Source organism: Benincasa hispida, chromosome 8 (genome assembly GCF_027475165.1).
Source record: "Benincasa hispida cultivar pf3 chromosome 8, pf3_genome.v1.1, whole genome shotgun sequence".
Taxonomy (NCBI): Eukaryota; Viridiplantae; Streptophyta; class Magnoliopsida; order Cucurbitales; family Cucurbitaceae; genus Benincasa; species Benincasa hispida.
The window spans coordinates 58982235-59126413 of NC_143485.1; the positions used below are offsets into that span (position 1 = coordinate 58982235).

At 36.6% G+C, this 144179-nt stretch overlaps 1 protein-coding gene across 1 annotated transcript; it reads right to left on the reverse strand.

Moving 5' to 3' along the window:
• Positions 1 to 294: 294 nt before the first annotated feature.
• On the reverse strand, positions 295 to 64959 carry LOC120082744 (putative serine/threonine protein kinase IREH1). Its single transcript, XM_039038029.2, has 18 exons — positions 63986 to 64959; positions 57780 to 57844; positions 57332 to 57514; positions 55868 to 57241; positions 52948 to 53120; positions 52525 to 52771; positions 33857 to 33949; positions 33635 to 33775; positions 33443 to 33535; positions 32632 to 32836; positions 28121 to 28206; positions 21440 to 21528; positions 5588 to 5639; positions 5422 to 5478; positions 5158 to 5328; positions 4979 to 5056; positions 708 to 882; positions 295 to 625 (listed from the first exon to the last, which is right to left on the reverse strand). Exons 1-17 carry the CDS (start codon positions 64692 to 64694, stop codon positions 802 to 804), a joined length of 3897 nt encoding a protein of 1298 aa, XP_038893957.1. The 5' UTR covers positions 64695 to 64959; the 3' UTR covers positions 295 to 625; positions 708 to 801.
• Between the last annotated feature and the right edge of the window lie 79220 nt (positions 64960 to 144179).

Below are 144179 nucleotides of genomic sequence, written 5' to 3' on the forward strand. Positions count from 1 at the left end.
GAATTTGATTTTGAATACTTAAAAGAACATTTTAAAGTGATTTAGAATATGATAAATGTTAAAATCACTTTCAAATATCTCTTAATCGATTGATAATTTCTTTGTTTCCAATAAAAGCAGCTTGAACACGTCCTTTTATGGATGGAATTATGGCATCTTGAACATGACCTTTCAAATGTGAAAAAATGTAATGTCGAGTAGATATTCCAATATTTAGAGTGGTTCAACTTCTGCACCCTAATTGTTAATTGTTTCGAAGCACAATTCCAGTCAACAAAAATAAATGCCTTCGGATTTTGTTGCAACTTGCCTTCATCATATACTAATACAGTCAGGGTGGATGCCAAAGGAAATGCTGTACATAATGATGCTTCTCTTTGCTATATAATATATATCATAAATACATAAATATACGGAATGTCTGAGAAAGAAAGGTGAAACAGTTATGGGACCATTTAAACAATGGAAAATTGAAGTTCTGAACCCACTGTGAGGTGAGTTGTAAGAGAAAGAAGTGAAACGTAGAAGGAAAAATGAAAACTGAAGGCCACATGGTTCTGAAGATGGCGCCTATAATTTGAAAGAGAGCATCTCCAACAAGATTTAGCCTCTAAAATTTTTGTCTCTGCAGTTACAAAATGATCAAATCACTCCACCAATCACAAATAAAGTTGTAAAGGCATGTAGAGGAGCAAAGAAAGACTTACATGAACATGTACAGAACATTACAAATACAAAACAAGGACGAACACCGAACCAATCGCCTGAAAGCATTCGGCAGTTATGTAAGGATTAACACATTTATGCATCATGATTGGGAGGATCATCCTTCAAACCCTTGGAAAGCAGGTCGTAGTTGATGGATGCGAGCTGGGAGAGATTCTGATTACAAGGAAACATAAACAACAAAGATAGATTGTAAGAGGCCACTCAAGTTATCTTATATTTTCTCCAGCGTGGGTGACCAAGAGGAATATGACATTACCAACTTCATACACAGTAAGTCACAAATTTTCTAAGCAAAGAAGACGGGCATGGCAGAGAGACAGAACAAGAGTACGTTCAGAAATATACATAATTTCTTTTAATTGCTTTTGAATTAATTAAGACATTGCAATCATCTTCATCTTCAATCTAAAAGTTTGTTTTAGTTTATTTGAAAGACAGATTGAAGCGAAAATATGCACACTTCAGGAAGCTGTAAAGCTAATTACTTTCTTGGTCCAGAATTTTTTCCTGATGTATAAAAAGATTTAACCACTCTAGTTCAAGCATACACTATATGTCATAGCCTGGGAGTGTCCAAACATGTTGCCTAAAATCAAGTGTGCGCATTAGAAGGATGAAATATCTAGTTTGTAGTAAAGATCAACATAAACATAAACAGCTCTTGCAGAATGACTTCCCCCAACTTCCCTGTTACGGATGAAGGTATAAAGATGAATAAATAACACTACCTTTCAGGTTCAAAGAGGAGAATAAAAATTAGAAAATAAAAAGAAAATAAAAAATGGGCCATTTAATGTATATATATTGTTGGACTTTCCATATTTGTATATAAAAATTAATTTGTCAAATAATTCTTTATTGTCTTTATTCTTTCCATAGAGGTCTTTCTCCTATAGAAGACCTAAATTACACATATTTAATAAGAAAATAAGATTATTCCCTATAAATTTAAGTTGGTATCAGAGAAATTTTTTAAATAAAAAAAAAACCCCTCAAACTAACACCTCTACAGCCGCCGCCGGTCGATTGTATCTCGATCATCTGTCGCCAGTCATTTACATCTCACCAAACAGTTTGCCTCGCACCAGAATCTCGTGTTTGTCTGATGTTTTTCGGCTGTAAATCACTGTTGTTTGGTCCTTGCCGGCCATTCGTGAGTGGGCATCGCCGGTTAACGTCATTATCCCTTTTACTAGGAAAATATGTGAACCAATGATTGTTTTGCGAAAATGCAACTTTCACAATTTAAAGATAAACAATCAATTTCCTTCAATAAATTTGGAAATGAATATTTTAGATAAGAAAAACTGGGATGTCCTAGTCTATGATACGAAAGTATAATTTGTTCTTTAGCAGAAAGAGAACTAATACTACTGAGACTATGAGTAATTTAGTAAGCGGGCCATTCGTCTGTAGATCATTGTTGTTTGGTCCTTGCCGGCCATTCGTGAGTGGCCATTCGTGTCTGATGCTTGATGGTCTGTAGTTCTATGATGCCAAGCATTGAAGCTTCTCTTTCAGGGGGAGAAATACTACAAAATGATCATATTGATCAAGTTCCTGAGTTTAAGTTTTATACTAGAAGAACATTCAACCAAAGGAACCTAGACAAGATAGTTGATCCATCACATAGCCAATCTGAGACTCCGACAACTAAAACTGGTAATCGTTCAACTGAAACTAGTAATCCTTCATCCATTTCTACTCCAACTATTGTCTGATATCGATGTTCCCATTGCCCTTAGAAAAGGTATTCGAAGTTGTACTAAATATCCTATGCAAATTTTGTGTCATATAAAAAATTATCGAATGGTCATAGAGCTTTCTAAAGCCGAGTATAGGAAAAGATAATTTTTCTCTTATTGAGTGATTGAGAAAAACTAGAGTATCAATCGTTGGGTTGAAATTAAGCTATCAATCTATACTTATATGGAAAGAAAAACAATTACAATATACAAGGAAATTATTTGAATTAATTCTCTAATTTACAGCTGCATAAGTTAGCTTGATTTCCTATACCCCTCAAACTGAATGATATTTGATAGTCATTCCAAGCTTGGAAACTAGTCCACCAAGGCTTGTTCGATGCAAAGCCTTAGTTAATATATCTGCAACTTGTTGGGAAGGATCATATCTCAAAAAATGGCAATCTATCTCAACATGCTTCATTCTATCATGATGTATTGGATTCCTTGCAATGGCGATTGCAGATTGATTATCACACAGTACTTCTCTAGTACCCTCAATCTCAACTTTGAGCTTAGTGAGAAGACGTTTTAGCCAAATTCCTTCACAAATTCCCTGGGCTAATGATCAAAATTCAACTTCAGCACTACTTCGAGCTATAACTTGTGGTTTCTTACTGCATCAAGTTACTAAGTTTCCCCATACATAAGAGCAATATCCTGATGTCGACTTACAATCAATACGGGATCCAACCCAATCTGCATCACAGTGTAAATTTCTAAGGATCTAGTCATGGCCTTTCTGAACATGAGGCCCTTTCCAGGATCGTTTTTCAGATATCTTAATATCCTATACATAGCTTCCATATGTTCCTTAGAAGGTTTGTTCAGAAATTGACTTACCACGGTAACAACAAAGCTAATATCTAGCCAAGTGCAAGTCAAGTATATTAACTTCCCCACCAACTGTTGATACTTGCCTCGATCAACTGGTTCATCTTCGGAATTAACTCCAAGCTTTTGCATCTATAGGTCTATCAGTCGGTCTACAACCACTCATCCTAGTCTCCTTTAAGAGATCTAAAGTGTATTTTCATTGAGTGACAAAAATACCTTTGCTGGATCTTGCTACTTCCATCCCTAGGAAGTACTTTAGATGTCACAAGTCCTTGATCTCAAATTTATTTGACAGGAGTTGCTTCAGTCGAGTTATTTCATTGGAAACATTTCCAATAAGAATTATATCATTGATGACGGGTAGAAATGCATGTCATTATAGGCCTTTTATTTAGAATTATGAGGGCTGTTAAATAGAAGATGCGGCGATTATATTAAGAATTCATGAGAAAATGAGCTTGCGTCGATCGGCATTAAGAATCTCAGCTAACCCACTTTTATGCGTTTTTATGCATTCAATTGTCTATCTTTGTAGTTAACGCAGGAAGCGGTCGCATACATGGAAACTAGGCTATCGCAAAGACGACCACATGCGGGGAATCTCTCCATCGCAGAGGCGAACACGTACGTTCGACGCATGGATGTTGCGGCCATCACCCACATGCGTCCATCGTATAGAAATTGCGGCCATCAAACAAATGCGATCATTGTAGGGAGATTGCAGCTACAGAATAATAACCATAATAGAGGGCCTCATGTGCTTTTTTCTATTGCTGCAAATCTAGAATCTCATCAATATATATGTGTGTGTATATATGTCTGCCATGTCTTGCCAAACAAGATACTTGCAACGCCCTAGGCCCAAGATTCGGAATTCAGATTCAACACCTTATTTGGTCCGACATTCCCCGCATCCCCTGCAACTTGACACATTTATCCTCTAATGGTTTAAAGACTGATGACTATCCCCACAAACCAACACAAGTCCTTTCAACATGTTTTTTTCTCACTCACACGCATCTTAGGAAAATTCCTAAGAGATCACCCAACATAGGATTGCTCCAAGCTAAGCACGCTTCACTTTAAAGTTCCTATGATAGCCACCAAAAAGGAAGGTGCACCTAGTTGGTATAAGTAGTAACTTTCAGTTCTTTTTAAGTTTTTCTCAACTATACTTCGATGTCCTCAAAATCCCTCTCATTCGGATGTAATCTCAATTCATTCATGTACCCCTCCTAAACTCGAGTTATTACAATACTTCTCTATAATCATAACAATAAGTAAAAGCCTGGACGCAAACAACTTTCTTGAGAAGGTTCTTTTTTTATTAAAAAAGAAAAAGACACCTTTTTAAGAAGGTTGAGGGTTTGATTTCTCAAAAGAAGGATGCAGCAAGAATTATAAAGGAATGATTCCCTCATTTAGTCATTTCCATCCTTTACAGGAGTTCAAAATTCCTTTTTAAAAAGGAAAATTTGAAATCTTAATCATTTCTAGTCTTAAACAAGAACGTCAAATAACAAGATATTAAAGGTATGAACATGAGAAGAATGTAAAGAATGTTCCACAACTACTGGGTAAACAGTATGTAAGGTATTTGAACAGATAAACATGAAAAACTAGGAATTCGTCATAACCTGCATGCCTAGTAATTTTTTAGCGGATACCTTGAAAGAGAAATTACTGAATGAGTAATTGACAGAAGAACCAGGCTCAAAATCTGTAAGGCCCCCACATTCATCTCCCTGTTCGTGAGATGCCAAGGAACCAGAATAAAGAAAATACAATTAGGATTAGTTTAAGGAGATTTAAATAAACTCTGATAAAAATCATGCAACTAAATTACCACTTCATCTTGACGATTGCTCAAACTACTATCACCACTTAAGCTGTCGGCATCACTTGAATCCTCAAGTTCACTGTGTGGATAGACATGATCATCTGAATGATTCCATGAGTAGCGGCTTGTAAAATAACTAGTATCAAGAGCACTTTCAGATGTTGGAACAAATGCAGCCTGTAAAAATTTGAAGATCATTATAACAATTTATAGATAGATAAAATTAATGTACACCTTACAGCATAAGTATTAACTGGTTCACTACAATACCTTTTGTCGGGCAAGCGTGTCCCAGTTAATATCTTTGAAGAACATATGCTGCTTCACCTGAGTAATATAAATTGGCTCTATGATGTAAGCATCCATGAAAGATCTGAGGGCACCAAGAGAACCAGCATCATAACAAGTTCATAAGCCACATTGAAAAGTTATTTACCTCTGACGCGCCTATAGCTCCAAGTCGCTGGTGAGGATCTTCTGTCAATAATCTGATAGTGCATGAATAAATATTATATATAACCAACAACATACAATTAATAAACATCCAAAACCTGGTAGCAAAGCCATGCAAATCGTCAATATTATGAAATAATACTAATATCTCAATGTGTCTATCCTTTAGAGTGTGCAAATACTTCATACCAACCAAACGTCCCACCAAGGGCTCTTTATGATATTGAACAAGGGGTTATGTTAACCACCAAACAACTAAAATTCTTAAGCTAAAAGTTTATAGTATATTAAAGGCTAAATTATACAAAATACTACTAAATTTATACTGTGTCAAAAATACCCTTAAATATTCAAAAGTTCCAAAAATACCCTTACACTTTGAAAGAAAAAAGTTCAAAGGCACCCTTACTATTAGTTTTAGATATAAACCATTAGTGTATCGTTTCAAAAATACACCTAAACTGTCAAAAATTTCATAAATACCCTTAAACTTCAACATTACTCAGACTGTTAGTATATGAACACAGACCTTAATACTCCTTTAAAAAATATCCTTGAACTTTCAAAAGTTGCATTAATACTCTTAACCTTACGAAAAAAAATTTAAAAAAAATGAAAATGCTCCTACCGTTAGTATAGTGATCAATTTTTTTTTAAATGAGAACAAACGACTTTTATTGAGAAAAAGTGAGAGAGTAATGGGCATACAAAAACCAAGCCCACAAAAAGGGGACTCCATTTTCAAGAAGGGACTCCAACTATGCAAAATCATGCCTACAAAATAATTAAAAGAGGTCTTTGAGTAAACATGAAAATGAACAAGGGACCAGAGCTCCCTGAAATACCTCTCCACTTCCCTACACTCTGTCGGTTCCACTCGCCTCACTAAACCCATAAAATTGCACACTCCAGCATGCCAAAGAAACCGGTCTTTCTCCCCAAAAGGTGGATTGAGGAATTCCTCGATCATAGCACTGACATCTCTATGACCAGCACTCGGCATGCCAAACGTCTGGAGAAAAGAATCTCAAACACCACTTGCAAAGTCACAATACCAAAGAATATAGTCTAGGTCGTCTTCCGCCTTCTGACAAAGAATATAACAAAAAGGCCCAACTAGCGAGGACAACTTCCTGACAAGTCTGTCGATCGTGTTAGCACGGCCATGAATAACTTGCCAAATAAAGAACCTCACTTTTCCAAGAACCTTAATCCTCCAAAACACCCAAAAGACCAAGTCGCCTAAGGAGGAAGGATCAACCAAGTATAAAAAGAAAAACTTCCACGAGAACCCTTTCAAAGGATTGGGGCTCCAAAATATGACATCAGTTCCTCCCAATCTAAACAGGTGGCCCTCGAGTAAAGAAAGAAGAGCAGCCACATTCGTCGTTTCCCAATCGGAAAGAGAACGATAAAACCCAAAAGAAAAAGAACAAGAGCTCCCCGACCACACTAAAAAATCAACAACAAAATGGTTTTGAGAGACAAGTGATACAAACAAGGAAATAAAACACAGAGAGGTCTCTCCCCCACCCAATGATCTTCCCAAAAGTAAGTATCTCTCCCCTACCCCACCACACAACAGACCAAGTGAACACAAGAAGGGAGCTCTTTCGATATATTTTTCCACAAATTCTGATATGTACTTCTAATCCCTTTAGACAGTCAATTGAAAGAATGGAGGTCATGTTTACTTACACTTACGCTACACTATAGAGAGTTAGGCTCAGAGGTGAAACGCCACAACCATTTGCCTAAAAGGGTTTTGTTACGCAAACTAAGGTTCCCAATTTCCAAGCCTCCACCCCCACCCCCACCCCCAAGGAAACTTGTCTCAAGGATCTCCCAACTTATCAAGTGCAAGTATTTGCATTTCCCTTCGTCAATCTTTTCCTAGAGAAAGCCATACATCAACCTTTCCAAATACTTACACACATCACACAGGGGCATAAAAAGGGAAAAGTAATACACAAAAATGTCGATCAAAATTGACTTGATCAAGGTAAGCCTGCATGCATTAGAGAAAAACTTCCTTCCAAGAGGCTAACCTACTCCGCACTTTATCTACCACAGGATCCTACAAAGCGACAGACTTAGGATTACTTCCCAGATGAAGACCAAGATAAAAGAAGGGGAGACTGCTTATGTCACACCCAACCCACTTGACCTACCTTTTGAGCTTTTACCTTCATCGCAATTGATTCCCACAACACTACATTTCCCCATAATAATCTTCAAGCCCCATATATCTTCAAAAAAGGCAAAGACATGATTCAACATTAAAAACGAGTTTTCCTTACCCGAGCAAAAGAAAAGCATGTCATCAACAAATTGAAGACGGGAATGGGGGACCTTATCCACTCCCAACTCGAAAGGCTCAATGACATTGCCTTCGATGCATTTACTCATAATCCAACTCAAAACGTTCACAACAAGGAGGAAAAGAGAGGGAGAGAGGGTCTCCTTGCCTAAGACCTCTTGTCACCACTACTTTGCCGGAAGGACTTCCGTTAGTAAGGAAAGTGTAACTCACATTCCTCAGACAACCCGACATCCACATTCACCACTTATAGCCAAAACCATTCCTCTCTGTGATCTTGTCCAAAAAATTCCAGTTCACATGGTCATAAATTTTTTCAAAATAAATCTTAAAGGGCACACCTTCCTTCTTCCTGGATCTATAATCCTCAATCGCCAGCTATAAGGGATTGATCCAAGATTTGTCTCCCTGCTACAAAAGCCCCTTTCGAGTTAGAGATAGTCGACAGGAGCACCCTTTTTACCCGATTAGTCAACACTTTTGCAAGAATTTTGTACAGACTCATAATAAGACTAATTGGTCTAAAATCCTTAACTCTATTCACATTCTCCTTCTTTGGGATTAGACAAACGTACATCTCCAAGATGGAGTTATTAAGGATGCCCTTTCATAGAATTCCTGAAAGACTGACCAACTCCTCTTTGATCAAAGGCCATTTTTCTTGATAAAAAGCCAAAGAGAAATTGTCCGGACCTAGGAATTTAGAGTTGTCACTCCCAAAAACAGCGATCTTAATCTCCTCCACAAAAAAAGGTTCAAATAAGTTGTCCCTTTCTCCCAGAAATAGCGTTCCAATCAACCCCTTGGACAAAGGCTTTAGCTAGAACCTCCGACCCATACAAATTAATGAAGCAAGAAATGACTTCCTCCTCGACCTTCTTCTCATCCATAATTCTCCCCTAACTCATTAATCAGAGGCCCAATCCTATTCCTATTCTTCTGAGCATTGGGCACTATGTGGAAAAGAGAGGTATTACACTCTCCATCCTTTGCCCAAGCCACATTAACTTTTTGTCTCCAACTGCAAGTTTCCTTTATAACCACCTCCGCAAAAAGAATTTTGAGGGAGTCCCTTTTAGCCTTCAAGGCCTCGTCCAAAAGCCCTCTAACTCTATCTCATCAAACCTTGTAATCTTAGCCAAAATCTCCTGCTATTGAACTTATATCCAAAAACCTCCCTATTCCACGACCTAAGCTTCCCTTGCAGAGCCCTCAACTTACCCATAAAGCAAAATCCTTCCCATCTTCCTTGTATAGAAGCGTTCCACCGACTAAGAAGTTGGGCTTAAAAGAGGGGTGTTGGAGCCCCCAGTGTTTTCAAAGCACAAGGAAAACTTTAAGGCAACAAGCTCTTTAATCGCCTCAAGGCAAGAAATGGCCAAAAAGTATTGCCCGACTGAAGCAAGGCGCACTTAAAAAAATAATAATAAATAAATATTATTTTTTACAATTATTGATAAAAGAAAATACATAGATTTTTACAATGTTAAAATATTAAATAGATTTTTAAAATGTTAAAATATTAAAATCTTAACAAAATTATTAAGAATTAAAATAAGAATTAACTAAAACAATATGAGAAAGAAATATATATTTGGAAAAAGAAATAGAAATAGAAATGATTATAAATAGGTAAAAATGAGTTCTTTGAGTAATGGGGTAGAAATTTTTCCATTTGGCAGTTTGGTTGGCATGCAGCCAACCCTGATTTCTCTTCAAGGAAATGTAAAAAATAAAAGAACATTTCTTCTTCCCTTCTGATTTTTGACCCCTCTTCTTCCTTTGCTTCATTTTTGAAAAGCAACTGATGGATGGCCCGAAGAGTAAACAAAAAGATGACTTCTTCAACTTTTTTCTACTACTTGTGCTATTTTTTTTTCTTCCTTTCTTTGGTTTTTCTTGACTTGTTTAAATCTTGATTCTTGATATTAAAGAAGAAAGTTTGAAGAAAGTAGAAAACTTGAAGAATCATTAAAAAAAGGGCGAGCGCTTGTGTTGCTTTGAACATATGTTCAAGGCGATAGAAAGGCGCAAAAGGCGAGGGCCCCATTGAAGATGCTCAACCAAGGTACTTGCAAGGTGGTATGGCCTACATTGCCTCACCTCTCGCCTAAGGCGAGAGCCTTGCTGAGTGTTGATGGGAGCCATGTATTCTCAAAATGGAAAGGATTAGGCCTCCACGTGTTGGAATGCCTTGAATCTTTTATTTGGTGCTTCATGTTATAAGATATATTTAAATTAATCTATACGGTTGTCCTTTATTGTAATTTTGTATATCCTAGATTAGGGTTTCTCATTCTCCTAAATATATGTACCTTTTATCTAATGACATGGTAAGAAATTCATTCTCCAAAAGTACAGAGTACATGGTATCAGAGACATTTTTTGTTTAGGGTTTAGAATATTCTTTGACAGCCTTGTGAGTTAGGGTTTTTGAATTTAGGTCATCACTTCAAGTGGCTGTTTGACGACACCACCCACCTCAGGAGGAGCGCCGCCACCGTCCGCCTCAATCAAACGTCGCCATTCACCGGAAACAGTCGCGCGTAAGTCACACGCACCGCCAGTTCAAAGTTGCTCCGTTGCCATGCACCGGTGCGTGGGAGCACGTGAGGCCGCCTTCTTCGCTTCCATCGGTTAGGTTCGTCTCGGGTTAGATTTTCCAGTCCATCTGTACCTTTAGTTCTACTAACATCTACTCGAGTGTGAGGCTGTTTGGAAAATACCATTTTGTTCCTAGGGTTTGTGACTATTTTGCTCTCATTTGGGGTTGTTTCGCTTTTTGATTACCTTGCTTTCGATTCTAATTTGTTTAATTCTGCCTGTGGGATCATGTGTAGGTTCTTCATGGATGAAACGAAGCATATGGTTGTATCCAATCTAATTCCCTTAGCATCAAAGATAATAGAACATAAGTTAAATTAAGCTAATTACTATGATTGGCATCATACTATTCAGTTTTATATTATTTACTTAGTAATGATAAGGATGATCATGTGACTAAGAATCCACCACAAGATGATAAGAAAAAGGTTTGGCTTTGTGATGACGCTCGACTTTATCTTCAGATTAAGAATTCCATTGAGAGTGAGATTGTTGGTTTGGTAGATCCTTGTAATTCTGTTAAGGAACTCTTAGAGTTCTTAGAATTTTTGTACTCGAGAATGAACATGTCCATCGAATGTTTGAAATTTGTATGCAATTCTTTCGAGCAAAACAAAAAGCAAAATCTGTTACAAGCTACTATATGAGGATTAAAAAACCAACTGTTGAACTTGCCTTATTGTTAACTTTTAGCCCAGATGTCAAAGTTCAACAAGCGCAACAAGAAAAGATGGTTGTTATGATATTTCTAAATGAACTTTCACCTGAATTTGGAATCGCTAAAACACATTCTTTCTGTTTCTGAAATTTCGTCGTTAGAGGAGGCCTTCAGTCATGTTCTTCGTATTGAGAGCTCTCAAACTGGTTCGTCTATTTCTCATCTTAGTAATGCTCTTATTAGCAAGAATAATAATTCTCAAATCACTCCAGGGATGACCAACAATTTTTAGAGGCCTAATTATGAAAATCGAAAATCAGATTCTCAGGAGATTGTTTGTCATTACTGTTGTAAGCCAGGACATCTGAAATGTGATTGTCGAAAATTGTTGTACAAGGCTCAACGATCTCAACATGCTCAGACAGCTTCCACCAGTGATATGGCCGAAAAGTTTGTTACCATCTCTACTAACAATTTTGTTAAATTTCAAGTATTTCAGGAATCCTTGCAGGCATCTTCTTCATCGAACCCTACTGCCACCATTGCTGAGATAGGTAATTCGAAATGCCTTACATCATCTACCAAATGGATCACAGATTCAGGTGCCACCACTCACATGATGGGTAATTCTAACTTATTTTCTACACCTTTGTCCCTTGCCCCATCCTCATCTGTCACTTTGACAGATGACAGATGGATCCACCTCCTCTGTTCTTGGATCCGACACCATTCCTCTCACGCCATCTCTTTCTTTGTCCTTTGTATTACATTTGCCTCAAATGTCTTTTAATTTAATTTCTATTAGCCAGCTTCCTCGCGACCTTAATTGTTGTGTCTTGTTTTTTTCCTGGTTATTGTTTGTTTCAATATCGTATGACGAAGAAGATTATTGGTAGAGGACATGAGTCGAGGGGGTCTTTACATTTTTACCACCAGATACAAAAAGTTGTAGCCTGCTTTGGTGTCACATCCCCATTTGCAGTTCACTATCATCTGGGTCATCCTTCTTTGTCCATGCTGAAGAAAATATATCCTGAAATTCGTTCTTTGTCGTCTTTGAATTGTGATTTGAGTCAGTTTGCTAAATCTCATCGTCTTAGTTCTAGTCCTAGAGTTCATAAACGAGCCAACACTCCATTTGAGTTAGTTTATTCTGAATTTCTGATATTTGGGGTCCTTATCCAGTTGTCTCAAACAGGTTTTCTTACTTTGTTACTTTTGTTGACGATTATTCTCGTGTGACTCATATGCATGTTCCATCTAAAAATGGAGTTGCATCATTCATCAATCCTCTTGTGCAGACACTCCATCTCAAAATGGAGTTGCTGAAAGAAAGAACCGACACCTCCTTGAAATAGCCCGCACCTTATCCTTTCAAATGCATGTTCCAAAGCAATTTTGTGTTGATGCGGTGTCCACTGCTTGCTTCTTGATTAATAGAATGTATTCCTCTGTCCTCAATAGAGAGATTCCCCATTGTACTTTTTTCTACGAAATCTTTGTTTTCTATTGCCCCTAAGATCTTGGATGTTTGTTTTGCTCGAGATATTCGTCCACATCTTACCAAATTAGATCCAAAATCTTTGAAATGCATTTTCTTAGGTTATTCGCGTGTTCAAAAAGATTATCGTTGTTATTGTCCTACTCTTAACAAGTATCTTGTCTCTCCCGATGTTACAATTTTTAAAGATATACCTTTTAGTCCCTCACCGTCTAGTCATTGTAAAGAAGAGGAGGAGGATTTGTTTATGAGATTACCTCTTCCGCATCCTCTTCTACTCATCCTTCTTTTGTGTCTCTTCCTTCTCGCCCACTAGTCACTCGAGTTTACTCCAGGTGTCCTCCATAGCCACCTTCAGATACATGCCTACACCAATGGCTTCTTCGACATCTGATCTGGAATTGAGTGATGATCTACCCATTGCCCTTCAAAAAGGTAAACGCACTTGTACTTACCCTATTCTTCGTTTGTTTCGTATAACCAGTTGTCTTCACCCACTTATTCCTTTATTACATCTCTTGATTCCATCTCAATTCCTCACTCGATTCATGAAGCTTTATCTCATTCTGGGTAGCGTAGTGCAATGATTGAGGAGATGACTGCATTGGATGAGAATGGTACTTGGGATTTAGTCTTGCGTCCGACAGGAAAGAAGGCTACTGGATGTAAATGGGTGTTTGCTATAAAAGCCAATCCTTACGAAACAGTGGCTCACTTGAAAGCTTGTCTTGTTGCCAAAGGTTCTACACAAATCTATGCGACTGATTATTCTAATACATTTTCTCCTATTGCTAAATTAACTTCCATTCGACTATTTCTATCTATGGTTGCTGCTCATAATTGGCCTTTTGCATCAACTCGACATTAAGAATGTTTTTTTGTATGGTGATCTTCAGGAGGAAGTTTACATGGAGCAACCACCTAGGTTTGTTGTTCAGGGGGAGAGTGATAAGGTGTGTTGTCTTCGAAAATCTTTGTATGGACTGAAACAAAGTCCTCGTGCATGGTTTGGTAAGTTTAGTCAAGCACTCGAATGTTTTGGTATGAAGAAAAGTATTTCTGATCATTCTGCATTCTATCGACGATCGGACAATGGTATCACTTTGCTTGTTGTGTATGTTGACAATATCGTTATCATTGAAAATGATATATCAGGTATATCTTCTCTCAAGATTTTTCTTCAAGTCAATTTCATATTAAATATTTGGGACAACTGAAAGTATTTCTTGGGTATTGAAGTAATGAGAAGCAAGAAAGGTATTTATCTGTCATAACAGAAATATGTACTTGATTTGTTATCTAAGACTGGAAAATTAAAAATCAAACCGTGTAGTACTCCAATGATACCGAATTTGCAACTTGCTAGAGAAAGAGAATTATTTAAAAACCCTGAGAGATATAGAAGATTAGTTGGAAAGTTGAACTATTTTACAGTGACACGACCAGATATGCTTACACTGTGAGTATTTTGAGTCAGTTTATGTCTTCTCCTATAGTGGATCATTCGATTGTAGTAGAACAAATTCTATCTATCTAAAAGCTACACCTGGACGTGGGACCTTATATAAAGATCATGGTCATACAAGGGTTGAATGTTTTTCAGATGTTGATTGGGCTGATCTCGAGAAGATAGGAGATCAACCTCTGGATATTGTGTTTTTGTAGGAGGAAACCTAGTGTCACGGAAAAGTAAGAAACAGAATTTAGTTTCTCGTTTGAGTGTTGAGTCCGAATATAGAGCTATGGCACAATCAGTGTGTGAAATAGTGTGGATATACCAACTTTTATCTAAGATGGATTTCAGCATTATCGTGCCAGCTAAATTATGGTGTGATAGTCAAGCTACACTTCACATTGCATCTAATTCAGTGTTTCATGAATGAACTAAACATACTGAAGTGGATTGTCACTTTGTTTGTGAGAAAATATAAGAAAGGTTAATATCTACAGGATATGTGAATTAGACTGCAGAACAGATGGGAGATATATTTACCAAAGTTGTAAATGGAGTAAGGATAAGCTATTTATGCAACAAGCTGGGCATAATTGACATATTTGCTCCAGCTTGAAGGGGAGTGTCATAAGATATATTTAAATTAATATGTGCAGTAGTCCTTTATTATAATTTTGTATATCGTAGATTAGGATTCCTCATTCTCCTATATATATGTACCTTTTATCTGATTAAATGATAAGAAATTCATTCTCCAAAAGTACAGAGTACACTTCGAACAACCTAGTACGGGGGTCTCGCTACATTCTCTGGTGCTTCGAAGGACCTACACTGAATTCATATTTAGCATATTTATTTAATGGTTATTTACGATTATAACCCTAAGATTTAGAGAAGTGCACTATATAAACTCTCTAACCCTAAAGGCACCATTATTCTGTAATTTGTAACATTCTCGCTAATAAAATCATTCTCCCTCTGCCTCGTGGATGTGACTAACACACACTTAATGAACCACGTAAATTTGTGTGTCGAATCTCTATTTTTTTTTATGTTGTTTGTATTCTTTAATTGTCGATTTCGTAACACCATATTTGGCAACTCAATGTTAGGATAATAGGCCAATCATCCAATGTGACTCTCGGACCCAACACCTGTCTGACCTCCCCAAAAACCTTGATCCAATCTAAAGAGAGCAAGAATGTCAATCCTGTTCCTCGCTCTACTATTGGCTCAGGTAAACCTACCATTCTGCAGGTCAACCCAATTTCCTCTCTCGATAAAATCATTGAACCTTCGCATGGACCTCTCAACATGCGCACAAGTCATATTGAAGCCTCCCACTAGACATCAATTCGCGCCACACAGACCGAAAAAGTCGCCCAACTCATTCAAACTAAGCCCTCCCTCGTATTCTAGAAGGGTCATACACTCCTGTCACCCAAATAATCTCACCATCTTTCAAACCGAACGAAATCGAGAGTGAAAAGATACCCTTAATCACTTCCAGAGCAGAAAAAGTATGGTTGTTCCACAAAAACAGGATACCCATAAACTTCTCCAAAGAATCAACAGTCCCCACTCCAAACTTCAAGATTTCCAAATAATGATCATTTTATTTGAAGCTTTCTTGATTTTGAAAAATACCAATTTTAAAACAATTAACATCCTTTTTAAAAAATACCGTTGATATAGTGATCAATTTGTTTAAAACTTTTGGGTCAATCGGTGATTTAACACGTTGGTTAAGAAAAATGGACAACAGAAACAAGAAAGTCAAAATCATCTCCACTTAAAATGTCAGTTTGCTTCTAGATGTTAGTGCAATCTTCCTCAAGATTTTAGCAGCCCCTCCCAGAAAAACAATAGACATCCCATTGAGCAACACTAGTACCAATGTCAGTTTAGAAGAAGGGCAAAAATTCCCTGGGAAAATGCATCGTCCGCCATCCATGAATAATATAGCATGAAAGAAATGTTGAATCTTCATGGAGGATTCTAGAGACATTGATAATTGCTTGGACATCTTTCGTTTCTGTTAGCTCAATTACTTCTTCCAATCTTTTTCCCTGTTTAGTTATGATTACTTTCGTCTACAACTTCGATAATTTTTTGTTCTTTCATTGGTAACCTTCTAGTGCTTTTGAGTTGGCACATGTGCATAATACATATAAAGTTGTTGGTTCAAGTACACCTCCTCCCACTTTCTTTTCGTTATAATTCTATAGTTAGGGTTTTCCATTCTTATAAATATTTTGTGATATTTCCTTTTCTATGCTTTGTACACTTGTATATATTCATATCTTTGATGAATGAATAGAGCATTCTGATTCCTTCTCAAACCTAAGAGTTTTACATGATATCAAAGCTCTCTAAACAAACTTAGGGTTTTGTGAACCTTAGGGTTTGAGAATATAGAACCCGTTTGAGATACGTTTAGGGTTGTAGAGAGGTGAGTTTACATGTTTGCTCACAGTCGCCGTCTTTGGTTTATTCGCCATCGTTAGCCGCCGCCAGGGGGAAAAAAAGAGCTAATTTTTCGACACCGTCCGGTCCGTCAAGGAGCCCAGTCATCGATCTACAAAACCCCAAAGTCCGGATCCCATTTGACCAGCGCATGGGGCTCACGCACCGCTTGTTCCACTTTGTCGTCCGTCCACGCGCCGGCACGTGCACCATTGATTTTGGTTCGTTTTTTGTGGGTCTCCTCAATTTTGTTAACTCTTCTTGGTGGTGTGTTTGTTTGGGATATATAGATATACTCACTGCTTGTAAAGACATCTCTTCGGTAAATTAGGGTTTGATTCTCTGTTGTCCGGTGTCTATTTTTTGAGGTAATAGCTAATAAGAAACCAGTAGTCATGTCTGAGATTGTTTCTATGGTGTCAAAAGTAACTGAACACAAGTTGAATGGATCCAACTACTATTCATGGAGATCAAATGTTCGCCACTTTATTAGGAGCATGGAGATGGATGATCACATCACAGAAAAGCCACCGATTGATGCTAATAAAAAGATTTGGTGGCGGGACGATTCAAGAATACTTCTACAAATCAAGAATTCTATTGACTGAAATTGTTGAACTAGTAAATCACTGCGAATCAGTCAATGAACTATTGGAATATTTGGATTTCCTTTATTCAGGGAAAGAAAATATTAATAGAGTGTTTGATGTTTGTAAGACTCTATATCAACCTGATCAAGGAGAAAAATCTCTGACAAGCTATTTTATAGAGGTTAAAATACATGCGCGGAATTCAATACCTTGATGCCAATCAGCACGGATCCAAAAGTTCTAATGGCTCAACGTGAAAAGTTGTTTATCATGAGCTTTTTAGTAGGTCTTACACCTAAATATGAGATGGCCAAAGATCAGTGTTGTCAAGCTCAAATATCTCATCGTTGGAAGAAGCTTACACTCGAGTACTTCATACTGAGAAGACACAAGCAGTCATGTCATCTGATTCTAGTAGTGCTTTAATTGGACGTACAAATGATTATAGAGGGAATAAGGGATTGAATCAAATAGCTCCAAAGGTCATCCCAATAACCAGAGATCAAATCCAGGAGGTTTTGTTTGCTATTATTGTCATAAACCTGACCATATGAAGCGTGAATGCAGAAGGGTCAGAGGATGCCATCACCCTCTGCACATGTCGCCTCTACTCCTGATAATCTTGACAAGTCAATTACAATTTTTGCAGAGGAGTTTGCTAAATTTCAGTAGTATCAAGAGTCATTGAGGGCATCATCTTCTACTCCCATTACGGCCATCGCAGAGATAGGTAACATTTCTAAATGTCTTCTTTCCTCCACGTCAAAATGGGTCATTGACTCTGGCGTTACAGACCATATGACAGATAACCCCAGTTTATTCTCTAACCTTTGTACATCTACCTCTTCACCTAATGTCACTATAGCTGATGGAACCTCCACTCCTGTTTTAGGATCAAAAACCGTCCATCTTACTGAATCAATTTCTTTGTCATCAGTTTTAGATTTACCACATTTCTCGTTTAATTTGATTTCGGTCAGTAAACTCACTCATGATCTTCATTGTTGTGTCTCCTTTTTTCATGGTTATTGCTTATTTCAGGATCTTAAAACGAAACAGACTATTGGTAAAGGCGTGAATTTGGAGGTCTTTACATCTTTGAACTACAAACATCTACGGCCATCACATGCTCAAGCATATCGTCTCCCTTTGAAGAGCATTGTTATTTGGGTCATCCATCTATCTCTATGTTGAAGAGACTTCGTCCACAACTTTGCCCTCTTTAGATTGTGAGTCATGTCAGGTTGCTAAATTTCATCGTTTGAGTTTGTATCCTTGAGTCAATAAACGAGCTAGTGCTCCTTTTGAATTAGTCCATTCTGATATTTGGGGTCCATGTCCTGTTGAGTCCAAAGGAGAGTTTAGGTATTTTGTTACAATTGTCAATGACTATACTCGTGTTACATGGTTATATTTAATGAAAAGTCGTTCTGAGTTATTTTCTCATTTTCGTAACTTCCATGCTAAAATTCAAACTCAGTTTAGTGGTGCTCTTAAAATCCTACGGAGTGATAATGCTAAGGAATATTTCTCTCATACACTCAAGTCTTATTTAGATGCCCATGGCATTCTTCATCAATCTTCTTATGGCGATACTCCATCTCAAAATGGGGTTGTAGAACGAAAGAATCATTATCTCCTTGAGACAGCCAGAGCTTTGATGTTTCATATGCATGTTCCAAAATCCTTTTGGGCTGATGCTATTTCCACAGCTTGTTTCTTAATAAATCGCATGCCCTCTTACATTCTTAAGGGTGAGACACCTTTTCGTACTTTATGCCCCAAGCAACATTTGTTTCCCATTCCACCCAAAATATTTGGTTGTACCTACTTTGTTCAGGATGTTCGGCCTCAGCATACCAAGTTGGATCCAAAGTCCTTAAAATGTATTTTCCTTGGTTATTCCTATGTCCAAAAGGGGTATCGGCGTTATTGTCCTAGTTTAAATAAATATTTCGTCTCTCTTAATATCACGTTTTTTTAACATACCCCTTTTTTTCATCACCGTCTTTCTCTTCGAATAAGAGTCAGGGGGAACACAAGGAACTAGAGGATGATTTCCTTGTCTACACAGTTATTTCTCCTTCCGATCCTCTTCCTGATTCATCTCTACCTATGGCTATCTCTACTCTTCCACCCATCTTTAAGGTCTATACTCGACGACAACCTCCTTCAGTTTCATGCCCTGTACTAGAGTCTTCTTCATCATTGGATCCAAAAACGAGTGATGATCTTCCTATTGCTCTTCGTAAAGGTAAATGTACATGTGCTCATCCTATTTCCTCGTGTTTCATATAACCATTTTTCGTCTTTCACATGTTCATTCATTGCATCCTTAGAGTCTGTATCCATCCCTAAAACTGTTCATGAGGCTTTGTCTCATCCTGGTTGGTGTGCCGCAATGGAGGAGATGACTGCCTTAGATGATAATTGTACTTGGGATTTAGTTTCTCTCCCTGCAGGAAAGGCTATCGGTTGCAAATGGGTGTTTGCAGTTAAAGTTAATCCTGATGGTTCTGTTGCTCGGTTAAAAGCGCCTTGTAGCGAAAGGCTACGCACAAACTTATGGCGTTGACTATGCTGATACTTTTTCACCTGTAACAAAAATGGCATCTGTGAGGTTGTTTATTTCATTAGTTTCAATCAATCATTGGCCTTTACATCAGCTTGATATTAAAAATGCATTTCTTCATGGTGATCTTCAAGAAGAGGTGTATATAGAACAACCACCAGGGTTTGTTGCTCAGGGGAAGAATGGAACGGTATGTCGCCTTCGTAAATCCTTGTATAGATTAAAGCAGAGCCCACGAGCTTGGTTTGGTAAATTTAGTCAGGTGATTGAAAGCTTTGGAATGCGGAAGAGCACGTCAGATCATTCGGTCGTTTTTAAGAGATCTAAGGGTGGTGTCATCTTGTTAGTCGTATATGTGGATGATATTGTGATTACTGGTGATGATGCTTTAGGTATCCAGTCTCTAAAGACCTTTCTTCATAGTCAATTCTATACAAAAGATTTGGACATGTTGAAATACTTAGGAATTGAGGTAATAAGAAACAAGAAAGGAATTCTATTATCACAGAGAAAATATGTACTTGACTTGTTGATTGAAAAAGGAAAGCTACGGGCTAAGCCATGTAGTACCCCAATGATGCCCAACTTACAGCTCACAAAAGATGGAGAATTGCTAAAAGATCCTGAAAGATATAGGAGGTTAGTGGGAAAACTTAAGTACCTTACAGTGACTCGACTCTACATAGCCTATTCAGTAAGTATTGTGAGTCAGTACATGTCATGCCCTACAGTTGATCATTGGGCTGCATTAGAACAGATTCTTTGTTATCTAAAGGTTGCTCTCGGGCATGGTTTATTATATAAGGATTATGGTCATACTAATATTGAATGTTTCTCAGATGCAGATTGGGCAGGATCTAAAGAAGACAGAAGATCAACCTCAGGGTATTGTGTTTTTGTTGGTGGTAATTTGATTTCTTGGAAGAGTAAGAAGTAAAATGTGGTATCACGTTCAAGTGTGGAATCAAAATATAGAACAATGGCACAATTTGTGTGTGAATTGATTTGGATATATGAACTTCTTGTTGAGTTGGGATTTGAAATCACCACACTGACAAAGTTGTGGTGTCATAATCAAGCAGCACTTCATATTGCGTCTAATCCAGTATTTCATGAAAGGACTAAACATATTGAAGTTGATTGTCATTTTGTACAAGAGAAAATTCAACAAGGGTTGGTATCTACAGGATACGTGAAGACTAGAGAACAATTAGGAGATATCTTCACGACAACATTGGATGAAAGACGTATAAATTATCTATGTAACAAGTTGGGCATGATTAACATATGTGCTCCAACTTGAAGGGAAGTGTTATAATTCTATAGTTAGGCTTTTCCATTCTTGTAAATATTTTGTGATATTTTCCTTTTCTATGCTTTGTACACTTGTATGTATTCATATCTTTGGTGAATGAATAGAGCATTCTGATTCTTTCTCAAACCTAAGAGTTTTACACTTCTCTTATCTTATTCCCCTTCCTCTCTAGGATATATCCTCTATTTAAAAAAACATATGAAGAATGATGTGCAAGCTTCGGTAGTTACATAAATTTTCAACAATCAAGTAATCAAATCAAAAGTGAAACCAAGAAAACATAATTGAAAATAATACACCAATGAAAATTTTGTTTCTTGTCCCCAAAAAAAAAATCAAATATATATGTCTCTTACCGATCAATTAAATCTTGAGCATCATGGCTCATCTCTTCAGGTATCTGAGGCCAAGGGATCTTACGGTTGAGAATGTTATCAAATATAGTCTGTACAAAAAATAAAGATGAGTAAAATTAAACCATAAAAGTACAAAAAAAAATTTATGGAATTCTAGATAACATACCACATAAATACTGGTAAATAAAACCAAGTGACCTCATGCAAAAAGGGAATAATAACAGTAGAAAATTATCATGGAGGAGGAAAACAATTTTACTTTTGCCCTTACAGCGCAGCATTGTAGAAGAACAATTCATATTTTACCCACTACAGGAAAGGAACTAAGAAGAAATTGGAGAAAACCTCAAACTTTCCTAGCCTCTGTAATAAAGGCAGAAGGTTGGTACTGTACAGCTAAGCCATATCCTCATAGTGTACCTCATGTTTACCATGTGAAAAGCTTTGTTAATTCATTTTGCTCAGCCAACTGCATGGCTGGCGTAGGCATGCTTTAATTCAGAAGTTAAAAGCCTTCAAATCTGTCCTTTGGCATTGGAACAGATCCACTTTTGGTTGTTTAAACACCCAACCTTGCAAACCTGGATACCATGGAAGAAAGAGGGCCTTTCAACCACACCGTGGATTCAGAGCAGAAAGATCAAAGAACAGATTCTCTTGTCGAATTTCAAAAAAGAAACAAAGTGGAGGCAGAAGTGCAAGATAAGTTGCTTTTGGAGGGTGACATGACCAATATTCCTAAGTTTCTCCTCCTCATATTGCCCAACCAACCAAACCACATCTTCTTATAATGAGATAATCCCCCAATTGACTAAATGATTCAGTTTTCCCTCAATGATACCCTCCCTAAGCAAGTCCCTCAGGCATTTCAATAACAATATGAAGTAAGAGGAAAGGTGTGAAAGCATTGATCTCAATGGTTATTTGAACATTCCTAGCACAAGGAATACAGGGCTGAAAAATCACATGAAGCACAACCCAATCTTCTTGCCATCACAAAACTTTTTCCACTCTGCCATATTTGGTGGTCATCCCCGCCATCCTAGTCTGCCCATTCTTCCCATGGAAATCTCGCATCATCCTCTTGCCACCTAACTAAGGATCTAAATAAAAAGATAATGGCAAAGTACTCATAACAGACTATTCAACATATACCTAGAATCTCAAAATTAGAAACCATCGAAAAGATACTTCACGGAGTTCCCAAGTATTTAAAAAGAACTCTGTACAACATCCAAGATAACTTCCAAAGCACTATATTCATCTCAAAATAATAGCACACCTAGTATCTCTCAATCCAACCAGCATGACTCGGATGGAGATTCAATTGCAAGTGTTAGTAGTGAGGATTTAGAAAGGACAGAAACGGAGGAGATTCAAGATGGGGAAGAGATATTTGATGTCTCTGGCAAAGATTTACACCACCTTTTTCAAACAGAGGAAGAACACATGAAGATTGTGGTATTACTGAGCACTAGTTTTAAAGTTCTGTGGTAACAAAGTTTGGTCTTTTTTTTATTTCTCCTTGTTGAAGACTCTTTTGTGGAACACATGAGAGCTTGGCAACATTTTTTTATTGCTTAGCGCTTTATTGAATCTGACAAAGTTGCTTCCGGACATTTTCATACTCCAAGTAAAAACATTGTTAGTTGAATTTTGGTTTGAAAGAATCAGAAAGTCTTCCACGATAAATCAACTCGTTGGATGGATCAGTTGATACAGCAAGACTTATCGTTTCATCCTGGTGCACCATGCCCAAGATTTTTGCTCACTTCTCGGTCCAAGACTTAATCTTAAATTGAAGGCATTTATACAGCCAGCTCACTAGCTTTTGTTCTTAGATTGAAACGTTGTGTATTAGCATTTTACTTTATTCCCTATATTTTCTAGATGTACTTCTCTTTAGATCCATGTTACTCTTGAGATTGTTGTTTTGCTTTTGGATGGAATTGTTTGCCCCATTTAGTACTCACTTAATTTGCAAGGATATAATGTGAGCGCTATGGGGTGTTAACATAGTTGAGATGTCGGGGTGTGCCTCCTGATCCATTGGCCTTTTTGCTCTTCGTATAATCCTCTTGTACTTTGAACATTAGTCTCGTTTCATTGCATTAATCAAGAGGCTCGTTTCCTTTCAAAAAGAAAAAAATAACAATCTATGCATACTCACTTTGAACCACTCTTATGAAACACATTGGTGTTGTCTGTTAAAGTATATATGTGTAATTATTTGCTTATTAGTCTTGTCCTTTATTATCCTTTTACTATAGTTTAGAGCTTTCATGTATGCCTATATATAGAGAGAGAGAGAGAGAATAAAATAGGCTCTCCTGTATTTTGGTCTCACAGTAACAAAGTATCAGAGCACTAGGTCTTTCCTAAGACAATTAGGGTTGTACGAGTGATTAGGAATTTGTGAACCCTAGGGTTTGAGGTTTGGAACACTTTTTTTTAGGGTTTGGCCATTTACTTGAGTTTTGTGTATCTCCACCCATTCCCAAAACCACGGCCATCAAGGTCTATTATCAGTGTTATTTTTCCTCCCCACCCTACCCAAAAGATAGCTCATTTGCCAATTTGCAAGAATTCAAAATTTGACCAAAAGATCATCTGCGCCAGACCCTTACACACCACCAAAAGTTCTAGTCATCAATCCACATGCAGACATTGAGAGTGCGTGCATGGCTGGAATCCTGTCTAATTTTGTGGCTTTCCCTTTTTTGCTACTCCATACCTGTTTGTGTGGTTGTTTTGGTCATAATTGACTGGTGTTAGAAGTTCACTTGGGAAAGAATCAAGTTTTTTATTGAAAACTTTGTCTAGTTTAGGTTTTTCAGAAATTGTGCAATCCATTAAGCCTAATCTCATGGATTCAGATTCATTTTTTAGATTTTACATTTGATGTTAACCTACGGTCGAACAAGACCATGTAGTGATGTCTAATGTGGTTCAATTGCGGACTCAATCTATCCACGGTTCGTCTAAAAATCCTTTGTTAATTTTGTCACCGAGTTCTCGAAATTTCAACATTACCAAAACTCATCAAAAGTATCTTCTTCATCACCTGCACGTACCTCTATTAAAACTATTACTAATTCAAGTAACATGAATCATTGCCTTCTTTCATCCTCTACCCAATGGATCTTAGTAAGACATTTTGGAAACGATAAGACCTTGCAGCTCCTAAATGACAAATTTTATTGGCCACAAGTTCACAAAGATGTAACAAAATTCATCAAACAATGTTTCACATGTCAAACAGCCAAAGGACAGCAACAAAATACAGGTTTATAGACTCGTTTACCCATCCCGAAAGCATTTGGGAGGGCCTATCAATAGATTTCATATTAGGACTCCCAAAAACTCAAAGAGGGTATGACTCCGTTTTAGTTGTTGATAGATTTAACAAAATGTCTCATTTTCTTCCATGTCGTAAAACATCAGATGTTGTATACATTGCTAATCTCTTTTTCAAAGAAATTGTTTGCTTCCACGGTGTTCCCAAGTCTATCGTTTTAGATAGGGATGTGAAATTCTTAAGTTACTTGTGGAAAACATTAGGGAAGAAGTTCAACACAAACCTGAAACTTAGCATAACAAGTCATTCCCAAACTAATGGGCAAACGGAAGTCACTAATCGAATCCTTGGAAATCTTATTCGTTGCATTGGAGGAGACAAACCCAAGCAATGGGACCTTGTCTTAGCACAAGCAAAGTTTGCATACAACCATATGAAAAACAGATCTATAGGGAAGTCACCATTTGAAATAGTATAGCTCAAATTTCCTAGATTAACTGTCGATCTTACTATTTTACCTTCCTCTACTCTATTGATCTTAGCTTAGAAGTGGAATCTATGGCTGAAAGGATAGCTAAATTACACTGAGGAAGTGACAGAACACTTGGAGAAGATGAACAACAAATACAAGACAAAGGCCGACAAGCATAAAAGATTCAAAGAATTCAAAGAAGGAGACTTAGTAATGAGCCACCTCTGCAAAAATCAATTCCTTGTAAGCACCTACAACAAGCTTCAACCAAGGAAGCTAGGTCCTTTTCAAATACTAAAGAAATATGGAGATAATGCTTACAAAATTGAACTACAAGAGGATTTACATATCAGCCCAATATTCAATATAGCCGACTTGACAAAATACTTTCCACCAAATCAGCTATCTCTTTCAGCTTAAACTCAAGGATGAGTTTCTTTCACTTGCATGGAAGGAATTTGATGTATTTTAAAATATTTTGATAGTTGTAGTTTATATACTTCCATTTTGTTAAATGTTCTAGCCAAATCTTGATGTCTTTGTAGTTTCTTTTTAAACAGAAACAAGTCTCTCCATTGAAATAATGAGATGAGACTAATGCTCAATGTACAATATCTACAAAGATGTCTTTGCAGTAAGTTAATCGATTATTCAAATTCTTGTTGTTATAATCTTGTATTTCTTTAGTTACCGTTGGTAACTATTAGGAGCTTAGGTTGTCAGAGAGTTAGTATTTAAACTCAACTCTTCACATCAATAATACATCTTTGAAAGCATATTTTTCAAACTTGAGTGTGTTCTCTCTTTGTGATACACCACATTTAAAAGTGAAAAACCCTAACTCTAAATAATGTTTCCCTCTTCAATGCACTATTCTCTTCTCCCATGCACACAGCCACCCTCTTTCCCCATTATCCTCTTCCCCCTCCTCCCCAATTCTACTCTCCCTTTGTCGCCTATGTCAGTTGCCGCTATCGACCACCTGTCATTGTGGTCATGTTCGACACCGACCACCCGTTGTCGCTTCTTCTAATCAATGTTGCTAACGCCGACCACTCCTCTCAGTTTGAAACGTTTGGGTTTCCTTTTTCTGGTGTGCGTCTCCATTTGCGTGTCAAAAAAATTTTAAATAAAAAATAAAAAGGACATGCATTTTCACATGTCGGACACGTGTTCAGAACATGTCCGGCCTTATACGTGTCCGACACTGACACTTCGCCAAAAATGAAGTGTCCGTGCTTCATAGAAAGTAGCTTCGGATGCAAATGGGTGTTTGCAATTAAGGTCAACTTAGATGGATCAGTTGCTCAATTAAAAGCACACCTAGTTGCCAAAAGCTATGCTCAAATATATTGAATTGATTATTTTGATACCTTTTCTCATGTGGCTAAATTAACTTCCGTTAAACTATGGCAGCATCTAAAGGTCGGTCTTTGCATCAGCATGAGATTAAAACTGCCTTTCTCCATAGTGATTATTACAAGGAAGTGTATATGGAGCAACTACTTGGGTTTTATTGCTCCAGGGAAGAAGGATAAAGTTTGTCGCCTACACAAAACGTTGTATGGATTGAACCAAGGGAAAATGACCCTTTTAGTCCCTAAGTTTTTAAAAATATGTGCATTTGGGTTGAGAACCAAGCAGTTTGTTTTGGCTCCATGTTCAACCTTCATTCGTAGCCAAAGCTCTAAAACTTCAGAGTTGCAAGTTTTGACTTTGATGGAAGTTTTTTCCTTTGATGGAAGTTTTTGCGGTTCGAAGGACTTTTTTGGCTCAAGATTTTTGAAGCAATGTTAAATTCTTAGTTAGTTTATGAAGTTTGGTCTTTCTTCACTACTTTGCAGATTTAGTGGTTTTAGTTCAAGAGCCATTTTGCTCCATTATGGGTTGAATTTAATTGTATTTGCTTTACTTTTCTGGCTTTGTCCAGTTAAGGGCTTCATTTGGTTGTATCTTCTTTATTTTGCTTATTTTGTTTCATCATCATCTGCACTTACTATCTTCAATTTTCAAATAGTAGCGCCACAGCCACTACTATTTCAGCAGGCATCACATCTTGATTTGCCAAAGATAATAAAACCGTTTCTCCTATAAAACTTACCAATTTTCACGTTCAAAGCAGGAATCTTTGCTGGTTAGAAAGTATGGAATTTTAAGCCCAAACGACTTCACCCTAATACCAGTTTGTTATGATAGAAACAGACCCACATGCAACTAATAAAGAATAAGAAGACACCGACACATAAATTTAGTATTTCACTGACGATATGTTAGCTACGTCCATAGGCAGAGGGGGAATCAGTTTTATTATCTTTGAGGAGAACAGAGTACAGAGATAATATATAAGACATTATATGAATAGAAAACCAAAGTCATATGGTCCTCTTTTATACTACTTGGAACTCATTACTTTCTTACCCCTTTTAGACGTAGAACCTAATCCTATTCCTTCTAAATATAGGAACTCGTGACTTTCCTATTCCTTTCAAATGTGGGATAACAGATTTTATGCATCTCAACAACTATCTCCAAACGAACTTTTCTCTTTCTAATGTTACATCTCTATTCAACCTAACCTCTTCTTTACAAATTGAATTAACGACTAAGCATAATCTAGGTTGGACAAAACCTCCCTTGAACCTTAACTTTCATGCAAGGAACTTGAAACTTTATTCTCATACAATCAATTTCAAAATAAAATAGACCGAGGAGTGAAGTGAACGTAAAGAAAAGAGGAAAAAGAACAAGAGAGATAATATGAAAGAGATTTATAAAATCAAAATATATAATAAGACCTCGTTCCAGCCCAAAAAAACAAAGAGTGATAAGTAGAACAACCCACCCCACATCTTGTTGGCAACTGAAAAGAGGAAAGACAGTAAGAAGACCTAGTTTATAACAAGAAGAAAACCTGGGGATGCTCTGCATTGAAGGGTGGAATGCCAACAATTAGTTCAAATAAAATTATCCCAACAGACCACCAGTCAGCTGTGGCGCCTACAGACAGAACAAGGAAGAAAATCCAGATTAGATATTTTTATTATAATTAAAACAGTTTACAATTATAATCGCTTCAGGCTAGATTTACAAGCTCTCAAAGTTTTGTAGTCCAAAGAAGGTGGAGATATTCAAAAATCAATTGTTCTTTACAAGACTTATTGTTGGACTGATCTCTATTTAAAATAAATAATTAATTAAACTTTTCATAAAGTGAATGAAAAGAGACTAATGCTCAAAACACACCAAAACAACACCATAATAAATAAGCAAAAGAAAAACACTCCGGATGAATAATAGACCAGGCAAAACTAGAAAGGAGAAAGAAAACCAAGACAAATAAGACTTTAAAAAAGGGTAAATGAAAGCACCCCATCTTCGAGATATATCTTGAACAGAAAACCCATCGAAGATCTTTGATAACGAACACCTATAAAGCACAAACATAGATATGGATACGATAGAATACAAAGATACGTCAATTTCTAAAAGAACTAAGATATGAATACATCTAGGATCCTACCTAGGATTTAATATTCTACAAGTTTCCTTGACACCCAAATGTTGGAGGATCAAGCAGGTTGTCTCGTGAGATTAGTCGAGGGCGCATAAGTTCGCCCAGACACTCACGGATATCAAAAAAATGGTATTAGAAAAATACGTCTAGGATTAGTTTTTGTCTTTTTCCCCTATTTTTTAGGATATATGTAAATTTGACATAAGCATACTAAATGCAATCCATTTTAAAAATATAAATCTCAAGTTAATTGACATTAGTACAAAATACGATACAAATCTAATACACTTTATGTTAATTGTTAATTTAGTTGAACATTTTTTTTTTAGATTTAAATTAAATTCAACTTTAACTTGAAATAAAAGTTGAAAACTTGAACTTAACTAATTTAGATTTAAAAAATGGAATAAACAAATAGTCAAGATTTAAAAAAGAGAGAGAGAGAGAGACCTTATCATGTATGGAACACATGCATAGAGAAAGAGACCATGTTTAAAGGACACGTTAATAGTATTAAATGTCCATCCAGCCATTTCAATAGAGACCTTTCACTTTCCTTTTTATCCTGGTTGCTGGCAAGCACCATTATCACCAACCTCCACGACGTCTTCTTCTCCGACTAACATGTTAGCAACGCTAAACACGATAGCACGGTATTTTTTGGTTCCTCGATCTCTTTTTTTGTGCGTTTGATTCACTGGTTCTTTTATCTTTTATTTTCTTTATTGTTTTTTTATTTAAACTTAAAAAATTTACTGGATTTCTCATTTGGGTGTTATAGTACTAATATTAAGGTTATTTTATTATTGTAAATATCTTTATTATATTGTCCTTTATGGTCTAAGTTTTACATGGTAGGTTTTACATGGTATCAGGGATCTAGGGAATTAGGGTTTTGTGAATCTTAGGGTTTGTGTATGTATGTATATCTTCAATGAATGGAATAAACAAGTCTGATTCTCTCAAACCTACAAGTTTTACATGGTATCAGGGATCTAGGGAATTAGGGTTTTGTGAATCTTAGGGTTTGTGTATGTATGTATATCTTCAATGAATGGAATAAACAAGTCTGATTCTCTCAAACCTACAAGTTTTACATGGTAGGTTTTACATGGTATCAGGGATCTAGGGAATTAGGGTTTTGTGAATCTTAGGGTTTGAGAGTTTAGAACCCATTTGTGTTTCATCTAGGGTTTTGTGGAGTGGTTGGTTTACACTTCTGTTCGTCATCGTCTGCCGTCACCGCCACCGTCATTGCCGTTGCCGTTATCTGCCACCACCACCACCGCAAGTTAGGTCCTTTCTTCACACCACAAGTTAAGTACTTTTAGGATGGGCTTAGTAAAAGAAAATGACCATTTGGAAACAACCAAACGGCCACCTCTTCAAAGAAAATGAAGAACCTTTGAAAGTGATGTAGGAAGTCTCAAGTGTATTTCTTGAAAGCTTTCTTATTTTCTTGTGAGGTTTTTTGGGTCTTTGTATATGTTTCTAGGCTGGCCTTTCTTAAGTTCTTTAGGCTGGGTTAAATGTTGTTTTACTGTAGTTAAAGTTTGGATTTTTTTTTAGATAAGAAACATATGAAAAATGAATAAAACCCCAAAGCACCTAAAGGTGATTACAACAGAGATTTCCAATTGGAAATAAGATAAGAAAGACTAAGTATTTAAATGGATGCTTAGTTTTGCACCAATACAAAGCAGTAGACAAAACCAATTCCATAAAGATATCAAAAGGTGAAAACACATAACTTAGCTAAAATAAAGATACAAAGTTTCAATTAGCTAAAATGACTATTTAAGACTGGACACCAACTTTTACCAAGCAATAACAAGTTTAGATCTTAGGATTTGACTATGTCGTCTGTTATTGCTTGGTAGAAGTTGGTGTCCAGTCTATAAGTATGTGTATTATAAGTTATTTTAGCTAATTGAATAATACTGAATTTTCTCCCATAATTGGTTTATGCCAAATTTGGTACAAACAAATTTAGAAAATGATACAGATAGTTTTCATTAAGTGAATGAAAAGAGACTTGGCTAAGAGGTCAATGGTTCAATCCATGGTGGCCAATGGTCAAAGATGATTAAAAAAGAAAACTAAAGAGAGCAAACCACTAAGAGGGTATTTGGGGCAAAGGAGTGGAATAATGAGCTCCAAGGAGTTATGAAGTCTAGGGAGTTGTGGACTCCTAAGGCCCATAGTGTAACAAGTTGATAAGGCATAAAATTGATGTTTTTTAGTAGCGGGACCCAGAAACTCCTTGGATCAAACAAGGAGTGGAGTTCACAACTCCTACTTCCCAACTCTTGAGCCGACGCCAAACATACCCTAAGAAACATAAAACTCCAAGAACAAAACCCAAACCATAGCAAAGAAACATAAATGACAAAACAGCACACTTAAAGAAGTTTCTATAGAAACATTCCAGCTACAATAAATAAACCAAATTTGGTAAATTGATCTACGAAGTCTTAAGTGTATTTCTTGAAAGCTTTTTTATATTTATTGTGAGGTTTCTTGAGTCTTTGTATATGTTTCTAGGCTGGCCTTTGTTAAGTTCTTTAGCTTGGTTAAATATCGTTTTACTGTAGTAAAAGTTTAGGCCCTCCTGGCTAAGTTGGCATGAAGAAATTTAAACGATCCAAATTCCCTCTTGGCTCAAGTGTTGAGAGGTCAATATTCCCCCAACTCTGATCTTTTGCAGGCAGTGGCTTGGCCACCAAGCTCGTACTTCTGGAAAGGCTTTGTTTAGGGCCTTAATTTATTGAAGCTCGTGATCCGGAAAAGCAAGGGTGATGAATTGTCCATTAATGTCTATGGTGATCCGTGGCTACCCAGACCACCTTCATTTTGGGTTATCACTCAAAGCTTTGGGGCTACGGACCTTAAGGTGTCAAACCTTTTGGATCCCAACTGCCAGTTAGATTCAGTTAAGGTTAAGAGTTTGTTTTATCCGGTGGGTAGTGAAGTTATTAATCTAAGGCAAACAATGATATGTAATTGTTGTATTTGGCACTATGATAGAAAAGGTTGTTATTTTGTTAAGTTTCGATATAAGGTGGCAATGTTAAATAAGCCTTCAAAATCTTCTTCAAGTGAGTTGGTTGGGGCGAATGGGTGGAAAAGGGTGTGGACTTCTAAGATCCCATCAAAATGAAATACTTCGTTCGGAAGGCATTCCACAATTTCTTAACGACTTGCCATAACTTGAGGGGTCGTCATATTGATATTGATCCTGTTTGTCCCCAGTGTACTGTGGGCTTGCAGTTGAAACAACAGCGTGTACTTCATTTGAATGCTCGAGAGATAGAAAATTTTGGGGTAACTCTTACCTCTGATTGGAAGTCTAAGGATGTTCACTTTTTTTATAAGAGGCGTTGGGTGAAGATGATTATGTCTCTTTCTACTAGGTTCGCACATGCATGTGTGGGGATGTGGGCTACTCAGGGAGACTGTAACAAAATTTACCATCAAACCTCTATTCCATCAATTTCTAATTGTTGTGAGTGACAGTTGACTATCTAATCTTTTTCTCAAATCTTGGTGTGAAAGATGTTGAGGTGTCGTTGAGCCCTTTCGGCCAGTCAGGGAGGTCAGTTATGCATGTGGATGCATCTTTTCATGAAGGGGGAGGGATCTCTGGATTTGGGGTGGTGATTCTTCATGAACATGTCATCTTACTTGCTATGTCTTGGTGTAAATACACATCCTACTCTTCTCTTTTGACCAACTGAAGAAACCGTTTGTAACTCCTTTGATTTGGGATTTGGCCCCTCTTTTGTAATTTGTAATTTCACACCTCATTGAAATTTGTTACTTTAAAAACAAACAAATAGAAGGAAAGCTTTAAGACAGCCACCCTTTAGTTGAAAATGGAGGACAAAAAAAAGGTGGTCCATACTAACCGTGTCCCGTTCCCAATAGTATCTCTGGTGCCAAATAATCTGGTGTGCCAACAGCAGAACGCTTCTTCCGTCTTTCTTGTTGATGCTCAGAAGCAGACATAGTAGGCTCATCATAGCCAAGAAGAGTGGTCCCGCTAACAGCTGGTCCAGACAAATCATCAGTACTGTTGATTAGACCAACCTTGGAAAGCCCAAAATCTGTCAGCTGCTTGAAGCAAAATAGGTCTGTAAGTAACAAAGAACCTTTTTTTTAAAAAGGAAACACACTTTTCATTGAATTAATGAAAAGAGACAAAGTCTCAAGGTACAAAATATACATATTTGGCAGATCAGGAGGTGCACCCGAGCATCTCAACTAGGTTGACACCCTCTTAGCACCCTCATCATGCCCATAATCGGAAATACAAACAAAACAAAACATCCAAAATAAGAATTGTTTTTATTTCCATTTTTATGAGAAGCCGAAATTTCAGTGATGGTAATTAAATGCATTTTTTTAAGAATAAAGGAACTTTTAACTGATAGTTGAGAAGATAGGAAAAAGAAAACAACAAAAAGAACAATACCATCAGAGGTACACTAAAGAGAAACATAAAGCAATAAGAAAAACTAAAGGCTTAATCTCACATAATGGCCTCCAATACAAATATCATTACTTGAATAATCAGCAAAGCACAGGACAAAGAACACCATTTTGAGGCAGATAAGAACAAACATGTTATCAGGCTTAAGTTATTACATAAAAGCCTCCCAATTAATAAATATCCCGAGTAAGTTATTAGAGCAAACATATTCATCATTATTAGTTTACCTTAATATGACCATCATGAGCTATTAACAAATTATCAGGCTTTAAGTCCCGATGAACTACCCCAAGTGAATGCAAATACTCCAAAGCAAGAACCTGAAAAGTTGAAGAAACAAGCAAATAATTAGCTTGCAATACGAATAACTGTTTTCACTTTGCAGACCTAATGAAAGATGAAAAGGAACATATACATACAACTTCTGCAATATATACACGAGCAACCTCTTCATCTAAGCAGCCCAAATTTCTCAACAAGGAGTAAAGGTCTCCTCCGTTCAAATACTCCATCACGAGATACAAATTGTCACGACAAGTAAAAGAGTAGAAGAACCGAACCTGGTAAAATTAACTTTACAGTTAAAACAAAACCAAAAAGAAAATAAGGCAAAACTTATACGACCAAATAGACAAGCTCACCACAAAAGGGTTGCGCACAGAAATTAAAATATCACGTTCTGCCAAAATACTTTCAACAGCATTCTTCCGAATCATATCAGCTTTCTTCAAAACCTGGTGTTGCTTGCATAAAAATTCAATAAATGCAAGTCCTATAATTCCATAATACATAACTAATTGACAGATGGAATGATATGTTATTTTTCATTGATAGGATGAAAAGAGACTAATGCTCAACTTACAACTATGGTAAGTTCAGCAATATGATAATGAAAACTTGAATTAGAAGAATACAAGCAACGGCAATCCAAACAAATAGAAAAAGTAAAACTATTCAAAGAATAAAGCCCTCTAATTTAAACAAATAACTTGCACTGTGAAACTTGAAAACAGCTTGGAAAGAGAACACGAACACCAAGTGGATGCCTTAAGCCTTGCAACTACATAACCATTGAGCCACGTGAGTGATTTTTTATGAAAGACCCTTTGGTTCCTTTCAAACTTTTTTTTGAACAAAAAACAACCCACTTCATTAAGATAATGAAAGATGATACAAATGTGTGAAAGGAAACAAACACTAGAAAACAAAATATAATAAAAAAGGATCAGTAAATGCACCAGGACATCTCAACTAGGTTGACACCTCCGTAGCATTCTCATCATATCCTAAAAAGTAGAGCAAAAATTCTATAACTAAGTACAAGTCGGACTAGTCCTTGCCTAATATAAAGGCTTACACCAAAATGAAAATCTGAAAAATAAATTGTTGCCAAAATCTAAGCAGTTACAAGATCAAGAAAGCGAAAAAATGAAGGCGTTCCAATTGAGACTGATGTCTTACACCCGAATCCCATGGCAAATAAAAGCCTTTCTTCAGCCACACCTCCCAAGAACAGCTTAACACTGGAAGTTATAAGTTGTAGGATCAACGACATCCATTTTTGTGCTCATTTTCAAGAAGAAACCTTCATCATAGAAGATGTGGAAGCTAAGAAACGCCTCTTCTTGGCAGAATCTCAGCTCCTCTGGTTCTAGGAAAACATTTCTGGACTTTTGAAGCTCCCAACCTCCAGTTTTGTCGTCAATAGTGGTCATGATGCTTTTCGTGTAGTAAAACTCTCAAAGATTCGAGTCTATTCAAAGTGGTTTTTAAGATGTGTAGTTTGGCCAGCGTCTGGAGGATGTTTTTACATTCATATTCCATCACGTACTTCTAACTCCGGTTGGCTTTCTTTTAATAATATGTTAGAAGGAGCATTGAAACTAAAAAGAGAGATTATCATGCCAAAAAGTCATTCGGAGGTCCAAGTCTCGTATGCAGATATAGTAAGGAGAAGAAAGGAAAACAGTTCTTCTACAGGAAAACAAAATTCCCACCCTTCCCAGGCTTCAAAAAAACAGAGGTCCCCAAAGTTTTGGATTCAAAAAAACAATGATGTCCCAAGGAAGATTTCAGCAAATTATGGGTAGTAACTCGGTTATTTGAATTCAACAATTGGTATGAAGTATCAAAGGAAGTAAAGCTTTGGACCAATTCTAAAGTTTTGATCAATCCTCTTTCAGCAGAATCAGCTTCGATAAAGCTGGAAAAAGGGAATTTGGAAGAATTAGTAGCAAAACAAGGAGAGTGGCAGAGGATATGACAACTTCATTTGAAATTTGAAAGGTGGAATACTACCTTACATAGTCGTCCAAGGTCAATTAAAGGTTATGGGGGTTGGATATCCATTAAAAATCTGCCATTAGAATTCTGGTGCAAGCAAATTTTTGAAGCTATCGGCTCATATTTTGGAGGATTAGAAGCAATGGCTTTAGAAACACAAATTTTCTTAATGTAGAAGCTAGAATTCAAGTAAAGAAGAACTTATGTGGATTTTTGCCAGCAACCATCGAAATTTCAGATGAAAACAGGGGAAGTATTTTCTTACACTTTGGTGATATTGAATTTTTGGATCCTCCAGACAAGATTAAGAAGTTTTTTAATGAAGAAGACCTTTCAAATCCGGTAGATATAGCTCATATGAATCAAGTTTTGTTTGATGAAGGTATTTTGAATACAAATAAGTCTGAAGATTGGTCCTTCTTAAAATCAGCAGTCAACAATTCTAATTTTTCTAGAAATCCCCTGTTTTCAAAAGCTTTGATGACGCCAGCAGAGGAAAATACTAACAGCCTTTTGGTTAAGGAAGTTCAGGAGTCTTCTCAGCCAAAAAAATCGTTTCAAGAGCCTTTTCAGATGGAAGAAAATATGGTAATACCGCCAGAAGAGAGGGCTGTTGAGATTCAAGCTAAGTCCAATAGTTCTGACTTTTCTACCCTGTTTAATGTGAACAAAAGAGAGAGAAGGAAGAGCTGTCATTAAGAAGAGAGAAGGAAGATCAATTAATGGAGAGAGAATCAAAAAATGCATTAAAACTCACCAAGGGAAGTTCAACAGGCATGCTCTCGGTTATTCCACCAGCCATTACTCAATTTAATTCCAATAACAACCAGAATATCAGCACCTTTTCAGAAGAATTCCAACAATTTGAAAGATTAAATAATGGCATTTTATTTCCAACAAACAGTCAGAAAGTTCTATTGAATGTTGCAGCCCCCTCGTGCCCTGAAACCTTGGACCCTTCTGTGGTTTTTTCAATACCAACAAACAAGGAAGTCCAAGAGTCCTTTTCGGCTCCTTCCCTCCAAGATAAAGTTCTATTATTACCAAAAGAAGATCTCGGTGCCAAAATCTCTTCTTCTACACCTTCTGGTCATCTTCCAAACAACATAAGCAAGCAAAGGAAAGAGTTGCAGGCTGTTCTTTTGAAACCTTTCAGAAAACATTTCACAAGGAAGAAAACCTCTTTTCGAAATGATTAGACTTCCATGTTAAACACAGATCTTCTGGAGAATTGTTGTACTAAGGTGCAAATACCCTCTAGTCCAATTAACAGGTCAGTGGCTATTCCCTTCGAATCATTCCTGCTCTTTTCATGATTTTAAAGTTAGAGACTCAAATGTGTCTTTTTCTCGAGGTGTATTTGAACCTTTTCAAGCATCTATCAAAAATTATGCTTCTGATGAGGATTCCTTGCTGAGTATAAGCAGTGATGAGGAAGATATTCTAGCACTTGATCCCTTCGAAGAAGAGGTTTATCTCAGACAGGATTATCAACACAATCTGCCCTGCCTTTTTCAATCAGAAGAGGATCACAAATTATCCAACAGCTTCCCTCCTTCCATTAAGGCCATCGACAAAGAATACATCCCTAGCAACTTGACCTCAATTGTGGAAGATTGTGACTTGATCTTGGGTTAATTCCAAGATTCCATCATGAAAATTTTGTCATGGAACATAAGAGGCCTGGGCGATGTCTCAAAAAGACTAGCAGTAAAACAAATTATCAAGAAAACCAATCCAGATCTGGTCCTAATTCAAGAAACCAAGAAGGAATTTTTTGATATCAGAATCATAAAGGAGCTTTGGAGCTCCAAAGACATAGGATGGGAGCTAGTGGAAGCACAAGGCAGATCAGGGGGTTTATTAACTATGTGGGATGAAAGCAAAGTCTCAGTCATAGAAGTTCTCAAAGGAGGATACTCCTTATCTGTAAAATGTACAACAATTTGTAAGAAGATTTGTTGAGTTTCGAACGTTTATGGTCCCACCGATTACAAAGAAAGGAAGCACATATGGCCAAAATTATACTCACTCTCAGGTTATTGTTGTGAATCATGGTGTATAGGAGGAGATTTCAACATTACAAGAAGGGTTCAAGAATGGTTTCCATCAGGGAGACCAACAAAAGGTATGAAAAAGTTCAACAATTTCATTGATTCAACAAAGCTTATGGAAATTCCCCTTAGTAATGGACAATTTACTTGGTCAAGAGAAGGCTCCACAGCTTCTTACTCACTACTAGACAGATTCTTGACCTCCAACAATTGAGTGGTGTTCAGGCTGAAGATTAATTGGGAAAAATCAGCTATATGTGATATCAATATAGATCATAACAAGTTATGATCAGAAACTGTCAAGCTAAATTGCAAGGCTGTCACTCTTCCTTTTATGTATCTTGGCCTCCCTCTAGGCGGTTACCCCAAACAATTGGCTTTCTGGCAACCAGTGATTGATAAAATTCAAGGTAAATTGGACAAATGGAAGAGATATAACTTATCTAGAGGAGGACGATCCACCCTTTGTAAGTCAGTTCTTTCCCATATTCCTACTTACTATATGTCACTTTTCTTGATACCAGAAAAGGTGGTAAATACAATAGAAATACTTTTTGAGGAATTTTCTTTGGGAAGGGCATTCCGGAAGCAAATTAAACCACTTAGTAAAATGGGACCTAGTATCTCGGTCTGAAAAAGATGGGGGGCTCGGTATTAGTGGTTTGAAAGTCAAAAATCAAAGTCTACTAGCTAAATGGGGTTGGAGGTTCATCAATGAGGAGAACTCCCCTTGGAGGAAAGTAATTTCAAGCATACATAGAAGTAACAAGTTTGATTGGCACACAAATGGTAAATATTCCAGCAGTCTTAGAAGTCCTTGGGTCAACATTTCAAAAACTTGGCAAAAAGTAGAATCTTTGGCAGCCTTTAGAGTAGGAAATGGTAAGAAGATAGCTTTTTGGTTTGATTCTTGGCTGGACACTGTTCCGTTAAAAGTCTCTTTCCCTAGTCTTTTCAACATTTCAACCAAACCCGATGGTTCATTAAATGATTTTTGGGATGAGGCATTAGACTCTTGGTCTTTCCATTTTCGCAGATTACTAAAGGAAGATGAGTCTGAAAATTTCCAGCTCTTGATTGAAAAACTCTCCCACTCTAAACTTAATGCGCTTCCCGATAAAAGAAGGTGGATTTTAGAACCAAGTGGGTTCTTTTCAGTCAAATCACTTGTTTTATACCTATCTTGCTCCTCTCCATGGAAATCCAATAGCCTTAGAAGGGTCAATATTCTGATTTGGATAATGCTGAATGGCTTGCTTAACAGTGCAGATATTCTTCAAAGAAAGTTGCCCTCTCATTACATCTCTCCACAAGTTTGCCCACTATGTTTGGTAAGTTCAGAATCTCTTTCACACCTGTTCTTCCAATGTGTTTTTGCAGAAAATTGCTGGTTTAGTTTATTAAACTGCTTCAAGATTAGCTGGGTTTTCGACATTAATTTTAAGGATAATTTGCTTCAACTCTTGATGAGTCCAAAACTGAAGAAGAAGCCAAGATTACTTTTGGTCACGCAGTAAAAGCTTTGTTATCAGAATTATGGTTTGAAAGGAATCAAAGAGTGTTTCATGATAAAGTATCTCTTAGCCCCCTCAAATTTGATATCACTCATCTCAACGCCTCTTCTTGGTGTTCTCTTGCAAAAGAATTTAAAGATTTCTCCACTCAAGACATCAATCTCAATTGGAATGCCTTCATTTTCCCACTTTCATGATTTTGTAATAGCTTAGATTTTGGCTTTAAGTTTATCTTTCAGTTCCGCATCTGATGTAAGCCTATGTATCAGGCTTGATTTCTTTCAGCTTAGTTTAAAGTTTAAGTCTCGTTGCTTTAAGAGTTAGAAGATGATGAGAGTGCTATAGAGGTGTCAACCTAGTTGAGATATCCTGGTGCACTTGTCGATCCTTGTTATGTTATGTTCTAGTGTTTTGCTTTAGCATTTGTTTCCTTTCTTTCACTTGTATCAGCATTCATTACCTTAATGAAGTGACTTGTTTCTTGTTCAAAAAAAATTGAGACTGATGTCTTGAATGGAGAAATCTTTAAAATCTTTGGAGAGAGAGTACCAAGAGGAGGCATTGATAAGAGCGGTATCAAATTTAAAGGAACAAAGAGATGCTTTGTCGTGAAACACTCTTTGGTTCCTTTCAAACCATAGTTCTGATAACAAAGCTTTGACTGCATTGACTCAAAGTAATCTTGGCTTCTTCCATTTTGGACCAAATAAAATGCAGCAAGCAAATTTTTACGCAATAGACCAAAGTAAAGAACAATCAGGCTTCATAACAGGACCTTCCAATTTTTTTTGAAACAGAAACAAGACTTTTTCATCGAATTAATGAAATGAGTCTAATGCTCAAAGTACAATGGATCATGTGAGGAAAAAAATGAAATTATAAGAGAACTAACATAGCAACAAGAACAGGACTTCCTAATATTTGAATAACATTCTCCTTAAAAGATCCACCAAAAATTCCCCGAGTATGAAAGGTTTAGAAATTGTAGGCCTTCACTTGCAGCTTGACAAAGTGGACAAAACGAAGGAAATTAATAGGATTTAGACTTCCACATGCCCATGAAAATTTCCTTAACAATTGCCTCCGAAGCAGGCAAGAATTTCGTCAAAGATTTGACCTAATATCTTTCAGGAGGATCCAAAGCCCAATTGCAAAAATCATCTCTAGACTCCACTTTTTTCCTGACCTGCCCAAAATCATAGATTTCAATTTCTCCCAGAAGGAAAAAAACCCAATACAGAGTTCAATGATTCTAAGAACTCCATCTTGCTTCCATGCCACGTGATTAAAATACCTCTAGATTTCCAACACCCCTTAAAGGAAAGAGATTATTGAATTCCAGACTCTCCTTGGTCTTATTTCTGACAAAAGAGTCTTGGAAACTCCTGACACATTTATCTTCGGCTTCCCCTCTAGAAAAACAATTGGTGAACACATTGAGAAAGTCTAAGAGCCCTCGTTGGGTGAACATTACAATTTGGATTATGTGATGTAGGGATATTAAGGGTATTTTGGACATTTCTTATAAAAAGGGTATCTTGGATATTTCTTGTAAAATGACAGATTGTATTCTCTTTTTAAATTCAGTGTTAATTTTAGAATAAGTGTGACAAAATCCTTTTCCTTTAAGTCTATTTAAAGGAGGTTAGGTTAGTTAGTTAATAAGGTGTGTACAAGCCCTTTCTCTTTGGGTCTATTTAAAAGGAACTTATCACTCATTTTAATTTTTTTTTTTTTGAAAGGGAAACAAGCCTTTATTATTCATTAAATGAGAGTACAGGAGTTGTGTACTTGAATCATAAAGACAAAGAACTAAGGATCAGGAGCACACCCGGACATCTCAACTAGGTTGACACCCCCTTAGCGCCCTCATCATATCCGAACCAACAACTCAAAAAACAAAGAAGCCTTACAAAGCAACAAGAAAGAAACTAAGTACAAACAAACAAAAAGACTTCTTTAACGGCAGTTACAAAACATAGGAAATCAAAAACAAAAAGTCGAGAAACAAGACCACATTATGCTGAGAAAACAGTCCACTATTTTCTGAAACTAGCTGTCCAAATGAATGAAGGCCTGCCAATTTAAACTTATATCTTGTAAGGAGTACGCTTCAAAAGTTTTAGAGAGGGAGCACCATAGAGAAGCATTAAGTTTTGCAGCCTCAACAAGGGGTTTCCTTATCTTGGAACACTCTTTGGTTTCTTTCCAACCAAATCTCAACAAGCAATGCTTTTGCAGCATTAGACCACAACAGATTCAAAGTTTTCTTGAGGAGTGGCCCAATGAGGATCTACTGTACATTGTTTTTGAAAGCATTATCAAAGACCCAACAAGTGGTGAAGCATTTAAAAAGAGCTTTCCAGCAATTAATGGCATATGCACAGTCAAAGAAAAGGTGTTGGAGGTCTTCCCCATCTGATTTGCATAGAGCACACCAATTGGAAGAAAGAAAATGGGAAGACAGCTTCTGTTGTAAAACTGAAGAGAAATTAAGGGCTCCAAAAAGCATCATCTACACTGTTATATTTACTCTCCAAGGGCTGTCGGACTTCTAGAGAGCTTTCGGAAGGCAAGTTGTGGGTGGTGAAGCCAAAGAAAGATATGTGACCAGCACTGAGAAGGAGCCATTAGCTTCTAGGGACCACATGCGAGTATTTGGCAGTTTTTTAATTCTTTCTTGGACACCAGGAGTATCAAATTTTGGAACTCTAAGATATCTTCTTCCTTCAATAGCTTTCTGAAGTTGATGGACCATGAAGAAGTTTAAAAATCTCGATGATTTGACACTGAACCATTTGGGTTAATGGCTATACCAAACAAGGACGGGAAGCTATCTTTAAGAGGAATAAAATCCAGCCATGGATCTTGCCAAAATGAAATTCTTCTGCCATTTTCTAACTTAAAAGCTGCCGTTACTTCCACGATCTTGAGATACTGATCCAAGGGCTACAAAGGCTACATTTTACCTTTCTGGAAGTGTGCCAACCAAAAAAACTGCTTCCATGAATACTCTTAATAACTTTTCTCCAAACAGAAGTACTTTCGTGCATAAAACGCACGCCCCACTTAGCTAACAGTGCCAAGTTTCTAGCCTTCAAGCCTCCAAACCCAAGATCACCATCTTCTTGCTTTCTAGAGACAAGCTCCCATTTCACCAAGTGATTTATCTTGCCACCATTGTGGCCTTCCCAAAAGAAGTTTCTTATGATTCTTTCTAAGGCTTAAACCACCTTTTCTGGCATCAAAAATGAGGACATATAATAAGTTGGTAAATTAGAAAGGACTAATTTGCAAAGAGTTACTCTTCCTCCTCTTGACAGATTATATCTTCTCCATTTGTCTAATTTATTCTGTAATTTATCAATTACCGGCTGCCAAAACTCCATTTTTTTTTTGGGGTATCCACCCAAGGGGAGGCCCAAGTATAAGAAAGGAAGGTGTACTATTTGGCAATTCAGCCTTGAGGTTACTGCCCTCAACTTGTTCTCTTCTATGTTAATTCCACAAAGGGCAAATTTTTCCCGATTAATCCTGTGTCCAGAACACCACTCAAAAAGTGCAAGGGTTTTTCGAAGATTATCTAGCATGTCATCACCATATTTGCAAAATAACAAAGTATCATCTGCAAATTGAAGGATGGAGATCTGAACTTTGTCTTTTCCAACCACGAAGCCTTCATACATACCTCTTTCATGGATTTTGTCAACCAAAACTTCAGCTCCAATATTCTTTCAAGATTTCTCCAAGACTCTTTAGTCTTCACCAATTGGTATCAGAGTAACCTCGTGAAAAGACCTCATGGCGAGTAAAGGGTTTGGTAAACTCCCCACTCTTCTCCCCCTCTCTTCTAATGATGCGGAAGCATCTTTTTTCACTTCTCCTCAAACCACCAACCGAAGATTACGGAATCTAGAAACTTCTGTCAACGGCATCATGGATCATATGAGTGTTATGCAAAATTCTATGATGGGTTTGTAACAAGCGATTGAAAAACTGACTTTGGACGTGGGAAGAATGGTTGAAAATCAACCAAGAACTCACCAAGAAGCACCAGCTGGACACCAAGCTGGTGGAAACAATCAAGATCAGCTGCAAGAAGTTCAATAAACACCTTAAAACCAGCATCAATTGCTTCAAAGAAAGCAAGATTTGCCTAGGAGGATCCAAGAAATTCCTTCAAGAATTCGAGAACCAACAAGACTACATCAAAGATTTGAAGACAGAGGAGTGCAGCTGCCAAATCCTGTTCATAATCATCAACATCTGCCGGTTTACCCACCGGACTCGGGGCACCAAATTTGTTGGGGCTGGATTATGATTCATTTGAGGATGAAGACTCGGCTAGTCCACAATGTGAGCAAGAATGATACATCCACCTCAAAGGATTTGCACGAGCACAAGGGTACAAAAATCAAGATTATTATCATGATTGGCATGGCCAACCAAATTGGAGGCAAGAAAATGCCTTTAAAATGAAGATCAACATATATAATGGCAAGATAAATATCAAAATCTTTTTGGATTGGGTGAAAAGCATGGAAAATTTCTTTGACTATATGGGAACCCTGGAACACAAAAAGGTAAAACTTGATTCTTTGAAACTTAAAAGTGGCACATCGAAGTGGTGGGAAGTGGTGGGATCAAATTTAGGGCAATCGACATTTGCATGGTAAAAGGCCTATAACTAGTTGGCCCAAAATGTTGAAACTAATGAAGAAGCATTTCTTGTCAGTGAACCATGAAAGGCTTCTCTACCATCAATTTCGACATTACAAGCAAGGAGCTCGATCAATTGAAGACTACACAAAAGAATTTCATTGTTTAAGTGCTAGGAACAACTTAGCCGAGAGTGATAGTCAACAAGTGGCTCGGTTCATTGATGGGTTGCGGCAACTCATCAAAGAAAAGGTGCACCTTCAACCCCTATCTTCCTTGGTAGAAGCAATGTCCATAGCCTCCACAATTGAAAAAGATGAAACCCTAAAATAGAAACGGTGGGCTAGCCGAAGGAGTAATTGGGATAGAAAGTCAGCAACAACCAGAAAATCCATAGCAGAAACTTCAAAAAGGCAGTCCAGTGAAGCACCTACCAAAAATACCAAAAACAAGGGGAAAGAAGTTGAATCTAAGGAAAGTCCCACTTTTTCTTCTAGAAATAACAATAATCCTTATAATAAACCTAATCTTGGCAAATGCTTTAGGTGTGGTCAAATGGGACACCTTTCTAATGATTGTTCCCAAAGGAAGAATCTCACAATTCAAGAACATGAGGATGAAGAAGATGAGGACTACTATGGGGAACACATCAATGTGGCCCAACCGGATGAGGGAGACATTCTTTCTTGTGTAATCCAAAAAGTCCTCTCGACTCCGGTAATTGAAACAAACCATCAAAGGCACGCGTTGTTTAGAACCCGTTGTACCATCAACGGGAAGGTGTGCAACGTTATCGATAGTGGTAGCTCGGAAAGCTCGGAAAACATGATGTCTAAGAAACTTATGCACCACCTTAAGCTAAAAGATAACCCACATCCAAGCCCCTATAATGTAGGATGGATTAAAAAGGGGGGAGAGGTTGTTATTAATGTACTTTGTACGGTTCCATTATCAATTGGAACACACTACAAAGATCAAATCATATGCGATGTCCTAGAAATGGACACTTGTCACATTCTACTTGGAAGACTTTGGTAATATGATAACCATACCAAACATAGTGATAATGCCAACACAAATGAGTTTGAATGTATGGGTAAAAAGGTGATCCTTTTACCTATTGATTTGAAAACTCCTATGAGCAAACATACCATCAATGAGAAGCACAAGGCAAACTTATTTTCTATCATGCCTTATAAACAAGCATGGGCAAATGCAAATACATTCAAACTAGCTTTATTTGTCCATGCCAAACCCGAGGCCTTATTACCAACCCCTATGGACAGCAAAGTGCAGAACCTTTTAGACAAGTTTCCCTCCATTATTAAGGTCTCAAGTGACCTACCTCCACTCCGAGACATCCAACATAACATAGATTTCATCCTCGGATCTTCTTTACCCCACTTGCCCCCACTACCGAATGAGCCCTAGTGAGTATCAAGCCCTCCAAGCCATTATCCAAGATCTTTTACATAAGAAACATATTCAACCTAGCCTCAACCCTTGTGCTGTCCCAGCGCTTTTAGCTCCCCAAAAAGATGGTAGAAGGCACTTATGCATAGACAGTCGTGCAGTCAATAGGATAACAATCAAATATAGATTTCCAATCTCAAGATTTTCATACCTACTTGACCAATTAGCCAGTGCAAAGGTATTTTTCAAGGCATATCTACATAGTGGATGCCACAAAATAAGAATTAGACCGGAGGATGAGTGGAAAACTGCATTCAAAACTAACCAAGGACTATTTGAGTGGCTTGTAATGCCTTTTCTTTTTTTTTCTGAAAAGGGAAACAGCCTTTATTATTCATTAAAAGAGTTTACAGGAGATGTGTACTTGAAATATAAAGGCAAAAGACTAAGAACTACAACCAAAGGATCAGAAGGCGCACCCGAGCATCTCAACTAGGTTAACACCCCCTTAGCCCCTCATCATATCTGACTCTACAAAACCAAGAACTAAGATCTAAGATAAAGGAAGCCTTACAATGCAACCAAAAGAGACTATGAACAAACAAACGAAAACTTACAAAAGCTACTTAAACAGTAGCTGCAATACTCAGAAATCAAAAACAAAGACAACAATAGAGACAAAAATCCTGAAAGCACGACCACAAAATTCTAAAAAGTAGTCCACTATCTTCTGAAACTAGCTGTCCAATTGAATGAATGCCTGCCAACTTAGACGTATATCTTGTAAGGAGTAGGCTTCAAAAGTTTTAGAGAGGGAGCACCAAAGAGAAGCATTAAGCTTTGCAACCTCAAACCGAGCAAACCAAGGAGTTTCCTTATCATGGAACACTCTTTGGTTTCTTTCAAACAAAATCTCAGCAAGCAATGCTTTTGTTGCATTAGTCCATAGTAAATTTGAATTTGTAATGCCCTTAGGGATGTCAAATGCACCTAGCACTTTTATGAGACTTATGAACCAAATATTTTTACCTTGCATCAACAAATTTGTTGTCATTTACTTTGATGACATCCTAATTTATAGAAAGACTATCAATGGCCACCTTACACACCTCCAAGAAGTATTCTTTATCCTTGAATCTAATACTCTATACATCAATCCTAAGAAATGTTTCTTTTTATGCAGCAGCATCAAATTTCTTGGCTTCATTATTGGACAAGAAGGTGTCCAAGCGAATCCTCAAAAAAATTGCAGCATCAAAGAATGGTCAATACCTACATCGGTCAAAGAGGTGCAATCTTTCCTTGGTTTAGCATCATTTTACCGTAAATTTATTAAGAATTTTAGCTCTATAGCTGCCACTTTAACTCATTGTCTAAAGAACGGTAAATTCATGGTCTAAAGAGACTTTGGATAGTTTTAATGCTTTAAAAGATAAGCTAGCCAACCCACCGGTTTTAGCCCTCCCAGATTTTATTAAAGTATTTAAAGTAGCTATAGAATCAAGTTTTATTGGCATAGAGGTTGTCCTCTCAAGAGTCCCATCCTTTGGAGTTTTTTAGTGAAAAGTTAAGTGAGACTAGACAAAAGTGGTCCACTTATGAACAAGAACTTTATGCATTGGTCAGAGCCCTCCATCAATGGGAACATAATCTTATAGGCAAGGAATTTGTTTTAATAGTCAATCACTATTCCTTAAAATTCATTCATTCTTAGAAAAACATAAACCGAATGCATGCTAGATGGATTTCCTTTTTACAAAAATTCGATTTTGTCATCAAGCATACCTCTAGAATCACTAACAAAGTGGCTGATGCCTTGAGTAGAAAGTCATCCCTCCTTACCATGCTTCAAAGTAAAAATATTGTCTTTGACCACCTACCAACTTGTTAAGAGAATGACCCAAATTTCCATGATATTTAGCAAACATGTTTCTCTAACTCTACTCCTAAGGACTACCACCTTTTGGATGGTTTTTTATTTTGTGGTAATAGGTTTATGCATCCCACAAGGATCTCTACGCAAGGCTATCATCATGGAAGCCCATTCAGGCGGCCTAGCAGCTCATTTAGGCCGTGACAAAACTATGAAACCCTTGTCACCCGTTTTTTCGGGCCTTCGCTTCGAAAAGATGTCAACAATTTAGTCAAAAGGTGCTTTACTTGCCAAATCTCCAAAAGGTCACACTTAAAACACCGGTTTGTATACTCCTTCCAATCCCTACTAACATTTAGGAGGACTTATCGATGGATTTTATATTAGGGTTGCCAAGGATACAAAGGGAGTTTAACTCCCTTATCTATATTTGTTTTCGTGGATAGGATTAGTAAAATGGCTAATTTCATACCTTGTAAGAAAATATATGATGCTTTGAACATTGCTAATATTTTCTTTCAAGATATTGTCAGGCTTCATGAAATTCCAAAGGCAATTGTGTCTGATAGAGATGTTAAATTTATGATTTTTTTTTTTTTTTTTGGAAAAGTTTGTGGAAGCGTTTTAGCACTAACCTCAAATTTAACTCTTCAAGCCACCCACAAACAGACGGTCAAACAGAAGTTATAAACCGAACAATGGCCAATATGCCTCGATGTCTAAGTGGAAATCAACCAAAATAACATAACACTAACCTTGCACAAGCAGAGTTTGCTTACAACAACATGCAGAATAGATCAATGGGGAAATGTCCATTTGAGATTGTATACACTAGGCCCCCTCGTTTGACTTTTAATCTTACAACTCTTCCTTCTAATGTAGATATTAGTGAAGAAGCTGAACAATTTGCTGAACGTATTCAAGAGCTACACTCGGAAGTCAATGACCACCTAGAGAAAGCAACCACTACATACAAAGCTCAAACGGATATTCATAAAAGACTGTTCAAGCCGGGAAACCTTGTAATGATATATCTTCGAAAGGACCACTTACCAAAAGGAGCATACAACAAACTTAATGACAAAAAGTTCAGACCATTTGCTATACTTAAGAAATTCAGTGAAAATGCTTACAAGATCGACCTCCCATCTTCATTCAACACAAGCAATACTTTCAATGTTGCAGACATATCTTCCCTTATCAAGCCCTAGATGAGTTCAAGCTTTCAACTTAAAACTCGAGGAGCTTTCACTTTGGAGGAAAGTAATTATAAGCATTCATGGAAGAAGCAAGTTTGGTTGGCATACCAATGGTAAATCTTCCAGCAGCCTTAGAAGCCCCTGGATTAACATCTCAAGATTCTGGTTAAAAGTGGACTCCTTGGCAGCCTTCAAAGTTGGTAACGGTGAAAGGGTAAGCTTTTGGTGTGATCCTTGGTTGGATTTGGTTCCTCTAAAAGTCTCATTCCCTAATCTCTTCTCCATCTCCACCAAACCCAAAGGTTCATTACAAGACTATTGGGATGAGACTTCAACCTCTTGGACTTTTCATTTTAGAAGACTGTTAAAGGATGAAGAGGCAGAAAAATTCCAGCTCCTAACTGGAAAACTCTATCACTGTAAACTTAATTCGCTTCCTGATAAAAGGTGGCCTTTAGAACCAAGTGGGTTTTTCTCAGTCAAGTCTCTTGTAAAGCATCTATCCTTCTCCCCAATTGGTCCGCTACTAGAATCACCCTTATGGAAGTCTAAGAATCCTAGAAGGGTAAATATACTGATATGGATCATGTTGAACGGCTTACTTAACAATGCAGATATCCTCCAAAGGAAGTTACCTACTCGCTATATTTCTCCACAGGTTTGCTCTCTTTGTTGGGTAAACTCAGAATCTCTCTTACACTTGTTCTTCCAATGCATTTTTGCAGAAAATTGTTGGACAAATCTATTTAAGTGCTTCAATGTCAGCTGGGTTCTTGATAATGATTTTAAGGCTAATGAGCTTCAACTCTTGATTGGCCCATATTTGAAGAAGAAGCCAAAATTACTTTGGACCAACGCAGTTAAAACTTTATTATCAGAACTTTGGTTCGAAAGGAATCAAAAAGTGTTTCAAGACAAAGCTTCTATTAGCTCCTTTAAATTCGATATCGGCCATAATGCCTCCTCTTGGTGCTCTCTTTCCAAAGCTTTTCAAGACTTCTCTATACAAGACATCAACCTCAATTGGAATGCCTTCATTTTCCCACTCTCTTGATTTTGTAACAGCCTAGTTATGGTTATTAATTCTCAGTTTATCTTTCGGTTGTAAGCCTTGTCATATGCAAGGTCTTCTTTATATTGTACTTAGCTATGGAATTTTAGTCCTTCTAGGAGATGATGAGAATGCTCGAGAGGTGTCAACCTAGTTAAGATGTCCTGGTGCATTTACTGATCCTTTTTGCGTTATTTAGTGTTTTGGATAGTTTTGCTCTTTACGGTTTGTTTCCTTTCATACACTTGTAACATCTTTCATTATCTTAATGAAGTGGTTTGTTTCTTGTTCAAAAAAAAACTCAAGGATGAGTTTAATTCTAAAGGGTCCGACTTGATGTAGGGATATTAAGGGTATTTTGGGCATTTATTGTAGAAAGGGTATTTTGGGTATTTTTTGCAAAATGACTGATTGTATTCTCTTTTTAAATTTAGTTTTAATTTTAAAATAGGTGTGACAAACCCTTCTCTTTTGGGTCTATTTAAAGGAGGCTAAGTTAGTTAGTTAATTAGGTGTGTATAGGCCCTTTCACTTTGGATCTATTTAAAGGGAATTTATCACTCATTTTAATTAAGTAATAAAAACTTTAGCTCCAAGATTTTTCCAAGACTCTTTAATCTTCACCATTATGCCTTGTGGTTTATTAAATTGTGCTTCAGTTATGAGAAGAAACTTCCCCCTCACAGCTTATCCCCATATATATGCCCTCTATGTATGGCCGCTTCGGATGACTTGCAGCACTTGTTCTTATTTGTGGATATGCTGAAAAGTGTTGGTATCGTTTGTTTGCTTGCTTCAATCTTAGCTGGCCTTCAGCAATGTTTTTGGTGACAATGTTTTGCAGATTCTTATTGGTCCAAAACTTAAACCGAATCCAAAATTACATTTTTTTTTTTTTTGTACCAAACGGATCAAACCAGTGATGAGTGGAACGAGTTGAAGCCTTAACTCAGCCGCACCACTTAGCCAACAAGCTACAAACTGTTTTTTACCGAATCCAAATTTACTTTGGATTAATGTGGTCAAAGCCTTGCTTGCAGACATTTGGTTTGAAAGGAACCCGTGATCGTCTTATCAATTTCCTTGACAACGGCCTTCTCAACATCTAAGGGTATTTCAAATTTACAACCTAAGAGAAAGTGACATTTTGAACGGATTTAAAGGCTAAGAAGACTTTCATACTTCTGCTGATCAAGGATCAAAACATCTGCCAACCTTGTTTGTCAAATCCAATAGATACATGAATATTTTTGCTCCCCGAACTTGGCCAAAGTGCACACTCCACAAACAAGCCCACTGATGAACAAAACTTAGATAAGGGAATGACACCATCATCAAATCTGGTTTTTTTTCGAGAAGAAGGCATAAACTGGGCAGAGCAACAACTCAAACACACGGACCTCTAGCCACCTTACCATTGGCAACAAGAATAAGATCTTCTAGTTATTGCTCAAGTTTCCACAAAGAAACCAAACCCACCAAACAAACACAAAAGAACTGCTTATTAATGCTACAGTTATTGATTTCCATTAGATCAAGGAGAAACAAAAGCTGAATTACCTGCAAAACGAGACAACTTAGAGAAAATAAATTGACCAAAAAAGGTTGAAAGGATGATCGGAAAATGAAACTAGCCGTCGGGATTACTGATTAGGAGAAGAGAGGAGAGAGGAGAGAGCATACTTACCTTTTTTAAAAAATGATTAGATGGAATGACATGTTATACGCACAATCTAGTTTTACGGAGCCATGATGAAAAATACAAGAATGATTTGTGATTAATTCTAAACTTAGAAAATTGAAGGATGACGTCAAGAAGTGGTTTGCTGAATATGAAGAAAAAAGGAAAAGAAATGAAAAAAGCCCCATTCCTAAAATGAACTTTTTTCTATGACAAATCAGATAACAATGATTTGTCTCCTCTTGCATAGGAAATCAAGGAGATTTTTTTTAAAAGGAAACAATACTTTTTCATTGATATAATGAAAAGAGATTAATGCTCCAAAATATAAAATATCCAATTAAATAAAACAAATAGAAAAGAGAATCACAATGGATGAATTTGAAGCAAATAATACGAAAAGCCTACAACTAAGAAGCACCAAAATCTTAAAAAGAGAGCCCCAAAAGAAGCTAAGAAGCAAACCAAACTAAAATATTGGAGGAAATGTAGCCTTTTTTTTAGGCATCGAATGATGTAGTAGGATTAGGGTAAATTACGGTATCTTTGATAAGGACAACGGACCACCACATATTTCCACAATTGTATGATATTGTTCACTTTGGATAAAACCCTCATGGCTTAGACTTTGGTACCACCTAAAAGGCCTCATATCAATGGAGATAATTGTCCACACTTACATACCCTTGATCACTCCCTTCCCTAACCAATGTGGGATTTTGTTCGCACTCCGAAAAATCCTCCCCTCGAACAAAGTACCACTTTGAGCCTCATTGAACATATCCGTCCACTCCCAACCCTGAGAGCTTGCTCTAAATCTCAATGCATCTCCAATTCATCTTGAGTCAACTTGCTCTTCTACCCCCAAGGCACATCCCGTTCATCTCAAGTTAATATCCAAATAGAGCATACGAGCACGAACACGAGCACAAATCACACTTGCTCTTATCAAGGTAGGGGAAACCAAGACTACCCAAATAGAGCACGAATGAGGCTCACTAAATTTCTTCATTCATAATTGAAGGATTTCACAATATAGCTAGATTTAGACCAAGGCTCTAGTATCAATTGATAAGGACAACGGACCTTTACATATCTCCATAATGATATGATATTGTCCACTTTGTGTAAAAACTCTCATGGCTTTGGTTTAGGTACCACCCAAAAAGCCTCATACCAATGGAGATAATTATCCATACTTGTATACCCATGATCATTCTCTTCCCTAACCAATGTGGGATTTTGTTCACGGTCCTAGCAATCTTGCTCGAATCCTTAATTGATGCGAACAACTTCTGATGCTCCTATATCATTTTTGGTAATTCATTTCAGTTTAACACTTTCAAATGTAGAGAAATTGTATGCATGCACTACAGGCTAAGAATATTATCCTCCATGAAATATGGAAAGTATAATTTGGAATAAGAAAAAAGATTATAGACATCATAGAAAATTCCTAAAGAAGAAGAAGGAAAAATAAATGTCGTTGAATGATGAACTCATCACAAGCATGGAAAAGAAGAGGCCAAAAAATGAGGTAAAACGCTGGGAACATTATTTAAGCATCAGTCGGAAAATTAACCTTTATTGCAAAAAGGTCCCCTGTTGTCCTCTTTTTAGCCAGGAAAACCCGACCAAATGCCCCACGGCTGATTGGTTTTATAATCTCAAAGTCATCAATTGATGTACGGTCCTTTGAAGAATGGATGGGACTAGTTCTTAAGCTACGAACAATGTCATCTTCAAGAGGAGTATCTTCATCAATAACAGTACTTACTATTTCAATCTTTTCATCATCCACCAGCTCACAAAGTTGCAAATACTTCTCCCTATAAAATCACCAACCATCAAAAGTCAAGCAAAATCTAAGGCAGTATACACATTCAAGAGAATGTTAAAAAGAAATTTGGCATGATGGGAGTCATTAGATACAATAGAACGCCAACACATGGTAAAGTAGTGCATATTACTTTGAAAATCAAATTTATACTGCAAACATACAGACCGGATTAACTTTTCAATGCGAGTGCCAAAAGTTTCAACTGTCAGTGCATTAAACTTCCTGCGATTAATGACAACTCTCAAGTCCTCAAGGCATGTCAGCAGATATCGCATCGAGCAATCATCACCCAGAGGTGTATTTGCTGAACAGCGTGCAATATCTGCAAGATCACTGATCTGCAAAGATAGAAAGTCCTTGCTCATTATTGGACAATAACTTATTCATGAACCTTGAGTTAATGATAATCATGTTTTATTCATCAGAAAAGCAGTATTTTATGTTTACAGGAAACTTGTGTTACTCATAAAGATCTTAATTGTGAAAGAACTACATGAAATTCTCCATGATTTATGCAGGACTAAAACATTACCACCGCAACACCCCCCCCAAAAAAACATCAAAGTAGAATATGTTCGTGCTGTCCGCATACATCAAGAACTCTTTTTTAGCAATAGTCTTACCCAAGCACCTCCTTTATTAATTTTATAAAATGGAATTTACATGGCAGAAGTGACCAAAAATAAATGGAGTTATGAGAACTCTAAATTACTATGGTCAAACACAGTTAAAGCTATCCATTCAGAGATCTGGTTCAAAAGAAATCAAAGGATCTTTCAGGATAAGTCTCTTCTATGGTCTGCTTACTTTGATTCTGCTCGGGTTAAACTTCATCCTGGTGCTCTCTTTCCAAGCTCTTTGCAAAACTTTCTATTCAAGTCTTGTGTTTAAATTGGAATACTTTATCTTTCCTGCCTTGTATTGTTGTATCATTTCAAGTTTTGCTTGTTTTATGTTTGGTTTCATTGTATCTTGAACATTAACCTCTTTCCATTAAGTAAATGAAAAGTTATGTTTCCTTAAATAACTTTTAATTTTGATTTTTTATAAAGTCCGTTGTAGATTAAAGTAAGCAAAAAACCTCCACAATATCTAACTTGAGTAGGAAACTGAAAAAGCAGATGCTGCAAATCCTCACTTTCAGCCAAACAAAGAGGAAAAATCGAAGGACAAAGACAATGATTCAGAAGCTTGCATTGTAAGTGGATGAACAATTAAGCATGCCATGAATCATCACCCAAATGATGATATTTATACGCATAGAACTTTTAGTTTTCTACAAAACATGATAAATATCCTTTCCCATAAAAGCCGAAGTATCCAACTGCTTGGATAATGATTTAACAGAAAATCTACTAGAACGATCCAAGCTCCAATATCGTGAATTTGAACGACCCAAAATTCTCTAACTAGCCAAGCAACCTAATAATTGCTGAAATTCTGAAGCTTCCTCCTCCTTAAGCCTCCAGCAAAAGGACAAGTCCCAAGAGGAGGTGGTTGCATCCGAATGCTCAGACTGAACCCTTAGGATTAGAAGTAATATTAAATAGCCGAGGAAATTGGTGTTTCAAAGGGCATTCAGCATTCCAAGAATCAAGCCAAAAATATATTCTTCTCCCCTTTTTTTTAAACGGAAACAAACTTTTCATTGATATCATGAAAAGAGGCTAATCTTCGAATTACAATGAGACATAATAATCAATATAATCTAGAAAACGAGGGTTTTTTTTACAAAAAAAATCACGAAGAATACAACATGCATCTATATATAGAGAGATAGACTCACAAGTCGTATATCGGGTGATTTTTTTTTTTTTTTTTTTTGCCCTTAATGTAGCTCATTCTAGAAATACATCTTCCAATGGGAAATTAAACAAATTACAATATATTTACACCATCATTTTGTATTTGACTATCTAATTGTCCAATATTATAACGAAAAATGAATAATGCAGTAGCCAGAAGCATAGTAAAAAACAAAATGTAGTAGCCAAAAGCAGTGTTGTACAAGAATTTAGAGCCTTAGCACATGGTATTTGTGGAGATATATGGTTTAACAGAATACTTGAATTAAAATTGTCTCAAAAGACTCCCATATGGATCTACTGTTTTGTTATCATCGCCATAACACATAATCTAGTCTTAAATGTAGTATTTCATAAAGGAGAAGATAGATGCAAGTGTAATATGCATTTCTTAGCTTCCAACAACTAATCAAACAGCTGATATGTTAACTAAAGGTCTTTCTTTTTTTTAAGAAAAGGATACCAAGATTTTTCATTATTTTCTCAATGAAAGTTGATTTTCCTATTAAAAAAAATAATAATAAATAAAGGTCTTTTCTTTTTTTTCTTTTAAAGAAAAGGATACTAAGATTTTTCATAAAGTGGATGAAAAGAGGCTAATGCTCAAAGATACAAGAAATAAGAAGACCTTGTAGTTGTTTTAGATAAGTAAGAAGAAATACAATAATATTCTTCTTCTATCCTAAATTCAAGTCGAAAACCCAAACAAAAGAAAATACTAAAAATAAAACAACCAAAAGTACGATCAACTAAAAACAAACAATGAAACTCTCCCAGTTCCTATTCAGGTATTGGATTGAGTAACCCTTAAAGTACTATGCTTTCTTATAATTACTTTCTACGTAGTATAAGAATTAGAAGTCCTCACAAAACTACACAAAACAATGTAGACACTTTTTATAGAGCAGCATTTTTAAGTTCAGTGATTATTCAACAAGTATAATCAACTTGAGTAGTTGAGTTAGGAAGCTTTCTTCTTATTTTTAAATAAAGTTTCTTCACTGTTTTCTTTTTCTGGAGTTTTTACTCTATATTGTTGTAACATTTTATTCGTAATTTTTTACTGCTGTGATACAGAGGATTTTCCGTTAAGATTGTTTCTCATTACTAATATAATTTGAAAAATAAATTAATTAACTTATTGCTTACTGGAGAAAATATCTACACTACGGTTTGTTTCCTTACTATATTTTGGCTCCTCAAAGATCTCATACATGCCACAGGGTATATTTTACAATTAAAAAATGTCGAAAAGAAATGAGCATTGACATAAAGGATACCTGCGTAAGATCGTCATGTTCGTAGTATGCACCTTTCCCAGCCAGAAACAAGTCAAACTGACTGGTTCTTGGTGTTAATAAGGGAGATCTAGGAGTCATGCTACCAGCCGATGATGTTGTCATACCTTGATCAGACTTTGGACCAAAACGAGTTTTACAAGACATGGAAGGTAAACCTTTTAAGTCATCCATAAATACAGAACTATCAGTTTCATGGAAGCAATCTAGCATGTCTTCTGAGCCCCTGCGGGACCAATCACTATGCTTTGGGGAAATATCAGATTCTTCGGTCACGCTAGAATTTGAAACTTTTGCAACATCCGGACTTCCTACATGCTGAGAATCCTTTTGCGTAAAAGACTCGATCATCTTCTCTAAAGTTTCAGCAATTCTGAGTAGACGTTCATTAACACTTATACCCTTTTGATCACATCGATCAGCAACTGCACAAATTCTTGAATGATCTTCCACATTTGCTGTAGGAATTTCTTCTTCACAAATGCGACAAATTATTGAACTCTCATCAGATACAGTTGGTTGATCACCCCAACCCCAAGAAGGCTTATGTTGGTGCTTTGTAGGTTGGTCATGAGAATCTCTGGGCGGATGAAGCTCAGAAACCTTGGCAGCAGCCAAATCAGTTTCAGAAACACCCAACCCGATTTTTGACACATTCAAAGATTTAAATTTCTTATTATCACCCCGATCCTTCAAAGTAGGTTCTTTCACACTTTTTGCTGCTGGAGAAGGCAATTTTTTCCAAGAAGCCATCCGGCTTCTGCCAGTAGGAGATACCAAATTCTTTGAAGTATCATCGGGAGATGTTGAGACATTATTCCCAGGTAGTATATTGTGTTCTCTGCTCCAATCTAAACCATGCTGCTCCTGGCTGTAAGATTTCCTGGAAGAAGCTGTCTTAGAAGCCTTGGCTGCACTAGAACTTTTCATTTCCCTTCCCATAGCTGGAGCAATGCGTTTATCAGCAGAATGCAGATTTCTCGACTGACGAAGCTGAAAAACATTTTCATCTTCAGCTAACCCACTTTCTTTATGGAACTGCAGCAACCTCGTACATCTAGTGAGAATGAACAGCATTCGAGTATGAAGTTGTTTCAGCATGCCAGGAGGAAGTTCTTGGCGTCTATCATCCAATTCCTGAACAATGCTTTCACACTGAAGCCAAAATTCACCAGGGGATGACATAGCACAGCTGCGAGCTAAAACCAACAAGTCTTCAATTGTCTCTTGCCACTCTGGATGAGTATCCACATTCTTTTCAAGAACTCCAACCAGATCAGCAGCAAAAATAGCCAAGTCAGAATTTACTTCTTCCTTTGCCTTGTCAAATTTTGCTCGTATCATAACTAAGACCTCCTGCAAAAAATGTAATCACAAACAGCATAAGCTTCAGGAGACAATTTATTATGGAGCTAGAAAATATCACACACAGAGACAAGATAGCACCTCCAAATTATTTAGACGACGTGACTTCCAAAGTGGGAAAGGTCGTACGCCTTTTGAATTTAGTTCATGGGAAAAACTTTTGATATCTGCAGGATACTTCCTTCGAGGAGCACTTGTGACTCGGAGTATGGCTTGAAAGCGTGGAGACTCGGACTCCTTTGGATTTTCACAATCATAAGAGGACTGGAAAGAGGAGTATTAATAACAATCTCAAGTACCTCACAACATAAACAAAAAGGTGAGTTCTTTTATATATCAGAAAAGGAATATTCTTTTTTAAAAAAGAAGGGAGGAAAGAGAGAGAGATGGGAGAAAAGAAGAAGAAGAAGGCAACAGCCTATAGGAAAATGTGAGATATATTAAACTCAAAGAAAATATATGAAAAATTATCAATCATGAATTAGAAGGAAGGTAGCATTGAAAAAAGTTTATTTTAACATTACATTACCTCTGGTGTACAGAAATCTAAATTTCTTAATCCTTCAGAACATCCCCATGATGATTCATAGCGTCCTGTAATGTTAATCACAATGTGTTGGACACAAATTACACTAACTTTCCAGTTAAGCAAACATAACTACCTCAAAAAAATGATACATCCGCCAGCAGACAAATAAAATGATGCAAGATTACATGTTGAAGGAGTCCATAAAATGGCAAGTAAATAAAAAGGAACAATAGAGACAGACTGCATGCATCATAAAGACTACTCAGACTAGCTTGGTTAACTTTCCTTATCAACCACCTCCTCAGATAATCTGGCGGCCCCTTTGGATATAGTAAGAAAGGATTGCATTTTTCCTACCTTTGTTTCTCCCTTAGGTTTTTTGGAAAAAAAAAAAAAAATGAAAACAAAAAGAAGAAAAAGTTCAGGATACAAACTCCCAAAAGGAATGAAAAAGAAAAAGGAGAGATACAAAACAGCAAGTAGACCCATAAAGAGAAATAGACATGTATATAAGCATTAATAGAACAAAGAGCCTTTTCAATATCTTCGCCTGAAAGCTAAGGAGAGCTTGCAAACAAAAAGTGTATCTATGGAAAAAGTCTCCACCAATCACTGAACCAAAAGCTGTCACAACCTTCAAGCTTGGGCTTTCTGGGAGCCAATGGTTGATAACTTAGAGCTAAAATAGATAAATGGGAGGAGTCTTCAACTCTTTAAGGGATATAAATAAACTGACTCTATCGATTATAAATTGCTTGCCCATTTATTACTCATCCCTTCTTCAAGCTCCCATCAAAGTCACCATGTATTACCTTAGGGAAATCGATAAGGGACTTCATCTGCAATGGTAATAATTTAGGTGTGTACTTAGTGATTTGGAATTAGTCCTCTAGCCTACACAATATGGAGGCCTTGACGGGGTCTTGAGGTCTTCTTTCAAGTTAGGGAACGATGTTCTTACGATGAAATTGCTTTTTTTTTAAGGAAACAAGACTTTTTATTGATGAACTGAGAAGTGTCTAATGCGCAAATTACAGTGAAACAGAACAAGGAAAATGAAGCAAATACAACTAACTAAAGCCCATAACTAGACTAGGCTATAAAAGTAAAGCAAAATGAAATACAACTCAACACGGAACAAGATGGCTCTTGAAAGAAGACCGCTAAATCTGAAACTATGAAAATCAAGAACCATGTGATGAGTGAGATTCACACAGAAGGATAGCACTTTATGGATAGAAATTATTCTTGGCATCCATAGGCTTGAAAAAATATATATAGGCTTGAAATGTTATGATGGTAAACTATATAGGCTTGAAAAAAATATATATATTCTTGGCATTAGTCTCTTGTCATTTTATCAATGAAATGTCATGTTTCCTTTTCAAAAAAAATGTCAAGGCGGTAAACTAAACCTCCCAAAGGTTCTAGGAAGGGTAAGCCTTGGTTCCAATAGGGGTAAAAATTATTCTTTAAGTACTAATTTGCTTCATTGTCAATGAAATTTATTTCTCCTTAAAAAAATGATGACAGATTGGTGACAAGACCCTTAACTAAGGCTCTTATGGTGGAAGCGCACAATCATCAACATTCCAAAAGATAAATTTCCATCACAGTTCTCAAAGCGCAATGTGGACTCTAAGGCAACAAATCTCTAGATTACCTTAAAGGTTTGTTTGTTTCACAAGTTTTGCCAAGGAATTTCAAACAAACATTTAATATGTTTCTTTGTTTCACAGGATTTCATTTTTTGTTAATGAAAAGAGACTATTTCTCTTGATATTAAAATCCAAGATATTATTATCCATGAAACTTTGAAACTCATCTGACACAGATTTTCTAACGCCCTTTATACAGGTGGGATTTATATGTTTGGAAGATGAACAATAAAAATATAGTCTAATTAATTAATTAATATCAATTAATCATTACTATTAGTTTTAATTAATTAATTACTAAATAAATACATTACTCATACTTAATAAATTTCAATTAATACATTTGCAATTAATATTTTATGTTATCTTAACTATTTAATACAAAATTTTATTATTAATTATTAATATTGTATTTATTTAATTATTTTTAGTAATTAACTAAAATAATTTAATTAATGTTTTAGTGTTTAATATAAAAATATTCATTCATTTTTTATTAATTGATTAAATAATTAATTAATATAACAATATATTAAATAATTCTTAATTTAAACTATGACTATATTAATTGTTCTCTTAAAATAATTATACAATTTTGGTTTCTATGTATAAAAATGGTAAATCAAACATAGATATTTTGGGCCTGGTTGGTAGGCAACACAGACTTTGTTTTATTTTTTCAAATTCACAAAGTTTAGTGAATATGTGTATGATTGGTAGTTTGAATTTTGTATTTTAGAACTGTTTTCTAGATTCTACTTTTGAAAATTGTTTTCTGGATTCTGTAATCCAAACAGCACAAATTTTGAAAACTTTTGTATGTTTTCAATGTATCCAAATTTTGAATTAAAGATTTTAAAATGCAGAGTTATATTAAAAATGATAAAAATAATAACAAATAAATTATTTCTGTTATAAACTCAATTATTCTTGTTAAATTAAAATAACGTAATATATTACATTTTATATATTATATGATATTACAAAATAATAATTATACAAAAAATTTAACATAAAACAACTTCATAATTTAATTAGTAAGGGTTCATATTCAACCTAGCATGTAGCGAGTAACTAAATATATTTTCAAACATCTTTTGAAAAATTGTTTAAATTGGAATTTAATTTATAAATCTGTTACTAAACACATATCTGAAAACATGAAATGCAACTTTGTTTTCTTTGAATCTCATGTTTTCAAAATTCTGTTTTGAAATTGCCTACCAAACAGGCCCTTAGTTTCGAGACATTAATTATCATGCATATCCAAACATAGACATTAGTTATCCCAAATCCTTAAAACTCAGACATTTAAAATCCTAAATATTTAATATCTCTACCTATGAAACAATATTTGCGATCCAAATGGGTCGTAAGGGCAGAGGTGAAAATTTTTTTGTTGTTTGAGTGAAGCAACGTATAGTTAATAAAATACTAACAAAAATATTTATACCCATTATATTACATATTTTTTATAAATAAATTTTTAAATTTTAAAGGGAAAAGATCCTAGAAATTGGCAATTTCAATTTGAGAATGGTTCTAAATGGTACCTAAGGCTTCTTGGACTATTAGTAAACTAACAGAAAAATGGAAAGCAAACAGATTAATTGTTCTATTTAAGATGGAAAACCCTAACGGTTGTCGGCCCTTCCCTCCTTCTCTTAAATCCTAGACGTCAACGCTTTGCCTCCGTTCACCACCGTCTCAATTATTGTTTGCTATCCATTTCCATCCTGTCGTGTCCCTAGTTTGTCCATTCTTCAACCACCCTCCTTTCTCCACCATGGCAATCCCTAGTCGTGCTCCCTTCTCACGTCGAAACCTTAGCTCTTCCGCCATCATTGCCCATTCCTTTTGTCGGAGCCTCAGATCTAATCCCTAGTTTGTCGAAACCCTAGCTCTCAAGTTCCTCTCTTTCTTTTGATGTATTCTTGGCCCACCCCCGCTTGTCCTTGTCGGAAGGAACCTTATCCCTCTTTTTTCGTCACAGCCTTTCGCTGCCACCATGTAAGTTTGTCATTCTTAGTTTTACGCTCAATTTTTCTTCTTTCTTCAATGGGCTTCCTCTAAAGTCTTCAACTGTGTTGTTCAATATTCTTCAAATTTCATCTCTGTTTTCATGGATTTTTAAAGTTGTTGCACTCAAAACATATTCTACCATATTTGAGGAGAATGGTTTAACCTATTTGGCGAAGATGGGAAGTCAACAAAACGTGCCTATTTCAGATACTTTTTTGCATTGTTTTTTTATATAAGATATGAATGAGTATATTTCATACCCCCCCCCCCAACCAAAAAAAAAAAAAATCGAACGAATAAAAGCCTTCGAATTGTTAAAAATCATGGAAAGACTGTAATTACAAAAGAATTTGGTGTAATTTGTACACCGCCAAGAGGTTGTGTGTTGCACAACCACTCAAAAAGAATCAAAAGGAGCAAACTTATCTTCTAAAATTCTGCTATTTCTTTCTTTCCAAGTGCACCATAAGAGCGAGCGAGTAGCAAATCCCCAAAGGATTTTGCCTTTGCCACCGTAGGCAAAACTATCAAGCCCATCAAGCATCCAATCATCAACTTTGTTAGGAAGGCAACATATCAACCCAAAGGTTCTAAACAAAAGAGACCACCCGTTATTGGCAAACTCACACTGAAGGAATAAATGATCAAGGGTTTCCTCATTTTTCAAACAAAGGCAGCAAATAGAGGGGCAAAGGGAGGACTATTTTGCGTTGGTTTGAAAATGCTTTAGTTGAATTACTTCAATTTTCAGTTCATTTTTTCTTTTAAAGGAAATTTAGAGATGATTTTGGTTTCATCTACTTATCCAAATTTAGATCATCTTTTTGCTGCCATTTGAGTGCTCTGTTTGGCCTTCCACGCAAGGAAAAAAGTTGGTGCAAGTTCCTACTGGCTTCGACAAAAAAGGTTGGATGGTGTATTGGGAAATGTATTTTGGTTGGGACAAAACTTTTCAGTCTCCTTCTTGCAAATTCTTTTGGCCATGATTTATCTTTCTTTTAAGGAAAAAAAGGAGGAATCTTCATTAAGTGAATGAAAAAGATAAGAAACTAAGGCTCAAAACACAAGAAAAAGACAAAGGCCAAAAGAACAAAAGACACACAAAAAAAACTAAAAAGATAGAACAAGAAAGCCAAACAACTAAACCCTATGAAGAACAAAGACAAAATAAAACAAATCAATAATAAGAAATCATTCAATTGCATGGTAATCCTAAGTCTGTCGTTTTGGGTAGAAATGTTAAATCCATGATTTTTTTCCTTTTTTTTTTTTTTTTGAGCTCCTTGTGGAAAGTTCGACACCAATTTACTTTTCATCACCACTTGCCATCCTCAAACCTATGGCCAAACCAAGGTGACTAATTGCACGTTGGGGAACTTGATTCAATGTTCAAGTGGGAACAAACCTAAACAATGGGACTTTTGTCTTCCTTAAGCTGAATTTCTTTTCAATCATATGACCAATCGTTCCACAAGGAAGTCGCCATTTGATATCATTTATACTAGCTCCCTCATCTAACTATTGATTTGTCTAATCTTCCTTCGTCAATTGATGTTAGCTTGGAAGCAGATCTCATGGCTTCAAGGATTAAGGAGTTGCAAGAGGAAGTCACAATCACAAAGTATCTTGAGGAAGCCAATGCATCTTACAAACGTAAAGCAAATGCTCATAGACAACATGTTCTTGTTGTTGGCGATTTGGTCATGGTCCATTTGCAAAAAGCTCATCTTCCAGCTGGTCACCACAATAAGTTGACAAATAAAAAGATTGACCCTTTCTCCATCTTGTCCAAGCTTGGTCAAAATGCCTACAAGATTGATCTTCCCCCCTCCATGCCCATCAGTCTCATCTTCAACGTCTCAACTCTTTCTCACTTTCATACTCTAGATGCACTTTCCTTGGTTGCTTAAACTTTGGACAAGTTTTCTTTTCAGTGGAGAGGTTTGATGTAGGAACATTCTTTGTTTGTAGCCATTCTTGCTTGTTCTTAGCCCTTCTTGGCTTTCTTGCATTTCTTTTGGGTTTAGGTTGTTTAGTTCTTGGGTTTAACCTTTGTTTTTGGTGGTTTTTGTCTTTCTTATGGCTAGTGGCCCCACAACTAAAAAATAACAATTTCATATCTTATTAACTCCTTACGCTATGGGCCCCACCACTACGCAAATCCCCAAACTTCATAACTCCACTCCTTGTCCCCAAACGCCCTCTAAAGGTTTAGTTAAGCTTTTCATCTTTTTTACTGCTTGTTTAACGGCCTAATGCATTTGTTAACTGCCTTCATATCTATAAATATGAAGGAACTTAGTCTTTTTAGACTACTAATGAATTGAGGTATTTTTTCGAACCCCTTGTGTATATTCAAAGGAACGACAGTATTCGTCATAAGTCATCCTTGGATAGTTTTGTGGAGAATACTCTTTGTACTGCCTTCAATCAGCATAAAGAGTAAAAGCGCAATTAAAAAAGGTACTAAATGAAAAAATCACAATATCGACAAGCTTTTCAAAATTAGAGGCCAGAAAACAATACCGGCTTCATTGGATGATTCGACATTCTGTAACCGAGGCTGTCCTAACAAATTTGGACTCCGTTCAGTAGATGGTGCATTACCAATTGGCATACTGTCGGAATTGCTAGCATTGTGAATATGGCTTTTAACATTGTCCTGAAAACCCAATCTTTTCTGACTCGCCGCCTCTGTCTTCCCCCCACTAGAAGACCCCGACCATGTTGAACCTGAATTCGAGCCTGAGCTTCCATCACCGCAATTTCTGGAAAGATTGCTCGAACCCAAGGAGCCCTTATCACCTTTGAAACCCAAAAAGCTCTCCTGCGGCAACGGGCCTGATCTTGTCTTTATCCTATTCAGTCCAAGGGATGATGCCAGAATAGGTGAAACCGATGAAGCCACGTCCTTCACATCGGCCGACTTCTTGGCCTTCGGTCCCAAGTTCAAGCCGGATATTGAGTCAGACTTCGAGGGCGTCTCGATCGGCAATGGAGCTTGACTGTCTTTTCGTTTCCAATCCTTGCTCCGGGAAGCATCTTTCAGAACGGTACCTCTGAAGCTGCTGCTGCTGGGATTAGAAATCTGGGGTTCATCTTTGGCGGCTGATTTGTTCTTCTTCTTGTCGGATCTGATGGGCGAATTGGAACCAAGGAACCGGGGACTGGATCCATCAGGGCTGGAAGAATCGGACTTCTTCGAGGACGAGAAAAACCTGCCTTTGAATACCATAGCAACCGCGTTCCTAGTGTTAACTGCGGTATGGAGGAAGTGTTCAAAATCGGTGCAGTCCCTAGCATAGAGATAGACACAGCTCGCTCAGAGTGACATTGAAGACTATGATGCAACTAGAAATAGAAAATTTGGAGAAGTTTGAAAACAGAGAGACGAAAGTAAACGTTTGGACTAGACTTTAGGTGGAACGACATCGAACGCGGGGAACGCAGCCTCATTATTGATGAATTGGGTTGTGTTGAGTTGATCCAACTCAATTGTTAATTTTTCAATATAAGGGTCTTTGTTTAGTATAGAATTTGAAAAATAAAAAAATCAATAAAAATAAATTTGTATTTCATGTTTTTAAATACGTGTTTGGTAGCAAAATTTAGAAATTGGATTATAATTTAAACAATTACAAATTAGTTGTAGTTACCCACTAAATATTAGTGGTCAATAAACTATTATTAATTTATTTATTAACGTATTTTATGTTTAAAAAAATTGTAAAATTATTATTTTGTAATATTATATGATTTATAGAATAAATATGTCCCCATAGTTTGGAAGAAGTTGAAATTCAAATATTATGGTTAATTAGAAATTATCCCCTGTGGTTTGATAAAAGTTTCATAAATAGTCCCTATAGTGTGGCTATTTAAGAGGACTTTACAACTTAAAAACACTATATATATGAAGTTATATCAAACCATAGAAATTAAAATCTAAATTTTAAAATCATATGAGCTAACTTTTTAACTTTATCTAAATCATAGAGGACCAAATTTAAAATTTAACCTAATTTATAATAGGTTACATAATAAATATTTTAATTTTTTAAAAATTTAATTGAGTTTATAACATGATGTCTTATATTTATAAATATTTTTATTTTTATTTGATATAATTATGCATTTTTCAAATTATGGATGTAATGAAAACATAAAATAATGTTGTTTTCAGAATTTGCACGGTTTGTATCACAGAATTCGAAAACAGTTTTCAAAAATAGAATTCAAGTTATCTATCAAACACATATTCACTAAACTCAATGAATCTGAAAACATAAAACAGAATCTGGATTGAGACGCTAAATAATCTTTTATTAAAAACAAATCTAACCCAACTCAACCATGAAACATTTGTGTTAGGTTGATTCGCGTTATTCAGGTCATTTATTGAAATTTTTATTTTAAAATGAGGTAGAATACTAATATGTAAAAATTTGATTTAATTATTTTCATATATTGAATTAATAATAAAACTCAAATTCAATCGATTTAACAAACTTTTTTCAAAGTACTAAAAAACTATTTTTAGGAGTTGTTGAAGAATAAATTATCCAAAAAAAAAATAAAATTAAATAAAACCATGTCTATATGATTGTACAAGTAAAAAAAATATACATTTAAAAGTTAATATATAATAAGTTCAGGTTGGTTTTGATTATTTTAGTGACCCATGAACCAACTCAACTCATAAAAAAAAGTTGTTTTAAAAAAAAAAAACACATTTTTATTTAAACACTCTTGATAAAAACTAATTAAAATACACTTGAAAAGCTAGGTTGAATGGTTGTCCAAACACTATGATTTCTTCCAAAATGACTTATTTTTTAAATTAAATAATTGAAAATGTATTTCAAGTACACACTTAGTTTAGGATAAACACTTGAAAACAATTTTTAGAAAAATGGTTTTTGAGTGTTTAATGGTTAATTTCTTTCTATTTGTATAATTCTTAAAGTTATCAAAATGCCCTCAAAAGTCATCTATCTCACTTCCTTTATGTTGTCGTGGCTACCACTACCCCTCCATCGCCCATCTCCCACCAATCTTAATTTAAAAAATTCTTAATTTGATTAAAACCTCATGAATGGCAACATGAGCACAATTGGCTTGAATGTGCATTATCAACTTTAAAGTATGAGGATCGATCCCCTACCTCCCATATCATTTTAAAAAAAATAAAAAAAAAATTAAGAGATATTTTCGATTCCAACTCATAGTGGTCTATAATAGCCCACTCAATAGTCGGGGTGCAAAGAAAATGGGTGGTTGCTTAAATGGCAATTAAGCCCAAAACAATAGCATCTGTAGCACAATAATTAAACAAAATTGTAGATATAGCACAAAAATATACCAGAATATTGAAAGAGTCCAAAAAGTCCCATGATTTTTGCTCACTAGTTTTCGTGCGCCTATTTATTTTTTCTCAATTTGAAAGTTATCATTGATAGCTTCTATCATCAACTATATCATTGAAGCTTCTATTAATTGAAATCAATTTTGAAATATTAATACTCAAGATTGTCAATGGCTATAAATGATAGACTTCTATAATTGGTTATTAACTTTGAAAGAAAATCGTCAACTTTTAAAGATCAAGCTATATTGTTAGTATGGAAAATTATTAGTGGTTATCACTGATAGACTTTCATCAATGACTATCAACTTTAAAAATCTAACTCAAAGTTATTAGTGACTATTGTTGATTCTTCTATCATGGTTATCACTGATGTTTCTAAGTGGTTATTGAATTCGAGAGAACTATGTACTTTGAAAGAGTAACACTTAAGGCTATCAGTGATAGCTATTAGTGGCTAACGATGATTCCCTAATACATTTTTATCGATGACTATCAATTTTGAAAGACTAACATTTAAAAACTATTAGTTGCTATTACTAATGGACTTCTATTAGTGGTTATCAACTTTGATTAGCTATTCATGGTTATCAGCTAAGTTATTGAGGTTCAAACAATGTTCTCCATTAATGTGTCATCTCATATTGGTTTCTTTCTTTATGATTATGATTGATCATAAATCTTTGATTATCAATAGTTATCAACGGCTATCAACTTTCAAAGATTAACACTTAAAGCTTTAATTGAGAAATCTATCAGTGACTTTGCCAATAGACTTTTATCACACGCTATTAGCTTTGAAAGATTAACCCTTAAAATTATTAGTGATGGAAGCCTATCAATGACTATCAATTTTGAAATATTAAAACTTCAAGTTATAAGTGATAGAAAGTTATCACTTCGTGTAAATTTGTGCATACAAAGCATAAACTGCTTATTTATTATAATAATTAACATGTATTGTATATATACTTTTTTTGTCACGATATATTAGATAGTATCAGTGATAAATTCTTATCAATGATAGAAGTTTATCATTGATAGACTCCTTTTATAGATATCATCGCCATCACCAATGTCTACCTAAGTTTTATCACTGATATCACTAATACACGGATATCATAAATATCTACCTAAGTTTTATCACCGATATCATAAACACACGGATATCATCAATATCTACCAAAGTTATATCATTGATACATAAATGTTACTTATATCTACCTAAGTTATATCACCAATATCATCGATTTAAACGCTAAAAATTACAAAATTCATATTTTAACATTTTAAATAGGGCTCCAACGAACTCTTTTCTAACATTTAAAGATATGAGTGATAGTCAGTGAATTCTTCAAATAATAGACTTAGCATGTCGGTGATATCACATGTTATCACCGAGAAGGACTAATGGCTTATAGAGAGCAGCTACAGAATGCGCAGAAAGACTTCCAATGGTGGCAAAAACTCTAAGGGGTCATTTGGTTGGAGGGAAATGAGGGTGGGAATGGGAATAGGTTTACAAAGTCCATGTTTGGTTGGTGGGATTTGTTTATTTACCTTAGAAAAGACAATTCCTAGGTATCTTTTACCCACACAAATGAAGGAAGCGCATACCCATTGAGAAGTGTGGGTTTTCATTTATTCTTCCATTTCCTACCACGATTTTCCTTCCTTCTAGTAGTGAAATTGTATAGCATTTTGTTACTCAGCGATCATATAGCATTTGATAAGCAAACGTGTAGCATTTGGTAGGCGATCATATAGCATTTGATAGGCGATCGTATAGCATTTTGTTACTCAGCGATCGTGTAGCATTTGGTAAGCGATCGTCTAACATTTGGTAGGCGATCGTATAGCATTGGGTAGGCGATCGTATAGATTTTGCTACTCAAGATCATGTAGCATTTGGTAAGCGATCGTGTAGCATTTGGTAAGCGATCGTATAGCATTGGGTAGGCGATCATATAACATTTTATTACTCAGCGATCGTGTAGCCGAGCTCAGCGATCGTGTAGCATTTGGTAAGCGATCGTATAACATTTGGTAGGCGATCGTATAGCATTGGGTAGGCGATCGTATAGATTTTGCTACTCAAGATCATGTAGCATTTGGTAAGCGATCGTGTAGCATTTGGTAAGCGATCGTATAGCATTGGGTAGGCGATCATATAACATTTTATTACTCAGCGATCGTGTAGCCGAGCTCAGCGATCGTGTAGCATTTGGTAAGCGATCGTATAACATTTGGTAGGCGATCGTATAGCATTGGGTAGGCGATCGTATAGATTTTGCTACTCAAGATCATGTAGCATTTGGTAAGCGATCGTGTAGCATTTGGTAAGCGATCGTATAGCATTGGGTAGGCGATCATATAACATTTTATTACTCAGCGATCGTGTAGCCGAGCTCAGCGATCGTGTAGCATTTGGTAAGCGATCGTATAACATTTGGTAGACGATCTTATAGCATTGGGTAGACGATCGTATAACATTTTGTTACTCAGTGATCGTGTAGATAATTTAAGCGATCATATAATATTTTGTAAACGATCGTGTAGCGGAGCTTAGCGATCATGTAGATAATTTAAGCAATAGTATAGTATTTGTAAATAATCGTGTAGCGGAGCTCAGCGATCGTGTAGATAATTTAAGCAATCGTATTATTACGAAAACGATAATTAAAGAACACAAAAAAGGGAATGTAGAGATAGAGAAGATCGACACACAAATATATGTGGTTCACTACGAATTCTGAATAGTTTTCGGGGGCGTTGCCCCTGGTAAGCGAGACCCCCCTACTTGGTTGTTCGAAGCGCCAACAAACAGATTCAAGGTATTTCAACAAATACTTGATAGGGACAATCTCAATTTTTTTTAATTCCCACATACTATTTCTAGACATTGTTTTCCCATGCACAACCAAACATAGTCATCCTTGATTTCCAGTAATTTTATTCCCATACATCCTTAATTCCTGGGCATTGAGAAAACCTCAATCCAAACGGCCCCTAAGGTCCTATTTATAGTGACCTAGGGCAAAATTAATTTGCCTTAATTAACAAAAAATAATTTTCATATAAAATATTAAAATAATAATATATATATATATATATATTATCTTATTCAATTATCAAATTCTATATCATATATTTCCTTAATTGAATTTCATTCAAATTAAATACATATAATAATAATGTGTCTTAATACACTAATAATTTAATTTGATATTTAATATATCAAATACAATAAATATTTTTTCCTATTTAATATATCAATTATATTAAATTTAATTTGAATACTTTAAATTTTCTCCCAACTAAATTGAACCCTAATTGTTCGTACGACCTAGCAATAGGACCTTATAGACCTATAGATTACAAGCTCAAATGATTCAAAATTAATTAATTAAACTCTTTAATTAATCAATTCTCATTCATTTGACTATAGGTCACTTCACATTATAGACCTATAGCTGCAATCTTATGCATTGTAAGATAAGTTGTGTCCATGAATATAATCATTACAAACCAATTCGATTTTCACGAGTTGTTCATAATTACCGCTAGGTCAAATGTCTGTTTTACTCCTTAATTACATCTTGCACCTAAAATACCACTTATCTGTTAATGAACAATATGTTTATGATCAAATCATAAACCAAGTTCCTCTTGGACCAATAAGGTCTCACTGTTCAAGTCTTGAAATCAACACTTAAGAGAACTACTCATCTACTTACCCTATGTATGAATGAGTGAATTCCATCTTTATGAACTTATCTTCCTACCTCCCTATCTGGTCAAGTCTACAAAATGCTAAGCTTATTGAATCGGCTACTTGGGTCATTCTCACCCATGAAAATCAAAGGACGAGCCTTCATAGGTAGGTGTTCATAACTCACTCAAGATTTAGATCCAGGTGCATATGATAATCCTATGAAATATTAACCTATTCAATGAACAGATTGATAAAAAGAGATTAAATATTTCATGGTTCAGTCTTATACAAACTCTTTGTATAAGATACCCCCACGAACATGTCTTTATATGAACGATTTGGATCAAATGGTTTGTAACAATTACAAAGTGGGTCGTATCCATAGTGCCACTAATATAAGCCACTCACCTTACACTATAGATCCTTTAGGTTATATCTTGAACACGATCTACTCATATGTCAACTACATACTATTCGATATTACATTTAATAAGCTTGGATGTTTAACAATAATGAATAATATAATACTGTATATAAAATAATTAAATTAAATAATTATTAAATAACTCATTAATTATGAGGTTTTAGGGAACAAATCTCAATATTTTAAAAATTTTCTATAATTGCAAATCTTTTCTAAACTTGTTATATTTGCAAATAATAAGCTTTACTCATTGCAATTATTCTAAAAAATGGGGAATAAAGGTTATTTAAACGAGTTTTTATATGAAGGGCCCTTTTTTAGGCCTAAATGAAAAATGTCCAAATTCAAAAACTTAAAAATCCTAGCCTTCTACTTGCGTCATAATCATCTAAACTTATCATTGTGATTCCACGAACCACGCTTAGTGGTCTGATGCTTGATTAACTCTAGCTTCTTGCTCGCAATCTTGCCCCAAGCTCTTGCGCTTATTCTCGCTTTTTGTCCGATAGTGTTAAATTTTTAAAGGCAAACAAAAATGTTCTATGTTCACATTTTTTCTTCTTTGATTTCTCACTTTTGCTCTCTCGTATTCCCCTTCTTTCTCAAACGAATTCAACCCTTGGTGTATCGCTCTTGATTATTTTTGTTGTTATCTTTGCTGCTAATTGAATTCCTAAAAAGTGTTTTGTTTTCCTTTTATTTAGAATTATTTATGCTTGATTTTATTAGATTTAATGTTGTTTGCTAGTTGATTTCAGAATTTGAGCAAGAGAACGAGACTTGGAGGTCAAAAGAGTAAAAATTGACCAATTTTGCCCAATAAAGTCAATAAGGGGCCAAATCTCCAAAATAGGAAAGAACGAAGGCCAAATTACCCAAGAAGAAGGGCGACATGGCGATCTCGACCAGTCTTGTGGTGAAAAGCACCTAAAAAGTACTTTTATTTGTCTTTTATTTGGAGTTGTTTATGATTGATTTTGTTAGATTTGATGTCCTTTGTTAGTGAATTTTAGGATTTGAGTAAGAGAATGAGATTTAGAGGTTAAAAGAGTAAAACGAACCAATTTTGCCCACTAAAGTCAAGAAGGGGCTAAATCTCCAAAATATAGGGAAGAACGAAGGCCAAATTACCCAAGAAGACGGGCATCGTTGTGCCCTAACCTGAGAGTGCATCGATTGGGTGGCCGCTGCAACGCCATGAAAAGCACAATAGTGTTGGTCGAGAGCGTTGTGGCACCGTAAACATCATGTTCAAACGGAGGCCACAACATTGTAGTGTTGTGAAAGAGTGTTGCAATACCACAACGTCAGTCTATTTTAGAAAATTCTAGTTATTTATTCTAGGGTTTTTAGCCTACCACCATATTGAATTTTGGAGTTTTGAGGCCTAGAGAGAAGGATTTCTAAGCAAAATATAGAAAGTCTTTGGTGCTGAAGTTGATTTGAGAGTGTTGGAGGGTCAATTTCACCATGGAAACAGGACTGAAGCGCTAAATAACGCCTTTTCTTTCCCTTTTGTATCTTTGGTTCTTGTTGTATTTTTGCATTCTAATGTTGGTTCTGACTATGGAATCCATGTTAGATTGAGTTTCTCATTGTTGTAGGAATAGATAAATTCTTAGGATTATTGCTAAATACTTTTGTGGATCTTGAATGTCAATTTATGTCAACACTTTCTAACATAATTGTTATTAATGCTTTTAGACGTTTGACCAACATATAAATAGGTTTATGATTTAAAATCTTACTTTAACAAGTAGGTTTTAGATTATGAATGATAGATGTCCTCCCTAAATGATCTATCTTAGTGTCTCTAATCTTGCTTATTTAGAATGGTTAATGTATATAAATGTTTATATTTGTAGGAACTCGAGTAATACATGCATTCCGAAGCGTTACAAAGCATTTGGGGTTGATTTGGAGCAATTATCAACTTATTGAAGTATCCAAACTTCAAAAGAATGTGAAAAGATGAAAAAGCCCCAGGAAATCATGGTGTCGTGATGCTATTCACAGAATGTACACATGGGTAGGCACTGCAACGCTGCCCTATGGTGTCACCATGCCCATCAAGCATTAGGCGATTGCGATAGCACAATGCACACATCAGAGAGCACACGCTAGCACGCAAGGTGAAAGGGCATGCACAAGCTAATGCCTTAGAATTGAGCTACGATAAGGGCTCACAGCATCGTAGCACCATCATGATTTCTATATATACTTTTCATTCACTTAGTGTTGGAAAAAAAGGAAAGTGTAACAACCCACATTTTTTTTAGTAATAATGTAATTTCAGTAACTTTTATTAATTGAGAGCATTTTTTTGGAATTTTTGGCTTAAGTGTAATTACGGGAATTTAATGGATTGACGTTGAAAATATTCAATTTGGAAATTAGTGGCAGGAATTAATTTCATTTTGAGAAGGAAAGGAATTTAACAAAATAAAGTAGAATAAGGAAAAGAATAAAATAAAAGTTTATTATATTTTCTTTTAAGTTATTATTATTATTTATAAAAATAAATATACCAACACCTTTTCTTCTTCTTCCTTACGCCGCCCGAAGACCCACCCCCAGGCTAGCCACCATGTGCAAACGCCAGGCCTCCTGAACTGTCCCATCATTTGGCCGTCCGTCAGCCGTCATCCCTACCTCCTCGCGTCGATGGTCTGAGCCACACACACAATCTCTCCCTAGCTGCTCGTCGCCCCTATCAGAATGATGATGCTTTATTTTTTGAGGTGAAAATATGGAATGAAATGCGGTGATGGAATTGTGTTGAGCAACAAGTTTTCTCAGTGGAATCCAAGTATAAACCCCACTGAGTTTTCTGGTAAGTCTAGGGTCAAACTCAGGGACTTGGAAAAATGGTATGCGGTGGTAATTTTCAAGAAGACTTTGCGGTAACTGGTAACTCAAATAGTTGTTTGGTGTTATTGGTTGCAGTAATAAAATAAATAAATGTGGCGGATTTGAGAAAAGTTTGATTATGTGATAGATGCACTGAGTATGCGGAGGAACGGGTTGAGAAGGTCTTTAACTAGTGTTACCTGGGAATGTATCAGACTATGCGATCATGTTACACTCATGCAACAACAAATCATTTTCCAATGCAAATGTGGTGCTCCTAAATCTATGATGCATTTGTTGAATGCAAAAGTATCCATAGAGCTTATTCCTAAGTCTCTACTATTTTCCTATGCGATGATGCAAGATGCACACAAAGACAAGGTGACAACATACAATCATATCCTATCTCTAGGATGCATGTGATGCATTAATAGCAAACAGTACTTTTCCTAAGCTCCTATCTCTTGATTACGTGTTCTAATCTGACTCTCCCGAGCCTAGATTCTAACCTGACTTTTCCAAGCCTAGATCTTGTCCTTAGACTACCCTCTCGAGTATCTCTAATGGACGAATGAAGCACACATAATACAAGATAATCGCATAGAATGAAGATCCCTAGTTAGCCTAGTTAAGTACTTCTCAATCCATTCGATAGATTTAGCTACTCATGCTTAATAAATAGAGAGTGAACAGATATAAAGAAGTAAATTCCATTTCTATAGATGAGTTTGAGTACAAAATAATAATGGAAGATAAGGATAGAGAGCCTGATAGCAATCTCTTACTTCCCAAGGCTTTTACACTATCAACTCTATTCGGTTCAAAAGATATTCCTGCTTTCACTGGAGCTGGCCCTCTCTCTGATCTTGAAGCTTCCGGCACTCTCCCAAGTTCACTGGAACGATCTGTTAGCACAATCTCGCTTATCTCGCTTTCGCCTTAAAATAAAAGAAAATCTAAGAACAAGGCTATTCTAACTATGGAGAAAATTATCTAAGTATTAGAACTTGCTGAACTCGCTGAATCCCTTTTCTAAAGGTTGCCTTCGGTATTTATAGAGTTTCGGGATGAACGGCAACTTCTCTCTTATGATTGCACAGATGAGATGGCTTTAATTCCCTGACTGATGCACCGAATATTTGTCACCAAAAAGCTGAGTGTACTTGTTATCGTTAGCGGCTTGTCAACTTAATTCGGATTCGACCGTTATCAGCTTTCTGTTCCATCGTGATTAATTATGCCTTTCACTTAGATGCGCCCACCAAATTGTGCCAGTTCTATGCGACAATCCTTCTTGAGCAGATGTTTGCGAGCACAAATCACCACAAAAGCTTTACGGTAATGCTGCGCTCGACCATTGATTTCTTGTGATCGCGCTTTCTGTCTTGTGTCAATGTATATTCTGCATAAAAATATAAAAGTTAACTATTTCTATACGATGAACGCATGCGACCGCAATGAGTTATGAACTTAATGCTTTTTGGACGCAATCTAACATATTTTATCAACGCAAACCTTCATTGTTTAATCACTTAGCACTGTAAGAACATGCATTTCTGCCTGTTATCAAACGCCGCTCGTCCGCCCGTGGGTTGCCACCGCTTAGATCGGTGGCAATGAACTCGAGCCCCCAGCCACATTGAAGCTATTAACGCCCAACCTCGAGTTTTGCAGCCATCGAGTTCTCCAGTCGTCGATGATGCCAAATATTGGATTTGGGATTCAAGCTTCTGGAGGAATTTTAAAGTCAATGGTGGGCTATCTAACATCCTTGAGGGTCATTATCGGTGGATTTTGGAGTAAATTGTATGGACTTTTGGTCGGTTTTAGGGCGCAGATTTGTTTGGGAATTGATTCAAGATTCTTTAGAATCATAGACGGTTGTCATACTTGGATATTATTTGGGCTTTCTTTCAAGGTAAGTAATCTTACTACTGGAACCACCTTTGTGTCGGGCGATAAATTTAAGATTTATTTTGAGGATTTTAAGACTTTTTACAAGGATAAATTTTTTATTGTTCTGATATTGAATGAACTGTTTAGAAAAGATATATGAGCATGTGATAATATGTCTGAAACATGTTAATGTATGAGCATGATTTAGAATTTTATGCGACATTAAAAGGACGATTGAGCATGACTCTAAATTATGATGTAAGCGACACTACTACTAGAATGTCTTAAAGCTAGGTGAAAGTTGAAGCATTTGTTGATATACATATTTATGTGATTTATTATGAAAGTGTGTAGGCAATATGATGTATTATGAAATTTCAAATGTTTGATTGTTTACATGAGTCAGTGTATGAAAGTGATATACTAGAGTTGATCTATTAAAACTAGATTAAACATATACGTTGAGGTTAATTAACATGATCTTAATGAGGAGATTTTAGAAGACTCATGATTATGTGAATGTTATATGAAGTTAGATGTAATCTTTTTTCCTTTCCAGACTATGTGACTGCATGAAAATGATGCATGTCCAAGGGCACTAGTACATGAAAGAGATGTACTAGGACTGGTGTGTATGAAAGTGATACATACCTAGAGGGTACTGGGGTGTACGTAAGAGGTGCACACTCAGTGGGTTATGTGTATACGAAAGAGGTGTATACATAAACATGTGTACGAAAGAGGTACACACTCAATGGGTTATGTGTATACAAAAGAGGTGTATACATAACCAGGTGTATGAGAGAGGTACACACTCAGTGGGTTATGTGTATACGAAGAGGTGTATATATAACCAGGTGTATAAGAGAAGTACACACTCAGTGGGTTATATGTATACGAAAGAGGTGTATACTTAACCAGGTGTACAAAAGAAGTACACATTCAGTGGGTTATATGTATACAAAAGAGGTGTATACATGACCATGTGTACGAAAGAGGTACACATTAAGTGAGTTATGTGTATACGAAAGAGGTGTATGCATAACCATATGTACGTAAGAAATTGTGTTTCCTTCGGGATTCACTAGAGATTATGTTTCCTTCGAGATTCACCAGAGGTTGTGGGTCCTACAGGACTTACTAGGGGTAGTGGACATACTTAACTACAGTAGGATAGAAATAAGTTTTTCATGTATGTATGTATCCCATGAGAACTAGAGCAGTTTATATGTTCCACTAGAGGTAGGCATTTAGAGGACATAGATGCCTAGCCTGATCCCAGTAGTGGGGTTACTTGCTGAGTATTTTTATACTCACTCTTTCTCATGTTTATGTTTCAGGTAAGAGTAGAGACGTACTGGTGAGTGACAAGCGGAATCCGTGATCGAGCCACTAGGACCAGTTTTATGCTTCCACTCATGATGTTTAGATTTCTTTCATGTTTTGCAACTTTCAATCTTGATGTTTGAAACTTATTATGTAGTGTTTGTTTTTAGTCTTTTGCAGATTTCTAGACTCATTAAATTCTAATTATGATTTATGGGTACCCTGTTATTTGACTTTTTATTTAGTTTTAAATGAAAATCTTTTATTTGACTTTATTTATTTGGCATTTATTTTACCATAAAAGAGTATCGTTTTAAGTTCCATACATGCATGTATTTTGTTACAATGTATTTACATTGTAACAAAGATTATGGAATTGGATATCTCTTTTTTTGACATAAAAATATTAACGAGCAAGATTAGAGATACTAAGATAGCTCACTTAAGAAGCTATCAAACACACCAACCTAAACATTGCTCGTCCTTAACCAAGAAAAAATAAAACAATAATATGAATCATCTGTTGCAAATTTGTGACTTTAATCTCATATCAAAAGATAACAAAATATTCACAAAGTTAGAATCACTCAAATGCATATAATTGACGAGAAATTTAAAACCAACTCTTTATCTTGTAAGTGTGTGTATGCACACTTAACCAATCTTACCTAGGTCTTTATAAACCCCGAAAGGTTATATTAAACCCTCAACTTATTTTCCCCTACTCTAGCTTAAACACCAACTATCAAGTACCAAAACAATCAAGACTAATATATCAACTAAGGTGCCTAAAACAAACTCTAGGATACCCTAAACTTGCATTCCTTTTACCTAGAGGTACTAGCTTTCACACATTCACCATAGGGACTCGTGCCCAGCCCATTGGCTCTTGGGTATCCTAATCGATCACAACAACAATAGTTTTTTTTATCCCTAGTCATGCATACACAGTACTAAAGGGATAAAATCTTGTAGTGGAAGCATATGAACGATTTTGTTTTGATGTAGGGTAGATGAAAATTATAGAATTAGGTTAAAATACAGACAACTCATAATGTGAGTAATTAGTGGTTGAAAATAGAATTGAGATCAGGAAAAATTTAGGATCTTTCTTCAATGAATCCTAGCAATGATTCGTCTACAAATTGTCCTTCTTCTTCTACGTCGAATACTTCCAAAAAGCCTTCCTCGCTATATGTCTCGGCAAGAACACACTTGTGGGAGTGCTTGTTAAAAGAGAAGAAAGGAAATTTGAGATGGAGATATGTCTCATAGAATTTCTTCTATTTGTTTTTTAGAGAGAGCATTTTTGTTGAAACTTGTGTTAACCCTCTCACAAACTCTTCTATGGAGATTTAATGATAGGAAGAGAGCAACTGCCTACCTCTCCACACCTCTACGTTAAAAGAGGGGTGATTAGTTAAATATTAATTAATTAATAATTAATCTAATTAAATATCTTATATTTAATTAAATATATTTGAATCATATTAAATGCATATTCTTCTCTTAAATTATAGTTTTAATATGAATCTTATTCATATTAATATATAACCTATAGTTTTTATATAAATTTTATTTATATTAATTTAATATTTGGATCACATTTAAATACATGAATTCTCCTATAACATATAGTTTTAAGTTTGAATCTTATTCAAATTTAACTATATATTATAACGTATCGATGTACATTATATTAATTGCATCATATACAATTAACATATGTTTTCCTAAATCACCTTGAACATTTTAAATTATTCTTTCAAAACTTTTTCGTCCTTATTAATCTATCGTGAGCTAACAAGGGGACCTAATAGACGTACATATGACAAGCTTTAATGATTTGAGATTAATTAATTAAAAATTTTAATTAATCAATCAACATTCATTAACTATGGAAAAAACCACTATAGATCTATAATTGCACTCTTATGCATTGTAGGACATTACAGCTCGGTCAAATGTCTGTTTTACCTATATAATTACCATTGTATCCTTAAGTATCGTTGATTCTCTAATGAACAATTTGTTTATGGTCCAATCATGAATCAAGTCCCTCTCAGACCAATGAGAGGGTGGACCCTATTGTTCAAGTCTCGAAGTCAGTATTTAGGGGAATTACTCATCTATTTAACCTAAACGGAAAAGAATGAGTATCATCCCGTGAAATTACATTCCTAGCTCCATGTTCGATCAAGTCCCAAATTGGTAGGCTTATTGAGTTGGTGACTTGGGCCACACCCATGCAAATCAAAGGACGAGTCCTAATAGGTTGGATTTCATAACTCACTTAGGATTAAGATCGAGTTATATACGATTATCGTATGAAATATGAATCTCTTCCATTAACAAAGATACAAAGAGAGATTAATGATTTCGTGGTCCAGTCTTATACTAACTCTTTGTATATGATACCCCAACTCATATTTCTCTACATGAACAACTTGGATCACATCATTTGTAATGATTATAAAGTGGATCGTATCCATAGTATTACAAGGATGAGACATCTAACCTTATCTATATACTATAGACCCTTTAGGTTATTACTTAAACATGATCCACATATATGTCAACTACATACTTTTCAAGTTTCATATAATAATATTAGATTTTTACTATAATGAATAATTCATTATTGCATATTTAATAAAATAATTAAATATTGATCATCCCAAGTTTAAGGAAAATTTAAATTAATCATCTTTAATTATTTGGTTTTCTTCCTTTAATTTTGAGCCAAAAATGAGATAATTTGAAAAGATAATTAATTTTGATTTGAGATTTGGGGATTGATTTGATTTGATAAAAAATTGGAAGATTTAAAATTATTTTGAGGAAGAAGAGAAAATGTGATTTTGACTAAGTCAAAGTCAAAATTAGGTCAAGTCTTAAGCTTATATACATATAAGAAAAAAAGAGAGAAAATTTAGATGGATTTCACATGAACCAGCCGACAGGCCTCCTTTCCTTCATCTTCAACCTCACGACACACATCCATTCATCAATCTCAATGCTTACAGCTTAGGGGTCACTATCATCGCTCATTTTCGTCTCCAACCAATCACCTTCAGATGTTTGTCATGCCTTTACTATCCGATAACAACGATAATCATGTCCGACAACACTTTCTCTCTCTCTCTAGTGATCTCTCCCTTACCAACTCCCTCCCTCATTCAAGCTCCAGTCGGAAGACCCACGCTCAGCCAACCACTGCCGCACCATCGTGCCTCTATTCGTCTGACCATCAGTGTCATCGTTGTCAATAGGGGCTTCGTGGTTCATTCTTCTTGCTCCATTTTCAACTCAAGTTTCTCTCTCTAGGCCTTTATTTTTTCTCTTTCCACAAATTTTTGGTAGCCACTAAAACATCTAGTGTTCGTTGTCACTAGAGGCGATCGATCCGTACAACCACCTTAAAGTTGGGTTTGTGAATAAGTTTCCTTTCTTTAAGAGTAATCTTTGGTTTACTTAGGTGGTGTTTGGCTCACCGACATAAGTTGAGTTGAGTTGGTAAAATAAACCAATTCAATGTTTTGCCCAAAAACTTTAAATGTTGGTGGAGTTGAGTTGGTATATTTTACCAACTTACCCCAACTTACCCCAACTCACCTCAACTCCTCATTCTTGTTTTCAATGGCTCCACCCATCGACCACTGTCGGCGCTACTGCTACCACACTCCGAGAACCAACTTCAGGCTCCGACAACCACTTTCGATGACAACTTTAGTGACCAACTCTGATGACCACCTTTGTGTGACCAACTCTCATGACTAATTCTGAGTTTTGATAACAAACTTCGATGATCAACTCCGACTACAAAATCTGGCAAAAATCACCTTTGACGACCACGTTCACATGACTAACTCCAGGCTCCGACAACAAACTCCGATGAACAACTCTGATGACCAACTCCAACACCACCTTCATGCGACCAACTTTGAGCTCCAACAACCATATCCGACTACAAACTCCAGGAAACTCCGACAACTTTAGGCTCCGATGATCAACTTCAGTGACCACCTTTGTACAACAAACTTTAGGCTCCGACAATCACCTCTGATGACAAACTCCGACAACTAACTCCAATACCACCTTCATGTGACCAACTTTGATCTCCGACAACCACCTCCGACTACAAACTCCAATGAAAATCATCTTTGATAATCAACTTCGAAAACCGCCTCCTACTATTATATTACCAGTGACTATTAAAGTATGTTGTAAAGTTGTTGATCATATAAATAATAGTATTTTGTCTACGTTAAGTGCAATATTTATATCAAATGAGTGTTAAGAATATTTGAAAAAATATGTATATAGTTGAAAAAAAAAAAAAAATCATAAAATGGAGATTTTTGCTAGAACTTTGTTGGCAAGAATTAGTGAAAAATGAAGATTTATTCTCTAATGATCCTCCAAATTTGGAGGAATAGAAAGTGAAATTGTGGAAACAATGTGGTGACGTTCCATTGGCTAGTAAGGTTAATTGTTGTTTATTACCGAAAAGAAAGAAAGAAAGAAAGAAAGAAAAATTTAAAAAAATAAAAGAAAAAAATGCAATCCATATTGTATTCAAACAAATATGGGTAGAATTGTTGAATAAAAAAGTTCTAAAACAAAAATAGTAATCATAAAGGCAGATTATTTAGAGTCCAAAAAATTGCACCATATACTTCAGACATATGAACTCAACTTTTCATCCCAAATGCATACATATAAACTCAGACAAAATAACTTTACACCTCAAACACAGACATAGAAACTCTACAGATATATGAATATAGACATCATATCTCAACTCAGCGCCCCAATTAGCTCCTTAAGGTTTTTGGAATCCGCATTGAGTTTAGTTCTAGCTTTGGCCTAAGTTTTGGTTTATGCATGATATGTGGAGGCTAGATAGGAGTATTTGAAGGGTTTTGAGGTGTTGTTCGGCATAATTAAGTTTGTTTTAGAAAGGCTTTGGTGAGTATTTAAGGTTTCAAACCCTTTTTATCCTATTTCCTCCCGAGCTTACCTCTTTCACTTGAAAAGAGGTGTAAGGACAGTTGATATCACCCTTTTGTGATACCTACTGTCCATCTTTAACTGATTTGGCTTTAACTCAATTTTAGCCAGAGATAAATTAACTTTAAATTTTCATATATCAGAATTTAAGCTCATACAGTTTAACAAGTTCACAAATCATTTTCCCTACCCCATTTCCAACTACTAAGTAAGAAGTTTTATCTTGTGGCAGACCTCGTCTTTAAGTAGCAACCCGGACTCTTCTGCTACCTGAAAAGGAAACATAAAATGAAAGAATGAACTAAAGCCCAGCGAATGGTAAATATCTTATAAGGTCTCTTTCAACCCTTAGAGAAAAGGCTTAATAACATCATATCAACACCACGAGGTTACTATTCAAACCTTAGGTTTAAACATATTCATTTTCTGCTATCTCTACACACAGTAGATAGTTAACCATATTTCCCTATATGCACATAGCTCTATCTCGTGTGGGCTCAGAAACTAGACCTATTTCTCTGACCATCCCACGTGAGGTTCTTCCCACAGGCTCAGGAACTAGGCCTTATGACTCCATGACCATCCCATGAGTTTCCGCCACAAGCTCAAAACTAGGCCTTTACGACCTCTGTGATGGAACATAAAGAACAACATGCACAACGGAAGTAAGGATGGATAACATTCTTATTACATAAAACTAAGAATATGCATGCATAAAGGGTTATAAAATACAACCAGAATCCACCGCAATATTCCTCTCTGTGCTCGATTGACACCACCAACGGTAAATCCTCGCTATTCTCCAGTTGAAGAACATGGTGGTGGGACTGTTTTGTTAGTGAAGATAAAGGAATTTCACTCTAGAAAAGTGGAGAGTAAGGAGATCTTGGTGGAAGAGTCAAGTGAAAAGTCAAAGAAGTATTGATTTTTCCACATTTCAAAAACCAAACTATTTAAAGACAAATTACATTCAAAATCCTATTTTGCATGTCTTCCACCTCAAAATCCACTAGCATGTAATCTTTAGGTGTCAAACTTTGGAAGTGCCACTTTAAAGTCCACTTAGTTAGTGGGAAAATCCAACAATTGGATTTTTCCACTAACTAATTTTAATATAAAACAAGCTTTTATGAAAAAAAAAAACACTTTCATAATTTAGAAAATATTTAAAAATAAATTTAATATCACATATAAATTATTTTTGACACCCCACTTTGATCAATCACATTAATCAAGTTTTAAAAAAACCCTTTCATGCTAATGTTCAAGAATACTCTAAAAAATAATTAATTAATAAATAAATTATTTAATTATAAATATATCTCATATAAAATACAGTTTTCCCTTAAGCCCGAATTTGAACATTTCAAAGACTCACTTCACCTAGTTCTTCAATTTTGCCCGTATTGAGCTAGCAAGAAGACCCGATGGACCTACAAATCATGGGCTCCAACGATCCAAGACTAACCGGTCAAACTCTTTAACCTAGTTAATCAACATTCGTTAACTAACAGGACTGTCCACTATAGCCTGTAGTTGCACTCCTCTCATTGTAGATATATTATGTGTCCATTTGATATAACCATAATAAGTAAGTCAACTCTTCCCTGGTTGTTCGTAATAATGGCTGGGTCATAAGCTGTTTTACCCCTGAGATTACATCTTGCTCCTTAAGTCCGACTAATCCTCTAATGAAAAATTGGTTTGTGATCCAATCCCTGAGGCCCCTTGTTCAAGACCTAGAGTTAGCACTTAAGGGAATAACTTTCTACTATCCCTAAAAGCGGGTAGGAGTGAATTCCGTCTTGCATCCTATGTCCCTAGCTATTTGTTCGGTCTTACCCCTGAAATGGGAGGCTTATTGAGCCAGCGCTGTTGAGCCAACCCTCACCTATGCAAATCTAAAGATAATCCTGAATAAATATGAGTTCATGGTTTGCTCAAAATTAAGGTCAAGTTACCTAGGTCATCGCTTTGAAATAGTTAGTCCTAATAATAAACAACGTTATAAAGTAAGAATGACTTAATTATTGGTCTGATCTTATGCAAACTCATTGCATAGGACGCCCCCACTCCTCATGTCAATACATGAACAAATTAAGATCACTTCGTTTGTAGCACTTTACAACAAATTGTAACAACTACAGATTGGGCCGCATCTGATAGTGTTACTAGATTAAGGTACCCATCCTTATTCGTATACTATAGACCATTTTGGCTATTTACTAAACTTGGTCCACTCTTATGTCTCCATATAAAGTTTATGTATTCATATAATAGCCATGGATCTTTATTTTATTGGATTTAGACTTTACAAGTACAATTCACATATTCAATTACAACTTTATTGAATAAACGTCAATAACATCTTTATTGATAATACAATATGTTTAACATGATAAACTGCGAGTTTTAGGACATATAACCCAACAACCCGACCAGCCCGTGTGATTCCACCACAGGCTCAGGAACTAGGCCCTAAGACCCCTGACCATCCTGCGTAGTGTATTCTTTATCGCCATACAAGCTATGCAAATACATGTATGGGATTTCATAACAAACGTTTAAAGGAATACCACTCACAGTTTATTAGTAGGGTTTCCCTTTTGTTTCCTAATTCCTCCCTGGATCTCAAGCCAATACCAATAGCTATGAACTAGGCCTTAGGACAACTGCAAAGTTTTCCTTCTTTAGGTTAGTTGGACGCATTAAAGCTCTACTGAATGATGGAACAAACACATGCACAGCGGAAGGAAAACGGATCTAAAGTACTCTAATTAGGTTAATTTCAAAAAATAAGCATGCTATTAAAACAAATAAAAGGGGAAGAAAAAATACAAACTTGTAGACTTGAAACTTCTCCAAATTAGCTCCAATCCCCTTACGAACTGTTCGTAGACCAACACGAGAGTCTTTCCGATTATTCTCTAGCCTTAGAACAGAATGGTGGAATCCGGTGAGTGACTAGTTTAGAGAGGAAAATGTTAAGTCTTTGAGAGAAAAATGTAATGAAATTATCACATAATCTCATCAATTTCGACTATGGCCAAGAGTTCTAAACAACATAAATTTCTTCCTTTTAAAGGCTATTACATGCCAAACATGCAACTTTGAGTTTGATGAGAATTTGACCCTAAAAAATCCACTAATTCAAAGTGGGATTAGTGGGGCAAGTGTCTTCAAATGAAGACAACACTTAGCAATGCAAAGTTGACATTTCTCATTCACAATTGTGGGATCTTTCCATTAACTTGGTCAATGGTTAAAGTTTGACTCTTGAAGTCCAAAGTCAACTAATTTCATTTTTTCAATTTCAAAGTCAAAAGTAAACAATTTTACTTTCAATGCATTTTTTACCTAGTCAACAATTTTGACTTTTAATGCAATTTTGACCAATTCCATTTAATTTCAAATTTAATTCTAATAATCAATTTTAAAATTAAATTAATATTAAAAAATTAATTAAACAATTTAATTAATTTAATTTAATATTAAATCCAACACTAGTTCCAATCAATATGAATCACTATTCATAATCTTGATATTTAAATCTTATTTAAATATCTTCTATTTTCTCTATTTTTATGTTTAATTCACAATTAAACATTAGGTTAAATATTGTATATATTTAACGATTTACTCCAAAAATCAAATTTGAACACTTCAAATTCGTTCATCACACCGTTCTATGGTTTAGTTCGATAGGAGCTAGTAGAGGGACCTCATGGACTTACAGATCATGGGCTCCAAGGATTTGAGATTAACCGACTAAGCTCTTTAACCTAATAAACCACCATTCGTTAACTACTGGATCACTCCACTAAAGCCCAGTAGTTGTACTCCTCTCACTATAGATATATTATGTCCACTCGATATAACCATGATTAGTAAGTCAACCCTTCACAGGTTGTCCGTAATAACGATTGGATCAAAAGCTATTTACCCCTGAGATTATATCTTGCTATTTAAGTCCCACTGATCCTCTAATGAACAATTGGTTTGTGATCCAATCACTAAACTGAGTCCCTATCGGGCCAATGAGAGGGTGGGGCCCCTTGTTCAAGACTTGGAGTTAGCAGTTAAGGGAACAACCTTTCTACTATCCCTAAAAGTGGGTAGAAGTGAATTTCGTCTTACACCCTATGCCCCCAACTATCTACTTGATCTTACCCCTGAAATGGGAGGCTTATTGAACCGACATTATTGAGCCAACCCTCACCCATGCAAATCTAAGGATAATCTGGAATAAATAGGAGTTCATAGTTAGCTCAGGATTAAGGTCAAATTACTAGGTCATCGTTTTGAAATGGTCAGTCTTAAACATAAACAATGTTCTAAAGTAAGAGTGACTTAATTCTTGGTCTGATCTTATGCAAACTCATTGCATAGAACGCCCTCACTCCTCATGTCACTACATGAACGAATCAGGATCATTTTGTTTGTAGCACTTTACAATATATATCACTATAGATATATTGGACTGATATCTGCTAATAATTCCAACTGCATAGCATATGTTAGGACGAGTACACAACATGACATAAATACTTTATCTTCTTGAGGATCACAAAAGTAACCACCCTTTGTCTCTTTAGGATAGCCTACAAATAGGCATACCTTTGAACGACGTTTTCTTTGGATTTTGCACCAACACATATACTGGGCATCCCCAAATCCTGAAGTGAAATAAACTACCTTTACATCTTTTCCATAACTCGTTTTAAAAAACTTTTCTGTTCAATATATACACTGCAGTCTCTACTGTGTGACCCCAAAAATAACTTGGCAACTAAGCATAACTCATCATAGAACGAACCATGTCCAACAATGTTCTATTTCTCTTTTCTGCAACACCATTTTGTTGAGGTGTGTCAGGTGCTGTGAGTTGTGACTGAATTCCGTGTTCTATTAAATAATCCTAGAATTTGAAGTCCATGTACTCACCACCTCGATCTGATCGAAGTGTTTTAATCTTTTTACCTAATGGGTTCTCAACCTCTACCTTATATTCCTTGAACTTTTCAAGTTTATCGGACTTTTGATGCATTAGGTAAATGTAGCCATACCTTGAATAATCATCGATGAAGCTAATGAAATATTCATACACTCCTCTCGCTTTAACATTCATCGGACCAAAAATGTCTGAATGTACTAGCTCTAAGGGTTATTTGGCTCTAAGACCTTTTTTAATAAAAGATCTTTTGGTCATTTTTACCTCAAGGCAAGATTCACATGGCGGTAAATGGCTTTCTTCTAACTGGTTTAGAAGTCCACTCATAACCAATCTTCCAATCCTATTGAGATTAAGTTGACCTAGTCTTAAGTGCCAAAGATAGGCATTTGGAGAATTTTTTTCATTTCTTATTTTGAGTTTCAGCTTTTTTAAACATCTCTATTTTCAAAATGGCTTTTACCTTAGTTGGTTTTAACATGTATAAGTTATTCTCTAGATATGCAGAACATACTTTATTACCTTTTGAGATAATGAACATTTCATTATATTCAAAAGAAACTTTGTAATTTCGTTCTAGCAAACATGGGATAGAAATTAAATTCCTTTTCATAGAAGGAATGTAATAAACATTTTCAAGTAAAATGTGTCCATCTCCAATAAATAACTTTATATCTCCCACTCCTTTAGCTGAAACAACCTCTCTTATTCTTATCTTAAAGGTTGTTTCGCTTTCTTTAGGTTGTCTTCGGGAACTAGTTTCCTAAGCAAAAGCATAGATATGATTAGCTGCGCTTGAATCTATTATCTAGATAACTTATCATTTTCCACTAAGCATGTCTCAATGACAAGTGCCTTTGCAAAAAAATAGCGAGATTGAGAACATTCCTCTATTAAAACATAGTTTAAATCATCAACTGCTAGTATATTCGATTTGCATGTTGATTTACCGCTAAAAGTGCTAGAAGCGAGTAAATTTGAAGAATTCAATATGCTGAAATTATAAACAAATTCAATTAGTAAATTTCTTTTAAACCTTATCAGATTTTAGCAAAGTAATAATGTACCTAATTCTTATTATTTTATTTGCAACGATATTATAATGAGTAAGAATAAGTGCTACCGAGGGACAGTTAAATACTCTTTCACTAAAGCAAGACATTCTTGACTAAATACTATCTCTAGAATAACTCATATTCTGATAATCATTTAGCTACCATTTTCGGTCAAGAACTTACTAACACGAAGTAATTCTATAAGTGTAACCCCCCAATTTCAGATCTAAGAGATTAACGGCTCCAATGATGCTACCACATTGGAGAGTCAAAGTTGGGAAATGGAATAAGAAATCCCATCCATTTCTGGAGTTTGAGTTGTTCCAAATCCTATGTTACAACCCTCTAAAGGAATACCCGTGGTTAGCGACTAGCAAATGCCGCCTTAAAGACGATAAGCAGTTGCAATATAGGAATCTCATGGTCCAAACTAGCGGAAGAGACCGCAGGACGCATTGACACACATCATTCACCCACTTACTATGAACTACTTCCTCTATTCACCTTGATATTGACTCATGCAAACACAATCCGAATGGAGGTCACTCCTAGGGTGACACGAAGCGTTGCATAGATCTCACGGTGTGAACTCTTGGGGACATGAGTATAACGACCCGATCCCCTAGGGTTTAAGTTAAGCCGTTACTAAATACATGCGTGCATGGAACTTAAAACGACACTCTGTTATGGTGAAATAAATGCTAATTAAGGTAAGTTCAAAAAGACTTTCATTAAATTCAAACATTAGAAACAACGGTAGGGTGCCCATAAATCATAAATGATAATAAATAAGTCTGAAAACGATTTTTAATAGTAAGTTTTAAACATCAAAACTAAAAGTTAAGAAAAACATGTAAAGAAATCTAAATCTCATGAGCAGAAGCATAAAACTAGTCCAAGTGGCTTGATCACGAATTTCGCTTGTCCGTCGCTGGTGCATCTCTACCTTTACCTGAAACAACAACATGAGAAAGAATGAGTATAAAATACTCAGTAAGTAACCTCACTACTGGGGTCAGGTTAGGCATTTATGTCCTCTAGATGCCTACCTCTGGTGGAACATATAAACTTTCCTAGTCCTCATGAGACACATACATACATGAAAAATTGAGTTCTATCCTACTGTAGCTAAATATGCCCACTATATCTAATAAGTGTCGTAGGACCCACAACTGCTAGTGAATCCCGAAGGAAACAAAATCTCTTACGTACGCATGGTTATACATACACCTCTTTCATATACACATAACCCACTCAATGTGTACCTCTTTCATACACATGGTTATGTATACACCTCTTCGTATACACATAACCCATTGAATATGTACTACCTCTTTCATACACCTGCTTAAGTATACACCTCTTTCGTATACACATAACCCACTGAGTGTGTACATCTTTTGTACACCTGGTTATGTATATACCTCTTTCGTATACACATAACCCACTGAGTGTGTACCTCTTTCGTACACCTGGTTATGTATATACCTCTTTCGTATACATATAACCCACTGAGTGTGTACCTCTTTCGTACACCTTGTTATGTATATACCTCTTTCGTATACACATAACCCACTGAGTGTGTACCTCTTTTGTACACCTGGTTATGTATATACCTCTTTTGTATATACATAACCCACTGAGTATGTACCTCTTTCGTACACCCCAGATCCTCTCTATGAATGTAGGGATGTATACCTCTTTCATACACATGGTTATGTATACACCTCTTTCGTATACACATATACAATTGAAATTTGGAAAGATCCTTCTACTGCTCATGGAAATCCTTGTGTTCGATTTCCTTCACCTACATGCTTCTAGATGCAATTGGGTCCTCAACGGCCATAAAAAACTAGAAACACATGCATTAAGGTTCAAGATTCAACTATGTTGATTAAGTTTTAGGAAAGTCATGTTCAAATAATCAATTTGTTTCTTAAATCTAGATTAAATGTGCGATGCAAAGATTCATGGACAACCTAATAAAAAACCTAAGCATGCTCATCTAATCAGTGCTACAAGGGTAAATTCAAAGCATGGACGATACAAGGATGCGTGCGAGCTTGAATTTAACAAGCAAAGACATGCATTCATGATAGAGGCATCAATCCACATATAAAAGCAAATATAAATTAAACAAGATTTAAGAAAAACATAATTCTAGATTAATGCATAAAAATTTAACTAAAACTCATCAAAATACAAAGAGTTCTTAATCCAAGAACTAATCCAAAGATTACCTCATTGATTCATGGACAAACCAATGAGATACAATCCAATACATATTTATAATCCAAAAAATAAAATAGATCTAACCTAAAGACACTAAAAATTAAAGGGAATAGAATAAGAAAGAAAGCCTGACTTAGGCCTCCATGCTTCAGCTCCATGAGTCAGCCTAAACCCCTCAAAATTCAGCATAATCTGACCTAGGGCCAAGGAGATATATTTATAGGATTCATCGTAGTGTTGCAACGCTTGGAATGGTGTTACAATGCTGGGTTGCACGCGCGCTCAGCTCCATGTTCGTAATTCTTTGTAGCATTGCAACGCTCTAAGGAAGCATTGCAACGCTGATGCTTCTGCCTTTAAATGTTGGAGTGAAGCATTAGGATGCATTGGGACGCTGGCATTGATTAAGCTCAGAGCATCGCGATGCTTGGAATAACATTGCAACACTGCCAGAAACTTGCTACTCGATTCTCGACATGTCAATAATCGATCCTCGATCACTCGGTAGCATTTTTGATTACTCGACAGCCTCTTACTCGATGGTGCTTAATGGCTGCCTCAAACTTAGTGGTACTTGATGGAATTTTGGTCTCTTCAACTCTTTGAAGCCCAGATGTTCAAATTAACTCTAAATTGCTTCAAATTAACCCCGTTTTTAACCAAATGACTAATTCTACCTCTTGGTTGCTCGATACCTAAAAAATAGGAAAATAAACACATAAAATCCACTAACGAACCCAAATTAAGCTAGGAATATTAGCTCTCTTTTAGACAAACATGCAAGCAAATGATATAATGTGCATTTAGACTTTTTAAATTTTTCTAGCAAAGAGTTGAAACCTATTTTTTAAAAGAAAACGTCTTTTTCTTGTAAAGTTATAAAAGAAAGGACCACTCAGTTTTAGTTTATTTAAAGGCTAAAACTAGTAGAAAGGCGACATCCAACTCTCAATTCCTTTTCACCCTACACTGGTTCGGTTATTGGTCTAAGATATACCTAACTTGGAAAAAAGAGAGACAATTCTAAGACAAGGGTGCCTTTTAAAACTCATGCATATAAAATGCAATTGACATTTCTTTTACCTAGAGGGATAGCTTTCACACTCACACTGTAGGGAACCTATTGCTCTTTTCTCACGGGCTTTAACTAAACACGATGGAGGTAGCTCTTTTCACCTCTATCCATGAACACACACATATGTTAGTGACGGTTATGTTAATTTGGCAAGCTTGCTTTATTATTATTATTTTTTTTATGTGCTAGCAACTTTTCTTCTTCTTCTTTTTTTTTAAACACTAGGCCCTTTTTTAACATATTTATCTAGGCTTACCTCTAAAACAAGATTGTTGGTCTTAGACAAAAATTTGTCCTATCGAGTTGACAAAGAAAATTAAGTAGATATGACGTTTCTAAGAGTTTTAAGATTTTAAATAAATCTAAAAGACTAAATATTTGATTTTTTTATAAAATTAAAAGGAAAAGAAAGTTTCTTTGAAAAATTGAGTTTCAAAATTTTGTTAGAAAATATTTTAAAAAGTCTAAAATTTTGTTTGTATCAATACTTGAAAGAATGTTTCATGAAAGTTTCATTAATAAAGAGATTGTGTAAAAAAAATGATGCATAACAAACAGTGTGAATGAGATTCTTGAATGAATGAACATGCATTGAATCAATCATGCATTAAAGAAAAAATGAGTCATTTAAAAAAAATGTCAGGATCATGATATTGTTTTTCAAATAATAAAAAAATATGTCATCGAAATGGATAAGAGCCTCATCAAGATGTATCTAATCAAGATCACAAAATTCAAATAATTCAAGCTCAGATGCTCAAGGGTTTCAGACATGCATTTGTATATCACAGAACAAAAAATTGTAAGGCCCATTTTTATACAACCCTAGTAAAATTCCACGACATGTAATGTTCCGCACCTCCAACTTAAAAATTAAACATTGTCCTCATTGGTTTTTTTTTTTTTTTTTTTTTTTAATGTAGATATAAATGAGAAGACAAACAGAAGGGAATAGAAAACTCCCCTGGTTTCGTGTAGTGGGTGGTGGTAGAACTTTTTTTCTTCCTGCATCAAAATTTTTCTTTTTCTTTCTTTCATTTTGTTTGTTCCTAAAAAAACAAGAAAAGAAAAGAAAGGAAAAACAAAAGAAAAGAAAAGCTACAAGAAAAAAAGTTAGTCTAAAAATTTTATGTTCCTAGAAAGCAAATAAAGGAAAGCAAGAAAATGAAAAATGCAAAATAGGGCAAATACGAAGGAATATAACGGAAAAATATACTGTCAATGGTCAGTCTGAGTCAGGTGAGTCATGCTCTCTTTGGATATCGTACTGAAAACCGATGCTAGCGTAATAGAGACGGTCTTGTTTATACATGGAGTCGACAGTTCTCTGCATATGCCTAACATCGCGAGCAGTCTCGCGGCTCACCTTTAAGGCTTCAACAGTTGTCCTAAGGGCTTGCTCACCTAATGTGTCTCCACTCTTGGTTTTCTCATGGGGTTGATCTAGAAGTTCTACCCAAAGTGGTTCCTCTCTAAAGTGTTCTTCTTCCTCTCCTAGCTTTTCTTCTTCTTGTTCGTGGAGTTCTTCAACTCCACGGCCTCGGAAGGCTGAGATAGACGTTTTAGAAATTGGAGCTTTAAGCCTCATACTCTCCTCCTTTCTGGGTATTTCTACCCCAGACCTCTGACACAACAAAGTTATAAGACTAGGGTGTCCTAGGCTACCCGTACTAGAGCAACGTCCACACCGTCTGATGGAAGCATGAATAACCCTCCCTACATTTATGGACATACCCTGAATGAGACAATAAAGGAGTTTAGGTCTATCTCTTGTCAAGTCAGTCAGTTTGAGTACAGACATTAATCTGGAACACACGAAAGCATGCCAAATTTGGCCTACAACAGACATGCCCGTAGATCTAAACCGAATGGCAACCCCGCTAGAACATGTCCATTGAGCTCCTTGCCCACCGAGGGCCTCTATAATCTCTTGTTCGTCTAACGGCTAAGAAAGAAAGTGTCCATACTCGTCACCTAATTGAGCTAGACCTAATATTTCGTTTATTCTAAAGGAAGAGAAAGAGACTCTAACACCCCTCAACAATAAGACATCTCTGTCAAGGTCATTGTTGGCATAAAACTCTCTCACTAAAGGGACCACAACCTCACTAGGATTGGCTACTAAAGTTTCCCATCCTTTCTCATGTATTTCATCGGTGATTTGAGGATAGAAGTTTGGCTCTAAGGTTAAGGCCCTTTCTAGTACTAAGTTCCTAAGGGCTACCACTTGATGGTACCTACTCTCAACCCCTTCAGAAGCAAACCTAGGGTTATTAATCTCGGGTTGTGGAAGAGAATTCCTACCACTAGAGTTGGCAATATTCTTCCCCTTTTTAGCCCTAGGATCCATAAAGAATTTTCCAAGGAAAAGCTCACAAAATTAAGGATTAATCCTAAGGGAATCCAAATAAACTCTTCTAACAGATTTCCCAACAAAGAAAATCACACCACTACCTGATTTTGGAACCTGCAAACAAAAAAATCCTAAGCATTTTATTTCTAACTATCCAAAATTCAACAAAATCACCACAACACCATTTCATTCAAGCAAAACATCCATCCATCAAGCAAAACTCAACTACAATTAAGATAATCATTAAATAATTCAAATAAAAAAGAATGCATAACCTTCGATTAAGTTAAAGATCTTGCTTGAGAAGAAAAGGAAAAGCCCTAAAAATGGGTTTTTGGTTGAAAAGCCTAAAATTTCAAGGTGGAAATCTTTGAAATGTGAGGGAAAGGATGAGTTTTGGAAGAAAAATGCTTGGATTTTGAGTTTGGGATTAAAATCGATAGGGGGTGAATGAAATTTTTTAGAGAAAATAGGTTTGGGGAAGAGGAAGTCGAGTTGGGTATCCTTCAAATTCCAGAAACTGTGTTAAATCATAGTTCTTTCTCATAACGTCGCGATGCTATACGTTGTGCCGTAATTTTCTTTTTTCCTTTTCATTTTTTTATTAAAGAAATTAGATTATGAGCTTTATTAAGAACAAAAATTTAAAATCAAATCTAAAATTAAGACTAATTCTAAAAATGAATCCTAAAAATAAAATAAATATATTTTATTTTTGACTCATGGCTTCCTTTAGGAAGGGAAAATTTTTAACGTCGATTGCTCGATGAGACCCATCTTTTCCGCTTTTCAAGGTATGTAAAAATGTTCATACTTCTCCGGTCCTCTCTTAGATGAATCTATATAGCCTGGAAGGGCTATAAGAGAATTCACCTTTCGATAAGAACTAGATAGGTCAAATTTTGGTTTTTTAAACTTTGGCAAAAAAGAGAAAAAGAAAGAATCGAAAGACTCAAGTGACCCAAGAGTCGAAAGAAAAAAAAACTCGACATAGATTCTGACTTCTAAGGATGATATGAGTAGTAATAAAAAATATATAAGATGCCAGAGGGAAAAAGAGAATGAGGTTTGACTACCTCAATCTCAATTACCTGAGACTCCTCAATATGAGGCTCGAACTCGGGGAGTAAATACCCTATTTGTTAGTTGATCGAGAGAATTCCTCAAACGTATCGATCTCGGTGCGATAGACAATGGAAGGCTTTGAATGACTTTCCAGTGTAAGCCCTAGATGTGCAAGTTGAGGAAGAGACTCTACCTCAACGAGCATGGGGGTTTGAGTCCCTATGTACGACTCAGTAGGTTCCTGTACACACTGAAAAGAAGAATTAGCAAGTTCACACATAAAAGTCTTACCTTGACCTATACTTCGAGGAACTAGCTGCTCAGCATTTAGGTCGACGCAAGCAACTTCACTGCAAGGTTTGGTATTACTAGAAGATTGATAATCCTAAGACTCTTCTAGTCTTCCTACTGATTCAATAATCTGAGCAACAAGGTTACTCAAGTTACTAAATTCAATTTTAACTTCCGTTTCAAAACTGAAGCTATCTTGTTGGAAACTAGGGGATTCTTGATGACTGAGGGAGATTCCTGCATAATCTCACAAGAATTTTTAGAAAGCTCCTTACATAATTCTTCTAGACAAGTATCTGAATTAGAGGAAGAGGCATGTATCGACATCGGTGTTTGGCTAGATATCTCCTAAGAAGGGTGGTGTTCACGTACAGAACAACGCGAAACCTATGTTTGCCTAATAGCGAAATCTTGAACAAGAGAGGTTAGTTGAAAAACTTGACTTTTAAGTTCATTTAATTCTCTTACCTCTTGTTCTTCCTTACATTGAGCTGCTTGTCTGGAAAGAAGAGCATAAAAGATATTCATATCCGCCATATTAAAACAAGTGTTTCAAAGAAAGAAAAATATTTTTGGTGTTTTTAAAGTTTACAAGTCAAATTTACTAAGAAAGAGATTAAATGGTTTAGCCATTCCCCGACAATGGCGCCATTTTTTCGCACTCGAATCGATGTCGTTAGTTTGATTCTTCCCAAAACAAAAATAAATCACCAAACCTAGATCTTATACTAACACGTACCATAAGTGACAAGCATAGTGTCGATCCACAAGGAAGGTTTGTTTAATCTTTTCTTAAGCTATGTTCAACTACGAAAGCAATAAAAACAGGGTTTTGATAAAGCAAGAAACATACTTGAAAATGAAAGGATAAAAGATAATTGTAAACAAAAGTTGTTAAATCTTATTTGTAGTTCAAGTTAGACATTCAATACAATCCTATCATCAATTTCCACAAATTAGTCATGTAAACAAATTATGCACACAACTACTCACTTGACTCGACTAGGCTAACCTCTAAAAAGGCAGATAGCTAACAAAATCTAATCAAGAAAGCGTTCTAACTATTGATTAAAGTTGGAAACGCTAACCCTAATCAACCTATACGCCTCTAGTTCTATTGGGTTTGATAGCACCCATGTAGAATAGAAAACATATGCATTAAGTTTTAAAATTCAATTGTGTCGGTTAATTGTCAAGATAGTCATATTCAATTAACCGAATTGTTCTTGAATCTAGCAATTTATGTATTCTAGGAATAGCCATCAAATACAAAATTACGCATTTCCACTTGGTAGACTTTAGTTAGACATTCTTATACATGAATACATCCTAGCAACATATCCAATCAAGATTGTATCAAAATAAGGACATTCATTACTAATATTTAGCATCTGATACATGGTGTGAATGATAGACTAAGAAGATGAATACAATTGATGATAAAGAGATAGAAACAAATATAGAAAAGTGCCAACGTCTTGACATAGATCTGGACGGTGGATTTGCTTGTCGGTGGATGGAATGGATGAAGAGAAGAGCTTCCCTCTCAGGTATGCTCGTCTGGTAGAAGTGACCTTGGTACAGAGCTTCAACGGCAGGGATTGAAAGGAATTGCCCTGAGACTCACCTCTCGGCCTTGTCTCTTAAATCTTCCCGGATCTTCTCTGATCAGGCTCTTTAGACAAGTCTCTCTCTCAATATACAAATATCAAAATATGCCCGTATCAAGTATCTTTTTCCAATAGAATTTCAAAGGCTATTTATAGGCTCAACTTTGACTCTCTACATTGTGGACCCCACTTTATTATTATGGAAATTTTGGAAATGGTGGAGTGAATATTCCTTCTGTTACGTGATCAATCCTATCAGAAATGCACAACGGTCAGCTGTACACGTGTCTGGATCCTTCGCAATTGTGTTGCTCTTTTGCATCTTCGATCATTTGCTCGCATGCGGTGTTGTTTTTTATTACTGCATGCAGTTGAAGTTGCATTGATCGCTTAGCTCTTGATCGATTGTTGCATGCACCGTCATTGCGTTGATCGTCTATTCATTTCTTGATGATTGGTGCAATGCAATGTTGATGCGTTGTTCTTTTTATGTCGAGCCATGAACGCATACAGTGACTTGATTTCCTACAAAACATACTTGAAATATTCTTTTCTACCATTTCAATGGTTTCAGTGGGTGTATTGACGACAATTTATAATTCTTGCATTTCTTAGCTAATTTCTCTACAATTGACGCAACTTTCCTTTCTTTTGGCCTCAATATCTAAATAAAGCAGTATAAATAACTTGTATTTCTACAAGTTATCACACCCCAAATTTAGATATATGTTTTTCCTCAATTACATCTTCTACTAAGGCAATATTGCTCAATTCCTATCCTAAATTTTGTGTCGATTGGTTGCTCCGAATGCTCCATCTAGGCACATTACTTAACATTGCAATTTTTTTCTATCCTTGAAAATTCCTAACAAAGCTCTACTTTATTCTTCTATACTACAAATTTATGCTCAAAAATGCTTTCCTAGTTTAAAGAGAATGTTTACCTCTTCTTGTCAAAACAACTTGATGCGTCTTGATGCGGGGGTCAAACTTTGCCTCATTTATTAGAGACTGTTGATCATGGTGACACCCTTCATTTTGGCTTGTTCCCACGGGTGTCATGCGAACATCCAACTACGGTTATGTAACAATCTCAACTTTAACTCATGAATTTTAGAGGATCTTTTATTTTTCTTTCTCATTTTTCTCTTTTCATATTGCGTTGTTCTAGGAAACCCACCTTCGTTTTGGCTTGCTCCTATGGGTGTCATGCGAACATCCAACTACGAGTAAGCTCCTTTCACAACTTAACTCTTATTAGGTTGGGAATGTTTTTGAGGTTTCCCTTGCGCTGACATTGGAGTTTATATGATTTTTTTTTATAATTTTTTTTTAAAATAATGAGCGCATTTTTCTTAATGACTGCATACTCTTGATCTCATCTGCTCAGACCTTCCCCACCCCCAAATTTAGAGATGCGCAAGGTCCTCATTGCGCTGTTTGGACAGACTAGACAAACACTTTGACAAAATTTCAAAAAGAAGATTTGAGCAGAATTTTGAAGGATAAAAGGTAAAGCATTGCTATAGCTACGAATTAACTAAGTGTTAGTCAGAAAATACAAGGTGTGGGAAATGTTCCTAAGTGTATGTATATTTCATCAAGGCAGTGCAATGAGTAACGCAAAACAAAAGATCAAGAATATCGCAAAGTTGACAAAGGATGACAAAGAAGAGGCACAGGCATATAGAGAGAATTGCTACTCAATTATATTGAAAATTAACTAAGTATACAAGTAATTACAAATATCACAATGCAAAACTTTTGCCTGTACAAAGAATCAAAGAATTTAATTAAATAATGAATGAAATAAAAATAACAGAATGGCCGCAATAAAAATTAAATTGTAAAAATTATTGAGGAGTAAGAGGTTCTGGAGGAGGTTTCGGATGTGGTACTTGAGGAGCTTCTTAAAAAATCAGATGTTGCTTGAGATGCGGAGGTACCATGGGTCCATAAAGATATGCTGTCATAAAATTAAAGTACACATGGTTGCGCTCCACTAGCTGTCTTTGGTGCAGGTGGATCGTATAAGTGTTGTGTTGGATATTGATCAACACCTGCCTTGTCATGGCAGCACTACGTTGTAAATCATCGACTTGCTTGATAACCGCATCAATTCTCTGGCTGAAGAAGGCTTATTGCTAAGAGAAGAGTTCTTGTTGTTGGGAGAAGAGTTGTTGTTGTTGTTGGGCAAGAAGAGGCTGCATATCTGCTAATTCAGCAGCTAAGGAAGCAACGATGGGTTGTGCCTGTGATGCCTCACCATCGACGTTTTGGGGTTAGGCAGAAATGCCTTCACTCAAATCGTGTGGGTCATCAACACGCGGTGGTGGAAGGGGAAGTTGCGATGATGATGCTGAAGGTGATGATAGGGTTGTTGGGTATGCAGTTGGAGAATCTGGGGGAAGGAGAAGATTGGTAAAGTGCTCGGGAAGGGAAGAAGAAGGTTGTGTGGGAGGGCTTGGAAGGCGAATTATTAAGGGTAAAGGGTCCAAGGGTTCTGGTTCTTGCATTGTTGAGTCTTGGATTTTCTCCTTTCCCTTGTCGTCTCTGCACTGTTTCTTCGGTTTGGGCTCTTACGGCGCATTCAAATTAATGTTGGGCCTCTTCAAAGGGAGCTCAGAGCAGTGTGGGGAATCTTTGAGGAGCAACCTAAAATTCTTGATGTTTATTAGGCCGTGAACTTCTGCCATTGGCTCTTCATCAATGCCTACACCCAGTGATAGGCATAAACTTGAAACTGTCCATGGGAAGAAGTACTGCCCTCTTATATGCCCTACGAAACCTTAAATTTTTCTTGTGATCAATTGGCTCACATCGAGTGGAATTCCGCACGCAATGCAATATGCGGCCATGACTCGATCCCTCGAAATTGTTTTGTCATGGGAAGTTGGGCTTAGCCGCCGTTTGACCAAATAGACCCAAAATCGTGCCTCAGGAAGCAGTCTCTTGGACGCCAGGGTCCTGATGCCTTTTAAAGAAACCGTCCACTTAGTGCTCGGTTGCATTAATATTCGCAACATCTTCCATCTGCTCTTCAGTGGGATCATCAATGATTTTGTTGCCCGGTGGATCCGGGTTATCCTTCATCTGGTACAGTTCATTGGTGTCCCTTGCGCTGAAAGACACCATTTGCCCTTTTATGCTCACCATATCCTTGGTGCCATGTAGCCGTCCGTGGTAGAAGATGCGCACTACCTCTGGAATGACAATGGTTGGGCACTGGCAAAATGTGTCCCATCCATGTTCTACGATCACGCTCGTAATTAGGTCTGGTAGTGGCGTTGGCGCAGGGAAAAAGCCCATCTCCATCAACAATTCATCGTTCTCCTTCTTTCTTGATGGATGCACCTTTGCCAATGTAGGGTTACTACTCTCTACGACTGCATTGCCCTTTTCCTTGGTCAACGGAAGGTAGGATTGCTGCCTTTGTTTTCTTTCTCGTCCTTGTGTTGTTCCTCTTTTTCCCATTCAGCAAGTTCTTTTGCCTTCTTCTTTCTTAAGCGCTGCACGTTTGCTTGGCGCTTCTTCTCCTTCTCGTCCTTCTTCTGCCTTCTTCTTCTTTTCTTCTTCTGTCTCTTCTGTCTCTTCTGTTTCAAACTCTTTTTCAAACTTCTCGAAAGCTAGCAAAGGCGCTGTTCCTCTTCGAGCCTTCTTATTTCCTCGATTCTCGATATTTCATTATTGCAGTGCACCTCCTCATCTTGTAATCTTCTCCTTCGACTACTCTCTCGATGATGAGTTTTGCCCGCATCATTTTCTCCTACTTCTCTTCCTCCTCTTTTCTTCTCCTCTCCTACTCTTCTAATGCGTCAATCAAAATTGGAGGGTCCACGGTTGACCCTTGCGGCGCATTCTCCTTGCGACGCCACATCAAGGGGGTAACATCCCCTTCTTCTCCTTCGTCAGTCGCAACCGTCTGCATTGTTTCAGGTTGCGCTGGTTCGCTAAGTTGCGTTGATTCCCCCTTGTTCTGCTTTACGGAGGTGGATTCTCCATCCAGCTCTGGGCTTGCAACCTTCTTTCTCCTCTCTTCTTCCTTCTTCAGGTGCCTTTCCTCCCGCCTGCGTTTTTTCTTCTCACTCCTTTCTTGTTTCTTCTATAGCTTGGCCTCTTCATCTTCTGCATCCTCCTTCTCTTTAATCTTCTCCTCTGCTTTGCCTAGATGGGATGGCTCATCTCCTCCAACCTTCTTTTCCTTACTCTTCTTCTCCTTCGTCTCTTCAGCCCCTTCGAGCTGTTTCTCCGCCGTTGCTTCCTCCAAAGAGACTCTGATGGGTCCTTCATAGGATTCTACTTGCGTAGTTTCCTTAGGATCCACAATGACCAGAACGCTTCTCCTTGACTTCTCTTTCGTCACCTCCTCCGTATGCAGTGGTTGGTTCACAACCCCAGCCTTGGGCAATCCTCTTCCTTTCTCCAGGTTGCTGAGAATTCTCCCAAACACCTTCTTATCGTCTTGTCTCTTCTTCTTACTTTCAGAGGAGAATGTTGGTGTTGGGAGTGGGGTGCTTTCAGAACTCTACCCCCTCTTGAACTGAAGTGACCTGGCTGCTAAGGGGTTTCGCCGGGGTCTTTTGGTGACTCGAGGGACAATCTGTGGCTGAGCATCGAGACGGCGACTGGCTACAAGGAATGCTGCCTCTCGCATGGTAAGCTGGGTTCTCGAAGGTGATGAAGGTGAAGAAGATGGCTGGGAAGTCTGGTCTGCCATGGATGCCGAAGTAAAAGAAAACTGGAAATTGTTATGGTTCTGGGAAGGAAGAGAGGTTTGGTATGCAGAGACGATTTTAGGGTTTCTTTTTGCAAAATGAAGCAAGTAAACGATCTGAGACGAAGAGGCTCGCTTTTATAGGTTGGGCCTTGATGGGCCTAATGCGGATTCTGCGGTGGCAGACCTCGAGCTACAAAAAACCTTGCCATTTGCACTCCTCACATTTATGAAGTTGTAGAGTCGTACGTCCTTTCAACTGCAAATTCATCATGTCCTTGGAAGCTGAAGCGATTAGACCTCTCAGTTTGAAAAAAGAATTTTCTTTGGTGAAGAATTAACACAAATGAATTCATCAACGCAGATGCATCTTTGCTAAGGACGAGCAACAACGCATGTATCCCCGCAACACACCCCTTAACTCAATGCATTTCTGGAGGACGGGCGCATGGTATTTCTATCAGCACATCACTACCTCAACATAGTGCATTTTTGCTAAGGACGGGCAAAGAATACATATGAGCGCAACACATCCCTCAACGCAATGCATTTGAGTTGGATGAATGCAAAGTGTATCTTATTGGTACAAGACGCACCCATTAACGCAATGCATACCGAATGTTGATTGTTTTATTATTAAATTTTATTTTTATTTTTATTATTTTTTTTCATCAACGCAAGTCACACGAACATTGCGGTAATAATTTTCTTCTTATTAACCAATCATTCACCAGGTTTAAGAATAATGCATTTATGACAGAAAAGTTAAAGAAATTAAAGAGAGTACAGAAATAAATGCAAGGGAATTAAATGAATCATACATTCATAAAGCATTTAAAGACAATTTGAATGAAGCCGTAAATGACAAAGTTCATAAATAAAAAAAGACAGGAATTTAAAAGAAAACATGTAAACATAGAATTGAGATATGGACCAGAAGATAGTTTTCTTTGATGAACGCAATCCACACCTCCATAGGCGGTCCAGCTTGCCTGCCCAATGTCTCCAAGACATTGTTCTCCTCCTGGTTTCATCCTGCAATGTATACGGTGAGAAAGATGAACTACTTCCTTTGGGAATCACGCCAGTTATGAAGAATGCGTTGCACCTTGCATTCTCTGCAACCATAGATCTTGAAGTTCCAGTGCTTAATCTGGTTCTGATGTACTCCTGTGCAAAAAATACACCTGATCTCTGGGTCAGCTTAGAATTTTTGGATCACCCCAGTACTCATAAGCTGCCAGACTGCTCTTCGTGATAAACAGCCAGTACAAAGAGATCTGTCCTGGACATACTACAAACGTACTCAACACTAAACGTTACCAATCCCCGACAACGGTTCCATAAACTTGACACGCAAAATTTGATGAATGTAATGTGCATGCATGATGATGTGCTATAAGCTCATGTTGCCATAAACTTGTAACGCAAAATGTAATCTTATGCTTTGTTGTTACTCATGCACACTTTATGCGATACTACTTCTAGATGTATGCGTTATTAATGAAATTCTTGTAGTATGCTATGCGTTGTCACAAGTTTCCTTGCGTTGAAACCAAGTATAATTCCAACGCAAGTTTCTCGAAGTGATCCGAGGTCGAACACAAGGATTTCTTAGTTAATGCATTACGTTCGTGATATATGCGACCGGGGGTTTTTCAATTAATAAATGTTGTGTTTATATAGGTATTTAAAGTTGCGGTAAAGTAAAATTATGCGGTAAAGTAAAGTTGCGGTAATAAAATAAAGTGTGATAAAAGTAAACCTAAGCTATTATGATACAAGATACAGGATACATGACACATGATATTGAGTTTAAGAATGACTATGAAGATTATACAAAGGGTCATGTTATGCGGTGGCAAGTCTTTATGTATGAAACAGAAGTAGAAAAGATAACTAGTATAAACATCGCAAGTTCATTTTTTACGTTAAAGACGTAACTACGGTTCCGCTTTCCCTTGGCATACACCTCTCAGTGATCAGCCGTGTTCCCACATCTTTGTGGTGAAACAGAGATGAACGTAATGAACGCAAGGTTGCTTCCATCTCTGAAAGTACTTCTCGCTTTAGTTAACGCATTTTTTCAACCTTCTCTCGACAGAAGGAGTGGCATCTTCACTTCTGCTCTGACAGGTGAAGATGTCGTCTAGCATGCTTTAGCTAAACATATTTATTTCCTTAACACAAATTAATTTACTTGTTAGATTCATGCTAATTACCAAGGGATTAAGAAAACATCATGGACAAAGCGATTAATGGAGGAACGGAAATAGACAAAAAGATGGAGATGAAAATGATCATAACATTCAATACTAATATTTAGCGTCTGATACATGGTGTGAATGATAGACTTAGAAGATGAATACAATTGATGATAAAGAGATAGAAACAAATACAAAAAAGTGCCAACAGAAACAAATACAGAAAAGTGCCAACATCTTGACACAGATCTGAACGGTGGATTTGCTTTACGGCAGATAGAGTGGATGAAGAGAAGAGCTTCCCTTTTAGGCTTGCTCATCCGGTAGAAGTGACCTTGGTACAAATCTTCAACGGCAGGGATTGAAAGGATTTGCCCTGAGACTCACCTCTCGACCTTGTCTCTTAAATCTTCCTAGATCTTCTTCGATCAGGCTCTTCAGACCAGTCTCTCTCTCAATATACAAATATCAAAATATGCCCGTATCAAGTATCTTTTTCCAACAGAATTTTAGAGGCTATTTATAGGCTCAGCTTTGACTCTCTGCAGTGTGGACCTCACTTTATTGTTATGGCAATTCTGGAAATGGTGGAGTGAATATTCCTTCTGTTACGCGATCAATCCTGTCAGAAATGCACAACGATCAGCTGTACACGTGTCTGGATCCTCTGCAATTGCGTTGCTCTTTTGCATCTTCGATCGTTTGCCTTCATGCGGTATTGTTTTTTATTACCGCATGCGGTTGAAGTTGCATTGATCGCTTAGCTCTTGATCGATTGTTGCCTGCGTAGTCATTGCGTTGATCGTCTATTCATTTCTGAATGATTAGCGCAATGCGACGTAGATGCGTTGTTCTTTTTATCTCGAGCCATGAACGCATACGGTGACTTGATTTCCTGCAAAACAGACTTGAAATATTTTTTTCTACCATCGCAATGGTGTCAGTGGGTGTATTGACGACAATTTATAATTCTTGCATTTCTTAGCTAATTTCTCTACAATTGACGCAACTTTCCTTTCTTTTGGCCGTAATATCTAAATAAAGCAGTATAAATAACTTGTATTTCTACAAGTTATCAGTGTAGCGTTGCGATGTTGAGGCTAGCGTTGCAAACCTAAATCGTAAACAAACCAAGAAGCGTTGGGCTAGGGTCTTGATGCTGGGTTGCGTAAGGCATGTGCGCGGATAGTCCTGTCAAATTTCGGAGTGTTGCAACGCTATTGGGCACAAGTCCACCCTGTTGGATGAATGGCCTATATTCTCAGCTCAACTTATACTCAGTTGGGCACATGAACCTCTCATGGACGCATGATTGGTTCCCTCCAATGCATGCCCACCCTCAAAACCCTAGTTCTCTCCAACACTCCCATTTTGAGTCTCCTTTGAGGGAATGTGAGCTGTGAGCTGAAGTGAAGCTTTCCCGTAGTATTTATAGGCCATCAACGAATGACACCTCTCCTTTTGATTGTCTTCATCACGTTGAGCCACCACCTACTTTCATGCCACCTTGTACTTGCATGTGAGCTTGAGGTGTCTTCACCATGCATAGTCCAATGCATGGCTCCTCCTTGAGATGTCACTCCAACACTTTGCATGTCCTACTATGCACCCACCTCATCCTTGGCTCGACCAAGACCTCCTTTGGTTGAGCCACGTACCCCATTTTTTTGTCAATCCGACCTTACTCTCCATGTTTGCCCAAATCAACACATGATATTTATGTTTGGGCACATGGTTGCTTCACCAACCTACCATATGTGTCTAACTCCACTCAGTATGCGCCCATATAGTGATCAACGCATGCCTCCTAGGTTTGGACGTATGATTCTCTTACTATGATACCAACTTGTCTCCCATCTCATAGCATAACTTCCTCCTTTGGCTCATCGCAAAGGTATGTGCCCAACCTACTCTTTCCCTCCTAATATGCATCCAACTAATAATGCTTCCTTGGTGTACCTCTTTCTTAAAGGGTTGTCTTGTGCTTCCATCTTGCTCTACATAGACCCAAAATGGAATCCACAAAGTCCCGTATGCATCCAACCCTAGCCTTATGCATCCGACGTACCTTTACTTCCTTCTTCCTTGGCTTCTATCTTCTTTTCAAAGCAAAGCTTTCTCCTTCAAACTCAAAGGTATAGCCATGTTTCCTCTTTGTCTTACTTTTCCTCCAAGCACGTGAAGTTTATTCAGACAACTGTTATAAACAGTAAACATATATGAAGTTTATTCAGACAAGTGTTGTTGATTGTTTAATAACTCTAACTACAATAAACTACGAACCCTTGGCTATTGTCATGAATACTTGGACTTTATGTGGAGACATAAACTCGATCAAGTTCGAGCAAAATAGCCTAAATCGTCTATAGTACTTGTATTTGGTTGGGTATCTATTTATGGAGATAATATTGAATATGACCCGCTTTATGATTGTTACAAATGTTGTAAAGTGTCATAAATGATGTGATTAGTTCGTTCATGTAGAGACATGTGAGAAGGGGTGTTCTACACGATGAGATTGTATAAGACAGACCACGAAATAATCAATTTTACGTATTAACACCGTTTATCGTTAACATTGATTAATTTCACTTCTTGATGACCTAGATAACTTGATCTGAATCCTCAGCTGTCTATAAACTCTTGTTTATTCACGATTGTCCCTTGATGTGCCTAGGTGAGAGTAAGCTCAGTGTCGCTACTCAATATGCCTCCCATTTCAGGGATAAGACCAGGTAGATGGTTGGGGACATAGAATTTGCAAGATAGAATTCACTCCTACTCATTTTAGGGATAGCAGAAAGGTTGTTCCCTTAAGGACTGATCCTGAGTCTTGAACAAGGGGCCCCATCCTTTCGTTGGCCTAAGAGGGAATGGATTTAGTGATTATGATCCTAAATCAATTGTTCATTAGAGAGACAGTAATACTTAAGAAGAAAAGATGTAACTCAGGGGTATTTCAGTATTTGACCTAGCTGAGGTTACGAACAAACTGTGAAGAATCAACTTATTGATGACAGTTATATCAAATGGACACATAATATATCTACAGTGAGGGGAGTGCAACTATAGGCTATAGTGGACAGTTCTGTTAGTTAACGAATGTTGATTAACTAGGTTAAAGAGTTTGATCGATTAGTCTTAGATCGTTGGAGCCCATGATCTGTAGGCCCATCGGGTCTTCTTGCTAGCTCAATATGGAAAAAATTGAAGAACTGAGTGAAGTGAGAATTTGAAATGTTCAAATTTGGTCTTAAGGGAGAATTGTATTTTATATGAGATATAATTTACAATTAATTAATTAATTAGACTATACTTGATCATTAGCATGAAAGTATTTTTTAAACTTGATTAATGTGATTAATCAAAGCTAGGTGTCCTAAACAATTTAATATGTGATATTAAATTTTTTTATTTTTATTTAATTGAAATTGTTTTAATTAAGTAATTTTCAAAATTTGAAAATTGTATTTCATGTTGTTAATAAAACAATTAATTAGTAGAAAAATCCAATTGTTGGATTTTTCCACGAACTAAATGGACATTGAAGTGGCATTTTCCAAGCTTGACACTTAGAGATTACATGTTAATGGAGTTTGAAGTGGAAGACATGCAAGATGAGATTTTGCATGGAATTTGTCTATAAATTGTCTTGTTTTTGAAATTGAAAAAGTACTAATGCTTCCTTGACAATTAACTTAATTTCTTCCACCAAATTCTCTTTACTCTCTTACTTAATATAGTGAAATTCCCTTATTTTCACTAACATATCGGTTCCACAACCGTGTCCTTCAATGGGAGAGTAGCGGGATTTACAGTTGGTGGTGTCGATCGAGCTCGGGAGAGGAAGATTACGGTGGATTCAACAAAGGTTGTATTCTCTAACCCTTTGCATGCTTATTCTTATTTTAATGCAATTAGAACGTTAACGATTCATCGCTTCCGCTGTGCATGCTTTGTTTTAGTTCCATCACATCATTCTTAATCTATGTGCCCATCATGCTTACTTATGCGTCCATCATGCTTACCCTATGCGCCCAACCCTAATTCTTACTTGGGTTGTGCATAGTTTAACAACTAGTTCACTCAACACTTAACAAAATCTTCCCCCATGCTTTCACTTTGTCCCTAGCCTCAAAACATGGTTCTTCAAGTTCACAACATAGCTTATAATATTCACAACACCCCTCATGTTCACAACATAACTTCTAATATTCACAGCATAGCTTCCAACATCCCCTAAACATCCAAAATTTGTCCAAAATCTCTTCTTGGATGTACCTACTATGCATTCAACATACGATGCTATGACTTACTATGTTATGACATGGTCAACTATGCTATGAACTATGCTACGACTTTCACCTATGCTATAACCTACTTCCTCAACTACACTATGAGTTGAACTTAGTGATCCATGGTTAATGCGATGAAATAATGGTGTAGAATGCGATGGTGGAATATGCGTTGTGCATGCAAGTTTTCTCAGCAAGATCGAAGTATAAATCCTACTGAGTTGCCTGGTAAGCCCAGGGTCGAACACAGGGACTAAGGAAACGATATGCGATGGTAGTTTTTTATTACTTTGCAGTAACAAATAAAACAATGCGGTTGTTGGTATGTTGTTTAAGGTATAAAGTCAATGTGGTAGATTTGAGAAAAGAGTTAATAATACGAAAGTACAATGAGTATGCAAGAGAACGGGTTGAGAAGGGATTTAGCTAACATTTCCTAAGAATGCGTTCATGTTATGCGATCATGCTACATACATACAACAACAAGTCATCTCTCAATGCAAATGCTATAGCTTCTAGTTTTAGAACGCGTGCGATGTATGCGATGATGTCTATAGGACTTACGTCTAAGCCTCTATTCTTGTATATGCGATGATGAATGACACACACATACACAAGGCCACCGCATACTACCATAACCTATTTCTAGGGTGCATGCGATGCATGTTAGCAAACAGAGCTTATCTCTAAGTCTCTATCTCTTGTTTATGTAGATCTAATCTTGCTTTCCCAAGTCTAGATTCTAACCTAGCTCTCTCAAGTCTTAGGTTCTTTCTTTAGACTCTCTCTCGAGTAGCTCTAAAGGTGTGATGGACGCAAGATAAGACAAGATGATCGCATGCAATGAAGATCCTAGGTCATGTTAGCTAAGTACTTCTCAACCCATTTGAAAGTTTAGTTACTCATGTGTATTTTAAAGAGAGTGAACAGATGTAGAAATGCAGGTTCCATTCTATAAATGAAATCGAAATACAGATTGACAATGTGAAATAAGATAAGGAGCCTAGCAATTTCTTTCTTCCCAAGGCTTTTACACAATTTTTCTCTACTCTGCTCAAAAGATATTCTTGCTTTCGCAAGAGACGGCCCTCTCTCTATTTTTCACACTACTTGGCACTCTCTCGAGTTGACCAGGACGATCTTCCGGCGTCTTCTCCCTTCTCCCGCCTCCGCCTTATAAGTATAAGAAAACTATGAACAAGACTAATGTCACACCCCTTCCCAGATTACCCTCGTAATTTGGAAAGAGATGTGACGGTAGCAGTTACTAGCCCTACTGCCAGCACTTACCACCTAAGCCTTCTAACCTAAATACTAACCTGTTAAACATTATTAATATACACATACAACATGCCTCCATAAGGTTCTACATAAGTTTATATAATCACAGGCAAACAGTCATGACACAACATCTACAGGTAAAATATTTACAGTTGGGCCCAAACATCACTAACAAAGCCCTAGTCCCTCTCAAAACATGTGTACATAGGCAGACCATCAACCTAAGTTCTTCTTGACAAGCCAGACCTTTCAGTGTCAAGCAACAGCAGGATCAACCTTGAGGAATCTGACCGCTACCTAGAAATGGAAAACATAGAAAATCTGTGAGCTAGTAGCCTAATGAGTGACTATAGAATCATATTACACCATGCATTACATCATTATAAACATGTAAATATATCGATGGGCATCTCAAGCAACTTCCTTTAAACATAAACATTGATAACTACTTTTAAACATCATTAAACATCATTGTTCCCTAGTTGAGAACGAGCATACATTGCTCTAGCTCCCAACGTCTGTTACCGACCAAGAGACCCATACTTCGGCCTCCCTTTGCTGGTATATGGCCTAGGAGACCCATACTTCAGCCTCTCATTCAGAACTACCTACGTGCACGTGAAGTTTACTAAATACCGTCAACACCATAGGTACTTTCTAGATACTTTCCATACCTTCAGTATCCGATTTACTAAAAACACATCATGCTTTTTGCACAAAGACTCATTCCATCATAGCCTTCCTCCAAAATGCATGCTTCAACATAGGAACTTAACTTTTGTAATGAATTCACAACATACCTTGGCATGCGTTAAAACATATACAACCTGGAGAAGATACGCTATGTTAATCATTAAACATTTGTTGCTTGAAGAAGTATAAATTCATCATCAACATCACTATAACTTACGTGGTCTTTCATGCATAAGTATTGAAAGCATTAAGTTCATTTTAGTCACTCATAGCTTGTCAGAGCTCTTAACGATTTATATGCCTCCCCTAGCTCTTTTTGACCTGAAAGGACATAATTCCAGGTTAGATTCCTTAGAATTCTCAGTAAAATACCTCAGATAGTTCGTTTACTAATGAAACTTTTATCAACAAAATCAGCATTACTAAGGAGATAATCATCATGAGCGAGATCATCCCCATGAGCAAGATCATCCTTATAAGCAAGATTTACCATTCCTAGTGAGATTTGGCACTTTCCAGCGAGATTTCTGTCCTTAGTGAGATCCACCTCTCGCTCGCTCTTGCTCTCTCTCGCTCTCGTGAGCTACCTGCTTAATCTTCCTAAGCAGCCGCTTGTTTATGTATAAATTTCTTATTTTAACTTCAAAAATTCATAACTCAAAATCCAGGACTCTTTTTAAGAAATTTCCTTCTACAAATTTATTTATAATTGATTTAACTTTCTTACCTTAAAATATTAGCCGAAAATGCCTTGTATTTTGGCATGGAGCTTCCAATATTCACCCCTGGCCCTAATTAATTCGAGAATCTACCCCTTCTGAAAATTCTTCACTTTTTATTCTTCTCCTTCTGAGATCTTTCTCTGGAAAACAACTTTGAAAACTAGATTCTCTCAGCTTTCAAATGGCATCAATCTCACTTAATTTTCTCATGTCATTTGCCAAAATCGAGCTTTTAAAGTTCCGCTTCCATTTGTTCTTCCTACCACCTCCCGTGTTCAATGGTCAAGCCGCCACCTCATCCCGCACTTACCGTTTCCAGCCAATTCTAATTAGTGAGCTCCTTCAATTAATTTGTTTTTCCTTCCCTTCCTTCATAACTCCTATAAGTAACCATGGATCTCCACTTATCAAATAATTAATATAACATTCCTTTGGCTAAACATTCTTATATAGGAAACTTAGAGTTCGGGGTTTACAACTAACTATCTTCTATATGGTGAACTCTCCAAACTCAGTGAACTCCTTTAATGAAGGTGGCCTTCGGTATTTATAGAGCTTTAGGGTGAAAAGCTTTTTCTCTCGAATGATTGCACTGATGGGATGTCATTAATTCTCTGTCTGATGTGCCGAATAATTGTCACCGAAAAGTTGAGTGTATTTGCTACAGTGTGTCATTAACGGCTTGTCAACTTAATTTGGAATCGACCGTCATCAGCTTTCTGTCTCATCGTGATTTATTAAGACTCCACCTTGATGCGCCGTCTCTATATGACCACCTTCTTGAGCAGATCTTCACGAGCGCATATGATCGCTTAGCCTTGCGGTCGCAATCTCTTAATGCGCTCGGACGCTAAATTCTTTGGATCGCAATTCCGCCTTGCGCCAACGCATTTTCTGCACAAAATACATAAGTTAGCTATTTTTAATGTGATGGACACATGCGATCGCAATGTTATAAACTTAATGCTTTTGGACGTAATTTTATATATTTTTACCATCGCAATCCTTCATTATTTTATATCTTTGGGTTGTAATAACGTGCATTTTTGCCCATTATCACTTAGGAAGGATTCTCCATTCTCTCTTACGGTACGAATCCAACCCTTATTTTCATAGAAAAATTTGGACAATTAGCCAAATTTTTTTACCCTTAACTATTATGCTTCCAACACTTAGAAATTTTTCTTCCCCCAAGGCATAGTTTAGGTACTTAGTCAAAATTTTCCCTTCCAAGGCTTGAGTTATGAGCTCTTCTCCCCACCTAAGGAAACTTGTTTGGGTGTTATACTTGGCTCTTTGCAGTATCTACCCTCTGACATTGTTATAATTACACCTCAATATGCTATACTCATCTCTCCATTTCGCAAAATTTGACAACATTTCCTGATACTTTTTCTTCAACTGAATATAGTCGTCTGTTACCACCTATCGCGCATTGCAACATATCAAAAATTGATGTTCAAAGCTTGTAAAGGATTTCTGGAGAAGCATGTTCTTACATTCTGCCTCGGTAAGTTGGGATTTGTACTCTTTGGCTGAATTTTGTATATTCACAATCTCTACAATGATCCTTTGGGATGATGTGGCATGCTCATCTAAGGCACTCTGAAAATTGTAAGCAACCTTATTCATCTTCTTGAACTCTTGTTTTAATTCTTTGATGTACTCTTTTTGTGCTTCCACCTCATTGTGCAAGGAAGTGATATCTCTTAGTAATCCCGTATTCTTCTTTTTCATTTGGATCGCTTCGACGTTCAAAGAATCTCTTTCCTTCTCCAACTTCGATTTCTTTTGGAGACGTCGCTTTGCCTCCTTCAATTGCCTCTGGAACTTGTAGATTATTAGACCCATCTTTTAACTTTTCTCAACCCTTCATTTTCTATTGTTAAGTTCTGATTCATCTCCTTAAACTGGTCAAAATTATTTTCTTGATCGTCAGGACCTGCCCTAAAAGTTATGCTTGGATCCAATGACTATGGTGCAATAGCAATTTCAATCTTGCTCTTGGTTGCCCTCCAATGGTCGTACAAAATCATAGTTTGATAACTCATGGTTTATCATTGCCTATAAACCCTTACTGATCAAATAATATTTATAAATCACTGAACGAACTACTTATACTAACTGGTAGTACAAGCATCAAATCCGAGTCGAACCTCAGGGAAGCACGGAAGATTGGTTCATAGAAGCGCAATTTTAATTAAAGTGGCAAAAGGGGGGGGGGGTGGATTGGAATAGGAAATGCATAAAAAGAAATAAAATGCAATGAAAGGTAAAGGTAAAAGTGCAATCAATCGAGGTGTCTTAGCTCAAAGGAATGGATTCACCCAATGCCATTAATATCATTAAACCATAACATATGACTTAAACTCCTTGCTTATGCTTAGCCCAATTTAGTTAGAATGCTAAACAATGGTCCTAGTTATCTAATTAGCTATACATGCTCAAATGAATCCATAATAAACATGATTAACCAACCACATTAAACTCTAAGGATGACGTTAAGATGAATGTTTAACTTTCACTACCTAATTAAACATTCAATATGGTTTCTCTCTACATTGATAGGGCAAACTACTATTCATTATAGACAATGAATTGAAAGCCTAACTAACCTATTGCTTCCTTTGAGATTAACCTATAATTAAATGTCACACATTACAAGTTATCTCTAAGCAATCAAATTGCACATGAATTATTGGTCGTCAATCAATAATAGAATCATGCCATTCACAAACGCAAAACTCATATGAGGGTTGCGCTTAAATTGATCTTTTTCTTCTTTTAGGGTAAAGGGAAAGAACCTACAAAAGAAAAGAAAGAAGATAAGCTAGAAAGTAGTAAAGGAAAGAAGTAAATTTTTTTCACCTAGCTCCCTCCAGGAAGGACAAATTTTTAACATCTGTTGCTCGATGTGACTTGTCCCTTGTCAAGGTACAAAGAGATTTTCATATTTCTCTGGTCCCTTCTTGGATGAGTCAATATAGCCTGGTAAGACTATAAGGCTGCCCATGTTTTTTAGGCAACCAGACAGGTCGAATTTAAGGAGTCGAAACAAAGAAAAAGCTCAACAAATTTGTGGGGACTAAGGGAGGAAAATTAAAAAAATATATGAAATACCAGGAGTTAAAACAGGGCGAGGTTTTTCGACCTCTAACTCTATCACCTGGATGTCATCCGGTTTAGGCCTGAGATCCTCCTTAGCCTCACAAAATGGGAAGCATGGTGTGACGTCCTCATCATAAATGGAATAGTAACACCTTGTGAGAAAGTCGGCCTCCGAAGTATAGATAACAGGCTGCTCTGGTACACTGTCTAATCTTTGCACGACCTCTGTCAACTGGGCAACATGGTCGATAATGCTTTGCAGCTGAGCTTGAATGTCCTGTTGAAATTGAAGAGAGTTATTAGCAAGTTCACAAATTAAGAACTCCAAAGTCATACCTAGGCATGAATTTCCAGGAAGTGGTTCTTCCGCTTCCACTGCATTGACATGGACTACCTCATGCTTTTGAGCCTCTGGAAAATCCAAGGAATGGTCTGGCAATAGCTTGTTTGGCCTCCCAACTAAAGTTGCAAGCTGAGAAACAAGGTTACTCAAACTTTGAAAGTTAGTTCTAGTCTTTGCCTCGGGGCAAAGACTTTCCTACAAGAAGCACTCAAACTCCTGCTACCTACAGAGGGTGTCCTGCTGAAGCTCAAAAGTACCATCAACAAGCTCTATAGCCAAAGCCTCTAGAGACTTACCTAACCTTGAAAACTGAGCATGAGTCGACTAGTGTGGTGCTATGAAATCTCGATCGTCCAAGCTCTGCTGCCATCTTGAGTATCCATGGTCAAAGAACTCCTCCACTAAGAATGGTGCGGCTCATAGTCCAAATGGCCATAATACCTCTTATTATAATGACCTTGTGATACTGGACTCCACTGCATCCTCGGGCCTGCTGCTTCTGCTTGCTGTGAACTCTACTCTATCATGTAGCCAACCAAGGCAGTCAACTCGACAATGTGGAGGTCAAGGCCACTTATCTCGTCATCAAGACCTACAACTTAGCTTTCAAACATCCAAGATCGATTTGGAAATTCTTTCATGCTCAATTGACACAAGAAAGAAAACAAATCAAAGCAAAAGAAACTTTAACTAAAAAGAATTAATTGACTTCCCCAGCAACGGTGTCAATTTAATAGCTCGTGGTTTGTCATCGACTATAAACCCTTACTAATCAAATAATATTTATAAATCACTGAATGAACTACTTATACTAACTGGTAGTACAAGCAGCAAGTCCAAGGTCAAACCTCAGGGAAGCATGGAAGATTAGTTTCTCGCACATTTTCAGTTAAAGTGGTAAATTTGGGGGGGGATGTTGGTGTTGATTGGAATAGGAAATGCATAAAAAGCAATAAAATGCAATGAAATGTAAAGGTAGAAGTGCAATCAATCCAGATTTCCTAGCTGAAAGGAATGGATTCACCCAATGCCATTAATATCATTTAACGATAACATATGACTTAAACTTCTTGCTTATGCTTAGCCCAATTTAGTTAGAATCCTAACCAATGGTCTTAATTATCTATTAGCTAAACATGCTCAAATGAATCCATAATAAACATGATTAACCAACTACATTAAATTCTAGGGATGATGCTAAGATGAGTGTTTAACTTCCGTTTAATTAAACATTCAATATGGTTTCTCTCTACGTTGATAGGACAAACTACTATTCATTATAGACAATGACTAATTCCACCTCCAAAATGCTCAAGACCTATAAAATCATTAAATAAACACATTAAATATAGTAACGACCTAGAATTAAGAAGAGGAAAGTAGCACATTTTTTGTGCTATCATAGTTCCCTCGCAATGCCACAAAATCTTCATTCTTTTGACAAATTTCTATGCTTCAACTGCTTCCCACCTTGGCAGTTGTTGTGTTAGCCTCGTACATGAAGTCCTAATCTTCCAACCTATAGACCATTGTTGTAAATTTCTTTGACCATGCTTGGTGTAATACCAGTAAAAGAGAGTAAGTGATTCCTCCCCATAAGCCTAATAATGGAAAAAATGGTAGTTGTCCACATCGGTATGTCAAAGGGCTTATGGGGACCTAGGATGCTCTCCATACTACTTCTTGTAATGTCACACAACCTAGGAATTGCATCCAAGCTACAAGGTCCGATGTCGCAAGATTCCATCTCGCAGCATTGAAGTCTCTAACGGTATTCCTCCAGGGACTACTAAACTTTATACGACAATACCCAAACTCAACTGGATATTTAAGTGACTAGAAATCATATGAAAAGCATTGGAGTACAACCAAAAAACTTTCCTTTGCCTTGGACTCAATAATAGCATAATGATCTAACAGTTTCTTCCATGATTGGGATGATGAGATTCACTACTCCCTCTATTCCACCAAAGAGCTTAACAACTTCTGTTTCTACGCAGTCCTTAATGTTGGGAATGTTCTAGAACTCGCAATTTGTAAATTTTGGGTTAAACATTCTATTTATCAATAAAATATTATTGAGTATTTTTATTCAATAAAGCCATTGATATTGCATTCTATTATGAAAATCCAATAAACAAATCCATGACTATAGTATGAATACTTTAAATTTATGTGATGACATAAACAAGATCAAGTTATAGTATATAACCTAAATGGTCTAGGAATGTATTAATAATAGCGGAAGCAACAAGGATCATTTACACTCGAATTAATTAATTTTGACAAAATATAAAGCATGTTAATGCAGAAAACAAGTGAGTTTCATGACATACCTTTGTAGAACCTCTTTAAAGCACGATCTCCAGCTACAATCTTTTCCAAATCTTGTTGCAGACCACCTCAAGATCTTCCCACTATTCTCTTGGTGCTCTAGATTGAGTTGTGGGACTCAAAACAAGCTTGAATCAAGGGATGATGGAGAATTGCTCACAACAGCAATCTTGTTGAAGAACACTTTCTTCAACACGAATTTTCTCTAAAATTCTCTCTTGATTGCATGCCTCAAATTTACTCCAATCTCTTCAATATATTGTAGATCATCATGCAAGGAAGAGAGTTGCATGAGTTGCAGCTCATGCTTGGAGTTAATGAAGAAGAGGAAATGGAAAGTGTGCGAGCATGAAGAAGATGGATAATGGAAAAACATGTTTTTCCATTTGTGTATTATTTTTTTTCCAATTTTCCAATTTTATCTCAAAATTAAAACTTGATTTTTTAAAAACCATTTTGATTTTAAAACTGAAAATTTAATTTTATAAAATTAATTTCATAAATTAATTTTTAAATAAAACTTAATTAATTTAATATCAAATATTAAATTAATTTTTACACACATCCATCTTTATATATTTAAATCGTTTTTAAATATAAATTCTCCTATTCTATTTAATTCTCAAATTAAACATGTAATTATATCTCATATAATTACTAGTTCTCTTAATTCTAATCTGAACGTTTCAAATTAACTTATCACGTTATTCTAGAGCTAGTCCAATTACGAGCTAGTAGGGGGACTGATGCGTTATTTTATGAGGTGGAAATATGGATGAAATGCGGTGATGAAATGCGTTGAGCAATCAAGTTTTCTCAGTGGAATCCAAGTGTAAACCCCACTGAGTTTCCTAGTAAGTCCAGGGTGGAACTCGGGGACTTGGGAAAGCAATATACGGTGGTAATTTTCAGAAGACTTTGCGGTAACCAAATAAATCAATAGTTGTTGGCATTGTTGCTTGCAGTAATAAAAATAAACAAATGCAGCGGAGTTTCAAAAAGAGTTGATAAAATGGAAGATGCGATGAGTATGAGGCGAACGGGTTGAGAAGGATTCGACCAACACTTCCTAGGATGCGTTCATGCTATGTGACCATGCAACTCACATACAATAGTAAACCATCTTTCGATGCGAATGTTACGATTCTAATGCTAGAATGCATGCGATATATGCGATAAGTCTATAGGACCTACACATAAGCCTCTATTCTTATTTATGCAATGACAAAATGACACACGAAAAAACAAGGCGACCACATAATATCATACCTATCTCTAGGATGCATGCGATGCATGTTGACAAACAGAGCTTATCTCTAAGTCCTTATCTTTCGTTTATGCAGTTCTAATCTTGCTCTCTCAAGTCTAGATTCTAACCTAGGTCTCTCAAGTCTTAGGTTCTTTCTTTAGACTCTCTCTCGAGTAGCTCTAAAGGGATGTTGGTCATAGCATAAAACAAGATAATCGCAAGCAACGAAGATCTTAGGTCATGTTAGCTTAGTTCTTCTCAACTGATGTGTGGGAAATTAGAAGCGAATTTTACTCGACAACCAAATTCCCTTGGACGCGTTATGTGATGCATATTCCTAAGATATGCGTTGATAGTCATGCGTCGATGGTCATGTGTTGAAATGAAAAATACGTTAACGAATGCATGCGATGAGCATGCATCCTGCCACAAGTTTTCTTGCAATGGAACCAAGTATAATTCCAACGCAAGTTTCTCAAGTAATCTGAGGTCGAACACAGGGAATTGTAACTATATATTTGCGATGATGTACTTGCGGCGGTTTGAATAAAAGAAGGGGGGTGTTGCTAAGTTAATCCTACTACTACTCCTATCTAACAGACAACACAATGAGAATATGCATGAAAGGTAGCAAAACGACAAACTTTGACATGAAATAAATGTATGGGAAATTAGATAAAATGCGGAGATGTTTTCATTGTAACCCTTAAGAGTGACTGCGAAGGCAACCCTAGTCAATGCAAGCCAATGTGATCATGCAATATACATACAATAGTAAACCACCTCTCGGTGTGAATGCTACAGCTTCTATTGCTAGAACGCATGCGATATATGCGCTAAGTCTACAGAGCCTACATATAAGCCTCTATTCCTTTTTATGCGATGACAAAATGACATCCACACAAATATACGACCACATAATATCATACCTATTCCTAGGGTGCATGCGATGTACTGTTGACAAACAGAGCTTATCTCTAAGTCCCTATCTCTTGCTTATGTCGATCTAATCTTGCTCTCTCGAGTCTAGATTCTAACCTAGCTCTCTCGAGTCATTATATTCTTTCTTTAGACTCTCTCTCGAGTAGCTCTAAAAGGGTGTTGGGCACAACATAAAACAAGAAAAATGCATGAACTTGGTTGACGCAGAGTTATTACTATCCCTAGTGAATAATGCATACCTTGCTTAATGCATCCAACCACTTACCTTCCCGGGCAGTTGATTATTGCTGACTTTACTCATAGATAAGCAATGTGTTAGCCTATAGATAGGCGTTGCAGCAGCTTCACACTAAGCAAATAAGGTTACTCACACACTCGCGCAATGCACACCTCTCAATGGGTTGCTACATGTTTCATATCCCTAATCCACATGACTAAGTATGCAATACTCAAACACTCTCACTAATGTTGCAATGAAAGTAAAGATGCTAAGCAAAACAGATGGAGATGGAGTTGAAGGAACGGAGAAATGCACTGAAAACAAATTGTATTAATTCCTTAATTCAAAATGTCATACAATACAATATAGGAAAAGAAAGGAAAAAGAAATGACCAACTGGAAGCAAAACTTTGCTTCCAGCGCGAGGCTGCCAGTGGTGCCATGGATGGGTGGAGGAGCTGACTTTCTCGAGATCTAGCTCCAGTCGAAGTTTTCGGTCGTCACTCGGAATGGATGAAGGAGGTGAAGAACTCTCAGGCGTCTTTTCACGCATATTGTCTGGATCATGGGGAAAATCCCCAGTTGAGGGATAATCCCGGATAACTTGAATTTTAGCTCGTCGGCTTCTATTTATAGAGCTTGGATCGTCGATAGCATTAATTTGAATGCTTTAAGTCTGACGTTCGGCGTGTTATCCTTTTCTGAACATCTACCACCAACAGCATGGTAGGTGAAATGTCAACATCATCTTTTGGATTTTCCTGAGGTAGATGCGTTGATGCGTTCATTCCACCTACCTTGCGTTGATCCTTTAGTTTGCGTTGTCATGTGGCCACAGTCATTTAATGGCCACATTCGCTTAATACTGCAACTCTACACGATGACCGCAATCGCTTGACGAGCACAACTCCCATGCGATGGACGCATATGACTGATTACTGCAACATCCATGCGTTGATCGATGCGTTTGTCTTTGCGATGGAGTGTTTCTCCGCATGCGGTCGTCTATGTGTGGTCTGGTTTGCGCGTTTGCATTCATTTCCTGCATTAGCTACAAAAATAGAACATTGAATGCATAATTAACGCAAAGTAACAGGTTAGCTGAGATTCATCATGTTGATCGACGCAAACTTTTTTTCTCGTGAATTCCTATCATGATCGACGCAATTTCTGCCTAACAACCTTCATAATTCTAAGTAAAAGACCTAAGTTGACATGCATTTTTGCATGTCATCATCAACCTATTCAATAAGTTTAGCTACTCATGGATGCTAAGAGAGTGAACAGACGTAGATAAAGAACTTTCATTGTATAAATATAAAGTTGAAGTACAAAATAACAATGCAAGAAGAGAATAAAGAGCATGGTAGCAATCTCTTGCTGCCTTAGCTTTTACACCGTCTTTTCTACTCTTGTTCAAAAGATAATCTCGCTCTCGCGAGAGTCGGCCCACTCTCTGCTTTCTATGCCTCCAGGTTCTCTCTCGAGTTGCCCTGAGCGATCTTCTGGCGTCTCTTCCCTTATCTTGCTCCACCTTTAAAATAAAAGAAAACTATGGACAAGGCTGAAACTATGAACTCGTTAACCCCTTTTCTGAAGGATGCCTTCGGTATTTATAGAGCTTAGGGGTGAAGGGCGTCTTCTCTCTTATGATTGCACAGATGGGATGGCTTTAATTCTCTAACTGATGCGTCGAATATTTTTCAATGAAAATCTGAGTGTACTTGTTATCGTTAACGGTTTGTCAACTTAATTTGGATTCGACCGTCATCAGCTTTCTGTCCCATTGTGATTAATTATGCCTTTCACCCAGATGCGCCCACCAAGTTGCGCTGGCTCTATACAACAATCCTTCTTGAGCAGATGTTTGCGAACATAAATCACCGCAAAGCCTTGCAGTAATGTTAGGCTCGACTATTGCTTTCTTGTGATCGCGCTTTTCGTCTTGCGTCAACACATATTCTGCATAAAAATACAAAAATTAACTGTTTCTATGCGATGAATGCATGTGACCGCAATGTTATTAACTTAATACTTTTTGGACGCAATTTAATATATTTTATCAACGCAAACCTTCATTGTTTAATAACTTAGAACTGTAATAACGTGCATTTCTGCCCGTTATCACACCCCAAATTTAAACAATACTTGTCCTCAAGCATAAGCTAAAGATTCCTTTAACAAGTCGACCGCAATTCTCTTTTCCTATATTTCTCAAGCATATTTCATTCAAATCCTATACACTAAAATTTCCTTGATTCTTATTCAAGTCTCTTCTTAAAATATTTCTAAGACCTAGGGACTACAAGTTTAACCTTTAAAAGGGCTTTACTCGATTCCATGACATTGCATGATTTATTTCAACAGAAAAAAGCTTTTTCACTAGGGTGTAAAATGATTTTATCCCTGCATAGTTTTGGCATTATTATTTTTTTCTGACCTTACATTGATCCAAGTGCCTCGCCTTCGTTTTGGCTTGCCCCCACGTGTGTCATGCAGACATCCAACTACGAGTAAGGTGCTCTTTCTCAGATTAAACTCATACCTATTCGAAAGCGGAGTTGCGGTCATTTATTTATGCATTGATCCTGGCGACTTACTTTCGTTTTGGCTTACCCCACGTATGTCATGCAGACATCCAAATACGGGTAAGTGCCTTTCACAACTTAACTCTTATCAACATGGGTTTCCCCATTGCGTTGACAGTGGAGTTATTCTCAACATTTTCTTTCATTTTTTTTTTTGTAGAGCTAAAAAATAGCAAGGTCAAAAATAAATACATCACCCCCAAATTTAAAATGCGGCAATGTCCCCATTACCAAAAGATTGAAAGAAGTCATGTGATGTTCTTAAGAGGCTATGTAAAGAGTCGGTTTGAAAGAAAGCTATCAGAACACTAACTTCTAGAAATATTTCATGAGGTGACTATCCTAAAATTATGCTGACCCTAGTGTATATGAAAAAAATAGAAGAATGTGTGTCATCATTGAAATCATAATTGGCAAAGAGAAAGCATGCGGTGACTTACTAAATTTATCAATGTTAAATGATTGCGGTAATCAAAGAGGATGCGGTTTTCTCGCTTCTCCTGCTCTCTTCAAGTCAAAGTTTAGCTTCTTTACCGCCCACATTGCTTTGTATTCCAGCTCCAGAGGAAAATGACACGCCTTACCAAATACCAACACATACAGGGACATACCTATGGGTGTTTTAAATGTAGTCTAATATGCCCACAACGCATCGTCGAGCTTTGTTGCCCAATCCTTTCGCGATGGCCTTACTACCTTCTCTAGTATCAGCTTGATCTCTCGATCGACACCTCGGCCTGACCATTCATCTGCAGATGGTATGCAATGGCCACTTTGTGGAGAATGTTATATTTGCGCAACAGTTCCTTGATAGTATGATTGACAAAGTGAGACCCTTCATTACTTATTATGGCACGTGGAGTGCCAAAACGAGTGAAAATGTTTTTCTTCAGGAATTGAGAGACTACCGCCGCATTGCTTGCGGCGCATGCCACTGCTTTAACCCACTTGGATACGTAGTCGACGGCTAACGAAATATAATTTTTACCATTCGAGAGAGGAAATGGTCCCATGAAGTCGATACCCCATACGTCGAACAACTTAAGTTCTAAGATGATGTTCATAAGCATTGCATGTTTCCATGAAATGTTACATGTGCGTTGGCACCAATCACACTTCATCACGTAGTCAACTGCATATTGACCAGTAGAATCCACTCTGTAATACTTTAGCTGCAGTGCGCTGTCCTTCAAAGTGCTCACCATATGGTGAGTCGTGACATTGCGATAATATGCATTGTTGAGCAGCATTTGTTACGCATATTCGTAGAATCTAGTCTGCCCCCATTTTATATAGATTCGACTCATCCCAAAAATATGATCTGCATTCATTCTTGAGCCTCCTCTTCTGGTGGTCAGTATAATCCTTTGGAAATTGCTTGCAAACCAGATAGTTGACTATGTCAGCATACCATGGCAATTCTTTAATATAAAACAACTGCTCATCTGGGAACACCGTACTCATCTCTAACTCATTGCAGTAAACCTCAGAGTTTTCCAATCTAGACAAGTGATCCGCAACTTGGTTCTCCGCCCCTTACGATCAATTATTTCTATGTCAAATTTCTGGAAGAGGAGAACCCATCTGATCAACCTTGGCTTAGCATCCTTCTTTGTCATTAAATACTTTATCGTCGAATGATCAGTGTGGATGATTACCTTTGTTCCCAGCAGATATGCTTTAAATTTTTCCAATGCAAAAATTACCGCAAGTAGCTCGTAGTGGTGTAATTAGTCTGAGCAGGATTCAGCGTCGTACTCGCATATGCGATGGGATGTAAGATTGCCTTTCTCTTCTGTGCCAGAGTTGCTCCCATCACATACCCGCTTGCATTACACATTAATTCAAAAGGAAGTGTCCAATCCGGTGCGATTAACACAAGCGCGGTTGTCAGTGCATTCTTCAAAATCCTGAATGCGTTGAGGCAATTGTTGCCAAAATCAAATTTTCTGTCAACCTCTATCAACGCACTCGGCGGTCGTGCTATTTTCGAAAAGTCCTTGACAAAGCGTCTATAAAATCCGTCATACCCCAAGAAACTTCTTACAGCCTTCACACTTATTGGAGGTGCGAGTTTTTCAATTGCTTCTATTTTTGCTTTATCCACCTCCAACTCGTCCCGAGAAACCTTGTGCCTCAGCACGATGCCCTCCTTTACCATAAAATGGCATTTTTCTCAGTTAAGAACGAGATTCGTCTCCTTGCATCTTTTCAGTATCTTCTCCAGGTTGGCCAAACAGACTTCATAGGTGTGCCCATAGACAGAGAAATCGTCCATGAAGATTTCAACAGAGTCCTCAAGATAGTCTGAAAAGATGAACATCATGCACCTTTGGAACATGCTCAGCGCATTGTAGAGGCCGAACGGCATGTGGCGGAAAGCGAAAGTCCCATATGGGCAGGTGAATGTGGTCTTGTCCTGATCTTCTAGAGCAATCATAATCTGGTTATACCTGGCATAGCCATCCAGAAAGCAGTAAAAGTCATTTCCGTCTAGACGATCTAGCATTTGGTCGATGAACGGTAGAGGGAAATGATCTTTCTTCGTTGCCGCATTTAGCTTGCGGTACTCCATGCAGATACGCCACCCGATGATGGTCCTTTGCAGTATTAGCTCATTATTTTCGTTAGGGACTACCGTCATGCCGCCTTTTTCGGCACGCCCTACAAGGCGCTAACCCACGTGTTGTCTGCTATCAGATAAATAATGTCCGCATCTAACCATTTGATGATCTCCTTTTTAACGACCTCTTTCATCACAGGGTTGAGTCTGTGTCAATGTTTGATCGATGCCTTGTGGTCTTCTTCGAGATGTATGTGGTGCATACAGTATGCGGGGCTAATTCCTCGAATGTCTGCAAGCGTCCAGCCAATTGCTCGCACATGTTTCCTCAGAATGCTCATCAACACATTCTTCTGGTCTTCATTAAGTTCCAAGGAAATAATTACTGGCAGCTTCTCATTCTACCCCAAAAATGCATACTTTAAGTGGTTTGGCAGGGTCTTCAATTCCATTATTGGTGGTTCTACTAAAGACGATTGCGTTGTTTTTCTTTCTTCTTTTACTGTTGGCTCTTCTTCTTGGGTTGCGATCATCTCAACTTCCTTGTTTGTTTGTTTTTTTATGATCGCATTACATGCAGCAATGGATGTGCTTGCATCCTCTTCTTCATTCTCTTCGTCAAGCTTTTCTTCTTCAGTCAAATTCTGGTCGTTGTCAGAGTCATGTAGATCTTCTTCGTCAGGAAACTTCATGGCACGGATGATGTTGAACTTGAGCTTCTGTCCATTTACACTCAAAGTGATCTCTTCTTTGTGCATATCAATCTGGGCATGACCTATTGATAAAAATGGTCGCCCAAGGATGATGAGCACATCTTTGTCGGCTTCGTAATCTAAGATGATGAAGTCGGCTGGTAAGATATATTTGTTGATGGTGATTAGCATGTACTTCACCTTCCCCTCTGGATGCACAAGGGATCTATCTACAAGTTGGAGAGTCACGGTTGTGGGATCAAGTTCCCCACATTTAGATGCTTAAAGATCGACAGAGGCATCAAGTAGATGCTGGCTCCAAGGTCACATAATGCTTGCCCGATGTACAGTCCTCCAATGGAGCAAGGTATAGTAAATCTCCCAAGATCTCTCATCTTCGGTGGAATTATTGATTTCGAGCTCTGTGTTAAAGCCACTGGGGAAAACTTACCAGTGCCTCTCTTTTTGGTTACCATATCCTTAAGAAACTTCGTGTATGTAGGCTCTCCTCAATCGCTTCACTAAACGGAATATTAACATGCAATTGTTTTAACATAGTGAAGAAGTGTTGGTATTGTACCTCGTCATTCTTCTTCTTTCTGAGTCTCTGCGGGAAAGGTGGTAACTGTACTCTCACGGTCCCCTTCTCTGCTGGCTTTAAGGTGGATGCAACTTCTGGCTCTATTACTTCTTTTTCCCCTTCTTCTTCTCCTTGAGTTACTGCAATTTCAAGTTCCAACGTAATAGAAGCTATCCAGCTAGGCTCCTTCCTTTCTCCCTCCACAGTTTTTCCACTCCGTAATTTCACAACTTGACATTGCTCTTTACCCGATCCCCTCGAGTTGCATTGGAGTTCTGTTGAATTCGGCAGAGCCCCTTGCAGTCTGTTCTTTAGCTCGCTTGCAATCTGGCCCATCTGTAACTCCAAGTTGTGGATGGACGTTGCCTGATTTTGAAGCACAGCTTCATTTTTCTCAATATACTGCTTCAACAGACTTTCCAAGGAGGAAGATTGCGGTGGTTGCGAACTATTGGCTTGACTGCTCGTCTGACCGTTATTTCGCGGGAAGAATTCAGGTGGCCCTTCTTTTTGTGCCACAGATTGGAAATTCTATTGCTGATTCATCCATGCAAAGTTGGGGTAGTTTCTCCACCCAGGGTCGTAGATATTAGAAAATGGATTATTTTTCACAAAGTAAATAGACTGTGGGTTTTGTGGGCATTCTTCCATTGCGTGTCCGTCACCGCAAGTCGCACACCTCGCGGCATTCTGATTAATTGCGTTTACTTGCCCATTTTGCGATGTTGGGCTGTTGATCGCAAGTCCCTGAATTAGGTTCATCATTGCGGTCATCTGATTTTGTAGTGAAGTGATAGCACCATTACTTGCGTCGTTATCCTTGATTCTCAGTCTCTGATCACTCTCTCTCCAATCCTCATGGTTTTTAGAGATGCGATCCAAGATGTTCTTAGCCTCGTCATATGTTTTGTCTAGCAAACCACCAGTGGCTACCACATTGGCAGCGGTTGGTGAAGCGAGATTTAAACTGTGATAAAAGATTTTCATTTGAAGGCAGTTTGGTAATCCATTGTGTGAACAGTCCCTGACCAACCTTTTAAACCTTGCCAGGCATCGCTGAGCGATTCGTCCATGTCTTGTTCAAAATCGGTGATTAGTTTCCTTCGTCGAGCATTCTCAGTAGGTGGAAAATATTTCTTCATAAATTTCTCTACGACTTGTTCCTATGAAGTGATCTCTCTCGGCTCGAGGGAATACGCCCATTTTCTTGCCTGATCACATAGAGAAAATGGAAACAAAGTTAGTCGAACTTCTTCGACAAAGATGTTCGGGAACACAAAAGTATTGTAGATTTCTATAAAGCTATGTGGTAGGCGTGCAGGTCCTTGCCACGTCGTCCTCTGAATTGCCCTGTAATCTGGATCATCTGCAGCATCACCGGCTTCATTTCGAATCAGCTTCCATTGAGGGCAGGTCTCATGATTCCTACAGAGAAATCATAGAGGTTTGGCGATGCATAGTCCCTAATGGGCCTATTACGATCGTTTTTCAGAAGGATTGGATTCACCATAACGTTGTTTTCGTTTTGTGCTCCATTTCCAGGCTACTCCACCATTTCTTCTTTATTGGGCTATTGTGGTTGGCAGTTGTTTCTTAGTCTCCGTCTGAACGTCCTCTCAATCTCTGAGTCATAATTCGCCAGAGATTGAGAGTCTGCAAAGACATAAAAAAAAAATTACTGTTAGCACATTGATTTGCCAAAGTGTAAACCCCACTTGATGCATTATTTTATGAGGTGGAAATATGGATAAAAATGCAGTGATGAAATGCGATGAGCAATCAAGTTTTCTCAATGGAATCCAAGTGTAAACCCCACTGAGTTTCCTGGTAAGTCCAAGGTCGAACTCAGGGACTTGGGAAAGCAATATGCAGTGGTAATTTTCAGAAGACTGCGCGGTAACCAAATAAATCAATAGTTGTTGGGATTGTTGTTTGCGGTAATAAAAATAAACAAATGCAGCGGAGTTTCGAAAAGAGTTGATAAAACGGAAGATGAGATGAGTATGCGGTGAATGGGTTGAGAAGGGTGATAACTTGTAAAAATACAAGTTATTTGTGTTGTTTTATTTAGATATTGCGGCAAAAAGAGAGGAAAGTTGCGTCGATAGTATAAGAATTGGCTGAGAAATACGAAAATTATGAAATTTCATAAACGCATCCACTAACCACATTGTGATGGCGAAATAGAATGTTTCAGTCTCTGTACAGGAAATAGGTCACCGCATGCGTTAATGGCTCGAAGACAAAATGTACAATGCATCTACATCGCATGTGCCAATCGATCAAGAACAAAGAAATGATCAACACAATGATGGCACATGCGACAATCGATCATGGACTCTAGAGATCAACGCATTTCAACCACATGCGGCGATCGATCGAAGATGTGAAGAGCAACGCATTCGCGAACGATTCTAACAAGTGTACAGCTTTCTGTTGTGCAATTCTGATAGATTGATTGTGGAGCAGAGAGGAATTTTTTCCATTACGCCATGGTAGGAATTATCAGAATTATACAGTGGGACCACAATTTCAAAGAGCTAAGGTCTTATCTATAAATAGCTTCCTTGAATTCACTGAAAGATATACGGGTTGGGAGAGAGGCTGGTCTAAAGAGACTTTACAAAGAAAATTCGGGAGAACTACGAGACAAGGCTGAAAAGTGAGTCTCCGAGCAAGGAATTCTTCTGATTCCCGAAGCTGAAGCATTGTTCTGATGGAACATGAGACATATGCAGCGGAATTAGGATCTAATTACACTCTAAATGCTTTTAATTTAAAGGAAAAAATGCATGTAATTGAAGGAAAAACAGTAATTAAAAATTACTTTTGAAGCTCCCAAAAATTGCTTTTCCTCGCTGAATCTCGGCCCGAAATCTTTCGGACCACCACTAAAGTTGACCTACTATCCTCTGAACTCAGAATCGGGTTGTGGGACCTGATGGATGAAGAAAAACGAGAGAGAGAAAACAGATGGAAAATAAGAATGAATTTGGGTTTGGGTTTTTAATTTTTTAGCCCAATTATGAAAACCAATTTTTTCAAAAAATGGCAAAAGTCTGTTATCCAAATTCAAAAGCCCATTTTATAGAAAAAACCATACAACAATTGCATTATCCAAATCCGTAAAAACTCAACACCTAGAATCCACTATCTAAGTGGGCTTAATGTCTCCACTATAAGCCAACACCTAGCCCACTATTTTGTTAGTGGAATTATCCAACAAAAATTTGGATTTTCCCACTAACTTTAGTCAAAGGGCAAAATAGTCATTTGGTCAAAGTCAAACTTTGACCAAAAAGTCAACATTTTGACTTTTTATGATTTTCCCATGTTGACTAATTTTGACCTCCCAAGCATGAATCCACATTCATTTTCTTGAAATTCAAATCACATTTGAATATAAGGTCAGTCAAAGTTTGACTTTTCAAAGTCAAAAGTCAACTCTTTGACTTTTTATATCTTTGACCATTTCCATTATTTTCGAGCTTCCGAATATGAATGTATTCATATTCTTGATATTTAAATAGCATTTAAATATTAAAGTTGTATCTCTAAATTGAAAAACCCGACCACTATATCACATATACTTGTCGGTTTCTCTCTCTTCACCTAATTCGAACAATTCGAATTATTCTATCATACTGTTCTAAGTTTATTCTATATGAGCTAGTAGGGGGAACCTAATGGACCTACATATCATGGGCTCCAACAATCCGAGATTAACCGATAAAACTCTTTAACCTAATTAATAAACATTTGTTAACTAACGGGTCATTCCGCTAAAGTCTCGTAGTTGCACTCCTTTCACTATAGATATATTTTTGTCCATTTGATATAACCATGATTAGTAAGCTAATCCTTCACAGGTTGTTTGTAATCTCAGCTGGGTCATAAAAATCGTTTTACCCCTAAGACTACATCTTGTTCCTTAAGTTCCACTGATCCTCTAATGAACAATTGGTTTAAAGTCCAACCTATAAACTGAATCCCTCTCGGACAAAGGAGAGGGTGAGTCCCCTTGTTCAAGACCTGGATCCAGTACTAAAGGGAACAACCTATCTACTATCCCTATAATGGGTAGGAGTCAATTTCGTCTTGCACCCTATGTCCACAACTATCCACCCGATCTTACCCCTGAAATGGGAGGCTTATTGGACCAGCGATGATGAGCTGCCCTCACCTATACAGATCTAAGGATAATTCCGAGTAAACAGGAGTTCATAGTTAGCTCAGGATTAAGATTAAGTTACCAAGGTCATCAATTAACGAAATAGTTAGTTTGATACATAAAACGGCATTTATAACGTAAAAAGTGACTATTTCATAGTTCAGTCTTATGCAAACTCATTGCATAGGATGCCCCCACTCACATATCTCTATATGAACGATTCAAGATCACATCGTTTGTACTAACTATAAAGTGGGCCGAATCCATAGTATCCTAGAATAAGGTGCCCAAACTTATTTATATACTATAAACCATTTTGGCGATATATTTGAACTTAATTCACATTTATGTCACTACATAAAGTTTAAACTACATTAAATAGCCTCAGGACCTTAGTTTATTGGATTCAAGATTACAATTTCAATAACAACTTTATCAAAAAACAAAACAGAATATGTTTATTAATTTACAAACTACGAGTTTTAGGACATAAAATCCAACATGTGCAAAAGCTCAATTCTACCGAGAAAGCAAGCCTGAGAGGGAAGCTTTCCTCTCCACTACATCCATACGTCGACAAGCACAAGTCTCTTATTGGGATCTATGTCAAGACATTGACACTCTTTTCATATTTGTTTCTATTCTTTAATTCATCTTTTGTGTTCATCTTCTTTAATCCCTCATTCACAATCATGTATCAAATGCTTATATTTAGAATTAAATGTTATCATCATCATCATTATCATCTCTCTGTCCCTTTCCATACATTTATCATCCATTTTTTCCATGATGTGTTCTTAATCCCCTAGGTAAAAGGGGAGAATTAAGCGAGTGAGTTAATCTGTGTTAAGGTAATCAATTAAGTTTAGCTAAAGCATGCTCGATGGTATCTTCACCTGTGAGAGCAGAAGTGAAGATGTTATTCTACCTATCGAGAGAAGGTTGGAAGAATGCGTTAACTAAAGCGAGAAGTATTTCCAGAGATGGAAACAACCTTGTGTTCATCACGTTCATCTCTGTTTCACCATAGACGTATGGGAATGCGGCCGATCACTGAAAGGTGTACGCCAAGGGAAAGCAGAACCTTAGTTGCATCCTTAACGCGATTGATGAACTTGCAATGTTTTTACTCTTTACTCATTCTCTTTCTACTTCATTCATAAGACTCGCTATCACATTCATAGATTCTTTTGTACAACTTCACAGCCAGTCCTCGACCCCTGTATCATAGTAGTTTAGAAATTTACTTTATCAACGCATTTTACTTTCAGCGTAATTTATATTTCTGCAAAAACCAAGATTCTTTATTCTTTATTATAACCGGTCGCATATATCACATTAGTATCGCATTTAACGACAACAATTCTCGTGTTCAACCTTGGATCATTCTGAGAAACTTGCATTGGAATTATACTTGGTTTCAGCACAAGGAAACTTGTGACACGCACTACTTCATCGCATACTACGAGTATATCACTATTAACACATACATTTAGAATGTAGTATCGCATAATATCTTTATCGCAAAGCACTTGAGCACACATAGAGCACTTTTATTCATTCATTAGCTAATAGATGGGGACATGAACTTGCATTACATTCATATTCATCATTGTCCATATAGATAAAGATATAAATTTCTATTCCTCACAAAGGGTTCGGCCAACACTTCCTAGGATGCGTTCATGCTATGCGACCATGCAACTCACATATAATAGTAAACCATCTCTCGATGCGAATGATACGGTTTCTAATGCTAGAACGCATGTGATATATGCAATAAGTCTATAGGACCTACACATAAGCCTCCATTCTTATTTATGCGATGACAAAATGATACACACACAAACAAGGTGACCACATAATATCATACCTCTCTCTAGAATGCATGCGATGCAGGTTGACAAACAGAGCTTATCTTTAAGTCCTTATCTTTTGTTTATGCATTTCTAATCTTGCTCTCTCAAGTTTAGATTCTAACCAAGCTCTCTCAAGTCTTAGGTTTTTTCTTTAGACTCTCTCTCGAGTGGCTCTAAAGGGATGTTAGGCATAGCATAAAACAAGATAATCGCAAGCAACAAATATCCTAGGTCATGTTAGCTTAGTTCTTCTCAACCCATTCGATAAGATTAGCTACTCATACGTGCTAAGAAAGTGAACAGATGTAGATAAAGAACTTCAATTGTATAAATATGAAGTTAAAGTACAAAATAACAATGCAAGAAGAGAATAAAGAGCCTGGTAGCAATCTCTTGTTGCCCAGGCTTTTACACCGTCTTTTCTACTCTTGTTCAAAAGATAATCTCGCTCTCGCAAGAGTCGGCCCGCTCTCTGCTTTCTACGCCTTCGGGTTCTCTCTCAAGTTACTCTGAGTGATCTTCTGGCGTCTCTTCCCTTCTCTTGCTCCGCCTTCAAAATAAAAGAAAACTATGGACAAGGCTGAAATTATGAACTCGTTAACCCCTTTTCTGAAGGATGCCTTGGGTATTTATAGAGCTTCGGGGTGAAGGGCGGCTTCTCTCTTATGATTGCACAAATGGGATGGCTTTAATTCTCTGACTGATGCACCAAATATTTGTCACCGAAAATTTGAGTGTACTTGTTATCGTTAGCGGCTTGTCAACTTAATTCGAATTCAACCGTCATCAGCTTTCTGTCCCATCGTGATTAATTATGCCTTTCACCCAGATGTGCCCACCAAGTTGCACAAGCTCTATGCAGAAATCCTTCTTGAGCAGATGTTTGTGAACACAAATCATTGCAAAGCCTTGCAGTAATGCTGCGTTCGACCGTTGCTTTCTTATGATCGCGCTTTTCGTCTTGCGTTAGCATATTCTGCATAAAAATACAAAAATTAACTGTTCCTATTCGATGAACGCATACGACCGCAATATTATTAACTTAATGCTTTTTGGATGCAATCTAACATATTTTATCAACACAAACCTTCATTGTTTAATAACTTAGAACTGTAATAATGTGCATTTCTGCCCGTTATCAAGGACCTCACGGACTTACAGATCATGGGCTCCAACGATTCGAGATTAATTGGCTAAACTCATTAGACCAGATTAATCCCCATTCGTTAACTACTAGGTCACTCCATTAAAGCCCATAGTTGCACTCCCCTCACTATAGATATATTATGTCCACATGATTTATCCATAATCAGCAAGTCAACCCTTCACAGGTTGTTCATAATAATGGTTGGGTCAAATATCTGTTTTACCCCTGAGATTATGTCTTATTCCTCAAGTTCCTACTAATCCTCTAATGAACAACTGGTTTGTGATGCAATTACTAAACCAAACTCTCTCAGCCTAGTGAAAGGGTGGGGCCCCTTATTTAAGACCTCAATTCAGTACTAGAGAGAACAACCTTTCTCCTATCCCTAAATCGGGTAGGCATGAACTTCGTCTTGCACTCTATGTCCCCAGCTATCTATTAGCTCTTACCCCTGAAAAGGGAGGCTTATTGAGCTGGCGCTGTTGAGCCAACCCTCACCTATGCAAATGTAAGGATAATCCTGAATAAACAGGAGTTTATAGTTAGCTTAGAATTAAGATCGAGTTACCTAGGTCATCTAGGTGAAATAGTCAATCTTATACAGTAAACAATGTTATAAAGTAAGAGTGACTTATTGGTCCGATCTTATGCAAACTCATTGCATAAGACGCCCCCACTGCTTATGCCATACCATGTACGAATTAGGATCACATCGTATGTAGCACTTTACAACTCTTTGTAACAACTACAGAGTAGGTCGCATCCAATAGTGTTACGAGAATAAGGTACCCAACCTTATTCATGTACTATAGATCATTTTGACTATTTACTCGAACCTAATCCACTATGTCCCCACGTAAAGTTCAAGTACTCATGCAATAGTCATGGTTCTTAGTTTATTAGATTTAGACTTTCATACAATTTATAAAATCAATAATAAGTTTATTGATTATAAAAAATGTTTATCACTTTACAAACTGCGAGTTTTAAGACATAAAACCCAATAGTAACACTATTAGATGCGGCCCATTTCGTATACTAATATAAATGATGTGATCCACAAATCATTCATGTAAATACATGTGAGTGGGGGCATCCTATGCAATGAATTTGCATAAGACTAAACATCGAAATAGTCACTTTTCTTTATAACGATCGTTTACTGTTAAAACTGACTATTTCAAACTGAAATAACCTAGGGTAACACGATCTTAATCCTGGGCTAACTATGAACTCCTATTTATTTCGGGAATATCCTTTGATCTGCATAGGTGAGAGTAGTCCAACAACACTGCTCAATAAGCCTCCCATTTTGAGGACAAGGTCGGATAGATAGCTGGGGACATAACTATGCAAGATGAAATTCACTCCTACTTGACTTAGGGTTAGCAGATAAGTTCTTCTCTTAAGTGCTAATGCCTAGTCTTGAACAACGGGGCCCCGCCCTCTCTTGGTAGAGAGGGATATGATTTATAAATGGTATTATAAATCAGTTGTTCGATAGAGGGTCAATGAGAGCTTAAGGTGCAAGATGTATTTACAGGGGTAAAATGGTAATTTTGACCCAACTGTAAATACAAACGACCTATGAAAGATTGACTTACTGATTATGGTCAAAATGGACATAAATATATCTACAGTGAGGAGAGTGCAACTATCGAGCTATAGTGGTGTACCTTGATAGTTAACGAATAGTAATTAATTCGGTTTAAAGAGTTTAACTAATTAATTATAAATTGTTGGAGCTCATGATCTGTAGGTCCATTAGGTCCCTCTACTGGCTCATAAATTGGAATAACAAATTGAGTATTAAATTGGATGAATTTTGGAATTAGGGTTATGAATTTGAAATGTTCAAATTCAATTATTAGGGTTTTCAATTTATTGTATTTGATACAATTAAAAAACGTTTAATTTAGATGAAACTAAATGAAATGGAATAATCAATTAATATTTAAATTATGATTTAAATATGAAATTCAATCATATTGGTGAAATTTGTGTTTTATTAATTTAATATTAAGATATTAAATTAATTTTCTATTAGTTAAAAGGTTTAATTAAAATAAAATTAGTTTTATATAAATTAATTTTATAAAAAAAAATTTAAAAATATTATTTAAAGCAAAAATCAATTTTAGGAAAATTTATTTTAAAACAAAATCAAAGAGAAAGTGGATTTTTCCAATTTTGGGAAAAATCCACTATCTCTTTAAGTGGTAATTCACCAATTTCCATCAAATAATCCAAGTAGGAGCTGCCTTTCATGCTGCCTTATTATCCTACATGTTTTCAATGTATATATACATGCTTCATGTAGAGAAATGGGATGGAATATCTGGAAAATTGACTGAACGGCTGGAAAATTGAAAACCTCACAAACCCAATAAAATCCCTCTCCAATTCAGCTAGATTTGAGTGCTTCCACCACATATTCGTTCTTGAATAGCATGTTTAAAACTCTAATTAAAAGTAGCTAGAGTGCTTATTGATTTTAATTTATTCTGTTGCATGTTAGATTACTCATTCAATTGGTATCAGAGCATGATTTAAGTTCTCAATTATCATTAATTTTAGTTTGGTGGGTGAATTTCTAAGCATGTTTGAATATGTGACTGATATGGTTTAAATTCAAATTTGACATTAGAATTCTCTTTGATTTCCAAGTTAAATTTGTAATTGGCTCTTGTTTGATGAGCTTATATGTTTGCTCTAGAGTATGTAATTTATTTGGAGTCATTCAAGTTCAAAATAGGTTGTAATTTGAAGATTGAAGCAAGCATGTTCGAGTAGAAAACTGAAGTTGAGCCTTATGCCCAGGAGTGTCACGACGCTGTTCATTGAGCTTTGCAATGCCATAGGCTTGCTAATGAACAGCATTGCAATGCTAGGATGTAGCATCACGATGCTGTTCATCCCAAGGGTTTTTACTTCGCGCACTACCTGGCCGATTCGTGGGTTAAAGAAACCAGTTCGATCGGTTCTCCTCCAAACAAGTCCCAGTTCAACTTCATTTGGTGCCTTGGTGGTCCGGTTTAGGCGGTTCAGGTCGGATCGAGTGGTTCTTCATCAAATTGAAGTTGTTCTTGAGTTTTTTTTTTTTTTTTGTAATGTTTTAGTTTTTTTTGTTTAGAATGCCAAAATTGAACCATATTAGTGTTATTTAATTATTTTATGCATTTGATGTGTATTATTTTTGAATTAAACATGTTTGTGCATAAAGTATGCCATTTTAGATTTAAAATCCCACCATAGGTAAACATGTTACATGCATTACTGTATGTTATAATTAGTTATAACATATAGTATGCATGTTTTAGGGTTGGTTAAAAATTGATGTAATTATTATATTGTTTTTAAATACCTTTGAAGCATGTTATGATATGTTAAAGCATGTTTATTTTTTAAGTTTGTTATAAAATGGAATTAGACTTTAAAATCCATAACAAAGATAAAAAGCATGCTCACTTAGGCTAATAAATGTTAAAATATATTGTTACCTTATAAAATTTGGTTACAAACTCAAATTGGTTCATAAACCTGTCTAAGGCTGGGGGTACTTAAGTTGACGGTTTACGTAACACCTCCTACCTGGGGATTATGACCAAAATATTGAGCGTTGATAACTGATTTTATGTGCTTGCATGAGTGTTATGAGGTTTAAAACTGGCTTAAACACATAAACATCGTAGGTTAATATCCAAATATAAAAGTTATACTTGGATAAAATCACATAGACTTAGGTTCTTCTTAATTAGCCATAATAAAGCCTAAGTAATTGAATACCTAAACATTTATATACGATATAAAGTTAATATCTCTCACGTTCCCAAGAGTTCACACCGTGAGATCAATGCTCCACTTCGTGTCGCTTTTACCGTGACTACTCCATATGAAAAGTGTTTGCATGGGTCAATAACAATGTGAATGGGGGAAGTAGTTCATAGTAAGTGGGTGAAGAAAATGTGTCAACATTTTCCTACGGTCTCTTCCATTCGTTTGAACCGTGAGATTCCTATGTTGCACCTGCTTTCGTTTTTAGGCGGCACTAGCTAGTCATTAACCACAGTGATCCCCACGGAGGGTTGTGATAGGTCTTGTAAAAGACTATCTTTTCTTTTCTATGTTAAAAACCTCAATTCTATTTTATAGGTAAAAGAAAATCCCAACACTCTTGAAGCTATTTTGAGGATTTTAGAGCATAATGGAGTCAAATTAACCAAAAGAGATCAAAAGAAGTGAAGAAAAGAAGGAAGAAAATTGAAGATGTGCAGATTTTTTGCCAGCTGATTTTTGTTGTCTATCATTAAAAGTTAGAAGGCAGTAGCTGAATAAGGCAGTGTCGTGACGCTTCGAAGAATGATGGAAAATAAAAAAAAAATGTGCACTGCACCTCTACGCAAGTAAGCGTCAGACCAACGTCAGCCTAGGGTCGCGACGTTGCGACCCTCTGCAATACAAAAACTGAAATTTTCCATATTTCAAGAGGGAAATAACTCATTCTTTAGAGTGATTCCATGAACTAAAGAACAATTTCCTGAGAGATTCTATCAATTTTTGTTCAATCTTTATTCATTTTATGCCAACTTCAATGGATTTCTTCAAGAGCTCTCCAATTTATGGCCAAGTAAGTAATTTTCTTGGGAAATATTTAGTCTAAGTTTTAGTTCTTGAGTTCTTTTGTATAATTTCTTGAATTTTTTGAATCTTTGAATGTTCTTGGACTGAATTTGAATAGAAATTGATGGATGATAATTGACACTTTGATTCTATTGATTTCTTGTATGTAAATCTCCCTTGGCACTATTGCACAATAGAGAGATAGGTTACAAAAATTAAGTTTTCTTGTGTTAATTAGGACTTTTTCCAAATTTAACTCTTGAATTTCTTAATTTCTAGCATTCATACAATCGTTCTTGAAATTTACTCTAATGTGTTTTTTTTAATGTCATAATCACAATAACCCTAGTTCTTTAAGCAATCTAAGAAAAAGACATGATAAATGCTATATGGAAGTGTTTTTTACTTAGATTAGGGCTAATTGGTAAGATTCCTATTAATTGGCTATATGGGTCTTTAGGGACTTTCCCTATTGTATTATGAAATGTTGATTTTTCAATCATGGGTTCAAGAACAATGATAGAATTAAACTTAGTAACAAGATTTTCCAAGAATCTCTCTCTATCAATTCTTTACTAAAAAAAGGAGTTTTTTATACAATTCTTGCTACAATTGCTTTTATCTTCATTCTAGTTAGTTTCTTTTTTTTTTTTTTTTAAAAAAAAAAAAAAAAAAAAAAAAAAAAAAAAAAAAACCTATTTTTTTGCTTCTGCATTTTAGAATTCAAATAGTCAATTTTTAAGCCAATTATTTGTGGTTCTCTTGGGATCGACCTTTTACTTCCTCTATTACTACATGCGGAGGGTTGTAATATAGGATCTGGAACAATCCAAGCTTCAGAAATGAATAGGGTCTTATAGTTCCATCTTGGATATTGTCTTCATCTCGGGGGCATGTTTATACCATTCTATAAAATCTTAAAATGGCGGGTCATACTTACGAGAATTACTAATTGTTAGTTAATATCTTGACCGAAAATGTTAACCAAAAGAATTATAAGAATAAAGAGTTATTCTGATATAGTTTTTTGTCAGGATTGTCTTGCTTCAGTGAAGGAATTTTTTTACTGCCCCATGATAGCAACTGTTCTAAATCACTAAAGTATTGTTGCAAATAAAAAAAAAGATTTTTTAGGTACTTTATTGTTTTTTTGCTAAAATTGGATTTAGATGCATAAGTTTAATAGAATTTGTTTAAATTTTTTTAGCAATGTCAAATTCAATTATACAACTGCTTGCTTCCAATAAGTTTAACAGAGAAGGATATTCAAACTGGAAATCCAACATTAATACGATATTAGTTATAGATGATTTGAGGTTTGTGTTGATGGAGGACTGTCCTTCGATTCCCAGTACAACAACGAACTGAAATGTTCGAGACATCTATGATCGGTGGGTTAGGGATAACAAAAAAGCCAGTGCTTATATCTTAGCAAGTATATCTGATGTACTTAATAAGAAACATGAAGTAATGCCCATTGCCCGTGAGATAATAGCATCGCTCAAAGAGATGTTTGGGCAACCGTCATCCTCTGTTCGGCATGAAGCCAATTAGTATGTTTATAGTACTCGCATGAAAGTTGGTACCAACGTTAGAGAACATGTTCTCGATATGATGGTCCATTTTAATATTGCTAAGGCTCATGGGGCGATGATAAATGAAATCAGTCATGTCAGTATGATATTAGAATATCTTCCAGAGAGTTATCTACCTTTTAGAACCAATGTTGTTATGAATAAAATTACTTACAATTTGAATACACCATTGAACGAGCTACAGACATTTCAGTCTATGATGAAACTTAAAGAAAATGAAGTAAATGTTATTTCATGACCTAAAAAGTTTCTAAAGGGTTCAACGTCTAGAACAAAACCCGTTGATAAAAAGAGGTATGTTCCCTCTTCTTCAAAAGACAAGGCTGTACAAATGAAGAAGAATTGAAAAGCGAATAAGAAAACCACTGTAAAGAAGAACAAAAACAAAAACAAGGCTCCCAAAGGAAAGTATTTCCATTGCGGAGAGGATGGGCATTGGAAGCGTAACTGCCGAAAATATTTGGCAGAAAAGAAAGCGGAAAAGGCAAACCAAGGTAAATCAGATTTACTAGTAGTTGAAACATGTCTAGTGAAGAATACTCACCTAACCTGGATATTAGATTCAGGCACCGCTAATCATGTTTGAACTTTTCTACAAGAAACTAGTTCTTGGAGAAAACTTTCTAAACAAGAAATGACTTTCAAGGTGGGAACGAGAGAAGTCATTTCGGCTCATGCAGTGGGAGATGTCAAACTATTGTTTGGAGAATCTTTCATCTTCTTAGAAATGTATATTATGTACCTAAGATGAAAAGAAACTTAATCTCTATTTCCTGTCTGCTAGAAAATATGATAGAATATCTTTTGAATCTAATGAAGTGTTTGGTTTTTCAAGAGGTTTTCATGTTTATTCTGCAAGACTCGAAAATAACTTGTACATTTTAAAACCAACTGAAGAAAAGGTCATTCTAAATATAGAGATGTTTAATATGGCTGAGACTCAAAATAAAAGACGAAAAATTTCTCCTAACGCCTATCTTTAGCACCTCAGACTTGGTCACATTAATCTTAACATGATTAAGAGATTAGTCAAAAAGGGTCATCTAAGTCAGTTAGAAGATAGTTCTTTACCTCTATGTGAATCATGTCTTGAGGGAAAAATGACAAAAAGATCTTTTTCTGAAAAAGGTCTTCGTGCTAAAGAGCCTCTTGAACTTATACATTCAGACCTATGTAGTCCGATGAGTGTAAAAGCATGAAGAGTTATTAGTATTTTTTCATTTTTATTGATAATTACTGGAGATATGGCTATATTTACTTAATAAGTCACAAGTTTGAAACTCTTGAAAAGTTCAAAGAATTTAAGACCGAGACAGAAAATTATTTAAGTAAAATAATTAAAACACTTTGATCTGATCGAGGTGGTGAGTATATGGATTTACAATTCCAAAACTATCTAGTAGATCATGGAATGCAATCCTAACTCATAGCACCTGGAACACCACAACAAAACGGTGTTGCAGAAAGGAGAAATCGAACCTTGTTAGACATGGTCCGATCAATGATGAGTTATGCTTAGTTACCTCAATCCTTTTGGGGGTATGTAGTATAGACTGCAGTACATATTCTAAACGTTGTTCCTTCAAAAAGTGTTTCAGAAACACCGCATGAATTATGGAAAGGACGAAAATTAGTTTAAGTAATTTTCGTATCTAGGGTTATCCAGCATACGTGTTGGTACAAAATTCTAAGAAATTGGAAACTCGTTCAAAGTTATGCCTTTTTGTAGGATACCCTAAAGAAACAAAAGAAGGACTATTCTATGATCCCCAAGAAGACAAAGTGTTTGTATCAACAAATGCTACATTCTTGGAAGAAGATCATGTTAAAAATCCTCAACCTTGTAGTAAACTATTATTACAAGAAATGACCAAAGATGCTACAGAAAAATCAACAAGAGTTGTTGATCAAGCTGGTCCATCAACAACTATTGTTGCCCTATCACGTCCTTCTCAAGAGTTAAGTATGCCTTGACATAATGGGAGGGTTATTCAGCAACCTGAACACTATATGGGTTTAACTGAAACTCAAAACATCATATATGATGATGGTTTAAAGGATCCATTAACCTTTAAAAACGCAATGGAAGATGTTGATAGGGAACATAAAAGCGATGGATGTTGAAATGGAGTCAATGTACTTCAATTCTGTCTGGAAACTTGTAGATCAACCACATGTGGTCAAATCTATAGTTTGTAAATGGATCTACAAAAGAAAATGAGACCAAGCTGGTAAGGTGCAAACCTACAAAGCAAGACTCGTGCAAAAGGTTTTACCCAAAGAGAAAGAGTTGATTATGAAGAAACCTTTTCTCCTGTTGCCATGATAAAATCTATAAGAATACTTCTATCCATTGCCACATATTATGACTATGAAATATGGAAAATAGATGTCAAGACAGCTTTTCTGAATGACCATTCTGATGAAAGTATTTTTACGTCTCAACTAGAAGGGTTCATTAAACAAGGACAGGAGAAAGTTTGAAAGCTTAAACGATCCATTTATGGGTTAAAGCAAGCTTCAATATCCTGGAATATAATATTTGATACTATGGTCAAATCTGGCTTTGAACAAAATGTTGACAAACCTTGTGTTTACAAGAAAATAGTCAACAAGACTAATGATATCTTGCTCATTGGGAATGAGGCAAGCTTCCTTGCTGACGTAAAGAGATAGTTAGCAACACAATTCCAAATGAAAAATTTGGGTGATGCTCAATATTCTAGGGATACAAATTTTTCGAAATCGAAAGAATAGAACCCTAGCACTGTCTCAAGCATCTTATATTGACAAGATGTTGTCAAGATATAATATGCAAAATTCCAAAAAAAAATGTATGTTGTCTTTTAGACAAGGAATTCATATATCAAAGTAACAATGTCCTAAGACACCTCAAGATATGAGAAAATGAAAAGAATTCCATATGCATTTGCAGTTGGGAGTTTAATGTACGCAATGTTATGTACACATCCTAACATATGCTTTGTAGTGGGAGTCGTCAGCAGGTTCCAATCCAATCTAGGATATGGTCATTGGACTGCTGTAAAAAAACATCCTCAAGTATCTGATAACAAACAGAAATGCACGTTATTATAGTGCTAAATCCTTAAACAATGTTGGATTGCGTTGATGAAATATGTTAAATTGCGTCCATTAAGCATAAATTCTATAATATTGTGGTCGCATGTGTCCAATGCATTAGAGCAATTGAACTTTATATTTTTGTGCAAAATAATGCGTTAATGCAATACAAAGAATGCGATCATAGGAATACAATGGTCGAGCGCAACTTCACCGCAAGTCTTTGCATTGATCATGCTCACAAACATTCACCCAAGAAGAATCACTGCAACATGGTTGGCACATCCGGACGAAAGGACAATTAAGATCGATGGGGCAGAAAACTGACGACGTCGGATCCAAATTAAGTTGATAGCCAATAATGGTTATAAAGTACATCTAGCTTTATCAGTGACAATTATTCGGCTTATCAGCTAGGAATTAAAGTTGTCCCATCTATACAACCAAGAGAGAGAGGCCTCCTTTCACCTTTGATGCCCTATAAATACCAAGTGCATTCTTCAAAGAAAGGGTTAAGCAATCAATTACCTCATCACCACTACAAGTTCATACCTCTGTTCATAGTTTTCTTTTCCATTTAACGGTAGAGCAAGAGAAAAGTGGTGACGTCAGAGATTGTCCAAGGCGGCTCGAGAGAGAAACTTGGGGCGTAAGAGTAGAGAACGGGCTGACTCTTGCGAAAGCGAGAATATCTTTAGAGCACGAGTAGAAACAGTGTAACGCCTGGCAGCAAGAAATTTCTCCAGGCTCTTTACTATACTTGCATTGTCATTCTATACTTCATCTTATATCTATTTAATGGAAGTTCTATTTCTATATTTCTGACCAGGAACAGGCCCTATCACAAGAATATTTTTTTTCAAAGCACGCCCTGTTCGTTCCGCTCGCAACAATCCAATGAGTTCGCCAACCAATAATGTGGGACTATTAACATGGTTAAAGCTAAACCGTTTGAAGTCCGGACGCAGCATGGTACTCTTTCTACTACTATGTTAATTTGGAAAATCAAAAATACGCATGCAGGATGAAATGGTTGTTGCTATTATGTACAAAGTAACAAACATTAGATTTTTCAGTCATTCATTGAATGATAAATCACTACAAGTGACGGAGATACACGATTTAAATAACGGAAGATCCATTCCCAATCATGGTCCTTGCGGATCTGATCATCCATATAATATACAAAAAGAAACTCCAGATATTTGATATCTTTCTCTTTGAATGAGATCTCAATTCCAGCGACGGTTTCATTAGATATCTTACAACTGGAATCCCTCTTTTTTCCGATCCAGTTCCTCCACCACCGTGAACCCCAGTTAGATTCAGGCATGATACACTTTTTAGTTCTTGGGAGAACCCAAGTACTCTCTTTCGGATCCAGGAAACAGCTCTCAGAGATCTTTTTTCCTAGTAACGTGAGATAAATCGTTTACATGTCGTTGTGCTACATGATCGCATAGATGATCAGGCTTCGCAGTCTCGTCGTCGTCTATGCGATCGTTTACTAATGCTTCTATCATCTAGTGCACGCTAAACGATCATATACCTACTGGAGTTTGCTACACGATGAAGACCTCCTGGCGGTTCAAGACCCAATTCACCTATGAACCGGTTTGCTTGATGAAAAATGTAATAGATAGGGTTTTTCATTCCCGTTTTTTTGTAATGGCTCATCTCGGTCCATTAATCCTTTGTTTATTACATGTGATGTATGTTTTAATATGTCATATGGTATGCACATATAGTAAATCCCACCATAGGTTATGCAATGGTCATGCATCATCTCTTTATTGTAATTGTTATAATTTAGAGAAGCATGATTTAATTATGTAAGAGTATGTTCATTGATAACTTATAGAAATACAAGTTATTTATGCTACATTATTTAGATATTGCGGTTAAAAGAGAGGAAAGTTGCATCAATTTTATGGAAATTAGCTAAGAAATACAAGAATTATAAATTTTCGTCAATACACCCACTGTCACCATTGCGATGGTAGAAAAGAATATTTCAAGTCTGTTTTGCAGGAAATCAAGTCACCACATGCGTTCATGGCTCAAAAGAAAAAGATTAATGCATCTACATCACATTGTGCCCATCATTCAGGAATGAATAGACGATCAACGCAATGACGGTGCATGCAACAATCGATCAAGAGCTTTGCGATCAACACAACTTCAACCGCATGCGGTAATAAAAAAACAACACTACATGCGGGCACATGATCGAAAGATGCAAATGAGCAACGCAATCGTGGAGGATTTTGACACGTGCACAACTAACCGTTGTGCATTTTCGACAGATTGATTGCATAACAGAAGGAATATTTATTCCACCATTTTCGAAATTTCCATAAAAATAAAGTGGGGACCACATGGCAAAGAGTCAGAGCATTCATCTATAAATACCTTCAGAGAATTCACTAATAAATATATTGGATATGAGGCTATTTTAATATTTGTATATTGAGAGAGAGGCTAATCTGAGTGCT

Bases quoted from the DNA above. Each gene is read 5' to 3' on its own strand.
- LOC120082744 (XM_039038029.2), bottom strand. From the start codon at position 64,694: ATGGTATTCAAAGGCAGGTTTTTCTCGTCCTCGAAGAAGTCCGATTCT. The intron at 28,207-32,631 runs GTTAGTATGGAC...TTCTGTCTGTAG, and splicing joins ACTATTGGGAACGGGACACG to GCGCCACAGCTGACTGGTGG. The intron at 21,529-28,120 runs GTTTTCTTCTTG...TTTTTTGTACAG, and splicing joins TCAATGCAGAGCATCCCCAG to ACTATATTTGATAACATTCT.